Source organism: Mixophyes fleayi, chromosome 10 (assembly GCF_038048845.1).
Source record: "Mixophyes fleayi isolate aMixFle1 chromosome 10, aMixFle1.hap1, whole genome shotgun sequence".
Taxonomy (NCBI): domain Eukaryota; kingdom Metazoa; phylum Chordata; class Amphibia; order Anura; family Limnodynastidae; genus Mixophyes; species Mixophyes fleayi.
In genome coordinates this window covers 44,798,186-44,942,364 of record NC_134411.1, presented here as the reverse complement: position 1 = coordinate 44,942,364, position 144,179 = coordinate 44,798,186, and the positions used below count along the sequence as shown (strand labels likewise).

Here is a 144,179-nt window from a genome sequence, read left to right as displayed (position 1 = left end):
GGTGTCCGGCTGTGCAAACTTGCAACTATTACAGCAAGGAATCTCTGCTCATTTTTCTGCACACCTGTATGGGGAGCAAGGAAAAATGATTGGAGAAACATTGTTGCAGAGTGCCTCTGGAACAGTCTGCGAAGGTACTCACATTGCGCTGAATTGAATCTCCCCTAAATAAACTCAATTACAATTATGTTTACATTAGTACAATAATTAAAATATCAGCTGATGTGAAGTTTAAATTCTGGGATCTATCAAACCATGTAAGTAATCACAAATATTAATAGTGTGATATCAAAATAATAAATAAACAAATTGATAGCATTAGTTTAAGCTAAATAAACTATATAAATTGTGGAAAAGGGGGTAATTCATCACGGTGTGATAACCAGAATAGGACCCGTTCTCCAGGGTAAGGTGCAGACAGGGTTCAGGATCCTGCTTTTACCTTAAGGAATGATTCTACTTACAGGTGCATGACATGGTGTTAGGAAACTTAACTGCTCCTCGCTCCAGGGATCCATTCTGTGGGCCGCGCGGCACTTCCGGCTGCACGGCGGGGTCCAGTCATTTGATTCCCCGGCGGGGAATTTCAAATCTCCTCTTCCCCCTGTATAAAAGAAACGCTCTGATGCTAACTCAGTGTCAGAGCAACAGGTTATCTAGCTGCCTGATTCCTGAGTCTTCTTTCTGCATTATCCTTGTAGTTGCTCTCTGCAGCGGTTTAACCCTTTGTGTACTAGGCCCTGCTCGCCTCCTGACTACTCCATTGGATCTCCCCTGTGCAAGCCAGTCGTCTGAATTGTGTACCGGACCCAGCTCACCTCCTGACGACTCCTTTGAATTTTTCCCTGTGCAAGTTGTCATCTGAACCTATGTATCAGACCCCGTTTTCCAGTTAACTACTTTCTTGGAATTTTCTGATTTGTGTACCTGCCTAGCCTGTCCAGACTCGTCACATTCTCCAGGACCTTTCTCGGGTACAGCCTTTTTCTTATATTGGTCTCCAGCACTGCTTCTCCTATCCATCAAGGAGCCAAACCAGGTGCCGCGACCTGCAGTCTCCCCACAACTAAAACCATCCCACCTTGCGGCGGTACTTGGAGAAGATCAGGGGGCTGTTAGAGTATGTGCCTTGCTAAGCCTGAGCTAATCTTGACTAAGAGATTACCCGTGAGCGTAACACATGGGTGTGATTGCTGAGGTGTGTGTGTTGAGAATAAAAGGATTGTGGGAATTGGTTGGTGAAGTTTACGACGCTGGATAACAGCCGGACGATAGCTAGGGCTGGTGGATTTAGCTAGTGTCAGGAAGCCGTGGAACATTTGATGATTATGTTACAGTGTTGTGACGAAAGAAAACAGGAACTTGTTAAGAAGACCATAGTAAAGAGTCACTCATTTGGTAATTCCTGCAAAGTAGTGTCATTGTGGGATCTGAAAGGACAGCCAAAACACAGCTGTCTGCCCAGCCATCCAGACAAGAAAGCTAGGAATTAGCTTTGCTGTCTGGATGGCTAATTCCTCGTCAGGAATTTAGCTGGTCAGTACATGTTAAGGGAGGTACAGTTTCGCTGTCCCACTGGCTTAAACTGCATGATGGAGGAAATTCTCTGAGCTTTAACTAATGTGGCCACCACACAGCAGGGCTAAATGCTAGCCGTTGCTGAGGCCCAGGTGGAGAGGTAACCGAGTGCTATGGGTGAAGCACAGTCAGCTTCGAAAAAGTGAGCATGAGCCAGGTGTTATGCAAAATATGACATCCTGGGACAACGTTGCAACGTTTCTGTTGTTTGAAAGGACGGCCACTCGGCTTAAATAGCCAACAGATGAGTGGGTGGCGAAACTGGCTCCTCTCAACGGGCCAATGTGAATATGCTCAAGGACCAGGCAGCGGAGTGGTGACAGCCCAGGAAAACACAATGATTTTATGACTGACGGTTTAGACCAGGATCCGCAATGCGTGCTCAGCTGGCAGACCTGGGAAAATGAACAAAGATTTGGTTGGAGCCCGACCAAACTACAGCAGTCAGAATGTTAGAAATCCTGGCTATTGAGCATTGTGAGTGGAAGTTGAGAATTAAGAGATGGATTCTACAGACTGCCCCTCATCGTTTGAGGAGCTTGCGACAGCTCAATAAACAAATGGAGTGTAACATTCAAAGATTCCACTATAAATGTGGAGGGGCTGTATAATGATCACTTAACTATATATAAGTAGCATGCATGCTTGAACATCAGCTAATTAAGATTGTGAAGGATCGTCACTTTTTTTTTATTTTATATAGGTATATACTGGAGTAATCATGAGATTGTGAATTAATGTATTTCAACTGTGAAAGCAATCATATATCAGTCTATATTAGGGATGTGCACCGGCCACTTTTCGCGTTTTGGGTTCTGGGTTCTGATTACCTTCAGGTTTTGGGTTCTAATGGGTTTTGCCAAGACACCCCCTCAAGGTTTTTGGGTTCTGATTTTTTTTTTTAAAAGCATAAAAACTGCTAAAATCCTGATTTTTTTTTTCTTCACTCCTACGCTATTATTAACCTCAATAGCACTCATTTCCAGTCTATTCTGAACACCTCACACCTCACAATATTGTTTTTAGGCCAAAAGGTTGCACCGAGGTAGCTGGATGACTAAGCTAAGCGACACAAGTGGGCGGCACAAATAGGACAGAGCACCGGACATCACCACTGGACTGAGCAGGACAGAGGACACCACCACACCACCTCTTCCCTCTCCAATGCCCGAGTGAAGATGGCGGCGGGAAGCGGGGAATAATATAAATCCGGATCTCGCGAGATCCGACGGCGGGATGATGACGTTTTGCCTCGTTCTGAGTTTTGCGTCGGGCGGGAATCCCCGAACAGTGCTCGGATCCGGGCTCGGATCGGCACTGTTCGGGAGTGTTCGGCCCCTAGTCTATATTGGGTTTTTTTAAAATAATTTTTTATGTATACAGAGTGTGTGATACACACTTACCGTATTTCCCCATGTATAGGATGCACCCATGTATAAGACGCACCTCAATTTTGGGGCCCAAAATTTAAATAAAGATGTATTGCAATAAGTTACTGAAGCAGAAGGCTTGTCTGGTTGTGATTTTAGTGAGAGATCTCACATCAGGTCTAGAGGAGCAGAATTCACAATAAAGTCCCACATTCAGTTATAGGAAGGCAGTGCTGATGCACAGCGCTGTACATACCATACTACATGCTGGGCTAAATTATCGTCAGTCAGCGGAGACTGGGAGGCGCTTGAATGACCTGATGGTCTTTTTACCTGAAGCTGGCAGATCTGTTCAGCGGGGAATCCTCTCTCATACCCTCACAACAGGGGTCATCTGGGCTCAATTATTGGTGGTCACCGGAGCTGCCGGTCACGTGACTGACAGCTCCGAGACATCAGAGACTGTGGGAGGCGCCTGAAGGTCCTGCAAGCGCAGATCTGTTCAGCGGGGACTCCTTTCTCATCCCCTCACACCAGGGATCATCTTCTTCATTCAGGTAACTAGCACTGGCAGTGTATAAGACGCACCCTTTTTTTAGACCCAAAATTTGGGGGAAAAAGGTGCGTCTTATACATGGGGAAATACGGTATATTGTTATTGCTTTATAATAGAATCTCAGCACTCGCAAGTTGTTTAATAAGTTCTGTTACATTAAAACTCCCTGAGTACAAAAGCATATTTCCAGCATTTCACTCAGCTCTACTGAATCCCTTATGGGAGAATCCATTTCCTGTGTGCTGACTCAGTAAAGGTAGATAGAGCAAATGAGTGTACGGTGGAAAGAAGTTTTACTTCACGAATGTTTGTAACCGACCATGGGACAATGGGTGGGTTATGGCTCAGAAGAGATCGTGAGAACTTGAAGAAAATGTCTATGCTCCAATACTGGTCCAAGAATTCCATCAACATTATCCTAACCAATCCGGGAAAAGTTCACCGGGAGGATGTCCCTTAACAATGAAGGCATAATACCAGGAATTGGACCTGCTGGAACTTGAACCATGGATTCTGTGTTGCTGACAGCTATTCTTTGCTCTGCAGTTCTTCAGAGACACAGGAATTTCTAATTATTCATTGACCTTCACCTTCTCATAATCAGAGTGTCACACTGGGTAATTTAAACACAGCAGGTCCTTTCTCACTTGACTGACTGTAGTTTGTACCTGTGATCTAGTCTTGCCAATTCTATAATCGTTACCCATGTACTGAACTGTCTTGTCCTTGATTACCCTGTAATGACCTTGTCTTGTTTAACCACACTCCATTTCTGTCTGCAATTACCTTGGCTTTTTCCCTATTCCTTATATTCGGGCAACTGGGTTCCTTCACCGTTATTAGCTCTATTATTAACATCTAACATTAAAGTGAGCTTATACATGCTTATGCAATTAAAATAAAAAAGTATAGCTCTACTAGTAGACAGAAAAAAGTGTAACAAAAGTCCTGGAATTAGTATGTGAAAAACCAAAGGGCATAGCTGAATGGATTTTTTTCTCTATCTGTGCCCTTATCCCTAAATGATCCAATTTGAAGAAAAAAAATATTACAAATTGTGCTCTCATCATTTTCTTGTTGATTAAACAAACTGAAAGGGCATTTCATAAACACTGAAGGTATCATGGCATTTACAACAATCTGAAGGTTTTCAACACGTCCTGTAAAGAGGAGTGGAATAATTATTTAGATGACAGCAACAAACATGACAATAGCTATTCTTATGTTGGCCGGTGAACAAGGTTGAATTGCTAGGAGCCCTGACTGCAAGGAATATAGACCAAGGTATATAGGGAAAACTAACCACCTTAAAATGGCAGTTTTTATTTACATATTTAAATTTCCTAAGTCGCCCCTAGCCTGACTCCATAAAACAATAAATGTTTATAATAATACAATACATTCATCAAGGAGAAAGCACAGAAGAGAAAACAATACTGTAGGCGAGGAAATAAAGCAGGTGGTCTCTTGGCCTAAATGGTTAAATATTTAATGTATTTTCCTAAATATATCTACAGAATTAAATTGCCACAAGGAATAGTACTACAATTCCCCCAGGGTGTTTTCTATCAATTCAGTGATTAGTATGAAGGATAGAGTATTGTTTCTTAAACTAGGTGAAGCTAGATTATCAGATGAGCAAAGAGAAGCTCTTAATGTAAATATGGAAATGCTCTTCCTATCTCACAAATAGAGGTTAGTGCCGATTAGAAAATACAGCTCACCGCTCAATTTGTAGTAAGGGAGTTAGTATACTAACTGTCTATACAGGCAGGGCCTGATTAAGGGTTCTGGCTGCCCTAGGCTAATATGGCTACAGAGCCCCCTCCAACCCCCCATCCCCCCCGAAGATATAGGTGTATAGGAACACTCCTGAATATGAATGTTCAGGTGTATTCTCCAGCATTCAAATTTAGACAGATTGTGCCAATGTCTCTCACCTGTTTTTGCTCTTCTCTCTTGCAGCTTTGTTGTCCTCTCGCTGGCTTCTGGAAAGTTGGGGTCCTGTTTTGAAAATGCAAGAATTTATTATAATGCTAGATGTTAACAAACCCTGAATGATTAGGCCCTTTAGTTAAAACAAAACACTTCTTTAGGGCCAGCTAAAAGTACCCCATTGTACAGGCATATATAAGCAATATCTGAACTTTTGTGGTCAATCAAATACAAACCTCTACCAGCCCCATCTCACTAATATTTAGTATTCTAGTGATTGCTGAGACCACAGAGAGCATCCATGTAACCACCACACAATCATGAAATTATTCCCCCCAAAGCTGCTCTATTTTTTAAATACCCCCTGCAGCCATTGCTCCCCATGCAGCATTTTCCTTACCCCCTCCTACAGCCATTGCCCCCTGCAGCCATTGTCATTACCTCCCACCCTGCATCCATCCCCCCACAGCCATTTTCCTTATCTCCACCCTGCAGCTATTCCAACCCTTAGTCACATCAAAACCCCCCTAGCCACAAACACCAGCACCCCTCCTCCAAACATATCTTTCCCTCCCTATAGATTTGTAATGCAGCCCCCCCCTCTCCCACCCTACAGATTTGTATAGCAGCCCCTTTCTTCCTCCCTATAGATTTGTATGCAGGCCCGGCGCTCCCATTAGGCAAGGTTAGGCACTTGCCTAGGGCGCCGGGCTCTGGAAGGCGCCTGGAGGGCGCCACAGAATGGTAAATGACTTTAAAACTGTGCAGCGACCGCTGACCATACCTGTCACGGCCGCCGCACAGCATTCAGATGCACGGGGAGGGGGGAAGAGGCTATTGCTCACCACCACCGCCTCTCTGCTCCGTCTCCTCCCCTCCACTCACTAGTCAGTGAGTGGAGGGGAGGAGACGGAGCAGAGAGGCGGCGGTGGTGAGACAAGGTAAGGAAAGACAGGGTGAGGGGGGAGGAGGGCGTCGATTTTTGCGCGGGGGGGGGCGCCTCTTGAGGCGCCGATTTTGTAAAAATGCCTAGGGCGCCATGGACCCTAGCACCGGCCCTGTTTGTATAGCAGCTAGATTTATATGGCAGCCCCCCCTCTCCCTCACTTTAGATTTGTATAGCAAATTTGTATTTCCGGGAGAGGGGGCGTGACTGGAGAGCGGGAGGGGGCGGGGCCAATCACGTCAATTCCCCCCCCCCCCGTGAAAACAGCATTTCCCTGCCCCCCAAAATGGCGTGATTCACCGAGAAGAGAAATGCCAGCTCTTGTGGGAGCCCGGGAGAGTTGGCAAGTATGCTATAGATTTGTATGGAAGCACCCCCCCCCCCCCCATCTCCCTCCCTAGATGTTTGTATGGCAGCACTCCCCTCTCCCTCCCTATAGATTTGTATGGCAGATCCCCTCCCTACTTTCCTGGCAGCCCCGTCACTTACCTATAGTTGTGCTGTCCAGCGTCGTTCCTCTCCTCAGATCAGCAGACAGGAAGTGAAGGCTTCCTGTCTGCTGCACAGTATTGTGGATGCCCATAGCGATTGGCTGCCTGTTACTGACCATTGACCACCAATGACTTTTATCGTAGCCCCCCCCACCCCCGAAAGGTGATTGAAAAAAATTTAAATACCGTCAGCGCAGCGCCCCGCAGGACCCAGTGCCCCAGGCTGCAGCCTGATCAGCCTAGCGGTTGATCAGGCCCTGTATACAGGCATTGAATCGAGATGAGGAAAGGGCCGTAATATATTGTTATCTCCCTGCTTGATCCATCTGTGATGAATAATTATATTTTTCCATAGCAATCTTTCTTTCTAATAACATCGTCAAATACAATTAAAAAGGGATTGTGAACTGGTCAATGAAGGTGTCCTAATTCTTGAATAATATGTGCTGAATCTCCTCATATGTCAGATAGGGGACAGAACCACATCAGTCTCCCTATCATATGACAGAGATTAATACCAGTTTGAATGCTCGGTTCTCTGTATAGTTAGCAGTGACGGGGAAGAATTGCTAGCTAGACAAAGTACATGCATTAACTTGGGGTGGGCGACATTAGTCTGGATATACATAATAACTAGCAGGTTCAATCCTGAGTTTAACTCAATATAAAATGACAACATGAATAGATCAACAGCACACAGCAAAAACTTTGCGCGTTGGGTAGCACATCTACTTGACTTAATCTGATAAATATTCAAGATAACTAAGGACACAAATTTGAAGAAAATAACATATCTTGAAATCGTATTCAAGAGTTAGTCTCTTTAAATCATACTAATGCGACAATAAACTTCTATTTCTAAACCAATATTCTGTAAGAACACGGGGTATATTTACTAAACCGCGGGTTTGAAAAAGTGGAAATGTTGCCTATAGCAACCAATCAAATTCTAGCTTTCATTTATTTAATGCATTCTACAAAATGACAGTTAGAATCTGATTGGTTGCTATAGGCAACATCTCCACTGTGTTCTAGACTCCAGGGAATATTGCCTTATATTATTTTTGATATTTAAATGGGGTCTACTTAAGGTAGGCAACTGAATAAAATGTTTGTGGTCCCAATAGTGTACCAGAAGGCCTTGGTCAGAAGTTGGGAAAGGGGACCACACAGGTTCCGTTTCTCTCAATTATGATGGTCAACAAGATGAATTTGTGGTATGGCACTAATACTGTAGGTGAAATATTTCTAAACATTTTGCATTAAGGGATAAACCAGCTACCCCTACTAATATCTAAAATTTGCACACATACTTTTAATTTTAAATTTAGGCATTTTTATCTTAAGGATTAACAGATCAAGGATAGCGAATACTAAATTGCAACAGTCGATCCCTTGGAGAAATTAAAACTTCCAAATATTATCCATTACAGTTAAGCAATAAAATATGTGATACATAATGGAGTTTGGAGGGTGAAAGAGATTTACCCAGAAATATGTCCTTTCAGATTAGATACAACCCAATATTCATAGCATTTTACAGGACTTGGAGGTTGGATTGGAGAAGATCTCATCTAGAAATACTTTATAGACTTAAAAATCACTAAAAACTAAAATCATTTGTCCTCCAGCTTAACTTAATGAAGATGCCCATATTTATATCGCAATGGTGATAAAAAAAAAAAAAGTTAAAGGAGGGTGATTGGTATAGACAATTGTTAGGAACTCCTCCAACCAGTACAGCAAAACCCGGAGTCTCCTCTGAAGTCTGGTGTTCACTGTTGTCCCTAGTGGTGGGGACAGACTTGGCTGCAGACAGAGGGTCGTGAGATGTGTACTGGCCAAGGAGAACCCAGGAAGAGAGTGCTATGGCAGACAGCAGCGTGGGGTCCAGGCAAGGGTCAGCCGACAGCAGACAACGTATCCAAGGAACAAACCAAGGTCAGGGGTCACAGGCACAGGTTCTGAGTCCAGAGACAGGTGTAAGATCGGGGTCACAAGCAGAGGTTCAAAATCCAGGTTCAAGCAATAGGTCAGAAGCAGAGGTTCAAGGTCCAGAAACAGGCAAAGGTCATACACAGTAGTCAATCCAGAAGGTTTACACCAAACAGCACAGGAGCAGGTTAGCAGACAGGGACCTGGAAGCTCAGACCTCACTGCCTTAAATAGTACTGAGAGCCAATCAGGACAGAGGAGAAGAGGGCTGACAATCAGCCTCAGGAGGCTGCTAATTAATTACTAGCTAGAACTGGCATACCAGGAAGCATGTATAAAAATATAAATGAACCAGTTTAAATCATATGAGAGCTCCCCCTGGAGTTGTAGGATGTCCCTACACCCTCCTACATCTATGCAACAAGGATAATCTTAAAGAATAAAAACAGAGCATAGAAATTAGAGCATGCGCCCGGCTGCTAGATCATGCCAGGATGCGGAGTACCGCCGTGGCTCGTGACAACAATACAGTAATTGAAGTTACTCAATCAATTTATAAGTTCACAGCAGGTGCTTGAAAGAGTGGGGTTAGCCAGAAGGAAACAGTCACAGAACAAATCCCCAAGCACACTGCTGTAAACTAGCGGTTTGGAAGTTGCTCAGTCAGTTTATCACAGCAGGTGCTTGATAATCCTACCCTTTCAAGCACCCACTGTGAACCTATAAATTGATTGAGCAACTTTCATTTCCATATTGTTGTTGGAGAGGCATGTGTGGGATCAGAAGCTGATAAGGAATGCTGATCCTTCTACTGCTATTTTGGAGGTTCCTGGGGTACCTCTTGATAAGTTATATATGACCCAATATAGAGACTCTCATTGTTTAGGGTTAGGACTACCCTATAAGCAGGAGCGCCTTGATGGGGCGAGTGCCTTATCATATATTTGCAAAAGTGTTTATGTTTTGTAGTATTGACATGTTATTCTTTTTATTTCTATTGTTGAAAATATGTTTCAGTAATGAAATCTAGTACAATATGCTACCAAATAAAAACTCTGGGCCCCATTCATCACGGCACGCATCTGACGATTTTGTATGTATCGCACGCAAAATCACTCTGAGCATGCCCAGAACCAGCCATACGCAATTAAACGCAGCAACATTCAATGCATCAATGTGTGGAAAGGACACTTGCTACAGCCTATGATTTCTGGGAGTGAACAGGGCGTGGCAGGGATGCTCGCCCGTAGTCAATGTACAGTAAGGGCGTGCCAAACTTGAGTGTATGCAGTCACGTCTGAATCAGGCTTTGGGCATCACGAAGTTACTTGTTTTTCTGCCGTCTCTCCTGCTCCAGCTGCAGGTCTAGACTAAGTCCTCAGTACTAATGATGACAGTCTCATATACATGCAAGAACAGGTCTTTGCAATCAGGATCTAACGTAAAAATGTATTTTATGTTCGTAGACATTAAGAGCATCCTAATAAATATATTTTTTTTGGAAAAAATATTTATTTTTTGTTAACTGTTCTGTCATTAATGCTTATATCATTAACAGATAATATTAATTCAATAGCTTTTTTTTCTGTACGATCTTTTGCAAATGTATATTTCACATAGATATTGGATACATCCTGCAGTGTCTTGTGTAGTAGACCAGACCAACACCTGAATGCATCACTACACGTATCTTCAAATCCGTTCCTTGTTGAATTCGGGAGTACGCACAGCCGATTTACTGCACTTGTAAATAAACGCACGTTGCTCTCAGTCTGCGTGCCGTGACGTATCAGACCCTTTATTTTTCCCTTCAAGCCCCACTTAAAATAAAAAAATATATCATTCACTTAGGCTACTTAATAATAAAAGGAAAGGAAACCAATATGGTAAAATGAAACACATAATACAAATACAATTTTATAGTAAATAAAGTTAATTTTATTATTGTTTTTGAACTGATCCGTCAATTAAACAGGGCAAAGGCTTATTTGAGATCTAAATGTTGTGCAACCTTATTATTATTATTGATATTTATATAGCACCAGCATTACAATTGAGAACAAACACAGTAATAAAACAATATTACAGAATGGCAAAGAGGTAAGCGGGCCCTGCTCGCAAGCTTACAATCTACTGTAGTGAAACCATGGATTTACACAAGGACTGCAGTGTTTTGACAGTTCTCATGATGTGTGTCGGCAGTCAATGAGAAGAGTAGTTGAGGTCTAAACCCTACTGTACAGGCTTGGCCCACACAAGTGCCTATCTCTGAATGCTATATAGACATTTGTATAAAACTAAAGCAATGGTGCACTCTACTGGTTAATGTCCATAATACACAGCAAAACTATACAATATTTGAATACATAGAAGCAATTTAACCTCATAATCAGCATCAACCAGCCACTTACAGGTTTTGCCCCTCTGTTTATTCTGAGTTTTCCAGGAAAAAACAGGTCAAGACCAGTAAATATGAAATTTAAAAAAGAAAACACTGCCCACAACAGAGGAACAAATGACTATATTAATATAAAAGACAGATAATCTCAGAATCAAAATAATTGTTTTATTTGCCCAGAAATGAATGACTTATGACTTACTATCACACCTTAGGCTTAGCACTAGTTAGTAGCCTGTGTCCCATAATTGTGTATTGGTAGTCCCTGCCCAGAGAGGGGATCCAGGAGGGATTAGAAGATTGAAAAGTACCTCTCTCACCAGTTTTAGAGGTTGCAGAGGGCAATTTGCCCCTTTCATCATGCACCTTTGGTTTCCCCCCTTCCTGCCCCTGCATTAAATACTGTACCTGTGCCCTCCATTATTCTTCTATTTGCCCCCCTTCACTTACCTTTCTATCGCCTTCTTCTCTTGTCCTTCTTTTCTTATTGTCCTTTGAGTCGTGGCTCCTCTGTGCTGCGGTCCACACTTAAAATGCCGGTATGACGTCATCACAACATTCAGTGCGAGGAGGAGGGGAGCAGGGAGGGAGCTGGATCGCCACCTCGTGACCCCAAAAAAAATTGTTGTTTTTTTTCCCCCAGAGCTTCAGAGCCCTGCCTGTGGGGCCTGCTTGCCCGAGGGGCCCCCGGGCAGTTGCCAAGCGTGCCCAATGGGAAAGATGGCCCTGGGCCTGGAGGCGCGAGGTATGTGAGAGGTGCCAGGTAGAGAGGGGCTGCTGTTGTATGATCGCTATGTTCATAGAGTTACATAATGACTAGAGTTCGAGTCAAGTTCAAAACCATAGACATAGCCTTGATCTTGCCTTATAGTCATCCAGGGGTAAGCAGAACTGAGCACTACAAGTAGAGACAGTGACAAGATTGCAGTATAGAAATATTAAGGCCAGAGTCCTGAGTGTGAGAAGAGCAAAATACATGCAGAACTGCAGAGACATTAAATGGAGTAAGAGGCATGATGGGACCAATAGTGCACCAAGCCAAGACTGTCAAATCAACCTGTTTAGTGATTAATACTGTGAAGCTGGGGAACATAATATAACAATATAAATATTTTGTAAAAAATACCACATCGTAGACCCGAATCTCTTTTTGCCACACATAAAGTTGTGCTTCATGGCCTATTAATACAGTTAGATTCTCATGGAAGCAAATGGTTTAAAGTGATTACTTTCTGGTCTGAAATTAGATGGAAGCTCTACATAGGACTTCACATTCTGAGGCCATGTAGCAGTGATCTATTAAAAGGTAATCAGCACCCATGTCAAAAGCTTTGGAGCTCTTCGAGTCTCCCTGAGCTGTGATTGGCTGGGTAGTAAGTACTTTGTACTGGAGAGGTGTCTATGACACCCCCAGGGCATGCTTGTTCGGGAGACCCCTGAAATAGTGGGTGATGTCTCGGCTCCCGAGTCTGGCAATCTCCCTGATGTTCGGCCAGAATGAGATATGGTGGGCATAAGCTCTTGAAAACATGATTCACATTGTAACTCTCTGGCCAACATAGTGTAATGGTGGGTATCACATCATCACACTGCAGTGGGTGGAGCATGATGACACAAATAGCATCATTGTATCCCATTAGTCGGGGTGTGATGTATATCGCATCATTGAGTCCCAACTGACCTGACGTCATGGAGCTCTCCTCCTCATCTTCCAGACATGAGCTCAAAAAAGTAGGTGAGAATGCTCCAGGATCACACCGTAATGGACAAAAGGGTGGCATAACCACTGTCAATGATACATAAAAAGCACATTTAAAAACAATGAATACACGCAGGTTTATAAAATGTACTAATACTAGTAATAATTCTACATCTTTAAAATTCTATATTAAATAGACTTGAGAAAACAATTATTTTCTTCATCCAATGTAGTTTGAGCAGCAGCTGCGATTAAACTTTATATAAAAAAGTGCAGTCTGTACATGAAAAGTTTCAGGACTCTGCTAACAAAAGGAACCGCGACCTGTAATAATCAAAAACGTACAAGGAAAGGCAGATAAAGTAACGGCTCCAATCTCTTCCCGGTACTCAGTGATTAAAGTCCAATACATTTTCCAATTCAAGAGTAGAGAAAAAAAAATATCATGGCGCTCACCACATCTTACAATCAAAATCTGTGTCAGTTTATACAAATAACAGGTTTACATATCCATATGTGGATAACACACTATATATTTCAGACATATATATATATGTATATATACATATATATATATACACATATATATATATACATATATATATATATGTATATATATATATATATATATATGTATATATATATATCTCTATCTATATATACATATATATAAATCTATCTACATATACATATATATATCTATACATGTATATATATCTATATATACACGTATATGTATATATATATATGTATATATATATATATATATATATATATATATATACACATACATATATAAATATACACATATATATATATATATATATATATATACACATACACTGTAACAAAACACAGGCAGGGTGCCTCATAGTGTAATACCGGGGTTGTAATAACCAAAGTTTGTATTACCATGCGTACCGTAAGGTTAGAATAGGCAATCTTGAAGTAAGATGGATGCTCTTTGAGAATTGTACCTCTGGATCTCAACTCAATGGAAAGATAATGCAGCAAAGGCAAAGCGTAATATTGTAATGTATGATATAATACACCACGTGAGAGTGACGACACCACTTTCAACAAACTGTTTAGAGTGATTCAAGTGTTTTCCCAGATGTATAACATTCAAGAAAAAGACACCAGTAAGTTCACATCTATATATAGAAATATATATTATGCGTACCAGATGTCCCAGAGTAAATGGCACTTCTCAATCAATATACAGGAAACTTCCATATATATATGACACTGACATCCAGCAGATGACAGACACAATGCCTTCTTTCTTGACTAAAGGTGGTTTAATTGTACACATCACCAATAATCCATAGCACAGTGTTGTCAGGATGACACAGGTGACCCTAGCTCATACATGCCAACTTTTAAGATTTCTCCCCTGGGAGATCCGCCCCCACTCTAAAAAGCCGAAATTTACGGCATTGAATGGAGGGGGCGGAGCTTAATGAAGCGATTAAACCCCAGCCCTCCATTCCCTGCTGTTGAAATGAGGGAGCTTTGGCTACTCTTCCAGGAGTCTGTGAGAACTCCCCGAAATTCGGGAGTCTCCTGGGAATTGCGGGAAAGTAGACAAGTATGCCCTAGCTCTGGCTAGACAGAGAACTCCTGCTTAGTCACTGGCCACATAGGTTTAAATACAATCAACCCCTCATTAGACCCAGTCTTTCACCTGTGTATGTTCAACCTAGGATTCTCACTCTGCAAAAATTTAATTCTATCTGGCACCTTATTCTGCAGATTGTGAGTCAAATCCTTACAATTCCTCTCGGAAAAGGACAGCCTACAACTTTCTTTGTCACATATATCTCCCCTTAGCATCACTAAGTTTGGTGTCGTGGACCTTGCGAGGAGCACATATTTCCTAGACAGGGCATCTGCATTCTGATGAAAAATTCCTGGCATATGCTCGACCACGAATTTGAAAGGCTGCAATGCTAAAAGCCAACGAGTAACCTTGGCATTCACCTCTCTATTACTTTGTATCCATGCAATGGTGCATGGTCTGTTATCACAGGAAATTTTCTTCCGAACAGATAGTATAGGAGTCATTCTATAGCCCACTTGATTGTGAGACAATCCTTTCCCACAGCAGTGTATCTCTGTCCTCTAGTGAGTACTTGCAGCTTAAATACAAAACCGAATTCTCAACTCCGTCTTTCTCCTGTGACAATACAATGACTAAGCTGACCCCAGAAGCGTCCAAAGAACCTCCTATTAAATTTAGGTGCCTGCAGAGCTGGAGATAAACAAAGAGCTAGATGCAGATCTGACCAAGTGGCTTCTGCGAGTTCACGCCATTTTTGAAAAAACATTTGACCTTGATAGTGTAGTTCCCAACTTAATTGTCCAATCATGGGACACTGACAAATGCCCGCTGAAAAAACCCACAGTAGTCAAATACCTACTACCCAGCTAGCTTCACTACCACTTTGTCGACCTATGGCACAGGACCACCGCTACACTGGTAGTCCTTGACTAACTTTTCAAATTCATCATTAACACAAACAATCCTGTTATCTCCCAATTAAGTCACAACCTCAGGTTCACTTAAAGCTGTACGCCCCGAAATGGAAGAAAAGACATCCCAATTCTGGTGCATAATTTTGTTCACGTGTTGTTTTCAGGCCCAAGTCAAGGAGGGTTCTGTTGCCAATTTAAATATCCTCACAACTACACCTACGAGTGTACGATGCTTGAGAACACTATTTTGATATACCTTGTCTTCTTTCTCTCTCAACAGATGGCCTCTTATTTTTGCACATGAATGCTTGCAATCCCTTTTCAACTGTGGCTGTACTGTCACAGAGGGATGGGATTTCTGGCATACAGAACAATCCCTACAGCATAGAATCTAAACAAAATTGTGAACAGAAATGGCGCTATTAGTAAACAATCCAGATACTGTTATAAATGGAATTCAATGGCCATATATTTTCAGTTTTTGGTAATTTTCATATCCTTGGTGTGTCCACTCCTCTTTATTCAGTGTGCTTCTCTGTATTCACTCATCAAAGGAATTAGAACCAAATGATAATCAGGCATGTCACGAAGTATCTAGATCTTCCTTTCTGATCCCGATATAAACCATCCGATTGTACTTGTCCGTTTATAAAAATAAAAAGAAAGAGCAATGCTCTATAGTGTAAAATCCTCAGACACTTTATTGTAAACACATAAAAACGAGGCCGTCATAATCAAAAGAGTACTTGTAAGAATACTTCTTACTTACAATTGAGGCATATACTTATAGTGCTCTCATTGATTTAATTTGGCACTCACACAGGCCATAATATTGAGGTTTCTTTATATCCAGGATATTATTATGCAGGAGTAACACCAGTCTCATTTGGGGTTTTATTATGACCCCTTAATTGCACAAAGGCTTATTGCAGCCCTTGTGCACATAACTGTGTGTTTTTCAATTGTTGGAGCCTATGCAACATAGTTTTGCATTCTTAATTTGTATTGTATCACTGTATGTTACATGTTTGTTTTTATATTTCGCTCATTCTCTACCCTGAATTTTAATGTATACCATTAAAGCTTAAATATTTTTTATTATCTATTTGGAGTGCCCCAATTACACAAATTCTGCAGTGTGTATGCACTCATGACCAGCTGTGTAGGCTCTGTGTAGCTCTCCATAGGGTTTACAGAGTCACAGTCTTTTCAGCAGTTGATTATGACAGATGAAGAGCACAGGTCTGAAGGTAACTTGTCTAGGTATGTACACATGAATCGGCATGCTCATCAGGACTTTTAATTGTTGGTAAAATCGTTACAGATATTTTCGGGGAAATTATCTGTAGTGTGTACCCAGCTTTAGCCATATCTAGTAACTCTTCCGTGATACCCCGACCTCCCTGGTTTTGCCACCTGCCTCCTTCCCCCCCTCCCCACCAAACCCTGTTTCTCTGTTGTTACTGTTTGTTTAAATCTTATATACATATTTGGAACAAACTGTTGACCTTATGCTTATATTTCTTTGATTACTATACAGATTGTACTTTCTGCTTCCACTTCTGGCAGGGCTTCCTTTGGTGATGCAAGTAGTGCACGAAAAGCAACTATTTAACATGGTTTGACACAGAGAACATGTACTCCTTTTTTTGCCTTACTTTCCTTAAGACCCAACATGACTATCTTGTAAGAAGACGTGGCTTATTGCTCATCATTAATTGGTATCTCTGAGTCCCTGCCCTTAACTTAATCTTATTACTGTGGGCTGGGTCTTGTGAACCATGGGCTACTAGTTGTACTTACCCTTAACTTCTTAGTCATAAGGCCAAAACAAGGGGTGACAGATGCAGACATACATAGGGGATGGGGAGGCTGGCAGAGGCAAACATGGGGGGAAATTGACTGAGCATGGGAGGGGGAATACTACTCACATTCTACTTGGACTGTTTGGTGCACAGTATTGGGGTGGGGGATAGAGGACAAGCTGTGGTGGGGGTAGGATCGCACAGGAGCACATCAAATGGCAGCTCTACCTCTGTAAAGCAAAAGGCAGAGTGCAGCCAACACTACAGAGATGCTGGGCCAAATCTTTGGACTTGGGATTGGACTAGTATGTCCCTGCCCCCAAGCAGTTCAATTACTTCATGTGGGTGCCATCGATCTGCAGGGAAAATTCCTGTAAGGTCTATGTCCAATCCGTTCCTGGAAGTACCGCCATTCAATAAACAGGCTAGCAATATTGTGCAATATCAGCTTTTAGCAGTCTAGTATCCAGGGCCGGCAGAACACAGTATGTTCCCTGCTACGTGTGCACTGACATATTCAGTATAGAGCGAGCAAAGAAGCACCACGAGTCACAAGCAAGAAAGAAGACAGAAGACAAGAAAACAAAAGACACAAAACAGAAGAAAGAAGGCAATAGAGAGGTAAGTAAAGGGGAGCAAAAGCAGTATGGATGGTGTAATACGGGGAGACAGGTGAAGGGGAGAAACAGCAGCATGAAGGGCACAGTGTGATACAGGTGAAGAGGGTAAAAAGCAGCATGAGAGGCACAGTGTGATCATAAGGGGATACAGTGTGATCAAAAAGAGGGCACAGTATAAGCATAAGTGTGGTGATGAAGGGGCACAGTGTGATGTTGAAGGGGCACAGTGTTATGATGAAGGGGGCACAGTATTACGATGAAGGGGCACAGTGTGATGTTGAAGGGGCACAGTGTTATGATGAAGGGGCACAGTGTGATGTTGAAGGGACACAGTGTTATGATGAAGGGGCACAGTGCAGGAGCGCACGCAGGATTGTTAGGGGGGGATTCCCCCCCACCGAAAAAAAAAAAGTGAGAGAGCTGTTGCGCATGCGCAGCAGCTCCGTTTCGGCAGCACTGTACTATACAGCAGCCACGGCGCTGTCAAAGAAGCGTCCGTGGCGGTGCTGTACACAATACAGCACCGCCGCAGACACTTCTTTGACAGCGCCGCAGCTGCTGTATAGTACAGTGCGCTATGTGGGGCACTTTGTTAGCGGAGGGGAGGGGTTTCTGGAGACCCCGAAACCCCCTTGCATGCACCACTGCAGTGTGATGATGAAGGGGGCAAAAGTGTGATGAGGGCGCAGTGTGATGAAGGGGGTGTAGTGTTATGGAGAGGGCATTCTTTTCACTTATAAACTTCTCACCACATTAATTTACCAAAAATTTTAAATTCTATTAAAAAGAATACATATTCTTCATTTATATTACTCATATACCATAAATCTTTGCTATTTAATATATTTATTTGTATTACTCTCTTTATTAAAGTTTATTATATGATTTGTATTAACAGAAGAAAAGCATGATTGAATGAACAAAAAATTTATAGAAGAGGGCACAAATATATCTTTTTGCAGGGGGCGCCAGGCATTCTAGCTCCGGCTCTGCTAGTATCTATCATTACACTAACTATACTCACAGCTTATTTGTTGCAAATGCTTACAGCGCATCATTATTATTTGCACTAAATTGTAAATTAATCCCCAAAGTTTATTCTAACATGGGTGTTTTTTTTTTGCTACAAAATGTTTCTATCCACCAAGCAAATTTACATATATCACCAAACTTAAAATGGACAATTGAGAGGTATAATCAGACATAATTTGTCTTTTTTTAAACTTTACTAAAAACTGAAACAGATAGGACAAACCACGCTGGAGAAAATTATTGGACCCAAAATGTATTTCTGCTCTTCTGTTCACTGTCGTCATATGGTAATAATAACATGTTGGGCCTCAAGGAAAATGTCGTCACTTTCATACACATAAATGGAGACGCGACCATGTGAAGCAACCAGCCAGCGGATGAACAAGGATTAATGACATAGGCAGTGACGCCCATTGCCTGTGATTCGTACAAGTACCAGAACGAGCAGATGTCCATTGACAAAGATCGGCATCCAATCGCTGGGCGTCCCCGGGGATGGGCGGGGAGGTGTGGAACGCAGATGTTACACGACATCGGAAGTAGGGCCCCTAGGAACCCGGCACTTCCCAGCTCTGTACCTGGAAGTCCCTTTATTGCAGTTATGATCCGGCTTCTGCTGCTTCTCAGCCCCTGTCTCCTCCTGCCCGGGACCGGGGCTATCTCCTTCTATTTACCAGCTGAAAGCAAGAAGTGCCTTAAAGAGGAAATCCATAAAGATGTGCTGGTGACTGGAGACTATGAGGTGGCCGAGCAGCCTGCATTGATCACACACCTCAAGGTATACTTACATGACGTGTAACACGAATCGGAGCTGTGAGACGGTTTCTTCCTATGGTAACATACAATCATAAAACGTGAAGGTTTTCTTGTAATGTGCATTGTATTGTGTACCTTTCTTTTGTAAATTCCCTTTACCTTCTTTATTCATGAGGTTAGTTTTCTTATTGCCATCTTACTTTAATATGTGATGCTTATACAGATTTGTATGTGTAGTTTGATTGTTGGCTGTGTACATTATTTTCCTGCAAGCATGTTACAAAGCACCTGTGTGTATAAATCAGATGGGACATTTGTGTCCACAAGGACCATAGAAGTAAATGCATTGTCCATTATACTACTATTATGGTGCATAGCGAAGTTATCCGTTATGTAATGCTTCATTGTCTTTTTTTTTTTTAGCACTTAATTGAAGGATTGGGAAAAAGCTGGAATTATCTGGCGCCCTGCAGAACCCTCTGCTGCTTGGTGTCTCCAGTGAAGCTTGTGCTGTCTCTGCCTGTATAGTGCAACCAGTCATGCTACATATATATGTTCTCTGCACTGCATGTAGTGTTTATAAGTTATATATATCTCCTATGTCTGGCACAATTATGTCACATTTTCTATTGCTTTTGTATGTGTATGTATGTATATATATATATATATATATATATATATATATATATATATATATATATATATATATATATATATATATATATATATATATAAATTTTATAATTTTACACACATTATATTGACAAAAGTATCTGGCCACACCTGTTAATTATTGAATTGAGGTGTTTCAATCAAATCTGTTGTATAAAATCACAAGCACCTAGCCATACAGTTTTGCAAACGTTTGTGATGCAAAATGGGTCGTTCTGAAGAGCTCACTGATTTCAAGAGTGGTACTGTGATAGGATGTCACCTTTGCAATAAGTTGGTTTGTGAAATTTCATCCCTGCTGGATATTCCACTGTCAACTGTAAGTGATATTATTAGAAAGTAGAAGCGTTTAGGAACAGCAGCAACTCATCCATGAAGCAGAAGACCACGTAAAATCACAGAGTGGGGTCAACGACTGCTAAGGCACATGGTGCGTAAAAGTCGCCAACTCTCTGCTGATTCCATAGCCGAAGAGTTACGAACTTCCACTGGCATTGATGTAGTCACAAAAACTGTGCGCGCAGGAGCTTAATGGAATGGGTTTCCATGGCCGAGCAGCTGCATGTAAGCCTCACATCACCAAGACTAATGCCAAGTGTCGGATGGAGTGATGTAAAGCTGTAGAGTGTGGAGCAGCTGATGGACTGTGGAGCAGTGGAAATGTGTTCTGTGGAGTGACGAATAATGCTTCTCTCTTTCGCAGTCAAATCTGGGTTTGGCGGATGCCGGGAGAACGTTACCTCCCTGACTGCATTATGAAAACTGCGAAGTTGGTGGAGGAGGGATAATGGTATGAGGCAGTTTTTCAGGGTTTGGGCTAGGCCCCTTATCTCCAGTGAAGGGCAATCTTAATGCTCCAGTATACCAAATCATTTTGGACAATGTAATGCTTTCAACTTTGTGGCAACAGTTTGAGGAAGGCCCTTTTCTATTCCAACATGACTGTGCCCCAGTGCACAAAGCAAGTACTACAAAGACATGGTTTGATGAGTTCGGTTTGGAAGGACTTGACTGACCTGCACAGAGTCCTGACCTCAACCCCATCTAACACCTTTGGGATGAACTGGAATGGAGATTGTGAGCCAGGCCTTCTTGTCCAACATCAGTGCCTGACCTCATAAATGCTCTACAGAATGAATGGGCACAAATTCCCACAGAAACACTCCAACATCTTGTAGAAGCCTTCCAAGAAGAGTGGACGCTGTTATCGCTGCAAAAGGGGGTCCAGCTCCATTTTAATGTGTGTGTGTGTGTGTGTATATATATATATATATATATTTGAATACATGTCATTACAGTTCCGATTGGTGTAATGATCAAACGTCCGAATACTTGTGTCCATATAGTGTATGTGTGTGTGTTATGGAATTATGGAATAATTCTGCCGGACATAGGGGATATATAACTTAAGTTCTCTACACTCTGTGTGTTTATATCTGTATAGGAGAAAGAATGCACTATACAGGGATTGAGAAACCCTCAAGCTTCAATCAAGACACCAAGCAGCAGAGGGCGGTGTTACAGCATTCGCCCATACCCCTCAATTGATAGTGTAGTAGCTTTCACTTGCTATTTCTCCAGTATCTAAAGCCATTGGAAAATGTCTACTGATCAGCAAACTTGAGTAATTGTCTTTGTGAGACGCTATTTACTTGTTTTCTATTATCTGGGATAGTTCTTTAAGCCTGTGAACTTATTTTAAATAGATTTAAAACCTGATGATTAATGTTACAAAATCTCCTGGTATTGGCAGTCTTTAAAACCTCCTATGTTATGATTGTTTTGAGACAGTTTCAAATTGATGAATCTGTAGTCTTGTGTTTTTTACTGGTTTAATTAAATTAAGTTACCTAGACACGCTTCACCTTGGAAGGACAATTAGGATATTTTAAACTTTATTAGTCACAATTTGCAGTATGTGTCAACTGATGGAAAGTGTGGTGGAACAGTGACCACAATTTCACTGTGTGTGACTGTGATAAGTGTCCAATTGCTGCCTCCTGTGTTTGTTTATTTATTTATATATTTATATTTTTTTTACAGGTTACAGATTCGGCAGGACACCTTCTATATTCCAAAGATGAGGCAAAGAAGGGCAAATTTGCCTTCACTACAGATGATTATGAAGTGTATGAAGTGTGCTTTGAAAGTACAGGCTCTTCTGGTCAGTTCTCATCATGACACATATATCGGAATTAGCCTCTTGATCATAAAATCTATGTCAGAGTTGGTGTGTTTAGCCTGAAATTCATGTTCTGTATTCCCAGATGCAGGGAGATCTCCAGATCAGTTAATTGTACTGAACGTGAAACATGGAGTGGAAGCTAAGAATTATGAAGATGTAAGTTTGTCTTAGAACAGTTTTTACTAAAGGCTTAATACAGGTCATTCATATCTAATCCTTGATATATACTTATTACACAGAGCACATTTTTAGCCTGATTCATTTTCAAACGCACCCTGCACGGAAGTCACGTTTTTAAAACAAGGACGGAACATGAGCTTAAATACGTCTGTATTCAAATCCAAGCGGATCTCAAGATACGTTTCTATTTGAATCTGGGTATAAGTACGCTCTGCCTAAACAGTACTTGTTGTATGTTAACAGGCAGAACGCAGAGCAGAATATGTATATGTACAATATAAAATCGGAACACATTCAAAAAATAAAAATGTATAAAAGAAATTACCAACTCATAATACTATATTCATTAATATATATATATATATATATATATATATATATATATATATATATATATATATATATAATTTTTTTTTTTTTTACATTAAATACATAAATCAACATGTTCTTAATGCATCATGGGCATACAATGCGTTTATATAGTCGATATTCCTTGCATACACATTTTCTTTGCTATCTAGTGGCACGCATACGTGTAGTTTTTAATACATAGACTATGCCGTGCCAGCCATCACTATCAGTCTGCACTTACAGCTGTCCTGCAGCTGGTGCAAATGATACGGTTAAAAAAAATAAAAATAAGTACTTTAGAGAAACACAGACCTCGAATCAGCCAAAGCTGCGTTGAAACCCCATTACTATACATTGCCTGCGTTAGTCCGCCCCTTCCCTCCCCCGTTCAAATCGTAGGCTGTCCTTATTGTTTGCCTTTAGACATGAATTGCATGCCGTTGCGTTCACTGGTGTGAGGTCCGTTCCTGAGCATGTGCAGAGCTATTTCATGCAAGATATGGCACAAACTTCCTGCGTCCAAAGATGATCAGGCCCTAGATGTTTAGTAAAGTTAATATAATGCCATGTAGTAACCACATACTGCCTTCTTTGTTTCACCTTTTAGATGGCTAAAGCAGAGAAGCTGAAGCCACTGGAGGTGGAGTTAAGGCGTCTTGAGGACCTGTCAGACTCTATTGTTAAAGATTTTACTTACATGAAGAAAAGAGAAGAAGAAATGAGGGACACAAATGGTGAGAGAATGACCGGGATAAAAAGCTAATAAGCATAGAAGAGCAAATTGATGGATTTAAGAAGACTATTTAGTGTGGGGGTGCAGATAACGCTTGTTATTTGTTCTGTGTTGTGCTGGAAGTTTTGAACTACTGGCTCCATTAATGTCAGGGTCATACTGGTGATACCTGCAATGGGAGTCTGAGTCCCAGGGCTAGATTTACTAAGCTGCGGGTTTGAAAAAGTGGGGATGTTGCCTATAGCAACCAATCAGATTCTAGCTTTCATTTATTTAGTACCTTCTACAAAATGAAAGCTAGAATCTGATTGGTTGCTATAGGCAACATCCCCATTTTTTCAAACCCGCAGCTTAGTAAATCTAGCCCCCAGTGTCTTGCAGCAGGTTTAATTAGTACCAAGGTTATATTAGGACAACCATGCACTTGGTCACTGGTCTACTTTGTGGACCTTTGCAACTCCCAGGTGATTCATTCTGAAGGTGGTTGTTGTGGAAGGTGGTGTGTTCTTCCAAACTGTGGGGTTCCTGACATGAAATCTTCACAGTTCTGCTAGTTGGGGCAGTCGGCTATAAAAACAAACAATTTTCGGGTGGAATTCTCCTTTTAAGAAATACTAGTGCTTTGTGTTATTGCACTGTATATAATTATAAAATATTCTTACTATATGTTTAAAGAACATGTGACATATTGCATTCAGTATTCCTTTTAAACATTTGCTTTTCTATTTGAATATAAATCTATACAAATCAAAATTGATAACGCACTACAACATTTATTTATGAATGAATTGATCAGTGTATATTTAAATGAGCACATTCCTATGCAGGACAACATTGAAAATTACAGCATCTAAAAGTAATACATTTTATAGTCTTTACACTGCATCCATTGGAAACATTGCTGGTTGTTGTTCTATAACTTTAATTGTAGGAATTAAATATAAAACTAAGTTTGTACATTAGAAAGTGGAATGTTTTATGCTGCAATTTCCATGGCCATTGGTTCTGTTATTTGTTTTCACACTGATCTTATCTCTTTCTCTCCCCAGAGTCGACCAGCCTACGTGTGCTCTACTTTAGTGTGTTCTCCATGTTTTGTCTTGTTGCTCTTGCCACATGGCAAGTCTTTTACCTCCGGAGATTCTTCAAGGCCAAGAAACTTATCGAGTGAGTTGTGGCGTCAAATGAGAGGTTGATACCAGGCACAAAAACTCCATCCTTGTGCCAAATAACTTAAGGGAAAAGTAAAGCTGATGTGCAGTTTGTTGTTATATGAACTGAGGTTCCTTATAGCGCATTAAGAACATATGCTAAATTTGATGTGGGGATAATATATAAAAACGGGTCCATACATTACTGCAAAAAAAGTTGTGACTCCTGGCGGGAAACATTCAAAGTAATTTCTCTAGTGCCGTTTTCAACACTTCTACTTGCTTTTGTTACATCATAATTTTAGGCCAAAATCCTGTTCACTGGTTTTTACGTATGTCACTAAATATATGTTAAAAAACAAGTTAATGAGATTCCCGAATTCTACTGTATTGCAAGTTATGAAGACCTAATTTACAACAAGCCTGAACCCAAAATAAGTGAAAATGGTTTATTTCAAAGTTATGTTGCATAATTTATATGCGATACCTGAAATCTTTACTTCCCAAGGGTTTTATAAACCAGTAAAACCAGTGTCACCATGTGGGAGTAGTGGAAAAATTGGTGCTTACAATATTGACAAGTCTGCTATTAACGTGTTCGTGTGTATGCACGGATTTCCATTCCTTTATGGAAAATGAATGCTATATCATGTGAACACGTAATGTGTTTTCCTACAAGTGTCACTGTTCTATTTTTTCCCATGGGGTGGTTGACTGTTTTCTCTCACATTTTCAGTACTTTTGGTATGTTTGTTTTTACTTTATTTTAAAACATTTCTGTGAGACTGAGATGCAATTCTGTAAAACACATATGTTAGAGTGACTATCGTGCATACAAGATAAAATAAACTCTTCCTGGTCTTTTGTTAAACTGAACATTATTTGTTGTACAATATTTTTACGGAAAAAAAAACACATTTTCTTTTTTTGAGTTCCATCTGTGGAAACAGCTCTATTGGTATTGTCTGTTGAACCGAGTTAAATATACACTGAATTTATATTTTAAGCAACCATCTGTATTGTATGTTACACATGTAGAATGTATTTGATCTACCTATATCGGCTATTACTTCTATCCATTACCCTTTTCATAAAGTCATTTTTCCCTCAAAAGTCCCCAAACCTACTAGATTTTGGTTTTAGTTGATTCTTTTATTTGAATACTTCTCTTTTGCAGAGAAATGCTTTCCTTCTGTACCGCGATATATATACCAATCAGCCACAACATTAAAACAACTGGCAAGTGAAGTGAATAACATTGATTATCTTGTTACATTGGTACCTGTCAAGGGGTGGGATATATTAGGCTGCCAGTGAACAGCCAGTCCTTAAAGTTGATGTGTTGGAAGCAGGAAAGATGGGCAATCCCAGTCATCTAGCCAAATTGTGATGACTAGGCGACTGGGTCAGAACGGCAGGTCTTGTGGGGTTGTACCCTGTATGCAGTGGTTAGTATCTACCAAATGTCGTCCAAGGAAGGACAACTAGTAAACCGGCAACAGGGTCATGGTTGTCCAAGGCTCATTTATGCGCGTAGGGAGCGAAGGCTAGCCGGTGTGGTCCAATCCCACAAAAGAGCTACTGTAGAATAAATTGCTGACAAAGTTAGAGCTGGCTATGATGGAAAGGTGTCAGAAAACACAGTGCATCGCAGCTTGCTGCTTATGGGGCTACGTAGCCACAGACCAGTCAGAGTGCCTATGCTGACTCCTGTCCACTGCTGAGAGCACCTACAATGGGCTTGTGAGTGCCAAAACTGGACCATGGAGCAATGGATAAAGGTGGCCTGGTCTGATGAATCACGTTTTATTTTACAGCATGTGGAATGCTGTGTGCATATGCATCGTTTAGCTTGGCCAGAGATGTCAAGGTGTTGACTTGACTTCCATATTCCCCGGATCTCAATCTGATCGAGCATCTGTGGGATGTGCTGGAAAAGTCCGAGCCACGGAGGTCTCACCTCGCAACATACAGGACTTAAAGGATCAGATGCTAACATCTTGGTGCCAGATACTACAGGACACCTTCAGAGATCTTGTGGAGTCCATGTGTCAGAGCTGTTTTGCCGGCACGAGGGCGACCTACACAATATTAGGCAGGCGGTTGTAATGGTGAGGCTGGTTGTTGCTTTTGAAAGCTTCTATCATTTCTACCCAATCCATTCTCTGCTCCAAACCATACATATTTAGATCTTTTAGTATTTCCTGGTAAGTTTGGTGATTTAGACTATACACCATTCCTACAGAATGTGCCACCGTCTCTTCAGCGTAGGCCTTTGCACTTCTAATTGCTTCCTTAGCAAGATACACCTATTTTCTTGATTCCAATTGTGTCTGTTTATAACTGCTCTTTGCTGGGAGATATTTCTCTGTATCTCTTAAAAACAATCTTTTTTGCTTTTACAATACTTGCTACCTCTTTTGAGAACCAAATCACAGCTGTATATGATGAAGCACAGGTGCAATTTACTATGCTGGGACTACTCAGGGAGCCCTGGCATTGACTCCCCCCACCTCCTCACACAAAAAAGGATTTTCATCATTCAGCAATAAAATTATAATCAGCTTGCATGCTGCAACATGTTTCCACAATCATTGTCTTTATCAAGGTGCATGCCAGCTGATTGATCCAGGTGGGCTTTTTATACCAAGCACAACCAATCAGAACACTCCTATTTCCCCATTTGAGACTTTATATACTCATAAATCTCTACATATTAAGATATAAATATTGCAAGATTAACATATTTAAAACCAAATATAAAAATGTCCACAAAATTTAATTCAGTCCTATATCGCTGCGTGTAATTTCTCAGAACGCAGATCTACTTCCGGCAATACACTGTTGTTCTCTGACCATATTTCTTACTTATCCTGTTTTAATGTGGCCCCCTGTCATGCCTGCCTGACTCCTGTCGAAGTCAGCATATTGGATAAAGTCATTTCAATTAAAATCTAGCAAACTTGGTTGTCTTTGTCTGAAAAGATGCGTACGGCACGCTACGGCGTAAAAGGGCATACGCAGCTGCAACAGGTGGCAACAACAGTATTTAGTCTTTTACATACATTCGCACACATGCACACTTGTAAAATAGTACACATTAATGGTAGTTGCAACACATAGTCATTTATGTCGAAATATAGTAGTATTTATGTGTAATATCATAAGTTATATGCATATCATTAAAACATATGGTACAGGTTGAAGGAATCATATCATGTGTGGTATCCTAATACTCCTCTTCATTTGCAACTGTCCGGGCCACTCTGCGAAGGAATCGCAGAGTGCATACGCAAGTTATGAATGATAGGGAATTATGAACTATTTAAGACTAAGGAATCTTGGCGGGAAGATCGGAGCATACCCCCTGAGGAGATGACCCCCTCCTTTGGATTCTTTAGGTTGAACTAGCCAATGATTGACAACCCCTGGGACCTTCCTGAAACCTGGACCAATAGAAGCAAGCTCTACCATTCTGCATTGTTTTACTGTATTTCTTTGTGCATATAAACAGCAGCTCCTCATCTAGTGTGCAGACATCTCGTCCCCCAGACTTCAGGATTGAATGACTGTACACTGGATCCAGAGCGCCTGCGATAAGTAACGGCTGTACTTATTATAATTTTCGCTTGAATATCTACTGCTACTTTTTGAGAATAAATCTTTGTGCGTTGGAAACACAAATCGAGATTCGACAATCGTTATTGGTTAGCGACAATACGCACTTAACAATTTGGGGGCTTGTGAGTTTTGGAGGTTTCGTTGCCGGACGATACGCAAGACCAACGGATTTCGGTTCCGCAACAAAGGGTGGAGACGCGTCATATACGGGTAAGAACGCAATGTGTTCAAAACCTGAATTTTACTCTGTGTTGTGAAACCGAATGTCCGTTTTGCATTGTCTAGGGCACGCTAACTAGAACCTTGGGACAAAAGAGAAAACTGTTTCTTTTTATTGTCATTGTGCGTTTTAACTATTGCATTGCTTAGCGTATGTGTATTTCCTGCTGTGCGTACGCGGACTTCCGGTAGATTTTCCACGTGGTTAAACAATCATTTTGATAGTTATTATATGTGTATAGTATAATCACTTGTGAAAGCCTCTGAAATATTATTACTATTGTTGGGAACTTTTTAATTTTCTGCGCAGAAAAGGTGTATAGTGTGTGATTTTATGAAGTAGATACACTGTTTTATTGTTGATTGTGCTCAGTTGCTGTCTGACGAGGCGGGTTGCCCAACTGAAGGATGGTATATGAGGCAGGTATACCAAATGCGAAAACAAAGGGGTTTTTCGCAAAAGCGCCACCAATAGATCGCAAAGTTTACTGCTAATTAGTATCAGTAGGCGGTGCGATCTAACCGCACGACAACCGTTAGTGCGAATTGTAAGAGCAGCTTTGAGGAATTATATTGGAAAGGCTGGTTGATCGTATCGACTTGGTGCTACCAGTTATAATAAACTCAACAGAAACTTGAGATAGCCGGGCTATCGAGGAACTATTTCTGTGTTAGGGATTCTTGTTTGGAACAAGAGTAAGCGAGTGGACGCGGCTATTTGCAAATACGTCCACTGGGGCATTAGAGATCTCTAGCGGTGATTGTAGCAACAGGGTTGAAATTGTTGGGTGGAAAGAACAGAGCATTATGTGGCGGGAGGGATAAGTACAGCCGTTATTAAAACTGAAAAAAGAGAAATTGCTAAGTTATATCCTGTCTTAAGCCAGTTTAAAACCAGTGTATCAGAAGATGAAGACGAACCCACTATGATTTCAGCCATTGCTCATGCTGTTAATATGCTAGAGGTTCAGCGTAAGTATGGGAAAGGAGCAATGGCTGAGATAGGTGAGAGTAGTGTGATCACTAGGAGTGATAGTAGTCTAAATATTGAAACACCAAATCCTGTAGTGTCTTCTGAAGACAGTGAACCAGTGGGTGCGTATCCAGTCCGCACAATATCAGTTCCCAATGGGAAGAGGGACAAGGATGGTGTAGTTCCTTTAAAGAATGTTACAATGCATTGTCCCTGGACTAGATCAGAATTACGTTCCATTATGACTGAATTCCCAGATCCTAGAAAAGAGTTGGCAAAGTGTCAGAAATTTGTTAAAGACTTAGGAAATGCACACGAACCAACCAATAAGGATTGGAGTGTAGTTTTGAGGGCGTGTCTTCCTCCCAATACTGACATACAAAAATGTATTAAAGATTGTTTGTTGGATGAAGATGACACCTTGACTGATGAGATTAACCAAGAGAATATAGAACAAATTGTCAAACATTTAGCCATCTATTTTTCAGTAGTGGTATATTGGAGTAAGATTTTCACCATAAAACAAAAGGATAGTGAAACAGCTTTAGATTACTTTGCTAGAGCTATAGCAGCGATAACACGGTTCACTGGGATATCCAACATAGGTGAGGACGCACATCACAGAGAGGTAGCTGTAGGAGTATTAATGGATGAGAAAAATTTAAAGACAAGAGTACAGACCACATTACCTAATTGGAGAGGCATCACAGTAGATTCTCTTAGGGAGTCTGCTGTGGAGCATGACAAAAACCTCTTTAGAAAAAAGGAAGAGAAAAGTGATAGGTTAATGACGGTAAGTATACAGGCTTTAGAGGGAGTGCATACACGACAACCAGCATACAACCCACATAATAAGAAATATAGAATAATCAGGTGTTTCAAGTGTAACGAAGAAGGCCATTTCGCAAGAGATTGTAAAAAAGAAAGACAGTATACACATACGGGTGGGTCACGTAGATATCCTCCAATGGGGAATTTTCATAGATTAGAAGACTCACATCTACCCACGCATATTATAGCAGCAAATGCTGCGCGGGAAAAAGATACTCAGCGCTAGGGGTCAGGTCATACCTGTAGTCTACAACCAGTGAGGTTAACTGAGAGTCAGATAGAAGAACCAACAATGATAGTTGACATAGCTAGTAGGAAGCAAACTTTTCTTGTAGATACAGGGGCGGCCCAATCTGTGATAGCCTCTCCTTTCAATCTACAGGTGACCAGTAAAACTGTTCCAGCTATGGGGGTAACGGGAAGAGTGTTGCATTATCCACTAACTAAACCTGCTGAAGTTACTATCGGGCCCCTGCATACCAAGCATTCATTTCTCTTGGCTGCGGCGGCTCCTACTAACTTGCTGGGAAGAGACTTGTTATGTAAAATGGGATGTGTCATATACTGTACTCCAGATGGTGTGTTCTTAGATATACCGGAGAAAGTCGCACATGAGGTACAGGATATATTGGACACCCCTCAAAGGTTAATGTTACACTCTCCTGTTATAGAACAAAGTCCATCTCAAGTAAAGGGGATGTTGCTGGAAATACCAGGTTCACTATGGACCAGAGATGGACAGGACACTGGACTGATGGCAAACGTAGCCCCTGTCATGGTCAATCTAAAAAGTGGTAGGATAGCTCCAAAAATCCCACAGTATCCATTAAAACCGGAGGTGGAACTAGGGGTATATCATGTTATTGAGAGGCTGTTACAACAAGGGATTTTAATTCGTACAGCCAGTACAGCAAATAGTCCCATTTTCCCTGTGAAGAAGAGTGGGAGGAGGGGCTATAGATTAGTCCAGGACTTAAGGGGAATTAATAAAGTTGTTGAGAGCCAATTCCCCGTAGTGCCGAATCCAGCTGTCATCATGCAGATTCCACCGTCTGCTAGTCACTTTACTGTCATTGATCTATGTTCTGCTTTCTTCTCAGTCCCTCTTCACCCTGACTGCCAATACCTTTTTGCATTCTCCTACCGGGGATTGCATTACACATGGACCAGACTGCCCCAGGGGTTCATTGACAGCCCCAGTATTTTCTCCCAAGCCTTACATGACTGCAATCCTTTCAACCCCACAATGGGTCTGTTCTAATTCAATATGTGGACGATTTGTTGCTGTGCTCTGATTATTTTATGTCATGTTTACATGATACTAAATTGTTGTTGCTCCATCTCTCACAAACAGGGCACAAGGTGGCAAAGGACAAATTACAGCCATGTCAGACTAAGGTCAAATACTTAGGACACTGCCTCACTAAGGGGCTAAGACACCTGACAACCGACAGGATTGAGGCTATACAACACATGACTCTGCCGCAGAGCCAGAAGCAGATTCGTACCTTCCTGGGGACGTGTGGATACTGTAGATCCTGGATCCCAGGTTTTTCTATTCTGGCATTACCATTGCAGGAGCTAGTCTCTTCGTCAAAACCAGAACGTGTTGTACACACAGAAGAGTCAGAGTAAGCATTCTTTAACCTTAAAGATAGTCTGACTAAAGCACCTGCATTGGGAATACCTGATTACGAAAAGCCTTTTGAGCTATACTGTACGGAAGCTGATGGTTGTGCAGCAGGTGTCCTCACACAGAAACATGGTGACGCTAGCAGACCGGTAGCATACTACAGTGCACAATTGGACAATGTGGCAAGATCACTCCCAATATGTTTCAGAAGTGTAGCAGCAACTGCTCTTCTGGTAAGAGCGAGGACGTAGTATTAGGACATAATTCAACTGTCTATACACCCCATGCTGTATCAGCTCTGTTAAATTCAGCCCAAACCAGACATGTTTCTTCAGCTAGATTCACAAAGTGGGAACTAGCCCTGATGGCACCCTCAAACATCACCATCAAACGATGTAGCACCTTAAATCCAGCTACATACCTTCCATATGTGTCTCTAGAGACACAAAGGGTGGGAGGTGAGGAGACCCTGGTCGATGATGAGTTAGGCAAGAGTACTGACACGCATGACTGTATGGAACACCTGAATCAGACCTTTACTGCAAGGCCCGACATACGTGACACCCCCTTAGAAAATGTAGATTTTACGTTTTATACAGACGGGAGTTGTCATAGACAGACAGAGACAGGAGAGCTATGTACTGGTTACGCTGTTGTAGACTATCAGGATGTGGTAGAAGCTGAACCCCTTGGCCCACCTCACTCAGCCCAGGTGGCGGAACTAGTAGCATTAAGGAGAGCGTGTAAATTGGCAGAGGATAAATCAGCCAATATATATACTGACTCTAGGTACGCCTTCGGGGTAGTGCATGATTTTGGGGCCCTTTGACGTCTTAGAAACTTTACGACAGCAGCAGGTACACCAGTGGCACACTCACAACACATAAAAGGACTTCTGACAGCGATACAGTTACCCAGAACAGTAGCCGTCATAAAGTGCAAAGCCCATACCTTTGAAGAAGATCCAGTGTCACTGGGCAATAACAGGGCGGACGAAGCTGCTAAATGGGCAGCAGGGCAACCTATGACTGTATCGACCTAGACTATGATGGTTTTTCAGACATTAGACATGCAGAAATTAATTGAAATGCAAGATTTGTGTTCCCTGCAGGAAAAGGCGGTCTGGAAGGCGAAGGGATGTGGTCAAGAGTCCTCAGGACTCTGGAGGGATGGACAAGGTAAGCCTGTAGCTCCCCGAACATACTATCCAAGCCTGGCTGAAGCAGCACACGGTCTGACTCACCTGGGTAAAGAAGGTATGTGCAAACTTGTGAGATTTTTCTCTCAGTCTGGTAAGAAGGCAATGTCATGTCTTACTTGTTTGAGGAAAAATGTTGGGAAAACTATTCCAACTGAGCCATCCCACATCCCTCCTACAGACGGACCTTTTCAGGTAATACAAATTGACTATATCCAACTACCACCGTCAAGATCAGTATGTCAAGTGTATCGGTTACAGACAGTCAAAGTGATCATAATAGCCAAGTATGAGCAACTGGTGGACTGTGGATCTTCAACCCATATTTCCATGGACTCTAAATGTATGTCAGTCTTTTTAAATACCAGTGATTGCATCAACATTATATAGCACATATTTTAACGAATTTAACATCTAAGGGACTCAGTTGTCAAAAATGAACGGGTCCTTAGAACTTAGAGCTCTGTGGATTCCCAGCACAAAGCAATCAGCACTGCGGTTCGGCTTCCTTAACCACAGTAACTGCTCTCCCCTGATCGTTCGCTCCTGTGGCCTAATTCTCGCTCTTAACTAGTGACCCTCACCTGTAAACAGGCTTGGAGCCATACAGCTGCCACACCACAGGGTATAGCAAAGCTCCCAACACTAACAGCAGGAGTCCCAGACATACAGCGCACCCAACTGCACCACAAGAGAGCCGATCTCAGTCTGTTTCAGGCCCCAACAACTGTACCTGCAGACTTCCCCATCCCCTCGCTACCTGCGATCGCAGTAATCAGGAGTGTGTAGGAGCCAGTGATTCCCCATTTAATGCTCCAAATCTAGTAGTCTGCATTATTAACTGTAAAAGAGTGAGCAATAGACTCTGCCTCAAGCTCCATTTCACACTGTGGGAACCACACATGTAAGTTTCATCTGGGGTGCAGACACTGCTAAGTGACATGCTCATCATCCCACTGGTACCAGGATCTTCAATGACACATATAACAAGTGAACACCTGTAACGGCCTAGTCTCACCTTGCTATATCCCTGCTTACCATTAAGCTTGGCCTCCTTTATGACATTTATGTTCACCCAGCAGTCAATTATGAAGGGTCTCAGAAATAGTTAAGTAGGACCCCAAATATTTTAAATGAAGGGTTCTGGGACCCACAAAATAATGAACTGAAAATATTGGAATCTCAATTTGAAACCATTATATTTTGTACAAGTTATCATGTCTAACCAACAAGCCTTATGGCAGTAGACATAAGTAGGTGCCAGCTGTACTTCTGCAAACGTCAGCTCCTCATGCCTGTACATGTGTACCAGCCTTACTCTCCACTAGAAGAAGGAACCCTGACACATGCAACAAAAAGAAATGAAAAACATGTGGTCTCTGATAAGGGACTAAGATCTTTCCTGATGGAATTGCAAGAAAGATGTAACAGATTAGATTCCTCTATAGCAAATAAGCAAAAAGTAGTCTATTGTTATAAAGGATATAGTAAGCCTTTCAGTATGACTATTGTATATCTCAACCACATTAAGTATATGATGTTTAAAAAATGGTCAATGTGAATTTATTTTCTTCTACATAGACGGCACTAATAATTATCTCTATTGTGACAATTGCTCTATAATAATATTCCTTCTCATTGCAGCTTGGAACAAACAGACAGACAGACAGGAATCAGCTGGCACAGATTTCCAGCAAGTTTAGAAATGTTACATGTTTTTAGGTTATAACAATGAGTGCGTAGTCAACCACTGAAAGAGAAGTCACTGTAAAGGTTTCATTGTGGGACAGTGTTAGTGACCAAATTAGTAGTCATGTGTCTTACAAGGGTAAATTGCATCAGACATAGAACCATATGTACAACAGACAGTTTATTTATTTTTTAACCATGATCTCCACTGAAATCACCAGGATATTCCTTGCTACATGCATTGCTGTTCTCTCACTGATTTTCCACCCATGCCCCCAGCAAAACTACCTGTATCTGTTAGTAATAATAGAATGGCATCCAGGTGGAAAAATCTCAAGAAGTGCACAGTACAAAAGTATCACATCAAAATCCAACTTCGTAGCACTTTAGAACCACCTCTTCCAATAAATTAAATGTTTCTACTTTTATTATATAATACTGCTCATTTTTGCTTCATTTGTAATTTTAATTAATCATGAGACTAAGGAGACATCACAACGGTCTTTATTACACGTGGCACTTTTGTGTATTTGAAGATTTTTTTACATTGGGAGCCTAGAGCTCTCTCCGGAGAGCAGATGGTGTAACATGCACCTCATTAGATGTATAGCACAAGACCCGATCTCAACCAGCTCAGAGCTGGTATAGAAGTAAAGTTATTTTGCGGAGTGGAAATGGCTGGGTGTCTTATTGCAAAGAACATACTAAAAAATACACCCTTCCCACCCCTTTATTTTATTACAATAACTTCGCTCCCCAAAATGAAATGTTTTGCATGCTCTGTAACACTGTCCCAACATGAGCGCCTACATTGCACTTAGCAAGGAAAGCTCTCACTCGGCCAAACTCCTGTTCCTACACAAACGTCTTGCTACACAAACCCATGTACTCTGAGAAAAATCTGGGTGAACAGAACCACCAGACATTTGCTAATTTGCATATCATCAATGAAACAGTCTCTACAGGAGCTCTTTACATCACTTAGTTCTCCCTTGGGGATATTGTTTGCTCTATTAACTCAATGGGGCACATCCAATTAGCCTTGATACTGCCGAAAGTAACACGGCCTGCGCACCATTACCGTTAATACGATAATTTTTACCCGGAAACCAACGCTAAAATTACCGTATTAACGGTATTAATACACACAATTACCTTAGTATCTGTAAAAGTGAGCAGGAAGCGTTACTTTCGGCAGTAACATGGCCAATTGAATCTGCCCCAACTAATCTGGTTCAGACCATCTAGACTAGAAAGAACACTATCAGTTAGTGATGATCCAGTTATGGTACATATTATTTTATAGGACTTCAAAATGTGACCAGTCATTGGGGGATATTTACTGATGATTCCACGTCACAGGCAATATTTCTATCCAAGTCGCTAAATTTATTATCCCGCAGTTTTGAGGCTGCCAACTCAAATAGCTAAAATAGTGGCAGTTTTTATAAACCGACCTTTAGTATATTTCCTCCATTGAGCTCAAAAGAGAAAAGCTATATAGAGCTACAACACTACAACATAAGGACATTTTGTTTCAATACACCATTATGCGCTCCTTAAAATTACATTTATGCATAAAGTGTACACAATTCTCATGTTCCTTTATGGCAACCTGTGACTCTCCAGCTTTTAGACAAGTTCTAACATATCCATGACACACATATGCTGGGAACACACCTATGCAATTATGGTGCAGATCACACGATTCATGACCGTTTGATCAGATACTGCATGAGTGTGTACGCTCCCACGATCACGTTTTATCTTACCAAAGCACATTGTATCTGTTGATTTGGTTTTCTAAACTTCATGATCAACGATGGAACAATGTTGGGCAAATGTGGGAGAGTGTACGCACCCACGACCGGCAGATCTCTGTAGAGTATGTACAGAGACAGGATCTTATCAGCAGATGGTTATGAGAGAAGATCAGATTACAGATCTGAAGGTAAATCGTGTAGGTGTGTACACATGAATTGGTATGCTCATCGGGACTTTCAATCGTTGATGAAACCGTTACAGAAATTGCATCTGAAGTAAGATTGCATAGGTGTATACCCAGCTTTACACCCCATGCAAGGTTGTAAGTTTTTTTGTTATCCATTAATCTCAGTTCTCATTGGTGTGACATAAAAGAAAATGTCAAAATGGAATTGATAAGTAGGATACTGTAAACAAAGACATCTTATACTGACAGACATTTTTTTTCCCCCAAAGTAAGTAGCTGTCATGTTATTTAGTTAAATGTACAGAACAGTGCACCCTCTTACAACAATACATCCTATAAAGGTTTAGTGTGATTAGGTGAAGTTTCACACACATGCCTCCATAGACATTACACAGTACCACAAAATATAGGGAAACTAGATTAAAAGCTTTCAATACTCACAAGAGGCTTTCATCACTGTCTGACTCAATATCCTCATCATAATCCTGGAACACAGAACATTGTGCTGAATAGTACTGTGAATAGTACTGGGATGAGAACAATCCTGAAGAAGAGTTTGGTTTAAAGTTTCTCCTTCTATCACCAGAACCAGAAAAGGACCCAAATGAAGTCTTGTCATTATCCCTGTTGGTCCAGGTTGTTGACATGGAGAAACTTGAAGTCTGCACATATCTCTGGCCTGGTGTAGTCCATGTCATTGAGCCAGCTTAAAAACAATTACATAATAAAGTGCACATGTAAATACTTGCTCAACAATCACCATCAAACAAGAAATGTACACATGTGCAATTCAACCACCATGGTCACAATTTAGAGGTAAATTCAGAATGATACAAGTTACCTCTAATAGGGTCAGTATTTGTAAAGATTGTGTAGAGTGGCAACCTTCAGGGGCAAACGCAGGATTTGTAGAGAGAGGTTTTCATGTCACAGCGCCAGTGGGAGTGACCAGCATGTATGGGGGCATGTCTATAATTTTAGACAGTGCTTTTCTGGTCTCCAACTCTTCCTATCCCTATTCATACACATGAGCAATGCTGCGTCCACTACTGTTAGATGCACACAGCTCCCTCTTCACAAGCAGAGCTGTGTGAAGCAGGACATACCTCCCAACTGTCCGCACAGTCAGGACAAAGTACTGAGTGTGTCAGAATAGTTGGCAGACTGTCCTGCTCTCTCCTACCTGTTCTTGCTGCTTTCAATACCTGTTGCTCGTGTCCTAAGCTCAGTTGCTGCTTGTCTGGATCCTGGAATATCGGGTCCCTGTTTGGAAAAAGGACATGTACATTAAATCCCCCCACTTACATTAAAAGCACATGAGAACCCCCACACACACACTCAAACGTACCCTCTTCATCAAGTGCTGTGTCTTGTGTTGTCCTGCTGCACACATGAAACATGCAGGCAATGGGAGAGAAAGGGACGGGGATACAGAGCAGTGGGGAGAAAGTGACGGGGACACAGTGCAGGGGATAGATGGCTGTGAACAGTGCAGACAGAAACTATCTGCAAACAAGCTGAAAAGTGGCTGGTCCTGGCGGCGGGGTCCAGCTACCTCAAGCATACTGTGCCACAGGCCCGGAGGGGGGTTTCTAGGCACTAGAAATCCCTCCCTCAGTTTGCCTATGACCTTGATGGAACATAATTACTAAACACTGATAGCACTAAAGGAAACCTGGGAAAAAGTTGGCTTCATTACCTGTCTCGATCTCATTAACATTGATGACAATTTACTTTGCAACTGTACATTTCTTTGTAATGGAGATATTTGTATTTCAACTTTGTTTACACACAACCAACACCCACACTAGAATTACTGCTTCCAAATCATATCTGAAAGATCTGGAGAAGATGGCCTGAAGACACTTTACAATGTGATGGCTTTAAAAGCAGCAGGGCTGGATAAAGATTTCTGGGGTTGCTAAAACTTTATTGTCTGAAGAGTTTTCCCCAACCAGTGCATGTGGGGTGTCAGTGGGAGAGGGGCAGCCTAACACTTCAAAATAAGACGCTCAGCCCTATCACAATGTGGTCATGACCTCCTGTCCCAACTTGCAGGCTCTAACATTAGGAGGTATGGAATAGCGACAATATATTTAAGATTAATATTTTATTTTGACACAGCAATCTTAGAATGTAATAGTATGCTTGAATTAAACATATAATGCAAAAAACACACTGGTGCATTAAGGAATTTTTTTTTTTTACTTCACCACTGAGGATCTAACACCTGGCATTACAGAATAAAATATAGATGGATTATAAGAGGTGAGCCAGTGAAAAGTTGGCTGAATGATCCTGAGAATTAGACACTTGCCAAGACAAACTTGGATACTTATGAGAGACGCATGGTGCTTGGCTTCATTAATTAATTCAGATGCATTCTGCATGCCTACATCGTTATTAGGTTTCATACTATAGTGCCCCCAAACCAGACACTGCCCCCCTCTGGTATGATCGCACTATACCTGCGTGGTGCGGCTGCTGCTGGTACTGGTTCTGGGCATTTTGCCGTCCATCTCTCGGGTGCTCGTTCCAACATTTCTCTCCAAAACGGCAGCGACCCTGTAAAAAGAACTTACATATCGCCATAATTCAGTTTTCATGTAACTGCACGACACAAATATTTGAAACTAAAGGCACATTGTGACGTAGAAGCTGCATAACTGCCAACCGCTGCCACCCGCGTTCTGTTGTCAGCAACGACCCTCATACTGTTCGCTGTCCGCACATGTGACACTATGCCCGGGACGAGATGGGTATTGGTATAAAAGCTTCGTCCTGTAGGTGGCGCACTTTGATAAGAAAGTGTGTAAATGTCATAGCAACCACTGGTCTGAAAAGAAAACGCTGACATGTAAATTGCGCTGCATTATGGAATGACAGGTGCCCCTTTGCATTCTTTAACATTACTGTCACTCACCGGACCGTGAGTGCCTCTTCCCGGACATTTAGGAACCGTGGCCGTCCTCCATCCTGAGGGTCTGCGCATGCGCAGCCCTTTCCTATACTTCAGTGTATGTCCCTTTAACTCAATTGGCAGATCAGGCAACCTCCCTATATTAAGCACCTGTGGTCAACACCACGTTGCCTGATCTTGGAGTCTCATTCCCTATGAGTCTCTGAAGGTGTTCCTGTATTCCTCGTGTTTTCAGCGCTGCTGATTCCTGTGGTTTCCAAACCACTTCTACCTCTGTGGTTTCCAAACCACTTCTACTACTGTGGTTCCCATACCACTTCTACCATCAACTGTATCATCGTGACTGTTAGCTGATTCCTATCCGCTGCCTCCGTGCACTACAGTCTTCCAAACCACTTCAACGCTATTACTTATTATTGTGACTGTTTGCTGATTCCTATCCGCTGCCTCCGTGCACTTCAGTCTTCTATCCACATCATCGCTATTATATTTCACTGTGACTGTTTGCTGGTTCCTACCCGCTGCCTCTGTGCACTCCCACCGTTACTTTGCATCCACTCACCTGTTCCTCATGAAGTCCGTGAGCTGATTCCTATCCGCTGCCTCCGTGCACTACAAGCCTTCAGCCTGCAACTCGCCTGTGTTCATTATCGTGACTGTTAGCTGTTGTCTATCCGCTGCTTCCGTGCACTACAGCCCCCAGCCTACAACTCGTCTGTGGTCATCATCGGGATTGTTAGCTGATGTCTACCCGCTGCTTCCGTGCACTACAGTCTCCAGCATACAACTCGCCTGTGTTCATCATCGTGACTAGTTGGCTGATTCCTATCCGCTGCTCCTGTGCACCGCAGTCTCTTCTCAGCTCTCCTGTGTTTCCTCGAGACTGCTGCTCTCATTGCCATTTGCTACTCTCCGTGATCAACAGCTCCTGGTTTACTCTGCTATCCCGTGTTCCATCGCTACTGACAACTATTGGTTGCTACTGGTTACCTCCGTGTACCGCAGAGCCCTGCTGCTGCTGACCGCGCTATCATCCATCTACTGCTGATCCGCTCTCCACGCCTTCACGTGTCCCGCAGGTCTACCCTCCTGTCTGCATTGGATTTATATTTCATCTACTACTCCTCTGCTGGATCATCTCCACTCTCCTGGGTCCTGCGTGAGTCCAGTTCCACGTGTTATTGATTCCTGTGGATTCGTGTTCCTGTTGGTCTACTTATCTGTGCGCTGCACCTACTGACTGCTGCCTCAGGTATCCTGGGACTTCTCATCCAGCCGGCCTCCTGCCGCTCAGGTATCCCTGCACTCCTATCTGACTACCTGCTTCTGAACCACGGTATGCATACTTCTCATTGACTGTGCTGGTGTATTGCATATCTTGCTGGACTGTGTTGGTTCTCCTCTGGAGTCTGCTATCCGCTGAGTCTATTGCCATCATTGACTGTGTTAATTTGTGCTGGACTACTTCAAGAGACTTCCTATATTTGCAGACCTGTTCAGTCATTTATATATATATATTGTGCATGTTACTGTGGATCGTATATAAGGTGCCTGTGTATATCCTGTGTTGCAGTCTCTCCCCGTGCACCTCCTCACATATATATTCAGTGGTACAACTTGCTAGTAGCAGACCACTGACCCCTGTCTCCAGTATCACCTGTTCCAGTATCCTCTCACATAGCAGTGGTACAACTTGCTATCGCAGACCACTGACTCCCCGGATACCTCCACTTGGATTCCATTCCTTCACTCAGACAGCGGTATAACTTGCCATCCGCAGACCGCTGACTCTCATCACCTCCTCGTTTCTGTTGGACATTCCTCCTCACTATAGCAGTGGTACAACTTGCTATCGCAGACCACTGACTACCTTCACGTGTCCTTGTCCTACAGTTCCTCGTGTACTATTACCTCCATATTACCAGTGCTGCTAGTCATAGACTTTCCTGAGCATCTCATCATCTGCTGCTTCCTGGTCCGTGATCACCCAGCTACCAGAGTACCCTATTACCATCTATATTGCTCTGGTAAGCCTACCACCTGGTGATCCCTGGGTAAAGACTCCTAGTGCCCGTGACAGTAAGATCAGGCCATGACAGACCCAGATACGGAACCTACAGCCAAAGAGATGCTGCAGCATCTGGTCAGCCGTGTAGAGCAACAGGATGCCCGCCAACAGCTGTTACTTCAGTGTTATCAATCGTTAACCTCCCAAGGAACATCTGGACAGACAGTGACAGCTACTACTGAGGCTCCTGTACTTTCCTCCGTTTCCCCAGTGCCATCCCAGGTGTCTACAGCTTCTACGCTTCACCTGCCTACTCCGTCAAAGTACGATGGGGACCCCAAAACTTGTAGGGGTTTCCTTAACCAATGTTCAGTCCATTTTGAGCTCCAACCTCAAAATTTTTCTACCCATCGTTCCAGAGTGGCCTATCTTATCTCTTTGTTTTCTGGACAAGCCCTGGCTTGGGCCTCCCCTCTGTGGGAAAGAAACGACCCAATATTGCAAGATAGTGCCAAATTCATTGCTATATTTCGAAGTGTGTTCGATGAACCAGGTCGTGTGACCTCCGCTGCTTCCAGCATCCTCCGTCTGCGACAAGGATCTCATACAGTAGGACAGTACGTCATTCAATTTAGGATCTTAGCCTCTGAACTTCAGTGGAACACTGAAGCCCTAGTTGCCGCCTTCTGGCAGGGGCTCTCCGATAAAATTAAAGATGCACTGACTACCCAGGAGCTTCCTTCGTCACTTGAAGATCTGATCTCTCTTTGCCATCGTGTTGATATGAGATTTCGTGAAAGAGAGGCTGAGAAAACAACTTCTGCTAAAGCACCTCTTCGTTCTAACCCTCAATTTCGTCCAGTGTCACCCTCTGTGATTCCCATGGAGATAGGACGTTCCAAATTATCTTCAGAGGAGAGGAAACGAAGAGTAAAGAATAGACTCTGTATCTATTGTGCTGATTCCACTCATATGCTCAGCTCTTGCCCTAAGAGATCGGGAAATGCCAGGCCCTAACTAGTTCTGGAGAGGTGAAGTTAGGGTCCCTGGAGTCCTCTCCATCTTCCATGAAATCTAAAGTCTGCGCCTTTGATGTTACGATTTCCTGTGCTACCAAAACCTTTGAGTCACAGGCATTGATTGATTCCGGAGCAGCAGGAAATTTTATTTCCAAATCATTAGTAAATCAATGGTCTCTACCTGTGATTACCTTAAAAACACCCATTACTGTGACGGCTATAGATGGATCACGTCTCATCAACGGTCTCATCACTCAGAGTACGTCTCCAGTAACCCTTCAGATTGGTGCCCTGCATCATGAAGAAATATCGTTTTTAATCCTTCCTGTTACGACAAGTCCAATTGTCTTAGGCCTTCCATGGCTTCAGTGTCACTCTCCCCAGATTGACTGGCGCACCCCTCAAGTCACGTCTTGGGGGTCTGAATGTCACCATCGTTGCCTTTCCCAAGTCATTCCTCTCAAAGTACAGCAATCTTCCATCTCATCTACCTCACCGGGACTCCCTCCTCAATATGCTTCATTTACTGATGTTTTTGATAAAGCTCAGTCTGAACGTCTTCCTCCTCATCGTTCTTGGGATTGTCCGATCGACCTTCTACCTGGCAAGACTCCCCCCAGGGGCCGGGTCTATCCACTCTCGTTACCTGAAACTCAAGCTACATCTGAGTATATACAGGAGAACCTCCAGCGTGGGTTTATTCGACCTTCCACCTCTCCCGCTGGAGCTGGGTTCTTCTTCGTTAAAAAGAAGGATGGATCTTTGCGCCCTTGCATAGATTTTCGTGGACTCAATGCCATTACTATCAAGAATCGGTACCCCATTCCGCTGATCACTGAGCTATTCGATCGCATCAAGGGAGCCCGTATCTTTACTAAGTTGGATCTTCGTGGTGCCTACAATTTAATCAGAATCCGTTCTGGTGACGAATGGAAGACAGCGTTTAACACCAGAGACGGGCATTACGAATATCTGGTAATGCCTTTCGGGCTGTGTAATGCCCCCGCTGTTTTTCAAGGTTTCATTAATGAGATCTTCCGGGACTTATTATATGTATGTGTCGTCGTCTACCTGGACGACATATTGATCTTTTCACAGGACCTGCCTTCTCACCACCAACATGTGGCAGAAGTCCTTTCCAGGCTACGGAAAAATTCATTGTTCTGTAAATTAGAAAAATGTTCATTCGAATTACCCCAGATTCCATTCTTGGGGTATATAGTTTCCGGAGTTGGCCTGAAGATGGATCCCGACAAGGTGAATGCTGTACTACATTGGCCCCAGCCAACTACTCTTCGTGCTATCCAGCGTTTTTTAGGTTTTGCCAATTACTATAGACGCTTCATCCAAGACTTTTCTTCCATTGCATCTCCTATTGTGGCCCTGACTAGGAAGGGGGCTAATCCTAAGCAATGGTCACCTGAGGCTCTTCAAGCCTTTCAAACACTAAAAGAGTCCTTCTCTTCGGCTCCAATCCTTCGACAGCCTGATGTGACACTCCCCTTCTTCCTGGAAGTAGATGCCTCTAATGTGGGCTTAGGAGCTATTCTCTCCCAACGCTCGGAACAGCAAAAATTTCATCCTTGTGCCTTCTATTCTCGGGGTCTCCTGCCCGCAGAGAAGAATTATACTATCGGGGACAAGGAGTTACTGGCTATCAAAGCTGCATTAGAGGAATGGAGATACTTATTGGAGGGAGCTCGCCATCCGGTGACGATCTTCACAGATCATAAGAACTTGTCATATCTCCAGTCTGCCCAATGCTTGAACCCTCGTCAAGCAAGATGGTCTCTTTTCTTTTCCCGTTTTGAATTAATAATAACCTTCAAACCAGCTGCCAAGAACAAAAAAGCTGACGCTTTATCTAGAGCTTTTATGACGTCCTCTGATATAGAAGAGGTTTCCAACCATACCATTCTAGACCCCAAATGTATCTCACTGGCTGCTTCATCCACCAAAACGCTACCATTTGGGAAGACCCTCGTGCCTCCTACTCTAAGGAGGAAAATCCTTTCGTGGTTCCATGCCTCTCGTTTTTCTGGACACGCCGGTGAACACAAGACCTTTGAGATTCTCTCTCGAAGTTACTGGTGGCCTTCAATGAGGAGAGACGTCAAAGAGTTCATTGCTTCCTGTGAGCTATGTTCCCAGTTTAAATCCTCCCGCAGAACTCCAGCAGGGTTGCTGCGACCACTACCCATTCCGTCCAAACCGTGGACCCATATTAGTATGGATTTTGTTACTGACTTACCACCTAGTAAGAATCATAACACTATTTGGGTGGTGGTGGACAGATTTTCGAAGATGGCCCATTTCATTCCTCTGGCTGGTTTGCCTTCCTCGTCCATTCTGGCTGAACATTTCATTAAAGAGATCTTCCGTATCCATGGATGTCCGTCTGAGATTGTGTCGGATAGAGGAGTACAATTCGTTTCCAGATTCTGGCGAGCCCTTTGTAAAACCTTGGGCATACGATTAGCACTCTCATCTTCTTACCATCCGCAATCTAACGGACAAACTGAACGTGTCAATCAAGATCTTGAGACTTTTATAAGGATGTTCTCATCAGCCAATCAAGACAACTGGGTAGAGTTGCTCCCTTGGGCTGAATTCGCCCATAACAACATGTATCACGAGTCATCATCCAAAACTCCATTTTTTGTGGTCTACGGTCACCATCCGTCTTTTCCGGAATTTCCTGCCCTCCCGCCCACCCAAGTTCCTGCGGTGGAGATTGCTTGTCAGACCTTTAAAAATATCTGGTCTCAGGTCAAAACCTGTTTAAAGAAGACATCTATCAAATATAAATCTTTCGCAGATAAGAAGAGGCGGGCTATTCCACCACTAAAAATTGGAGATCGTGTCTGGTTATCTACTAAAAACATTCGTTTGAAGGTTCCATCTATGAAATTCGCCCCTCGTTTTATTGGTCCATATAGGATCATTCAAGTAATCAATCCAGTATGTGTGAAACTTCTTCTTCCTAAGAATCTTCGAATTTCTAATGCCTTCCATGTGTCTTTACTCAAACCTCTTATTATCAACCGTTTCTCAAATCCTCCCTCAGCTCCGCAGCCAGTTCAAGTTCATCAGGAGGAGGATTTTGAGATTACTGAGGTACTAGACGCAAAAATTTCGCGAGGAGTCCTCCGTTTCCTCGTTCATTGGAAGGGCTTTGGTCCTGAGGAGCGCTCTTGGATCAAAGCTGAAGATCTTAATGCTCCTGCCCTTTTGAAGAAGTTCTACTCCAAAAATCCGGACAAGCCCGGTTCCAGGCGTTCTGTGCCCACCTTTAAAAGGGGGGGTACTGTCACTCACCGGACCGTGAGTGCCTCTTCCCGGACATTTAGGAACCGTGGCCGTCCTCCATCCTGAGGGTCTGCGCATGCGCAGCCCTTTCCTATACTTCAGTGTATGTCCCTTTAACTCAATTGGCAGATCAGGCAACCTCCCTATATTAAGCACCTGTGGTCAACACCACGTTGCCTGATCTTGGAGTCTCATTCCCTATGAGTCTCTGAAGGTGTTCCTGTATTCCTCGTGTTTTCAGCGCTGCTGATTCCTGTGGTTTCCAAACCACTTCTACCTCTGTGGTTTCCAAACCACTTCTACTACTGTGGTTCCCATACCACTTCTACCATCAACTGTATCATCGTGACTGTTAGCTGATTCCTATCCGCTGCCTCCGTGCACTACAGTCTTTCAAACCACTTCAACGCTATTACTTATTATTGTGACTGTTTGCTGATTCCTATCCGCTGCCTCCGTGCACTTCAGTCTTCTATCCACATCATCGCTATTATATTTCACTGTGACTGTTTGCTGGTTCCTACCCGCTGTCTCTGTGCACTCCCACCGTTACTTTGCATCCACTCACCTGTTCCTCATGAAGTCCGTGAGCTGATTCCTATCCGCTGCCTCCGTGCACTACAAGCCTTCAGCCTGCAACTCGCCTGTGTTCATTATCGTGACTGTTAGCTGTTGTCTATCCGCTGCTTCCGTGCACTACAGCCCCCAGCCTACAACTCGTCTGTGGTCATCATCGGGATTGTTAGCTGATGTCTACCCGCTGCTTCCGTGCACTACAGTCTCCAGCATACAACTCGCCTGTGTTCATCATCGTGACTAGTTGGCTGATTCCTATCCGCTGCTCCTGTGCACCGCAGTCTCTTCTCAGCTCTCCTGTGTTTCCTCGAGACTGCTGCTCTCATTGCCATTTGCTACTCTCCGTGATCAACAGCTCCTGGTTTACTCTGCTATCCCGTGTTCCATCGCTACTGACAACTATTGGTTGCTACTGGTTACCTCCGTGTACCGCAGAGCCCTGCTGCTGCTGACCGCGCTATCATCCATCTACTGCTGATCCGCTCTCCACGCCTTCACGTGTCCCGCAGGTCTACCCTCCTGTCTGCATTGGATTTATATTTCATCTACTACTCCTCTGCTGGATCATCTCCACTCTCCTGGGTCCTGCGTGAGTCCAGTTCCACGTGTTATTGATTCCTGTGGATTCGTGTTCCTGTTGGTCTACTTATCTGTGCGCTGCACCTACTGACTGCTGCCTCAGGTATCCTGGGACTTCTCATCCAGCCGGCCTCCTGCCGCTCAGGTATCCCTGCACTCCTATCTGACTACCTGCTTCTGAACCACGGTATGCATACTTCTCATTGACTGTGCTGGTGTATTGCATATCTTGCTGGACTGTGTTGGTTCTCCTCTGGAGTCTGCTATCCGCTGAGTCTATTGCCATCATTGACTGTGTTAATTTGTGCTGGACTACTTCAAGAGACTTCCTATATTTGCAGACCTGTTCAGTCATTTATATATATATATTGTGCATGTTACTGTGGATCGTATATAAGGTGCCTGTGTATATCCTGTGTTGCAGTCTCTCCCCGTGCACCTCCTCACATATATATTCAGTGGTACAACTTGCTAGTAGCAGACCACTGACCCCTGTCTCCAGTATCACCTGTTCCAGTATCCTCTCACATAGCAGTGGTACAACTTGCTATCGCAGACCACTGACTCCCCGGATACCTCCACTTGGATTCCATTCCTTCACTCAGACAGCGGTATAACTTGCCATCCGCAGACCGCTGACTCTCATCACCTCCTCGTTTCTGTTGGACATTCCTCCTCACTATAGCAGTGGTACAACTTGCTATCGCAGACCACTGACTACCTTCACGTGTCCTTGTCCTACAGTTCCTCGTGTACTATTACCTCCATATTACCAGTGCTGCTAGTCATAGACTTTCCTGAGCATCTCATCATCTGCTGCTTCCTGGTCCGTGATCACCCAGCTACCAGAGTACCCTATTACCATCTATATTGCTCTGGTAAGCCTACCACCTGGTGATCCCTGGGTAAAGACTCCTAGTGCCCGTGACAATTACTTTGTTATGAGTTACCTTACAAAGGCTAACAACTTGGCTGTTAAGCCTACTGCTTAATAAAATGCCCTAATGTAGCTTATTCTATTTTTTGTGTATTAACCTCCTGTGAACATCTGAAACTTGCTCCTTAGGACTGGAGAGGTGGAATGGGGGAGGAAAGAAGTGGTCTAACTAGGCCAAGTACAGTCCACACATATACCGCTAAGGCTGACCAGCATGGAAACATATACATATATATATATATATATATATATATATATATATATATATATATATATATATATTCATTAAAATGTTAAACACGCTAATTAGGCTCACAATCATTAGCACTAGCTAGCTATTTCTGATTGTGAATTCACTTATGGAGTTGATAGGAGCCTTCTTTATTGAGTTTGCATTTATTATTGGATTTTGTAAGCATATTTTAAAAATAGTTTTTTCACTACTTTATTTGTATATGAGAATAAATATTATATCTGCTGTATTTTACCAAATATGTTATTCTCTTTGATACAATTTGGGGGACCATGCTAACTAGTGAATACAATGCTTCTGCTGGAGTAGGCACTTAGTTTGAATCTTGTTCAGATCTGTTTGAATCTGAAGCACTGCCCCTTCCATGCCCCTCTACAATCAGTCTGTAAGTAAGTGCCTATGGAGTATGGCGCTTATACACTGTGCTACAAGGCGAGCAGTACAAATGTATTTATTTCCTAATTGTAAAGCACTACGGAATTTGCTGGCGCTATATAAATAAATGTTGATGATGATTATTTCTTTTTTCATGACTCTATATCAGCGTTGCTGTAGTACACCACTGATTATAGGAGCGGCATGTCAGGTACCGGATAGATTTTTTTTACCAGGAAAATGTCATTCTTTCCGGCTATACCCTCAGCAAGAGTTTCAGAATTGGTGGCTCTGTCTCACATGCTACCTTATCTTGTTTTCCATTATGACAAGGCTGTTCTATGTTCCAAACAATCATTCCAGCCCAAGATGCTGTCGAATCTAAATCAGATTGTTCACCTGTAAGTGTCAGTTTATCAGTTATGAGCTCATCAGCTGGAGAGAATTAAATACACTGCATGGTTTGAGTGTACAATAAACTCTGCTTTATTAGTTACAAGTTCCTATCTATATAGCAAAAATCACTTATTACAGAAAACTACGCCCCAAAAGGTTTTAACCATTTAAGTTCCCTTCACACAGATGTTAGTATATTCTCTCATTATCCACACTAGAACTCCACAGGGGGGGCTGGCTTATCTCCTGTCTGGTATGTCCAAGGTTATAAGCATAGCCTTGCAAATAATGAATTACTCCTACAAAACAGGTGCATCTAATTGTATTTAAGCTTTAACAGAACAAAATGGCTATAAGGCAACAAGATGGCGTCAGCTTAGCAAAATCACATTTCTCAATGGTATCAAAGTTTCAGCTGTACTAAGATATAGTAATCCCTGCTGTAGGACAGCATGTCATCGTGGAGTGAAGAGTCTTTTCATTTGTTAGACAGAGTCTGAACCTTGAAGATCTTGAAGATCTATATTGAGAACCATGTGTAGAACTGATAGTCTTCTTATTATTCACAATGCTCAGAAAATAATCTGGCCAGAGACAAAAGAGACAATGGCCATCCTACATCCATACCTCCTCAAAATGTTTAAACATATTTGAACATAATTCAAACTAAGTGGCTACTTGATTGTATATGAAAAAGTTTTAGAGGTCTACTGTACCCCTTTATGGTCTGCAGCCTATATTTGTGATTTTGGGGTTCTACCAAATGATCACAAAGATATAAAATTGTGATATGAAGCCAAAACACAAACAAATGGCTCTGACCCTCACACAATGTACATTCATAAATTCTACATATCACATAAGACCGCTACAATTCTAAGTTCTAGATATGATGCCATGACATAGATAATCTCAATAAACAATGAAGAATAATTCAAAATGTATACAACATGCAAGAAATAATAGTGTGGTATGTTCATATAAATCACTTCATCGCCCCCTGCAAAACGTTACACTTATGTGGATTTTTAGAATGGATCTTCCATTCACCATAGATGTAATGAAAATCCACAGTGTGCAAATAGGTTTCAACCTTTAGAAGTGATCCAGAGAAACCAAATTCCAAAGAAGAAAAGAAGCCAATGATTAGATGATTAATGATTATGACCCAGATCCACTCCTGTCACCCACAGACACCCAGTCACACTCAGACCCACTTCTATCACCTACAAACATCCAGACCCACTCCTGTCACCCACAGACACCCAGTCCCACTCCTGTCACCCACAGACACCCAGTCCCTCTCCTGTCACACACAGACCCTTCCCCCGTGTTCAGTCACCTTTGGTCAGGCCTCTGGCTGGCAGGTTAAGCTGGCCACTCTTCATGGCCGCTTTGATCAGCCCCTGGGGCACCGCTGGCTCTCTGGTCTATGAAGCCGTCCCAGGATTAGGAGCTGCTGCGGCTGCACATGCGCAGCAGCTCCATTTCGGCCTCTTAGAATGTACAGCAACCGCGGTGCTGCTGTACATCAAGCCAGCTGTCACTTTTTGTGAAGGGGGAGGAGGGGTGTGCGCCTGCATCAGGGGACCCCACAGACGCACAAGCAAAAGAATCGGATTACCAACTGACAGGTGATCCGATCAGCGTTCGGCCGGTGGCGGCGGGGGGCACTCAGAGAGAAGGGGGCCCGGGGCACGTGCCCTCCCCTTATTTCGGCCATGAGTGGTAGGGTGGCAGTGACTGAATGGAACAAAGATCCCTCCAGAAAATAAGGGACTCAGTGGATGTTTGAGTACATGTTTGTTGATATTCCTAGATGTATCTAATATGTTATGGTGAGCAGTAGAGTGTATATTGTTTAGGAAATTATAGCCTTTTTTATGAGATTCTATTGTTTCCTTTTAATAAATACCAGGATTACTAGTTAAAAAATACTTTCCTAGATGTCAAATATGTACCCAAAATAAATCCAAACCCAGTAGTGAACAGCAATTAACCGAGCATAAGGAGTGGCCCGGTCATCAGAAGTCTAGTACCGGTATATCTCTCATGACTTTGCCAGGAAAGGAAAGGTTATAGCGAAAACCAGGAACCAGGTGTCCTGACAGAAGTTACATCTGCAAAATTTCCAATATCTACTAAACAGACAATGTTTGTGCTTGTGTGTGTCTAGGGCCTTTACTTACGCCTCTGACTGACACTGCTAATAGGGATACTTACACCCTACTTAAAAAATGGCAACAAAACATAGCCTTGTATGCCTTATTTTGTATTCACTCTTAACACTCATTTGTTCTGTTACTACTTTTTTCAAGGTTTTTAATTAACCCTCTTTGTAGTACCCACAAAGCTACTTTCACAAAGTGTGTGTGCAAGCCCATAATTATAATATAATGCTTCAAGAAGGGGGCGGGTTAACCCCCCCTTTGTCAGATTGGAGTATGCACTTGCCCAACAAACTTCACTTCCCCAAAATGTTGCATCATTTACACTGAATAAATGTGACCATATTTTTATTTTAACAGATTTAGATTTACACTGGAGAGGGCAGGTGTTGACAAGAATTGAAATGAGTGGTAGCAAATTTATTTTAACTTTCTCAGCTCCACCTTCTATTGATTGTGGTTTTTATGATGCAGGTTTTACCATGTGGTTTCCTTTAATACCAATAACTTCCTCCACTTTCACATTTACAAACTACTGTTTTTTTGCTACATTTTACAAATGATCAATCTTACTCCTGAACATTCAAGATTTCAGTTTTTATCTCTCAAGATGTTTCTCCCTCTCTGCACCTTAATGGTCTTTTTCCCAGACACAGTCTGTGCCAGCTCCGAAATGGTGACTACCCATTTATACTATAATATATATATTTACTGCACTGTCTCTCTCTCCATACTCAATATCCTTCTTTGACTATTGTACGGAAATTACAAAACTACTTAAAACATGCTAATCATTTATGTGTATGCATCTATCACACACATACCTATCAATTTATATGCATTATTCACTTGCAAGTGTGTGTATGTATGTGTGTGTGTATATATATATATATATATATATATGTATGAGAAATATATATATATATATATATATATATATATATATATAATATATATGTATATATATATATATATATATACACACATGTGGATGCACTCATTTCACAATAAGTAAATGAAAGCTTAAAAAGCTGTGCATAGTTCATGATTCAAAAAACAGGATCCATAGTTGTTCAACAAAAGAACAGACCAGCAGAAGCAATAGGAAAAATACAAAATTGAATAGAAATAGATAGAAAGATACATCACAATAGTATGCCCTGCCCAATGATCGTTTCAGCTAGGTTGCTTTCATATATATGCTTTTATGTATGTTTTATTAATATTTTCTTTCAGGTACAATTTGCAAACTTTATCCAGCAGTTTAACAAGAGCTACAAAAGCCCCAAAGGTAAAAACTCAACAGAGACATATATCTGAGAGGCAGTCAAAAGTTTCAGAGGAGATTGTGTAGAGCTTTTAATATGGCACTTTGAAAAATTGGGTAACACATGATTTACTGTCACGATTATTGTCTAGAAAACAACCCCTAATAGAGGGAACGCTATAGTGTAAGTAGATCATAATCCCAAAACTGTTGGAAGTAAGCCTTTGTAAAAACTCTGTGTTTCTTGGTAGAACTTTATAGATAAACGTTTCAGTTTTCTCCATTTTCTGTATAGTGCCTCATTCCTATATAAAACTATACTGTATACCCCGTGGTTTTATGAGTTGTTCTGTTGTGTATATCTGTTGTAATATCTGTGTAATATCTGTTTTTATACACTCTTTGTAAGGATGAGCTAGATTGTAGCAACATTTTTTAACAAATTGAGGCAGAACAGGTGAGAAGTTCCAGCAATACAATTTTGGAGTTTTGCTGTTTCTTCTCCATTCTGTGTAATGTCAGTCTGCTTTGTATTTATAAATTCCGCATTTTGAGGAATTTAGTCTATGAATATAGCTGGGATGACGATGGTCAATTCATCCTGCTGTGTGGTGTGGTTGGGGCAGGACTTGGACCACAAGGTCAAATACTGGGAAGTGTATAAAGTTTTTGGAGCCAAATGTGAAAGGAGGTGAATATTTTGTCGAACAACTTTTAAAATTTCTCAAATCTTATATTTGAATCACTTAAAATGTTGTAAGGTAAAGTGTCATACTAAATTTTAACGTTTCTATTGTTGCCAACACATCTTGCGGCAATGAAACACAATAAGGCTGATTACCCATTAGCATTGTGTTATACTCAGTAACTTGCATGTTAAACCCTATTAAACGTGGCATGTTATGGTTAACAAGGTTTAATAGATTGAAAGAAGAGGAGGCAGCTGCAGAACCAACAGAGCTGACATTTAGTTTAATTGTTTGAAAGAACTGTGTGTGTGACTGTGAAGTATACACACAGCTCATTCACTAGGTGCCTCCTCTGCGGTCAGCATTTGAAGAGAGTACTTTCTGCTACTGATAGTAGTAGTATGGTTGTAGTAGGTATTTAGAACACAGGTTAAGTCTGAGTTACATAGATATCACCAAATTAACAGGAAATTTTGTGTACTTATTGTGTGATCAAATATATTTCTCCTTTCCTGCCTGCCACCACTACAATTATGCCACTTGAAATGAGAAGGTTTGCTATTGTGAAATCATTTAGGCATAACTTATTTAGGGTTGATTAGTTTTCCTGACTACAACATTTTCCGTCTTTTTACCTAGATTATATAATACAAAATGGATACCTCATTAAGTCATGTTAGTGAATAGCTCAGAATCTGCCGTCAGGATATTCCTGCGCTTCTACTGCACCTGCCTCATCATGCTGCTTCTCTTAGCAACTCCTGTCTTTGGACTACTTTGGACTTGTTACTTTCAATGTATCCTGCACTACCTCTAATCCACCAGAGGTGCAGCTATTATGCCTTGCATCTTCTTTTCTCACTAACAGGGGTTAACTTGTTGCACTACCTAATCATCTGCACCTGTTGTTTCTTTATTTTTACGTGCCTCTCCCAGTTACCTTTGCTGGTCATTGTTGTTTATGCTTCCTGTACCTGACATTGTTGTGCTCTCTTGTTTCTCCTGTTCCCTGGGACTTCTACAAGCTGCTTGTCTATATGTCTTTACCTGGTTTCTCTCCACAGCCTGCACCAGTCGTGTTCCTTGTTATTTTCTTTCAGCTTCTCTAAACAATCCTTGTTCAGTATCTGCAACACTCTGTTTGTATCATTCTGCATTATCTGGATCTTATCTGTTAAATAAATATCATGTGCTTTCACCATATTCCGGGCTCCATAGCTGTCATTTCCAGCTTTCAGCATTGAAGTGTGACAGCTGCCTCGCACACTTGACAAAAATTTGTTATAATAATTAGCACTTGTGGAATTATATCATGCCTCTTTCATGCACAAATGAAATACAACTACATTTTAACTTTCAAAATGCATATTTACCAGTAGAAACTTAAAAAATAACGATGGCTGCATTTAGAATGGAGGCCTAGGAGATAAGGAAAATCATTTTTCCATTCAGGTCTGTTAAATTTAAGAAAAAAGATATTTGATTGCATCATGGTTAGTATGACTTTATTTAGAGATCTACAGATATTTAAAAATAACATACAGAACATAGATTGCAACTTGCTGGAAAAACTCATATCATGTCCAAGAGAGTCACTTTGAAGGTATCTATGCTTTAACCATTATCATTTTCCTCAGAGTTTCAGTATCGACTGTCTGTATTTTCTAATAACCTGAAGCAAGCAAACCGCTTACAGATAGAAGAACTAGGGACAGCTGAATATGGTGTCACCAAATTTAGTGATCTCACAGGTGGGATATTAATATTATAAATGTCTGAATGCGTTGTCAGTTCTGTCCTTTAGCTCTCTCAGATCATATACATGACCTTTACCCAGTGGTCGAAATGGGGGTGTACACATTGATATGCCATACCCTCACTTCCCATCACTCTTTGCATACCGCACTTCTAAATTTCCATTTAACCACTACATTTACAATTAAATGCTGACCGTGGAACACAGTTAACCTCTTTTACTTCCCCACTAATTCTTATTTTATTGTGTATCTGTTTATGATTTCATGGCTATGGTGGTGTGGCTATATCAAATTCTTGGTAGAGATAACTATTTTGTTAGACATATAAGCAAGTTTACCTATAACAATCTCATTTGAAGCACAAATAATAGTTTAATCTCTTTTAGTTTAACGATAGTCCGACACACGAGGGGCATGGGAGAGCAACTTCTACACATGGAGACTATAATGTAAATCCAACCATAGTTAATGCAGAGTTTATCATTCAGAAATAGTGAGCTTTAAGCCATTTTCAGTGGCCGCAGTAAAGTAATCCATGTTTGATTCAATTGTGTTTTTATCTCTTCATTTCATTCTGGCCAAATTATATCCATTTCACGTTGTATCCTGGAACTGGACCCCATCCGATCCTTACCCATAACCCACCTGGCTTCAATTTAAGAACAATCATCACTGCAATATCAACAATATACAATAAATGATATAAATTTTTACAATGAGTAACATATAGTGAAAAAGTCTCTTATATAGGTGTTCTGTCCTCACTATAAACTTCCCTTTGGTCTGAATATAATCAGACAGACAGCATAACCACTCCTACTTTAATGTTATTTTTACAAGTAGTTAAGAACGTGATAATTCAAGTGGTAAAACTGTAATAAATAATTAAATACATTTGCAACATGAACAGATGAACAGATGCAATGTAATGCAAGCATGAAATATATAGCAAAAGTACATTACATGGGAGCAATCTTACCATCAATGCTGTGTTAAGGGGAGAGATATACTGCACCTCTTACTACTTAGCATGTCATATTTAAAATGGCGACCTCCTGTAATTTCCATGATGCACTGAAAACTACACTACAGAGGCCCTGAGAGTTCAATTTTAAGCTAATACAAGACTGGTCACCAGTTGGAGTTGACACAGAATACATGCATATGTAAATATAAAATTGCTGAAGGCATAACAATAGGCATGGCTTTAATGTCCCCTTATCCACATGTAATTTGACAGTGCATTTGCACTCTGGTGAGCTGGGGAACAGGGCTATAAAAAGTATATGTTGTTATGCTCCACATTCTCTGAGAAACGAGGGACAGGCTGGTTAAGATGATATGAAACTCGTTTCGTCACAGTGAGTTATCAGTTTATGCAGTCAAAACAGTACAGGGGTTGCTGATTGCCGCATGATATGAACCTATGTGTGTTTGTGTAATTTAGACTAGGACTAGGCCAATACACATTTGCACTATGGCACTGTTCCTGACTTGGTAGTAATTGCAGCATCTCTGCATTGATGTATATTCTGTCACCTGATTATAATTTGTTAATTCTCAATAGCTGAAGAATTTAAGAGTTATGGTTTAAATCCCAATGTCTTCCTGGATTTTCCCAATGTAACACAAGTAACGACTGTGGCTACATTTCCAGCCAAACATGACTGGAGAACAAGAGGAGTGATTTCACAAGTTAAAAATCAGGTAAGAATTATATTTCCCATACTTACATACTGCAGCTCATGAGATCCCATCATGTGCCAATGGTTTGGCATCCTGTCATAGTTTACCATACAGCAAGTTCCCTTGCAAGTAATAAAGATAACCAGATCCAGATCTGTGAGAAGCAACCTGCAATATGGACAGCAGAGTAAGTAAACCCTTTTGTCAAAGTTGAACCCATTGATCCCACTTCAAAAAACAATTTCAAGTTGGTATGTCTGACAAATCATGGCAGATTGACAACCGATCAACAATGAATATATAATAAACACAAGACATATGTTAACACACAGGTGTAAATTCACAAGAGAAGATATTATAAAGCTTAGTATATTAATAAAAGATCATCTTGTTGGATCCACACTAAATTCACACAAAATCAACCTGATCTTGCCGGATCCACACTAAATTCACACAAAACCACCTGGATCTTGCTAGATCCACACTAAATTCCCATAAAACCATTTTCTTTTTACATTACATTATATGCATAAATTAGGATTTTCCTAATGCGTTCTGTACATACAATGCATTTTTATATTCTCTCTTTCTTGCCTACAAATGCTGTTTGCTATCTAATGGTACGCATACATGTAGTTTTTAATATAAAGACAATGTTGTGACAGTCATCACTTGCCCTGTAGCTAGTAAAAATGATACGGCTAACAAAAACATACTTTAGAGAAACCCAAGGCTTGAATCGGCTGCATCTGCATTGGCACGTCCTAGGTCCGCCCTTACTGTACATTGGCTGCATTCGTCCACTCCTTCTCTCCCCCATTCTGCACTTTAAGTCGTAATCTGTCATAAGTATCATTTGCATTCAGATATGAATTGCATGCAATTACGTGCATTGGTGTAAGGTCTGTTTCTGAACATGCGTAGTGCTTTTTCACGCAAAATGCTGCATGCAAATAGACTTGCGTCCAAACATGAATAAGGGCCTCAGTCAACAGGACGTGTGAATAACAATGCCAGAGGGGGCATTCCATTTATATGATTTATTTTTTGTGGATTTTAGGATTTTTTATGCTTATTCTGTTTACTAAATGTGATATGTCTTCATAAGTATTTGGCCTGAATTATCAGAATTTTTGGAGGATTTCCAATTCTGCTGATTGACATTATATTGTTTTTAAATCTGAAAGCATATTATTTCAATCTTCTACCTTGACCTTGCTTATTTATATTTGCTCCATAGGTATGTATAGGTACATGAAATATGGAAAACTAAGCAATAAGTGAACACAGTACATAACACAGATCATACAGTATATAATACATACATTATAATAAACCATTACATTTATCACGCCCTCCCGATTGACGTCAAGCAACCCCCCAGACACATTATAACATCCCCTTCACAGACACATTAAAACACCCCCCACAGACACAGTATGACACCCCCAGCCCACTTTTCTCACCTATGATGTGCTTGTGGACATCAATCAGAGTGGAAAACATCCTAAAGTATGAGCAGGGAAGCTCTTAAGTCTCGTGAGATTACCAAATATAATGAGATTCAGAGCTCCGCTGCTTGCTCTGCAAGCTGTTGGTCAGTGTGATGTTTGGGGATTGGGGGCAGCTATCAGTTCCCTCCCTCCCCCTTATCCGCAACCCCCCACCCCCACCCACTGGAAAAAAATAATAATTAAAAGAAATAATTAAATAATTACCTGGCTGCTTTCTTCCAGTGGAGCCCCGGCCTGGACCCCCCAGACAGGTCTGGGCCCCGGTAATTTGTACGCACCCATCCCCATCTCTTGGGGCCTCTGCCTTTAATACTTTAGTTTTGGCATTTTGCACATGTGATCCCATAATAGTCTCTCACTTAATATGAATCATTGTCAAGGTCACTTCTTATAAATGTCTCCATCAAATTTCCCTTTTGCTATATCTTCCAGGGACAATGCAGATCATGTTGGGCTTTTGCAGTTGTTGGTAACATTGAGGCACAATGGGGGATTCAAGGATGTCCTAAGAACTTATCGGTGCAACGTGAGTGTCACTCTTTGTAGTGCCCATACTAGCCTTCCTCTTCTTGTCCACCCATATAGCAATGGGAAGAGGTAAACAAAGTTATTTGGGTATTTTGCATCTCATATGAATATTGCCAATTTGCAGGGTTCAAGCAAAATGGATGCTTAAGTAGTTAAGTATTAGCAGCTTGCCCCTAAAGCGTTGGAGTGTCTAGATTTTACCCTTGTGCTTACTTTTCTCTACGTGGCTATATGTCACGTATGACATTTTGTGACAAGTCAGGGATTTATGTCAAACATGCCACTAGTAGCTTGTACATAACAGATTGAAGTTTTCACTACACACATCATGCAACAGTGAATGGATGTAAATATAATGTGGCAAGATGTATCCACAGTACATTAAAATGCATGAGTACATGAAATTAACTGTTTGAGCATGAAATTTATGTTAACATGCTGTAGATCCGACACAAACTGTCCAACCATAGTGTGGTTGATATTGAGATGCACACATTGGTTTATTCACTCTCTGGTGAACATTAATGGGCATATTCAATTGTTCCTCCGGCCGCCGGAAAAATGAGCGCGTTAAAACTATTACCGTTTATACGGTAATATTGCGCGTAAATACCGTTCATACGGTAATTTTATACGGCTCGCTGCGAGCTGAAATTCAGCGAGTAATTACCGTATAAACAGTAATAGTTTTAACGCGCTCGTTTTGCCGGAGGAACAATTGAATATGCCCCTAAGATTCTATTGGCACTTTCCACAAAGTAATAAAAGTATGCTCTACTCATATATATTCACATACAAGTCACACATGTGTTTCCTTATTCCAGTAGCTTTTGTCACTGTTTCTGTGATTCTCTCAACCTCTATATTCTCTTCTCAGAGGTTATAGACTGTGGACCATGTGATTATGGTTGTAAAGGAGGATACACATGGGCTGCATATACCACTGTTCAACAGCAAGGTAAGAAACAAGAAATGGCTCAGTCTCTGCGCCAAGCCATTGATTTCTGTAAATATACAGGAAAATAGCACAGAGACCATTCTCTGGTGATTAACATACAGTAAAGAACCTATTGCCAGAAGACTAGAGTATGATACAGAGCCCAGTCCTTTGTGGTCAGTATACAAAATATCCCATGCCATTGTGGTAAATACACAATATATGAGACAAAGGAAGATTGGCTCCGCACTAGTTCAAGGACCTTCCTCAATGGTCACATTACCAAAATAATTTGCACCAATAATGAAGGGGTGCTTCTTACAACATATGTAAATACATTTAGAGAAAACAGGTTGAACAAAAGAGCATGCCGGTCCTAATTTAGAGAGTATTATTAAAATTAATCTTTATAAGTGATATGTTAAAAAGCACTCAAAAGAATACTATAGTAGGCAAATTATCTTAAAAGCATAGATGAAAAAAAGAAAGAAAGTATTAAGTGAATAAAATATGGACCCTGGGACGGTACTGTTTTATTAGAGTCAAAAATGATTAGTACATGAGATAGCAGTCTGATTCATAATAATAAAGCTTGGGAATGGTGCAGAGAAGTCATTATGACTCATCCCTGTTATTGGAATTATTATGAGGTCATAGGCTTCTCATCTTAATATTTGATGCAGTATTGCACAATTGCAATTATTAACAGTGGTACTCAGTGTGTGTGAGAAAAAACTTGAATCAGCAGCATATATAGAGGTCTCTTATAAGTATAATGAAACAGTACAATGGAAATTATACTTCATCAACCATTCTATTCTGAATGATATGAGATATCTACAAATTACTCCAAGTTGCTAATAAATGTAATGTTGGTAGTTGTAAATTGCCACCTTCATGCATGCAAGCGTGGTTCTAAACTGGTGCTATTGGTGCTTAGTCAAATGGGTAAACCTGCCACATGCATTATCTGTTATTACTATATGGGTTAATGAATTGCTGATATATTCAAAATTGGTCCTAAATGAAAATGATCCTAAATGAAAGTGCACACTCACACACGCTGTACCTACAAACAGAATTGAGACTATCTTATTAAATTAGAATTGTTTCCCATTCTAAGGGCGATGCGCCGCAAACAGTCCCCCTCACACTTTTGGGTCTAGCGTCACATGATCTAAGGTATCATGTGACGTACGTTAACCCTATAATATAGCCTATTCCATGGTGTCCAGATAGCAGGTCCATTTCAATAAATTCTTGCAGGGGAGGACATGAAACAGAACACTATTAACTACAGTAATAACACAGGCTGACAGCATGCAGTCCCTGTACTGGACTGAATTTAAGCTTAAGTGGTGGGGATAAACCTGAAGGAGTGCAATGTGTCCTGCTGGGCATCCTATGCATCCAGTTTGCATTACGGGATACAATAAATCAGAAAAAAATATTTTAAGGATATTAGAAAAGCACTGGTCTCTTTTGAAACTTGACCTATGTAATCAAAATATATTACACAGAATGGCAATAGACTAGACGCTTTCAAAATGAAAAGCACTGAAAAGAGAAGCACAACCATGAAGATGAAGAATATATTGATGTTCAGGACTGTCCCAATATTAATAACATGTACTGAGAAATATGGATGGCTTATTTTGTCTCTCCCCCACCAAAACGTTCCCCTTATTAATGTACTCACAGACAACACAATAATTGAATTACAAAGAGTGTACAATAACTTTTATTTAATTGCCTCTTGAAGCACACACAGATTTTTCAGGTAATATGCAGTCAATTAATCATCCTTTCTATATCTCCTGATCAATGAAGTAGTTCTTTGTAATATATTAATCCTTTCATCTCACCATTTGGCAACTTACATAAAACGTAATTCCGTTCGATAAAGCAGACTCACAATTTGTTGTTTATCCTATACACTCACATCAAATGTAAAAACATCTAGGAATATCACCAAATCCAATGATAAGAAGTGTACTCAATGCTCTCTTTATCAACCTCTCCCGTTGTGATTATACTAATGGAAAAATGGATGTTTAGACAACATGGAAATCATAATCAATGAATGCTTCTCTATCCTGCCAGGATGTTCTTTATCCAACATGGATTACTTATCCAATTTTACTTTTGTTCTCCTTCATTGTCAATTTAAATATAATCAAGGAGATAAAAAGATCACTAGCGTAACTCAGTTTTATTACAAGTAATACACATACAAAACAATGTTTGCACTTACATAAAGTAATTGTATCCACATATTTGTATTCACATTGTTTTGATTTTAATTAAAATCAAATGGAGAACAAAAGTAAATTAGATTACAAGCAATTTGTGTTAGATAAAGAGCATCCTGGCAGGATTGAGAAGCATTCACTGATTATGATTTCCATGTGTGGAGTTGTCTAAACATGTTTTTACATGAGGGTGATCACAATGGGAGATATTGATAAAGTGTTAAGAAATATTGTTATCACTACAGCACGCCGAATCAGTTGTCTAGCAACGGTAGACAGCGTCCTTTCTCTGTCACGCAACAGCGGATTGCACCCTGATATACCAAGTGTATGGTGATGACCACTGCATACCAGATCTATTACCAATGTAATTTCCCTTTCAGATGACAGTCTATTGTGCTCTCATGTGTTTAGGAATTTGATGATTACTGCTACATATCAGATCTATAACCAGAATTCTTTCCTTTATAGCCAGCTATAGATTGTGCCCTAATGTGTTTAGTCATTATGTCTGATCTGTTACCAGCATTTCTCCTTATTAAGCGGCTATGTATTGCACTAAGTCTTGTGTATGTGCAGGATATCTGTCGTCACGCTTTGGACTAGTAGTGTCCTCTCCTCCCTCGCAACCGGCGCCTAAGCTCGTTTCTATGTAAATAGCAGCCCATGTCTCTTCAGCTTTCAGTCTGACAGCGTCAGCTGTGTAACCACTTGCTGCAGTCATGCAGCCAATTATCCTGCAATACTACACTGGTTCTGCTGGCTTTATAAACTTCTTCCTGTTACCATACCAATGCTGATGATAGTTCCTGAATTACCTAGTTTGCCATGTATCCTGATCTGTTTTGTTTTCATTGTTTGACCTGATTGTTTAAAGGATTCTGCTGTGTTCTCCTGCTCCTGACTTTGGCTTGCTAAACAGATCTACAAATATATCTCTACCTGCCCTGACCCTTGGTTTGTTAAAGGAACTGCTGTCTTCTCCTGCTCCTCACCTTGGATGTCTATTACTCTGCATTAACCTGTACCAGTCTAATTCTCAGTTTACTCTGCTGTTACCATCTATTTTGCTCACTACCTCCTACTGTTTTTTGTCCTCTCCACTGGGAAATAGTGAGATCAACAACTATTACTATCCAAGCTTAAGTCCTGGGGTCACCTGAGTACTGTGGAAAGTATATAGTTACTTGGAAAGGGGGCTGTTAAAGGTGAACATCTTGCAAACTGGTTCAATATACACACTTATGGGGCAGATACAATTCCCTAAATATCAGCTCAAGGTGTCTTCGGAGCGGCCATGAGACACCTTGCACGGATATATGTTGACAGAAGTAACGCTAATTTTTGCTCGCGCCCCATAAAGATGCAGGCTAAATTTAGCTTACTTTTTACCATGGTAATGGTAAAAAAGCGTGTCCACGATGGTCTTAGAAAGATCACGGACATATTCGATTAGCCGCGATGTTCGGATGAACATTACGTATGTGCATTTTCTATGTTAATACAGTACCGCAACATCGTGGATTTCCCTTCGCATCCCTATGGCAAGGGAAATCCACGATGTTGCGGTAACGCGGAGTATGTTCACGCCCGTTCTGGAGGCACTCCGCGTTTAATTGAATATGCCCCATATAATGATTATCGATGTTAACCTAGTAAATAAATGATGATTGCTTCACTCTCTAGATGGGTTAAGAAAGTTTATTTTTCTCTTAATCATATAGTTATATGGAGATTTATTTTATTAATGGTGTTTTAATTATCACCATATTGTCTACATTATGATTTTATATACATTTATCATTAGTGGAGAAATGTGAATAATTCTTGGTTTGGATATATTAGGTGATTTAAAATCTATCTATTATTATGTGGGTAACTTCAATGGTAGAAGTGGAAATTTAGAAGTGCTGGTATGGAACTTTGAAATAAATGGCCGTGGGCTGAGGGCCTGTGGACTGAAGGTTTATTGATTTTGATAGAGTGAAATACATTTAGATTAATTTTAACACTATATAGTATAATATAAAACATATTAAATGATGCAAGGCCATCCATCCTGTCTCCCTTACCTCTCCTGTGTCCAATTACCTTTCCTCTGTGTCCCTCCACCTCTTCCTCATGTCTCCTTTGTGTACTTACATTTTCCCTCTTATCTCCATAATATTATAATAAGACTTTCCAAAATTTCTCCCTTATATTTTCCATGTTACCCTTTATTTTTCCCTTATCTGTTTCTTTTCTCTGTTCTCATATGTTCATTGCAGGTATCCCCTTCTCTCCCTCCCTACCTGTTCCCCACTGTGCCTCACATCCTGCTTTTCTCGTTCCTCCCTTACTCCTTCATCCTGCCTATCTATCTCTGTTCCTGCTCGTATTATTTCCTTTTACTAGTTAATTCACACTTTTGCCCCTCGATAATCACACTGCAGCCACTTTCATCACATTGCAGCCTCCTCCATCACACTATGCCCTCATTTATCACACAGTACCCTCATTCATCACACTGTGCCCCCCTCCATATCACACTGTACCCCACCTCCATATCGCACTGTGTGCCCTCTTCATAGTGCACTCTGTGCCCCCTCCATATCACACTCTGTGCGCCCTCCATATCACACTCTGTGCCCCCTCCATATCACACTCTGTGCGCCCTCCATATCACACTCTGTGCGCCCTCCATATCACACTCTGTGCGCCCTCCATATCACACTCCGTGCCCCCTCCATATCCCTGTGCCCCCTCTACATCTCTCCCTGTGCCCCCTCCATATTACTCCCTGTGCCCCCTCCACATCTCTCCCTGTGCCCCTCCATATTACTCCCTGTGCCCCCTCCATATTACTCTCTGTGCCCTCATTAATCATTCTGTCCATCTTCATTCTATGTTTACTTTTCTATGACCTTCTTTCTTCTGTCGTCTTCTCCACTTTTTATACTCTGCCTTCTGTGTTCTTTTCTTCTGTGCTGCATCCGGCAGCTCTTCTGTCTACTCTCTGCTTCCTGCTCCAGTCTCACTGACTGCCGGGTGTGACGTCATCACGACCCAACAGTCAGAATGGAGCAGAGAGGAGCCAGAAGAGTCGCCGGATGCAGCACAAACGGGGAAGGCAGGCGGAATGGAGTGACTCTCAGGCATGGTGCTTCCCCTCTTTGCCTGTCCCGCTTACCGCTGGCAAGGCTGAAGAAGTGGAGCAGAGAAGTGCCGGTGTGTCATACCAACACATACCGCCCCACTTCGAGCACTGGGTAAATTATTGTTGTAGAGGTAAATGGCGGTATAGAAACTTAGTTTCCAGTGGTCTACAGTGGTTTCAAGTATAGTTAAACACCAGGCACATTTAGACTCAATAGTATATTTTCCAATGATCAGGTTTTGGCTAAGACACACACATGCATTATTTTCATTGGTGTGTGTTCATTTTCATTTAATAGATAGAGAACGAGCACCAGGTAGATTCAATTAGATGAGTATATTAGCAGTATATTTAGTATATTAGTATTAGCAGTATATTTATTTATTCCAAAAGCTTTTTATACTATATGTAAATATATTATATTATTTTATATATTTATTTGCAGCATGAAATGAAACATTATATATGTATAGTGATGTTGTGAGGCAAAATATGATTAGTACAGTGTTGTACTGTTCCTATATACAGTGGATAGAGAAAGTCTCCCTTTCTTACTCAATATGCTATCAAAACTCTTATCCATTCTCTCATCATCTCCCGTCTTAGCTATTGCAACCTTCTGTAATCTGCCATTCCTGACACCCATATATCCACACTTCAATCCATCCTAAATGCTGCTGTGAGACTGATCTCACCGCTCCACATCTGCTGTACCACTGTGCAGATCTCTACACTGGCTTCCTGTGTCCTCCAGAATCAAATTCAAATTACTCACCCTTACCTACAAAGCCCCCAACAACAATACCTTTACATACATCTCAAATCTCATATCAAAATACTCTCCCTCCCACCCTCTTAGATTTACCTCTGCCCTACACCTTGTATTGTCTCTGGTAACCACCTCTCACTCCCACCTACAAGATTTCTCCTGGGCTGCTCCCCACTTATGGAATTCCCTACCACGCTCAATAAGACTTTCCCACGGTCTTCAAATCTTTAGACGCTCTTTGAAAATCCATCTCTTTTTTAGAGGTTACCTCATCCCCAATAACACTATTCACACTAATGCACCCTCACAACTGTCCCAAATGCCACTCTAAGGCACACTTGCTACTCTTATTTCAACTGTGTTAGCTGTATAAGCTGTGTAAGATCTCTAATGAGCAGGTCCCTTCATAACCTTTGTATTCATATCTGCATTTATTTTGTCTACCTTGTATGTCCCTGTTTTATGTATGGACAGTTTTCCCTACTGTTCAGCGCTGCGGAACACTGCAATAAGCACTACGATAATATTAATAATAATAATACACACCCTTATTGAAATTGTACGTGTTTGTGATGTAAAGCCTGGAATCAACATAACTCATGTCAGACCGTTTTACATGTTTAATGTGACCCTGCAACCAAAAAATGAAAGTGAAAAACAACTAGACCATTTTTGGGAGAAATAAGTGAAAATAAAAAACCTACATACCCTGGTTGCATAGGTGTGCATGGCCTTTCACAATGGAGCTGGAGCTGTGTTCAGAATTAACCAATCATATTAAAAATCATGTTCAATGGTATTTAGCATACATCTTCCAGCAATGAAAATGATTATGATTAAACCCAAATAAAGATCAGCTGTTGCTGTACTTTTTCCTTGCAGTTTCTTGGTGGCATCCTACTTGAATAGGCTTGGTCCACAAGTAACTTTTAAAACATCTACGGTTTCTCATTGTGGAAAGTTACCAATCAGGTTACGTGTATTAAAGAATTTCAATGACATTACATGTACCATGAAACACTAGGTAGACCATCATCAATAAGTGGACAAAATGTGGCACAGCAGGGACATTGCCAAGATCAGGACGCCCCTCTAAAGTTGATGACAGTACAAGGAGAAAACTCATCAGGAAGGCAACCAAGAGGCCTACGGCAACATTGAAGGAGCTGCAGGAATTTTTGTCTGGAACTGGCCGCTCCCTACATATACAAAATACAACATCCAAGCTATTGTGCATTTTCCAAAACAGTACATTCAATCACCCCAAGTCATGTGGGAAAATGTCTTATGGTCCGATGAGACCAAGGTAGAATTTTTGGCCTTAATTCTAAAAGTCATGTTTGGCGCCAAGGCAACACAGCTCATCACCCAAAGAACACCATACCTATTCTGAAGCATGGTGGTGGCAGCATCATGCTTTCTGGTTACTTCTCTTCAGCTGGAACAGGGGCTCTAGTATGTATTGATGGCATAATGCATAGCTCTTAATTGTCAAGATGTTTTGGCACAAAATCTACTGGCCTCTGTCAGAAAACCAAAGATGTTGCCCAGGCTTGGGCTTTCAGTTCCACAAAATGAAAGAAAAATGTTTAAAAATAGTAAATAAAAATAAATAAAAAAAAACAGGTGAAAATATAAATAAATGTGTAAAACGATTATCAAATGAAAAAATGCTTTATTCAAATAATAAAGAATATGTTCATTTCTTATCGTCTGCTATCGCAATCCTGTGATGGTAGTTACAGAAGAAGAATTGTGGCGGTACTTTTACCACCACGATGCTAGTCAAATACTTGCAGTTCATGGAAAATCTATTGCCAATGAGATCCGGCAATGGGGTTTACCTCTGGGGATAACATTACTATAGCCGCTTTAAGTGATTGATAGATAGGGAGAACCGTTTTTCTCAGTTTATCCATTTACTAAATAGAGCCCTCAGTGTGTACATCTCGGTTGATCGGAACTTGGATTGGATGTACCTGTTCACTAACACTCTGTATAATCTTCTATTGCATTCATTCATTCAAAGTGATAGCTTATGTATACTTGTTATCGGCTTTTTAGTGAGTGATACCCTCCTAGTAAAATATATGCTGAAGGGATCTATTGATGAATATTTACATGCCTACTTGGCCTACATGAGCTATTAAGACTAGGCCTGAATAGAAAGTATAATTAGAGAGATTGCTCCTTATTGATAAACGTATTGGAATCTTATATAACTGCACCGTAAATGTGGGCGGTCCCACTAAGGATTTATGATGATAAGTATCTGATGAATATATTAGTGCTGTTCAGTCAGCCAAACCTTTGGTTTTGGTAAATACAAGACATTTAAAAACCGAACAACTTGGAGATCTCGTTGCACGCTCTCTGAGTTTCCTTATCTACATTCTGAATTACAGTTCATCTACCATAACCAACACAAGCATTTTTTATAGCTATTCATATGTGCTTCTTACTGTATGCTATATGTTGGTATTATACATTCATTATAGATACATATTCATTCAGATCTATATATAATTTAGATAATTTGGACAACATTATATCTATTTTTGCTTTTACTACATGTCTTTTAAGCTGATTAAATATAATAAACATAAAGTTTATTATTGATACAAATTTTCATGGAGTTTGCAGGTATGTTCCTACAAAGTGGCAGTCTGCTTATAGATTTAATTATTGAGTGTTTTCTCTAGTGCCCATTTTGTGTATATAAATTATGTGAACTACTTCTCTCTTATTTTCTCTGAAGGGGGCCTGGTTTATGAGAAGGAATACCAATATGAAGGTGTGAGGAAAGAATGTAGGGAAGGTCTATCACCTACAGCATGGATTAATGGTTTCCAAATGCTTCCAAAAAATGAGAATGGTAAGACTTTCATACTGGAGGTAACTTACAAAGGCATTCAATGTGTACCACACAAAGCCTTGGTTTTGCACCTCTTTCTACTTCTCTGCCCACCTTTACACATGGTAAACAGACAGGTAGAATAATCTCCAGAAGCACTTGGTGCAAAAGTTCAAACGTCACATTAAAGTCCAATCTCCTACCCTTTTAGTAACACCCTTTTCAATGAAATCCATTTTCCAGGTTTTTGGATTTTTTACTACATTACTACTTGGTTTAGCTTCATTTATGGCTTAAATTAATAATGAGAGTGAAGGGATATGAGGTCTTTATTAGTTATTACGTGTCAATTTTCAGGCAGCTTTTTATTAAATTGCTTGGAATGTACTAAGAAATGCAATTCTTCATCAAAGTGCAACATACAGTTTGATAGGTCCACTTACGAGTAGTGAACAAGAACCAAAGTTCTGAGCTGGTGAAAAATTCAAGTCCTCTGCAGAGTGGAAATGGACATTCACCCCTCTCAACAGCAAGGATGACCCCTAAATATGTACCCTCTGAAACCCTTTATCTCTTTTTTTTAAAAGGAAATCTCGTTTCTTCACTGCTAAGCAAAACTAGGTACATTGGTGCACACCCTTACTACGCCCACTTCTAGCTCACTGCCTGTGCAATCTTCTGTTCCCCTGCAAACACCACCATCTTACTTCACAAAACCAACATCTTGATGTAAATCTAGGATTCCTTTTGTAATGTGAGGTGCATGGTTCTCCAAAGCTGATTTATTTTGACTGTGTGGTGGATGTTTTGTGCTTTGTAAATTACCCCCTGTCTTTATTTTGTCTGAGATCTTGAGTAAGGCAATTCACAGTTAAATAATTATTTTATATATATGTATTGTTTATATCCGTTACGTCTCACGGGAGATTCCCATCAGTCAGTATTTACACAGACCTTCCCAAGGTGAGGAGTCTAACGAACCCCTCCGGTCTTCACCAAGATCTGCCAAAAGGCAGGATGGATTTTGCTGCCGGAGGATCGCAGGTTGCCGCCCTTAAGTTAGACCATTGACGTGATAGGTGATGGATGGTAGGTAATGAATGTGGCAGGATAAAGGAAAACATCTTGAGGATTGACCATAAGTTCTCAATGGGATTAAGGTCTGTGGAGTTTCCGGGCCATGGACTCAACATTTCGATGTTTTGATTCCCGAGCCACTTATTTATCACTTTTGCCTTATGGCATGGTGCTCCATCATGCTGGAAAAGGCAATGTTTGTCACCAAACTGTTCTTGGATGGTTGGGAGAAGTTGCTTTTGGAGGATGTTTTGGTACCATTCTTTATACATGACTGTGTTCTTAGGCAAAATTGTGAGTGAGCCCACTCCCTTGGCTAAAAAGCAACCCCACGCATGAATGGTCTCAGGATGCTTTACTGTTAGCATGACACAGGACTGATGGTAGCGCTCACCTTTCTTTCTCCGGACAAGCATTTTTCTAGATGCCCCAAACAATCTGAAAGGGGATTCATCAGTGAAAATGACTTGACCCCAGTCCTCAGCAGTCCAATCCCTGTACCTTTTACAGAATATCAGTCTGTCCCTGCTCTTTTTCCTGGAGAGAAGTGGCTTCTTTGCTGGCCTCCTTGACACCAGGCCATCCTCCAAAAGTCTTCGCCTCACTGTGCATGCAGATGCACTCACACTTGCCTGGTGCCATTCCTGTGCAAGCTCTGCACTGTTGGTGCCCCGATCCCACACCTGAATCAACTTACGGAGACGGTCCTGGTGCTTTCTGGATGTTCTTGGGTGCCCTGAAGCCTTCTTCGCAACTATTGAACCTCTTCCTTGAAGTTCTTGATTATCCGATAAATGGTTGATTTAGGTGCAATCTTACTAGCAGCAATATCCTTACCTGTGAAGCATGTGTTTCCTTGCAGATAATTATGGTTAACAGAGGAAGAAAAATGATTTCAAGCACCACCCCCCTTATAAAGCTTTCAGTCTGTTATTCTAACTCAATTAGCATGACATAGTGATCTCCAGCCTTATCCTCATCAACACTCTCACCTGTGTTAACAAGAGAATCATTGACCTGATGACAGCTGGTCCTTTTGAGGCAGGGCTGAAATGCAGTGGTAATGTTGTTCTTGGGATAAAGTTTAGCAATGCAGTTTTTTTTTATAAATAGGCAATAATAATAACAATAATCTTGTGTGATATGGACCTGTACTTTCTGTTTCTCTGAGTACACTGTCAATCTAAGGATGTGTCCTACACTGCAGGAGAAGCAGCCCATAACACAGCATTGAATTAAATGTTAAAATTACTTTTTTGTACCTATTACAACCTGTAAGTAAGCCCAACTATAAATGCAATTTTTGTGAATAGGTAGAAACATCTAATCCTATGCAAGACTGCATATTGACTAAGATGTGCTGCTTCTATTTCATTTAGAAATGTATACATTTCTCCCTCAGAAATGTATACATTAAGTTCAGGAACAGTTAAAAGCAATTGAAAACCACATCTGAAAATTTCTCTTTTGCAGCTATGACTTCGTATGTTGGCAACAAAGGAACTGTGACTGTTACAATAAACAGCATTGCACTCCAGGTAAGTGTGTAAGTAATTATCAATAAGACGACACAGTAAAATATAGTTGCTAACATAACCTCTTTTTCTTTCTGTAGCATTACAAAAACGGAGTTATACACACTATCCATAAAAATTGTGATCCAGATTATGTGGACCACGTGGTTTTGCTAGTGGGCTATGGTATTGAAGGTAAGAAGACAATCACAATAAAATAAATGCGAATACTTTTTTTTAACCTATGCAATATGTGGATCTGCCAGCTATACATTAAATAGATATAAAGAAAAAGAATATATATAAAAAAAAGTATATGTTAACCCATTATTTGTTATAGATGTATATTTTCTTCTGTAGTCACCTTTTTTACTCGTCTACATGATGTTCAGTTGTTAAAGCCAATTTCTTAGCAGGTATTAAGTATGAGTGTTAATACCCATGTACTAAAGGGAGAGTGAACATCATCAAATAGCAGGAGTTTTGCAATATAAACTGCCAGTTTCCAACTCAGGCTACTGTATAACCAAATGAGATTACACTGTCTGGGTCTAACTGATCATGTTCAAATTTCAAAATTTCAAAGTAATCCGCATAATTACTCTGTGCATTACCAGAAAAGGAAGATACGCCACAGAATGCAGCAAGATTCAATTTATCTTCGAGCATGAAGGACAATTACTACAGCATATAATTTCAGGGAGGGAATGTGGCGGGTAAGGAGCATATGTCTCTAGTCAATGTACAGTAAGGGCGTGCCAAGTTCAAGCGCACGCAGCAGCGTCAGAGTCAAGCTCTGGGCATCACTCAGGTGCTTGTTTTTCAGCCGTATCTCTTGCTCCAGCTACAGGTCTGTTATAAGTGTCGATTACTAGTGATGACATCTGACTATGAATGCTAGGACATGTGTTTGCAATCAGGAGCAACTGTAAAAATTTATTTTATGAACAATAGACATACATAACATCCTAATAAATGTATTTCATTAAAAAAAAAAAAAAAGATATATTTTTAAAAAAATTATTTTTAAATGTTAATGTCTATATTATTAATAGGTGACATTAGTTTTCTTTTCTGTGCATTCTTTTGTGAGTTTATATTGCACATCGGTATTAGACGTATCCTGCAGTGTCTTGTCTAGTAGAGCAGAGCAGACCTACACCCATATACATCACCACAAGTATCTTCAGATCCAGTGGCGAAGTTACCATTGGTGTGACAGGTGCGGAGTACCGGGGCCCATGGAGATAATAGGGCCCACTGCACGGCAGATGCAGAGGGTTGGAACTAGCAAGCTGTGGCCCTTAGTTCCCTCCACAATCCTCCCCGGTTCCCTGCTCTGGGGCCCACAGCTCGCTAGTTCCTCCTCTGTTTAGATCCGCTCCTTGTTTAATTCAGACATGCTTATTCTTGATTTCCTAAGTTTTTAAAAAAACACCCACTACATTCAATATGCGTCCTTTAATGAAAAAGTTTCCAAGTGTCTATGGAGGAAAAACTTCACCTCCTTTCACTTACCGTGCCGCTTGCCCTCCTCTGCTCCACACCTCCTGCTCAGAGAGAGAGAGAGAGAGTACATCAGAGTTCAATTCCCATATGAGCAAAACTTTTTTGTGGAGCTCTAGAATGCTGGCTCATCCGCATGGCAATCTGGGGCTTCATATGCTTTGCAACATTGATGGTCATACAGCAAGAGCTCATTAAGCTCGCTTCTGACATCAGGCACTGCATTATTCTTCCTTAGAATGCAGTGCTCAGAGGAGGAGGCAGACCGGAGTAGGGTCTGGAACAGTATGAGGGAAGGGCCTGATTAAGGGGTTCTTGACGACTTAGCCTAATACAACGGTAGCGCCCCCAAATCCCCCCAACCCACCACCACCAATGTATAGGCTTATAGGAATACTCCTGAATATGAGTATTCAGGAGTATCAGGAGTATTCTCCAGCATTCAAATTTAGACAGATTGCGGCATTCTCTCCTACCTGTTGTTGCCCTTCTCTCTTGCTTGTTCTTGAAGTTTTCTTGTCTTCCAGCTGGGGTGCTGTTTTGAAAATATGCAAAAAATGTATTATAATGCAAAATGTTAACAAACCATAAATGATTTGACTCTTTAGTAAAAACACAACAATCCATTGTAGGCAGATATAACTACCCCATAGCACAGGCATATAGGCAATACATGAACATTTGTGGTCAAAGAGCTATAATCAAATACAAATCTTTGCCAGTCCCATCTGACTAGTATTTAGCATTCTAGTGAACGCAGAGACCACAGAGAGCATCATTGTAATCACCACACAATACAGAGATCATGCCTGCCAATACTCCCTCAGCCATCTTCATTACCCCACTGCAGTTATTTTCAATACTTCAACCACCTGCAGTCATTTTCATTACCCCCACACAGAGATTTTCATTACCCCCCCAGCCATTTTCAATACCAACCCCTTGTAGCCATTTTCATTACCCCAGCACGGCCATTTTCCTTCCCCCTGCAGCCATTTTCATTACCTTCCCAATGCAGCCATTTTCCTTACGTACCCACCTGCAGCCATTTCGTTCCCCCTGCAGCCATTTTCCTTAGCTCCCTTCGGGCATCCCTCCTGCAGCCATTTTCCTTACCTCCCCCCTGGCAGCCATGTTCCTTACCTCCTCCCTGAGCCATTTTCCTTACCTCCCCCTTCAGCCATTTTCCTTACCTCCCCCCCCTTCAGCCATTTTCCTTATCTCCCCGTCTGCAGCTATTTTCCTGTTCTCCTCTTTGCAGCCATCACTGATCAACCTATTGGTTGATCAGGCCCTCAGCCTGGGTGGCCACTACATGGGGTCAAGCAGCTGAGGATAGGAGGTTTTATGTGTACCTGTGTGTTGCTCTTTACAAAGCATATCTGCATATCAATATAAGTAAGCTTTCTTCAGTATGTTTCCATGCATTTGCTAAGCATAATGTAATTGGTTTGTTTGATTTCTAATTTGTTTTGGTATGAGGAGACTTATGCAATATTTTATTTCTAGACGAGAATATGCCTTACTGGATTGTGAAAAACAGCTATGGCCCAGACTGGGGAGAAAAAGTAAGGATTAATATCATGTGATCTTCCTATAATTGTTCACTTCACCTAACAATATGTAATCTGCCTGTGGGCAAACACACATAAAGCTTTGTACACTGCACTCTGCATATATGGTTTATGAAATCTATATTCACATTTTCATTTAGTATTTCACTCCATTTCCAGGGCCATCTTAACAAGATTATGGGCCCCCGGGCAAATCAGTGCACTTACACAACCACTGACAGGAATAAAAATTTAAATTATCGATAAAATTAAATGTTTATTGTTACCTGCAAAACAAGTCTTTTCATAGTACTTCACAATCACTGTAGAGGGAACAGTTGAAGTAAGGATAAAAAAGTAATTAATGGCCAACATAAACATAACACCATTCCACATGCCATCAAACCTAACTAAATGCCCCTTGCATGCCCATCAGATCTCTACTTATGCCCCTTACATCCACATCAGCTGCTTTTGTCTCCCTTCATGTCTCCCATGATTCACACACTGTGCCCTCCATTATGCTCCTGTTTGTCCCCTTTCATCATACTTCTGGTCTGCCCCTGTATCAGACACTGTGCCCTCTATTATGCTACTGTTTGTCCCCACTTCATCATACTTCTGGTCTGCCCCTGTATCAGACACTGTGCCCTCCATTATGCTCCTGTTTGTCCCCCTTCATCATACTTCTGGTCTGCCCCTGTATCAGACACTGTGCCCTCCATTATGCTACTGTTTGTCCCCCTTCATCATGCTTCTGGTCTGCCCCTGTATCAGACACTGTGCCCTCCATTATACTCCTGGGGTGCCCTCCAGTATTCTCCTGTTTGCCCCCTTCATCACGCTTCTGGTCTGCCTCCGTATCGGATACTGTGCCCTTTATTGTTTTCTTATTTGCCCTCTTCATCATGCTTCTGGTCCCCTCCCCCCCAGCCCCTGTATCAGATACTGTGCCTAAGCCCTACATTATTCTTCTATTTGTCCCATTCACTTACCTTTCTATTGCCTTCTTTTCTTTTTTTTTCTTTTCTGTTTTATTTCTTCCTCGTTTATTTGTTTGTCGCATTGTGGTTCCTCCGTGCTGCGCTCCTCACTGAAAATGCCGGGCATGATAACGTCATGCCCGATATTCAGTGCGACCGCAGCAAGGAGGAGGGGAACTGTGAGGGAGCCAGATCGCCACTGCGTAACTTCAATAAGGTAAGTTGGTTTTTTTTGTGTCTGAGCTTACTTCAGAGCCCTGCCTAAGGGACCCCTTTGCCCGAGGGCCCCCTGATTGACTGATGACACGATTGACTGCACCCCGCCCTCTAGTCACGCCCCTCTCCCGGACTGCACTGCCTGAAAGTAGGCAAGTATGTACTAACCACTATGCTAACTTTAAAATACAGTCATGGCCAAAGGTTTTGAGATTGACACAAGTATTGGTTTTCACAAAGTTTCCTTTTGTTAGAGACTGTTATGGTATACTGAAGTAAAATTACAAGCATTTCGTAAGTGTCAAAGGCTTTTATTGACAATTACATTAAGTTTATGAAAAGAGTTAATATTTGCAGTGTTGACCCTTCTTTTTGAACGGTCAACACTGCAAATTTGCCCTGGCATGCTGTCAGTCAACTTCTGGGCCACATACTAACTGATCGCCGCCCATTCTTTCCTAATCAATGCTTGGAGTTGAATTTGTGGGTGTTTATTTGTCCACCCGCCTCTTGAGGATTGACCACAAGTTCTCAATGGGATTAAGGTCTGGGGAGTTTCCTTGCCATTGACCCAAACTTTCCATGTTTTGGTTCCCGAGCCACTTAGTTATCACTTTTGCCTTATGGCAAGGTGCTTCATCATGCTGGAAAGGCAATGTTTGTCAGCAAACTGTTCTTGGATGGTTGGGAGAAGTTGTTCTTGGAGGATGTTTTGGTACCATTCTTTATTCATGTCTGTGTTCTTAGGCAAAATTGTGAGTGATCCCACTCCCTTGGCTGAGAAGCAACCCCACAACTGAATGGTCTCAGGATGCTTTGCTGTTGGCATGACACAGGACTGATGGTAGCGTTTACCTTTCCTTCTCCAGACAAGCATTTTTCCAGATGCCCCAAACAATCTTTAAGGGGATTCATCAGAAAAAATGACTTGACCCCAGTCCTCAGCAGTCCAATCCCTGTACCTTTTACAGAATATCAGTCTGTCCCTGCTGTTTTTCCTGGAGAGAAGTGGCTTCTTTGCTGGCCTCCTTGACACTAGGCCATTCTCCAAAAGTGTTCGTCTGACTGTGCATGCAGATGCACTCATACCTCCCCGTTAACATTCCTGAGCAAGCTCTGCACTGGTGGTGCCCGATCTCGCAGTTGAATCAACTTTAGGAGACAGTCCTGGAACTTGCTGGACGTTCTTGGGCACCCTGAAGCCTTTTCTATTGAACCTCTCTCCTTGAACTTCTTGATGATCCCATAAATGGTTGATGTAGGTACAATCTTGCTAGCGGCAATATCCTTACCTGTGATGCCCTTTTTGTGCAAGGCAACGATGCCTGCACATGTTTCCTTGCAGGTAACCATGGTTAACAGAGGAAGAAAAATGTTTTCAAGCACCACCCTCCCTTTAAAGCTTTCAATCTGTTATTCTAACTCAATCAGCATGATAGAGTGATCTCCAGCCTTGTCCTCGTCAACACTCTCACCTGTGTTAACAAGAGATTCACTGACCTGATGTCAGCTGGTTCTTCTGTGGCAGGGCTGAAATGCAGTGGAAATGTTATTTTTGGGATAAATTTCATTGTCATGGCAAAGAGGGACTTTGAAAAAATTGCATTTCATCTGATCACTCTTCATGACGTTCTGGAGTATATGCAAATTGGCATCATAATAGCTGAGACAGCAGACTATGTGAAAAATAATATTTGTCTCATTCTCCAAATTTTGGCCATGACCGTACTGTTAACCTCTACAGTCAAGCTTAGCATTGCTTTTTTTTTACTAAAGGTTTTAAGACTGCTGCAATCTCATTATTACTTTGTCAATTATCATCTGTCAATGAGCACTATTACTATTCAAATATTTTCTGTTCATTATTAATTTGTTTGTCCTCTCTTTTTCAGGGTTATTTTAAAATTTTACGTGGAAAAAATATCTGTGGAATCACAAAATACCCATTAGCCGCTACTGTGAAATTCAAAAAAGACAAATCCAATCCCTGTCCTCCCTGAGGCACCAGATGACCACATCTTTACTCTATATCATACTTATGTGTGTATGTATACCTAAATAGCAATAAAAGTACCGGTACATAAAAACAAAACTATCTTGGAAATATTTTTTCTCTGATATTATCTTACACTACAGGTGCTAATTGCTCATAGTTACAGATAAATATGAGCCCTCTTTTAAAATATCATATATTATGTTGACATAGGTTATGACTGTATTCACTTTAATTTACTCCAAGACAACAACCTATTAGAGAATAACCCATGATAAAGAAGGGATGTTTGGAAGGACCAGTTGCAATCCTAAAGCAAACAGTTCTGTGCTATTTGATGTAGGGCCTGATTCATTAAGGAAAGTAAGGTAAAAAAAAGTAGTACATTTTCTTCTGGACAAACCATGTTGCAATGCAGGGGGCAGCAAATTAGTTTGTTATTTTGTACATAAGTTAAATACTGGCTTTTTTCGTATAATACACAAATACTTGATAGTTTTATTTTTACACTGAAAGTTAAAGTTGATCTAGGACATGCCCTACCCGACTATAAATCTGTCCCCATTTTTAATTTACTTCCCCCCTCCAATATAACATGGTTTGCCAAGGTGCAAAGTTACTCCTTTTTATTATTATCATCATTATTATTATTATCCTTTATTTGTTAGGCACCACAAGGTTTCTGCAGTGCCGTACACAGTACAAACAGTAGACTATTCAGGGTGAAACAGTACAGAACAATAAACACAGAGCACCAATACTTAAGAAACTCCGGGCAGACATATGGAGTAAAGTCGGAGCAGATGAACAGATATGGAGACAGGAGGAGAGAGGGGCCCTGCTCATACGAGCTTACATCCCAAGGGAGGGCGAACAAAATCAGGCACAAAAGGGAGCCAGTGAAGCAAGGGGGAGAGAAAAGAGGGGCCAGGGGAGAGAGGGGAGAATGAGCAGAGTAGGCGAGGGGTTAAGTGGATGGTTGGTAGGCTTTGAGGAACAGGTGAGTTTTAAGTGCCCGTTTGAAGGAGCACAGATTGGGAGAGAGAGAGAGAGATGGAGAGAGGAAGGTCATTCCAGTGTAGGGGGGCAGCTCTGGAGAAGTCTTGGATTCTGGAGTGGGAAGAGGTGATCAGAGTGGAGGAGAGTAGACTGGGAGAGAGCTATGTAAGTGGTGGTAAGGAGTTTGAAAAGGATCCTGTAGGGGAAGGGGAGCCAGTGTAAGGCATGGCAGAGAGGGGAGGCAGAGGAGTAGCAGTGTGAGAGAAAGATGAGTCTAGCAGCCGCATTGAGTACAGAGCGGAGGGGGGGGGGGGCGAGATGGGAGAGGGGGAGGCCAGTGAGGATAAGGTTCAGTAATCAAGGCGGGAGATGATGAGTGCATGGATGATTATTTTGGTGGCATCTTGTGAGAGGAAGGGCCGGATGCGGGCGATGTTGCGCAGTTGGAAGCGACAGGCTTGGGCAAGGGATTGGACGTGGGGGGCAAAAGAAAGAGAGGAGTCAAGGGTGACACTCAGGCATCGGAGTTGGGTGACAGAGGAGATGGTTGTGTTATTAACAAGGATAGAGAGGTCGTGGGGTGGGAGGGGAGTCTGGAGGGAGGAAAGACAATGAATTCAGTTTTAGAGATATTCATTTTGAGAAAGCTCAAGGACATCCAGGAGGAGATGGCAGAGAGGCAATAAGACACACGAGAGAGGAGGATGGAAGAGAGATCAGGAGAAGAGATGTAGAGTGTAATGTCATCAGCATAAAGGTGATAATGAAGATCGAAGGAGGAGATAAGAACACAGAGAGAGGAAGTGTAGAGCGAAAAGAGTAGGGGCCCGAGAACACAGCCCTGAGGGACTCCTACCGGGAGTGGGGAGGGGGTGGAGGAAGAGCCAGACGTGAAGACAGAGAAGGTGCGGTTGGCGAGGTAAGAGCAGAACCAGGCATGGACAGAACCAGAGAGGCAGAGAGAGAGAAGAGTTTCCAGAAGGAGGGGGTGGTCCACAGTGTCAAAGGCCACGGAAAGGTAGAGGCGGATGAGTTAGGAGAAGTGACCCCTGGATTTGGCTGATAGGAGATCATTGATAACTTTGGCCAGGGCAGTTTCAGTGGAGTGGAGGGGGCGGTAACCAGATTGGAGAGGGTTGAGGAGGGAATTGTCCGAGAGGTATCTGGTGAGGCAACAGAAGACAATCCGCTCAAGTAATTTGGAGGTGTAGGGGAGAAGTGAGATGGGGCGATAATTGGCGAGCGAGGTGGGGTCGAGATTAGGTTTTTTGAGTATTGGAGATATAAGAGCGTGTTTGAATGAGGAGGGTACTACACCAGAGGAGAGTGATAGGTTGAAAAGGTGTGCGAGGTAGGAGCAGGCAGTGGGAGAGAGAGAGCGAAGGAGGTGAGAGGGGATGGGATCAAGAGGACAGGTAGAGGGTGGAGAGGAAAGAATAAGGGAGCGAACTTCTTCACCTGATGTAGGCAGAAGGAGCACCATAGTTGTTTGTTGGAGGGGGGTGAAGCAATAAGCGCAGCGGGAGAAGGGTTGGAGGAGAAGATGTTAAGTCTGATGGCCTCAATTTTGAAAGAGAAAAAAGTGTCGAAGTCAGCAGCGGAGAGGGAAAGTGGTACAGGAGGGGGGGGGGATGAGAAAGGAGGGAGTTAAAAGTGGCAAAAAGGTGGCGGGGATTAGAGGACTGACAAGAAATGAGGGACTTAAAGAAGGTTTGTTTAGCAAGCTGGAGAGCAGAGCAGAATGAGGAGAGGATAAATTTAAAGTGAAGGAAGTCAGCCAGGGAGCGAGATTTCCTCCATAGGCGTTCCGCAGTGCGAGAGCACTTTTGGGGGCAGGGCAGTAGTGAGGGAGTTATTGTAGAGAGAGGATGCTTGGTCTGGGCAGGCCAGGGAGGGAAGGGGTGAAAGGAAAGAATCAAGAGATGAGGAGAAAGAGGTAAGGTCGATTGCTTCTAAGTTGCATCTGGTGAGGGTAGCTTTCGGCAAGGGGAGGAGCAGGGGAGGAGCAGGGGAGGAGGACAGAGTGAAGGAGAGGAGATGGTGGTCAGAGAGTGGGAAGGGAGAGTTTGAGAAATTAGAGAAATTGCAGAGATGAAAGAAGACAAGGTCGAGGGAGTTAGCAAGACGGTAGGTGGGGGAGGAGGTCCACTGGGTGAGGCCTAAGGAGGTGGAAAGGGTGAGAAGTTTGATGGTGGAAGGGTCAGAGCAGTTGTCAATAGGGATGTTGAAGTCGCCGAGTATGATGGAGGGAAGGTCAGAGGAAAGGTAGTGGGGGAGCCAGGCAGCGAAGTTATCCAGGAAAAGGGAGGGAGGGCCAGTGGGACGGTAGATGACGGAGACATGGAGTTGGATGGGGGAGAAGAGACAGAGGAAGTGTACTTCAAAGGAGGAGAAAGAGAGGGAAGGTAAAGTGGGAATGACCCGAAAAGTACAGCAGGGGGATAGGAGGAGGCCCACTCCACCTCCTGGACGCTCATCCGGTCTGGTAGAGTGGGTGAAGGAGAGGCCCCCATAGGAGAGAGCAGCAGGTGAGGTGGTATCAGAAGGAGTAAGCCAGGTTCAGTGATGGCAAGAAGGTTAAGAGAGTTGGAAATGAAGAGGTCGTGGATGGAGGTCAGTTTGTTACGGATGGACCTTGAGTTCCAGAGGGCACATGAGAAAGGGAGGGAAGGATGATGGGAGATGTGGGTAAGATTGTCGGGGTTGATTGCTTTACTTTCCTTAATGAATCAAGCCCGTAATGTATGTAAACAGAGACAGGAGATGACTGAGCACAACTGCGAAGGTTGTAGTTGGCATATGGGTTGTATCCTATGAGCATCTATTGAAAGAATATACAAGAAACTTATACAATAGAGAAAAGAGGTAGAAGAGCTAATGCAATACATTAGGAAGGATAGGAGGTACAGAGAATCCAAATAGCAATCCCTCAACTTGTACTTCATTCTATACGTGCTGCTCATACCTTTGCATGGGGCCATTTAGTTCTCCTATGCTGCCAGAACTGACTACACAATTTTCTTGGACCTCTACTAAAGCAAGCAAGGGTGGCAGGCAGAAAACATCAGCAAATGAACTATACAGAATAAAAGATCTGAACAACAGGAGAAAGGACCTCTAAAGGACAAACTGAATAAACGCAATGACCAGCAAGAAATATAGCAAGAGAGCAAAAAATAATAAAACTTAGTTTATTGTTGCTGTGGAGCACTGGATGGAATTGGTGTGTGTTGTTTTATTTTATTTGAACATTTCCAAGAGAAGTCTAGTGTGGTTGGTTCTGTTCTTTTGTTCTTGGTCTAGAGATATGTACTGAAAAGAATAGTGGGAACTCATGCATAGGTGCCAGTTGTAAATATGGATGGTGTTATGTTTTTGCTGCTCTATGTTTTGTTTTGCTTCTATGTTGTCTCAGAGATGCCTTCCAGATATTGCTTAATATCAGGGTTGTTGTGTGTCTGTTGCTGAGCAACCTTACTCACCCTGCTTCCTGAGCTGCTAACGAGGATTCCACATTGCAGCTTATTACCAGGTCTTATTAGACTCATCACTGCTCATTACCTAGCAGCTAAGCTGTCAACACTCTCTGCTCACATCATGCTCACATGATTTATACGCAGCAGCTGTTTGACCAATACCTACATAAATACACTCATTGTACCTGATTTATTAAGGAGAGCAAGGCAAAAAAAAGGAGTAAATTTGATCCTGGACAAACCATGTTGCAATGCAAGGGGTGAAAATTAGTTTATTATTTTGCATATACGGAAAAAAATAGCTGCTTTTTCATGTAGTGCACAAATAGTTGATTTAGGACCATACCCCAAATATAAATTTGTCCCCACATTTCTAGTTTACCTCCCCCTCAAACGCAACATGGCTTTGACAAGATGCAAAGTTACTCCTTTTTTTGCTTTGCTCTCCTTAATGACTCAAGCCCATTGCCATTATTTCTTTGCTGGTGTTAGGTTTACTTAGGCATGTACCTGTATCTTTAGCGTGTATAGATTGGTATATCTGCTGCTGCTGGATTTCTGTGTTTGACATTGGCTTTGTTTACTGGACCTTCCTTTTGGATCTCTGATTGCCATTGAAAGCTTGGCCTGTTTATTGACTTTATGTACCCCTCTTGTCCTCTGACTCGGCTTTCCAATTGACCATTCTCTTTTGTGTCCCGTTTGTCTTGTTTTATCTGCATGTTGCTACATAGCTGTGAATTTCCCTAACTCTACCTCACCCACAACTGTTAACAACTATACACTACTGGGATCAAGTCCAGGGGGCATCTGAGTACCAGTGAGCAGTGTGGTTCCGGTAAATGCAGCTGCTAATGGTGAAAAACATCCCACACTATAAGTTCTGTATAAGGGTTATCAGTTACTGATTGTGGGGTTCATAACAGTTGAATAATGTTCAATGGTTTGGTGGTATGGGGAGCACTTGGCTAAGAGTGTGTCAGTGAGAAAGGAGTGAGAGGTGAAATTCAGTGTTGGGATATTGGTTGTAGTAAAATGTAAGTATAACAAGGTAATAAAAAGGATGGGTCAAGATTAAGAGAAGATAAATAAATTTGTGTATCATGTGCATAGAGGATACTGAAATTCAAAGGAGCTTATTAGTTTTCCAAGAGAAGTGGTGTAGATAGAGAATAGCAGAGGACCTAGGACTGAGCCTCATGGTACTCCAATTGATAAAGGAAGTGGAGTGGTGGTTGTTCCAGAGAAATTAACACTGAAAGTGCGATTAGATAGGTAGGATGAGAAGCAGGATAGGACAGTGCCTTGAAGACCTAGGGATTGTAGCGTTTGTATGAGGAGAGAGTTGTCAATGGTGTCAAATGCAGCAGAGAGATCCAGGAGAATTAGAAGAGAGTATTGACCTTTAGTTTTAGCTGTGATCAAATCATTGACAACCTTGGTCAGCGCAGTCTCTGTGGAGTGTTGAGAGCGAAAGCCTGACTGAAGAGGATCCAACAGGTTGGTTGCAGTTATTACAGTCCCTGAAAACATTTTGTAAGCAAGGTTAGAGGTTTTGTGATGGTTAATATAAGGGTCATCTGCAAAAAGAGGAATTTTATAATGATACGTTTCTACACATATTCCTTCAATATCTGGATTAAGTCTTAGCTGCTAATGGTTTGATAAGTACGGATAATATTGGTTTAGTCCCCTTTAAGCCTAAATGCTCCTACTACTTGAAACATCAATGTCCATGAAAGCCTATTAAAAGCCTTTTCCGCATCCATTGCTAAGAGGAGGCAATTTTAATTTATTAATTTAATGAATTAGTTTAATTGTTCTTCATGTCTAGTGGAACCAAAACCCACTTGATCAGGGTCTATCAGTACAGTTAGAAGAAGATTTAGGGCTACATTTACTAAACTGCAGGTTTGAAAAAGTAGAGATGTTGCCTATAGCAACCAATCAGATTTTAGATATAATTTATTTAGTACATTCTACAAAATGACAGCTAGAATCTGTTTGGTTGCTAGAGGCAACATCTCCACTTCTTCAAACCCACAATTTACACAATTTAGCAAATATACCCCTTAGTCTATTACAGGGGTCGGCAACCTTCTTCTATCAGTGAGCCGGCTAAAATCTCTTCAAGCCCAGGTGTGCCAATTGTGTGTATATGTGTGCATTTATACATTATATATATATATACACACACACATACCGTATTTTTCGCTCCATAAGACGCACTTTTTCCCCAAAAAAGTGGGAAAAAAGTGTGTGCGTCTTATGGAGCGAATACTGCAAGCCAGAAAGGAAGAAAGAAGAAAACTTACAGTGGGTCCCGGCCAGGCTGCGGATCCTCCTGATCGTCCATCCCCCCGCCTATCTGTGAGGACATAGCTATCACTTGGGACGACACCTGTCATGTGGTGCACGTCCCATGTGATAGCTAGGTCCTCACAGATAGAATACAAGTGCCTTCCCCCACCTCTTATTGTCCTCTCATGTCCTGATTTAAGATGCCAGCATAAATCTCTATTGTGGTCTGAATTAATCTTCCTCCACCGCCTTTGCACAGTGAACACTGGAATTATCAAGTATTATCAGGTATTGTGCTTGTTTTGGGGGTAACAAATGCAAATATTACCGAGTGTGTGACCAGCAATATGTACATGCTCTAAAAAGTATTTACCATTTTGCCATGTCAAGTGGCCCAGTCAAAGGCCAGACGTTAAGCCAATCTAATTATTGTTCACTAATGGACCCCACTAAACCAGAATTCAAGCAATATTGAAAAATAAAGAATGGACAAAAATTCCAGTGCATTTTGTGTGAGTGAAGGGGCCAGTGTATTTTGTGTGAGTGAAGGGGCCAGTGTATGTTTTCCTCCTCTAAAAACTAGGTGTGTCTTATAGTCAGGTGCGTCTTATGGAGCGAAAAATACGGTATATATACACAAAACAAAAAGAAAGTTGTCAGCGCTTATCCTTTAAACTGCATATCTGTGTGTGTCTAGCAAAATGAAAACATGAGGTATTAGTTCATATTTTGATCAAAAGACTTAAGCCTGCATCCCAACGTCAAGGGTACCTCATTATATGCAGGTCCTTCACTGACCTATATGCTTTAAACACTATTAAAATGCAGTTAAAATCAGATGCACTCACCTCCCAGGTATAGGGGCTTACATCTAACAAAGGCTGGCTTGTGAGCCACACCCAAATGTGCCTTAAATAGGCTTGATGGACAGCTGCTATGACAAACAGGCAATATTTTGAAACAAAACCAGAGAAAAATAAGCCCGCGCTCGGTATATCCCATATTGTGTGTGGTATCAGCTGCGTGGCAATATAAATGCCCATATATGTATACAAAACAAAAAGAAAGTTGTCAGCGCTTATCCTTTAAACTGCCTATCTGTGTGTGTCTAGCAAAATGAAAACATGAGGTATTAGTTCATATTTTGATCAAAAGACTTAAGCCTGCATCCCAACGTCAAGGGTACCTCATTATATGCAGTTCCTACACTGACCTATATGTACCCTTGATGTTGGGAGGGGCCTAGCGTGCCAGACAGAAGTGGTCGGCGTGCCATGTCTGACATGCGTGCTGGGGGTTGCTGACCCCTGGTCTATTAACTAACTGATATACAAAGATGTGGAGGTCTGTTTTAAGCAGAGAAATTGGTCTATAGTTGATACAGAATATGATATCTTGGTTGGATTTGGGAATCAGGGTGGAAATGTTCTACTTTTAAATTTTTTGTAAACAACATATTTAGATGTGGGATTGTCACTCACCGGACCGTGAGTGCCTCTGCTCTTGTGCGTGGTTCTCTCTCCTTCCTGCCGGAGCCTGTCCTGAGCCGCGGCCGTCCGCCATCTTGATAGGACTGCGCATGTGCAGGATCCCTGAACTCTTATGACCTTGCTTTTAACTTAATTGTTGGATAAATCACCTCTCCCTATTTAAGGTTGTATAGTTGCCTGATCTTGATTCTCACTCCCTGTGAGTCTCTGAAGGTGTTCCCTGTGTCCTGCTCGTGTCTTCAGTTTCCTGCTGGATTACCTGCTCTGCTCATCGGCGGTTCCCATACCCGCTACAGACTCCTAGCTCTCCTGCTCGTGTCTTCTATTTCCTGCTGGATTACCTGCTCTGCTCATCGGCGGTTCCCATACCCGCTACAGACTCCTAGCTCTCCTGCTCGTGTCTTCTATTTCCTGCTGGATTACCTGCTCTGCTCATCGGCGGTTCCCATACCCGCTACAGACAAGCCTCTCTACTCTCCAGCTGTATACATACAGCCATAGACTATTACTATTACTCTACTTACCCGCACCTGGACAAGTCCTCACCTCCTCGCAGTGGTACAACTTGCTATCTGCAGACCACTGACTTCCCCGCTACCTACCTGCACCTGGACAAGTCTTCCCATCACAGCAGTGGTACAACTTGCTATCCGCAGACCACTGACTCCTCCGCTACCTACCTGCACCTGGACAAGTCTTCCCATCACAGCAGTGGTACAACTTGCTATCCGCAGACCACTGACTTCCCCGCTACCTACCTGCACCTGGACAAGTCTTCTCATCACAGCAGTGGTACAACTTGCTATCCGCAGACCACTGACTCTCCCGTTACCTTCCTTCACCTATTCACGTCCGCCCGGCTCTTCTTGGTTGATACCTGCCTCTGCACTATAGTTGCAAGTCGCTGATTTTCCTACCATTATAGCTGCGAGTCGCTGACTCCTATCTACTCCATTGACATTCTCTCTCCACCTGCTGTTGTATAACGTTCCTACTATTCACCCTACTGCCCAGAGGATCGCTGTGTAAACCCCGCCCCTCTGGTAAGCATTATCATCTGGTGAATCCTGGGTAGAACTCCTAGTGCCCGTGACAGGGATTAGACTATGTCTTGCAGTAAAATGTGAGATCATGCATATCTGGTCCTTTTGATGATTTTGTGATTTAATAGTTTATGTGATTTTTTTGATTAATATCTAGATCTCAGGAGTAGTTATGAAGATTATAGAGAGATTTGTAGAAATAATGAGGTACAATTTATTTTAACTGGGTCATGTAGTAATTTACAAACTTTATCCCTCAAATTTGGTGTCATTTGTGAAGCTCTCTTTGCTTTTAGGTTATTAGCTAAAACTTTAACTGTTTTATTGCCTCTTTCATAATATTTCTGGTTAAGCCAAGATAGACTTTGCTCAGTTTTCTCCACTATAAAAAAATGTAATTCTCATTTAGTTTATAAAACTTGTTGATTGCAATTGTTAATGTACTAATTCTAAGCTTTGAATTTAAGAAGTTAGTGAGTTTATTGAACCAATTTGTTGCTATTTTCGCATTGCGTTTTTAACAAATTATTGTCCCTCTTATTACCATTTTATAGGTTTTCCCAGATGGTAGCAATATAGACCTCTGGATCTCATTTAATATTAAATTCTTGAAACTGATGAGGTTTTAGCAACATCCATTAGGAATCCCAAGAAGGGCAAATAGGGCTGAAATAATTGAATGGTTAAACCATACTTTGGAAAGATGTCGACTTGAATGAGATCTTACTACAACCAATGATTATGTCTATATGTTAGTATGTCTGATGGGTGGGAATATAATGAATGGTCCCTTGAAGAGCTTTCCAACTAAAGTTATATATTCATTATCAGTTGTATATGTGTTTATGGAAAAAGGACTCAATACAAAGTAGAATAGTTATTCCATTATGTTTAGTATTTTTGGAACATTATTATGTTAGTGGGGATCGTTTTAAAGTCACTTCCGAGTGCACAATCCTCTCTCCCTGTCTGGTCATGTGACTACAAGCGGGGAATTTGAACTTCCCCTTTCTATTTAAAATCCGCTCTGACACTTGGCAAGTGTCAGAGCAACAGGTTAAGCCCCACGTCTGACTTCAGTGTCCTTTTCTTTCTATGCCCTATCTCCCTGAGACTTCTCTTATCTGTCAGCCTTCACTTCTATATTACTGACCCAGTTGCTTCTAACTATCCCTGTGTAGTACGCATTCCAGATAGTGTACCAGACATCGGCTTTGGATCTTGACTGCGCCTCCGGATCATCCCTTTGTACTGTGCATACCAGTTACATGTACCAGACCTCAGCTTGCCTCTGTTTCTGGCTTATTTGTTCTGTATTTCATACAGACACGGCCTCATTTTACATTGGTCCACTGTGGTCACTTCCTCCTCCCAGTCTTTCACGTCAGTGGGCTGACCCAGGGGTTGTGACCTGCGGGCTCCCGACCGCTAAGTTCAACTATTCTTGGTGAAGACCAGGGAGTCAGTTAGACTTCGCACCTTGCTGAGCTTTTGTCAACACTGACGGGAAGAACATCCGTGAGCGTACCACCTTCTCAGAACTAAGCAGCTTGGCATTTTGTGGTGTGCCTCTGATAGTCACTTCAGCCAAGTGGTTCTCTTCTGGGAGCAATCAAAACTTTGACAGGGTGCATGAGAACATCTAGCCTGCATTCAGCAATAACACTCTGATCCACCCAGCTTCTGGGGAAACTATTGTAGCCCCAGTAGTCACTGCCATCTTCGTACCGCAGTCCAAACGCTCCTTTATCTATAGCATCTCTTAAATGGACAGAACTTTCTCTTTCACAGTCCTGCTGATGCTTATCTTAAAAGCTTTTCTTGTTCTGTTCAGCAAATGTAAATGGTAGCCTGCCAGAGTAAATTAGCCCCATCAGGTAGTGGTATTCACTTTGGCAAATCATATTGTCTGTGTCGCTGCACTGAAACTAGATAGTAGAAAAAAAATCATAAATTAAAGAAGGACTATACCAAAAACTAGCTTATTTTTGTCACGGTCATGAAGGTTCTCGACCCAGAATTCTGCCAGTAGTTGTCACTACCCTCGAGGCGTGGAGTCTAATGCAGCGGCTGGTCTTCTCCAAGGACCCCGCAAGAGGGTTTGGGTTTTAGCGGCACCACTGCGCAGGTCACGGCCCTCAAGAGAGTGCGGCAGAGCAAAGTAATACAGCAGAGGAATAGGAGGATAGGACATTCAGGACAATGGCACGTGATGTGGCGTACAGGAGATGTGGATAAAACTTAAGAGCAGCGGAGAGAGGTGCAGATGTCGGACAGGAGGTTGATATCACTGACATAGAGATAAGGTCTGGCCAATAGGAGATGTAGATAAGTTCAATGAACGGCAGGTATTTACCACAGTGGTGGCTATAATTATCCGGCCAGTAGAAGAGATAACAGGAGGTGTAATTATATTCAGCGAATGGCTGGGATTTACCACGGAGGTGGCAATGATTATCTGGCCAGTGGTTGAGATAATAAGAGATGTAGTGATATTCAGCGGATGGCTGGGATTTACTACGGAGGTGGCAATGATTATCCGGCCAGTGGATGAGATAACAGGAGGTGTAGTTAAATTCAGCGGGTGGCTGGAATTTACCACGGACATAGCAGAGAATTATCCAGCCAACAGGTGAGAGAGAGCAGGTACTGCGATGATCAGCGTGAGGCAGATTTACCACGAACGTAGCAGAGAGTTATCCGGCCAATGGGTGATATGTTGCAGGTACTGCGATGGTCAACGAGAGGTAGATATACCACGGACGTGGCTGTGAGTTATCCGGCCAGCAGGTGAGAGGAAGCAGGTGCTGCGATGAAGAGCGAGAGGCAGGTTTACCACAGATGTGGCTGTGAGTTAACCGGCCAGCAGGTGAGAGGTAGCAGGTGCTGCGATGAACAGCGAGAGGCAGGTTTACCACGGACGTGACTGTGAGTTATCCGGCCAGCAGGTGAGAGGTTGCAGGTGCTGCAGTGAACAGCGAGAGGCAGGTTTACCACGGTCGTGGCTGTGAGTTATCCGGCCAGCAGGTGAGAGGTAGCAGGTGCTGCGATGAAGAGCGAGAGGCAGGTTTACCACAGATGTGGCTGTGAGTTAATCGGCCAGTAGGTGAGAGGTAGCAGGTGCTGCGATGAACAGAGAGAGGCAGGTTTACCACGGACGTGACTGTGAGTTATCCGGCCAGCAGGTGAGAGGTAGCAGGTGCTGCGATGAACAGCGAGAGGCAGGTTTACCACGGTCGTGGCTGTGAGTTATCCGGCCAGCAGGTGAGAGGTTTGGAGATGCAGAAACGCTGAGCGGAACAGGAACCACAGGAGAGTAGATCACGGCTATCACAGCGAAGTGAGGATCAAGAACAAACAATTAGCAAGGGGTCACAGGTGCCTTAAATAGGGGAAGGCTAATGGGTAACCAATACAGAGGAAAGGTTTTAAAGTTTCCTCTGGTCTGCACATGCGCAGAAGTACTCTCAAGATGGTGGATGGCCGTGGCGCTATACAGGCGCCGGCAGAGAGGTGAGTAACCTGGATCTGGGTCCAGAGATCCGGCGAGTGACAATTTTTCAATTAATTGATACACAAAAAATAAATTGTATATACTATGAATGTGCCATTTGTTAAACCCATTCACAGGGGTTCCTGATGACTGTAACGGTCCCATGCTGCACTCCTAATTGTTTCAAGCTTGTCTCAATGACGTAGAGTGGTAAGAAAAAATAGGATTGCGATGTAGAGCTGTTGTAGTCATCAGGGAACACAGGGTATGCAGTGAATGGCACGTCAACAGTATGTACAATTAATATATATATATATATATATATATATAAACTGATTGAACTCTATCCAAAACAAAATGTTTTGTTTTGGGTGAAGTTCTTTAAAGTTATTTCTAACATTGTGATTGTGAAATGAAGATTACAGCTGGCATGTATAAATAATTTTTTTAAAGATACCAGTCAGAGTTTACCTTTAGTTATGCAGAGAAGATGATCACAATGAATAGGGATTTTTGAAAGTCATCTTATTACCATTTAGAGTAATTTTAGGGGGCATCTTCTTTAATTAACCCCTGCATTCTTAGCATTAGCACCAAAGTTATAGGGAGGGAAACAAAAATTGTGCTGCAGACAGTCATTAAAATGTTTCAGTTTTGCTGTTTTCTCACAGATATTTGACGTCATCTTTGCACATTTTAATTTTAGTCATGGTTTCCTTTTGTGGCAACGTTTTTTTATTTCAGACATCTACTAACTAAATGTCCTTCTCTTACTTACTTCTTGCAACCAGTCTATACTTCTATACACACCTTAGTGATTGTGTTTCAATATGCCTCTTCTGGGTTCTCTGTCTGTCCTGATGGTCGTTTTCACAAGTATGGTCCCAGGGAGCTCCAAACTGGTGACTGGTCACATTTGAAACTATTATACTTGTATTTTCTCTCTTTATTGTATTTTCTGTCACCCTCTCTACCACTTGTAGTTTTCACTTCTTGCATTGCTAGTGTGTGATAAACATACTTACTGAATAATTGACACTGTATATATGTGTGTTTGTGTATATCTCTAATTTACTTATTAATTAAGTTTGATCTCTCTTTACTTACAGTCAGCATTTGAGAATTTTATGAAACAATTTAATAAGAGCTACACAAATCAAGAAGGTAAGTACTCAGACATCTGGATTACATTTTGTATAGAGCGTCTACGTGTTTCAGCTTCCCTGGCTTTTGTCAGGTTTTTTTGCAGTTTGAAAAAGGTTACACATCAGATGCAGATTTGTGCTCTGTTTGGAGGCTGAAAACCCAAACTACATCTGATGTGTAGCAGTTTGCAAACCCCTGTGAAAGAGGTAAGTTCAGCCTTACACTTGCAAGCCAGTATCGCAGGGGAGCTGACTATCACTCAGCTGTGCTGGCTAAATTGTATTGTTAAGCAGGGAGAGAATATTTTCTATAGCTGTAACAAGCGGCAATAGAAAATCTTTCACATTGCCAGTTAATCTTTGCATAGATCTTACCGAGCAGTGCACACAAACAAGTTTTAAAGGTGAGCAAAAAGGAGCAATACAAACATCAGATGTATAATAGTTTAAGTATAAGTTACATGACAAAGAACAATAAAGCAGTGACTATGTATATATGATCATTTTAAATTCAATATAATGGCAATAATATCTAAAAAAAATCTAACAAACTCACACTGAACCGATCAATTCATAAAACTGCACCTGCCAATGATTTTTCAGCATGCAAAGGATGGGACTTTAAAAAAAAAACCAAAAAAAAAACCACAGTTCATTCTTTCTTTACTTCCCCTTTCTGACAGCCAGTAAAGCTTACTCAACATAGGGTTTGAGCACTCTCGCTGATCAGAACCATGTCTAAATTAGACTTTTATCTGATTGTTTGATGTGTAGTTTTGAAAACTACACCTTTATGCGTTGCATGATTTGTATTCTTTCCATGTGTAAAAATCAGACTTGCAATTTCAGATCTGGCAGTCAGTGGCGGACTGGCCAGGGTGTCAGCTTGCCCTACGGCAAGTGGGCCCTGTGGGCCCCTGATGCAGTGGGCCCCTTTAAACATTAGACAATATGTTGAAAATGTTAATGACCTTTTAGTAGCTTGAAAATATAATATAAGTTCCAATATTATTACTGCATGCAACCAAAATTTACATTGGATTATTATTTAAATAAAACCATTTTTCGAGGATACTTTATATTTAAGAATATAATAAACTCTGAAAAAATAATTCTGATTCGGGTTATGTGAGACCAACGCATACGTTGCTTGGATCTTTACTATTGCAACTGCGCAATGGAGCTTAGCTGGGAATCCCAGCCTGGGATCTTGACGTGCAGCCGGAGACAGCTTTGTATCGAACTACTGCACACATTGCAAAGACAGCACTTATTTTTCATTGCATCGGCCTCAGTTTAAGTCCGCTTCCTCAGCTCTTCACATCGTGCTTGCTGTGTTTTATGTGTTTTATAAAATGTATGTATTTTATTAATATTTTTTTATATACTGTGGCCATATGCCCTTTAATTTAAACATAATGCATTTTCTTTCATTGTATAAAATTAGTGCAAAAATATTAGGTAGTATACATATTTAAGCTGCAGTCTCAAATAATAATATATACACATAATGCAAGTTCAATAAATAATGATACCTTTTATTTACTCTGCAGTTAATATTACTGTGATTGTTAAAATTGCTGTAAATAATAGATGCACCCATAATAGATATTCCCATCGACGTGTTCCTGCGGCGAGGTCCATTATGTATTTCTAGCAGAAATTCATAATGGACCTCGCCACTGTACTGTACAAATTTGTTACAATACACTACAACAGTTTACAAACAAAATGCAGTATACAGCAACACAATAATATTAACAACTACAATTATTATTAAATGCAAAACTACAAATAGCCAATTTATGGCGAAAGCTGGATTCAAATTTAATTGTAGATGTTCATTTTTCCAAGCATGGAGTATTTTTAATTAAGTTTTAATTTCAGAAGTATTACCCCTACCAGCACGAAAAAGAAAAAGCATAAATCAGTTTAGCCTTATTACTCGGCATATGCTTAAAGGTGTTATCTCTGAGCGACTACTTTCAGTTGTGCCAAGTAATGACGGTACAAGACAGGGTTGTAAATGTATCAATCTGCGGGTTCTTCAACACCCGCGTGTCCAGCCTCTTGCGCGATTAAATTTCAAGCGGCGCTGCATTGTAAAGGGTTAACTTCCCTTTACAATGCAGCGCCGCTTGAAATTTAATCGCGGAAGAGGCTGAACACGCGGGTGTTGAAGAACCCGCAGATTGATACATTTACCCCAGGGTCTTTTTGATATATTAGGGTATATTCAATTAACTTTTTGGTTTGTGATTACGCTCTGCTGCATGAGTCCCGATACTGCAACATTGCAGATTTCCGTGTGCACCCCATAGGGTTGCAATGGGAAATCCGCAATGTTGCGGTACTGTATTGTCACTTTACACATGCAGCCGCACATAATCACGGACCGAAAAGCTAATTGACTATGCCCCATTGACTGAAACATTACAGCATCTTAAACATTTTTTGGGATCTTTTTTATCTAATAGTACAGATGGAGCTGCAAGCTACTAGGACCAGTATAATGGTTTACAAAGTAAAATTACTGATGAGGCTGATCAGCATATTCATATATGGTGCTATGTCCATGTCTTGAATTTGATGATAACTGAACAAACAAAATGTTGCTTGGGTGCAGTTTCTTTTTTCAAGTTGCTCCAGAATTTAGCAACGTTTGTGAAAATATCATACACGAGAATAACTGTATGGATAGAAGTTGTTGGAAAACATCTAGGACGAGAAAAAATGAAATGATTAAAGCTAATTGGTGAGATAAGATTGTCAGGAAAATCCAATGCAGCAATAACTATATTTGGCGTTTTAATGATGCCGCTGTCAGTACTTTTGTAAATCTATTGACATGCTTATCAATGATACACGATTCAGAAAAGTTTGATGCAAAAACAAAACAAGAAGAAAATATTTTACTTCAAAGTCTTTTAAAGTTTGACACAATGTTGACAGCATTTATTTACTTGTAAATATTTGAAACTACAGCGGTGTTATCGAGATGTTTACAGACAAGTGGTGTAGACATGTTTACTGCATAGAGTTTAGTAGATTCAGCTACAATAAAGTTGAAGGAACAGACAAGAACATTTGATGACGTTCACAGAAAGGCAGGGGCGGGCTGGGCCGCTGAGGCTAACCGCTGTTTGGGCAGCCCCCCCTCCCCCCGTGGATGCAAGCGGTGCTGTCCGGTAAACTGATTACCAGCGGTGCACAGGCGCCCACATCACATGACACGCGATGCGGCCGCGTCACCAATGACATGGCCGCATTGAGTGTCATGTGATGCGGCCGCCTGTGCGGCCCCCCGGGCTGAAATTTGCCAGCCCGCCCCTGTAGAGAGGCATTGGATTTTGTAAGTAAATGTAATGACAAAACTTTACAGTTGATATGGATGAAAAACAAACATTGGAAACTCTTTGGAATCAACATTGGCAGTTAAGAGGTACATACAGGAAGAAGAAAAGACTGGCAGATGAGCTTATAGATGATGAAGGAAATTCCTCAGATTCTCTAGAAGATTTTCAAGTAAATGTGTTTAACCTAATAATGCATTGCCCAGTCACTAGATTCACGCTTTGTACAGCACAAAAATGCCGACCCCTGTTCATTGATGAAAGCACCTACAATGGGCATATGAGCACCAGATCTGGAACATATAGCAATGCAAAAAGGTGGCCTGGTCTGATGAATCACAGTTTCTTTTACATCATGTGAATGGCTGGTTGCATGTGCGTCATAGATAGTATAGTAAAAAGAATTATGTCCTTTTTTTCAAGTATAAAACTGAATTACATCAATTTGCTAGAAGAAGTGCACCTGAACAGTTGTTAAAGTCCCTTGCCCAATGCTGTAAAGTGGTGATGTGTCCATACATGGAGTTATAAGTCCATGATGAGATGGCAGACATTTTCCTTTCATGGATCTGACTCACGCTCTAGGGAAGTTTAGTTTAGAAGGGAATAATTAATTAGCTGTAGATATTCTTTACATTAATTTATTAATGTGATTTGTTTGATTTATTAAATTGTTAGGGGGAGATTTAATTCAACGCGATGTATTTTCAGAACGTCCTCAGAGACACATCACAACGATGTTCTTGCTCGAATCTTTGCTCAGAAAATGAGCTGAGATTCCCTACCATAATGGCTGGCAATGTGCGCAGCCAGACACCATGTTGATGATTGGCCTCTCGTAGCCAGCAATTTAATCTGTTTGTGGATGGCATATAAAATTATGTTTGTTATTGACCAGTTATATAATAATACTTATATGATGCTATTAGTAACATCATTAGATTAAATTCATGCGATCTTATGAATTATGTCACCAGAAAAGCCTTGGACATGGGACTGGTATTAGTTAAGGTTAGGTTTGGATATAATCTAAAATACGAACAAAAATCTATAAAAAAAATATTAATATATCTAGTTTGGTTGACTTGATCATGCTTTATCTCTCACACCTTTCATTACTAAAGAGTTTCAGTATCGGCTGTCTGTTTTCTCCAAAAATCTGGATGTGGCAAAGCGCTTACAAAAAGAGGAACAAGGGACAGCAGAGTATGGTGTAACCAAGTTTAGTGACCTCACAGGTAGGATATCAATACTATCATTTGTCTTTATTTTTTGTGATAATATCTGTTATATGTCTCATTAGATGTCTGTTGATTGTGTGTCTTGCCTAATACTTCCCTACTGATAATGAATCTTAGTACATAGCTCATTATTACACCATTCCTGTTGTTGTTTTCTTCTTCTAAATATGGTATCCTCTCCATAGATGAGGAATTCAGAAGGTACAGTTTGAGACCAGTTGGTGCCCTGCCTCCAACTACTTTAAAAGAATCCAGAACAGCGGCTACATCAGAATACCCAACATGTGATTGGCGCAAAGCCGGGGTAATATCAGACATCAAAAATCAGGTGATAAATACATAGATCACTTTAACATATTACTTAAACATCACTGTCTCAATGCTAGAAAAATATACATCAGAGTCTGTGCAGTGTCTGTTCTCAAAGGAGTTGTCCAACTAAAACTAAAAATTAACTACGCATTGCCTGTGGGCAGTGCATCGTGAAATGGTACAAACACGCGACCGATCTACCCCTGGAGTCCCTTCAGACAACTGATGCCCCCATAGGATCCCCTTAGACACCAAAGCCTCTCTTCTATCGCAGCCCTGTTTTATCACTGCACCCCATTGCATGGAAGCTAGCACAGCAAGCTGCAATTTGAATTTTTGAATTACAATTTGACTTCTACAACTACCATTTCGCTATGTATTGCCCAGAGGCACGAATGCAGGTAATGCATTTATTTTCTGCATTTATATTATTTGTACCTATTCTCTTATTTGTACTTGGAATCAATTTAGCATAAACATAACTAGGGACTATACAACATTATATTAGCTACATATTATACACAACACAACATACTAGTCAACTATCTGCTTTAGATTGTACGCTCCTTTGAGCAGGGCTCTCCTACCTCCTGTTTCCATCACTTTTAACTGCGCTCTCCAGCTACTCTGCTCACCTCCTCTCAGTCCCTCTGTCCTCTGTCTCCTCTCGCTTCTCTCCGCTCCTCTCAGTGACTCTTTACCTGTCATCCGTGCCCACCCTCTTGGGCCATAGTTACCTGCCTGTACTCACTTTTCCCCTCCCTCCCTCTCTTTCATGCTGTGCCTGAGCCCCCAGAGTTATAGTGCTTACTGTTACTTGTACTGTGTTGTTTCACCTTGTACTGTGCCATTGTTTGTCCTTGTACGGAGGATACTTTGTGGCGCCCTATAAATAAAAATTAATAATAAATAATAAATATACTATGTCTTTATCTAGAATACTGCTAAAGTGAAGTATAATCAGTACTGCATTCAAACATACAGTATTGTTGTTTTTCAGAACCTATTCATGGTTACAAACAGGATTGTGCCTTTAATCAGTCAGTGACAGTATGATTTGATTGCAGTAAAGTGTAGAACCTCCATGAACAAAATTTCAATGTTCTTGCTGCTACAGTCTAAATCAGGGGTTTCCAAAATAAATTAAAAGAGGCACTTGTGTTGTGAGTGTACACATTTGTGTATAGGAGGAATAGGAAAGGGGATGAGGATTCAGGAAAAAAAGGTTTTTCTAAAGTTAGAAATGAAAATATAATTTTTTTTAATTTGGTAAAACATAAATTAAAAACTTGGGAAGTAAAAGAGTTTCCCAAGCATTTCCCTAGAAAAATCTAGAGGTTATATATGCTGAAATACCAATCCCAGATTAAAATTGATGGTTATGTTTTAACAACCTAATCTTCCAAATTATTTCAGAGAAGGGATCTCCTTATTATGTTTCATGAAGATAGTAATATATTTATTATGCAGGCCATTTCAGTCCTGCTCGAACAGGATGCCGCAATGGAATCAACTCTATGTATAGAAGTATACCAACATATACTTTGGATAGTAGAGACAGATATTTGTGTTCAAAGAAACTTTGACTATGGCAGAGTTTGTGAATGTATGTCATCAGCAGTGGTTGAAGTGGGGTGTATACGGTGGTATGCCATACCACCACCTCTGCTCCTGCCTTTATTGTAAACTATAAAATTCCATATACTTACATTCCTGTTACATTTTTCATATTGCCACTTCTAAATTGACATACTGCCACTTCTAAATTTACACTTTGACCACTGGTCTTCAGTATATAAATGATAGATTCATGACTTGGAGTGACCCTGAGAAGAAGCTGAGAATTAATCTTTGTGCTAAATGAAAATCATATGTAAAACTTAGAATTTACCAAAACAAATAGTTTCTTTGATTTTATAAATCAAGTAACAGGGATAGGGGAAGTGGATGCGGTCGCACCAAATGTATGGAGTGAAGAGAACCCTCGAGGTAATAATAATTCCAAAATTATGGTTCCTCATTAGACGAGGGGTGCATCGTAGCCCATGGGCAAGATTAAAGTAATAAAGAGAACAGAAAAAGAAGGGTTTTAGGGAGATGCACTATTCATATCCATGTAATGGGATAGGGATTGTGTGAGAGTCTCCAATGTTAAAATATAACTTTTATTAATTACTTATAAAATCACAGCGAAATATAAATTCAAAATAATATAAAATAAAATACAAGTGATTAAAAATGATTAAGTTGATTCTCCCTTCAATAGTCTCCATAATTTGAAATTTCTACGGGTAAAGAAGAATTATAATCCCGTAAGAGTATATCAAAAAGCTGAATCCTAAATTCAAAATCAATTATCTAGATTCCAAAACCTCATATTCCATAATGGGAGAGGTTGTTCTTGTTCATATAGTGGAGAATATTATGTGATTCCTTAGGAGTCTGAAATGGAGCTTTATTAAAAGAACAATGCCGTGTGTGGGATTCCTCCTTGAATATTAGAGTCAGACTAACCTTATTTATATATATAAAATGGTAGTCTATATTATAATCAATATTATGGTGAGTATGAGGTTGGAGACTAATCAGAGTCCTCCATAGTTGGCTGGTTTAATTATTTCTCCAAACATCCCCTTGAAGTTTATAAATTCTTATGCACACTATATGTAACAAGCAGGTAGATCGTAATTATGATGATCACATTGATAATTGAAAGAGCGGACAAAATGTACAAAGATCATTTATGTAAAATCCAGGTATTGTCCCTGTATCAAATATTTTAATCAAGTACTAGTTCGCTCCGTACATGAACTGTCACAAAGTGCTTGTAATATTGTGATTATGTAGCAAAGTGCATTATTTATAGGATTTATTTCATCCAGGTTAGTGGGATAGATCGCGAACACACATAATTATGTAATGGTTATGATGTATAACATTATATGTCTGTCACACGGTATACTTCCAATGTGATTTGTCTCATGCGATTTTTTAAAGTAGATGAAAAGCATACATCATACTTTTAAATTTTGTGCCTCTTTAAGTGAGCAAATCAAGCTCATCACTACGATCTATCTCATTCAATTTCTAGTGGTAAATCGTAAATGCACGCTACAGATTACACTCGGTTAGCGATGTTTCCATTTAAAATCTAGATCACTCCGGACATTCAATACCTTGCTATTCTCATAAGTATAAGAGTCTAACAGTTCCTAACTATAGGATTACAGCTACTATCTAATATGTATTGGACATTAGAGAGGGAGAATCAGTGAAACCAACGCGCGTTTCGCTGATCTAGCTTGAGTTTATAAATGTAAGGTTATTAGTAACGAAATCTGACTCCATGGGGTATATTTACTAAACTTCGGGTTTGAAAAAAAATGGAGATGTTGCCTACAACAACCAATCAGATTCTAGTTATTATTTATTTAGTGGATTGTTCAAAATGACAGCTAAAATCTGATTGGTTGTTATAGACAACATCTCCACTTTTTCAAACCCGCAGTTTAGTAAATATACACCCATATTTCTTCAGCGAGTACACATTAAGAATAAGTAAAGGACATGCCAATAGGGGAAGTCTTGAGAATAAGTGGCAATTATTGAAACTTTAAAAAGAGAAAGATGTTCAAAAGAAGTGTTTATGAATAAACCAACCACTAGCTGAACCACTTACAGTAAAGATAGGTGTAAACATACACTATTAAATGCTATTAGTTTCTCTGAAGGAGGGAGTAAATATTAATATAATAATTTGTTGATTGATTTAGCAAAATACTAAACGTTTGAATATATTATTAACAGATAGTGGTCCCCTGACATTTTGTGGATAGTCAGAGTTGTGGAAAAGGCAAGACCATCTGTTTTAGATTGGTTAAGAGACATATCACTTATAATAGATATTGAAACTATAAACATCATGGTTTCTTTGTCTTTTCACAAAGCTTAGCATATGTTGTATCAACCAATCTAAAGGATCACACAAATCCGAATTTTCTAGCTAGTCACGTCTTGGTAGGAGAGAATGATGACTTTCAATCCAAGTAGGAAAACCTAAAGAAAACACAAAGCTGTGCTCAATAGAGACCACGGATGCATTGACTACCCGACTGACTTATAAACAATTTTTGTTGACGATACAACATAGGGCTAGTAATATATATTGGCTTATAGCTATACTTACTACATAGCATGGGGACAGGGCTAATAGCGTTGCATCCAAATACTGGTAAGGGGGGTGCAACCCTATTTGTTTTCCATTTACATATGTCTAAACTAAATAGTAAGAGACAAATGTATACAAAATATTCTTATTATAGGACTTCACCCATTTTCTATATTGTTGCTAGTAATTCTGCTTGATGCGCTCACTACTCACTAGAGATGCCATGTTTTCTTTTCTCCTAATATTAGTGAAGCCTGGTAAACCTCACACAATACAATAGATTTGAGTCATGGGCTAGTGGCAAAAGATGTGTGTGAAATAACTGGGGTGGGGTATGATGTCAGTGATGGTTATGGCCGGTTGGTTTCAAAGGACTGAAAATAGCAGGCAAAAAGGTACCAGAAACAACCTGGGGGGATTGTTCAAAGCCTGTACAGATGGTTAAAATACAAACAGGTCTAGCATATATAGTTCTATTGTATTACTACTATATTCTTCTATGCTAGGTGCACTTAATCAGCACTTTTGGAGGTTAAAATCCATTTTACACATACTTTTCATTTCCCATTTTTAGTTTATCTTTTAAGTGAATTAATAAAGTTATAATTTAATGTGTTCCGGAAACCCCATTTCTTTTGGGCCTGATTCATTAAGGCATGTAAAGCCAAAAAAATGAGAAACTTTGCACCTTGGCAAAACCATGTCGCATTGGAGGGGGATGTAAATTTAAAATGTGGGGACAGGTTTATAGTTGGTAGGGCATGTCCTAGATCAACTTTATATTTCAGTGTAAAAATAAAGCTATTAAGTACCTCTGTGCTACATGAAAAAACAGCCAGGATGCAATGTAACATGGTTTTGTTCAGGAGAAAACTTACTCATTTTTTTTACTTACTTTCCTTAAAGAATCAGGTCCATTTTGTGCAAGTGAATTCACTGCTTGTTGTGCATGTTATACAGTGTTTCTTTCCTGGTCCTGAAATTTCGTCTGATTTGCTGTAACAACCATTGTTGGCTTTTAACAAAAAATCATATCAAAAGTTGTTATATCTGTTAAATACCAAATAGTTTGGTTAGCTACAAACTGAAAATATGTATAGTATGAAATAAGTATTTTATAACACTTGATACACTAAACTAAATTTCCTTCTCAATATATTTTTCCAGGGCAAGTGTGGTTCATGTTGGGCTTTTGCTTCTGTTGGAAACATTGAGGCGCAGTGGGGGATTATTGGACATCCGAGAAATTTATCAGTGCAACGTAAGTCTCAGAGCATTGGGTTATGAGCTATCACATTACAATCACTACTCACCACATTTAGCATGAAACATATAGGGCCCAATTTAGAGTTAGACGCAAGTCCATTTGCAACATGTAAAATTTGTCACACTCCGCAAAAGCACAGGATGCTTCCGTATCTCGAGCTACACATATCTTGCAGTTGTGGCCCCTTGAGCTTGAAGAAACGAGATAGGGGTATTCAGGTTTAAATTAAGCACAGTAAGGGTGTGGAGACGCAAATCAACCATGCCCTTTAGAGATGTGTCTCATTTTGAATTGGACATATCTTTAAAATCCGCCTTTTAGAAGGAACATCTTAGCACGTCCCATAGGCCTGCTGCAAGTTTGCGAGTTTATGATGATGTTGGCTGCCTTTATGCTCTGGACGCATCTATAGCTAATAAGTAATTTGCTTGTATCTTAAGATAGTGTTTAGATCTGGTGCAGCTACTTACAGCTCACATATCACCTAAGCAATTCCATTTAAAACAAGAGAGTGGTGTATAACCCGAGTGATATCTCCCACCATAGATTCATAGTAGATTTACTAATAATCGTATTTGGTGGCGGTTTTAAACAGCTGCACATCGCCAACAGTTTAGTGCTCCAAACCGCCGCATTTACTATAGGGCAGTTTGAGGCTGGAATGTTAAATGGCTGGCGACCGAAAGCAGCTAAACTGCCGGAGGTTTAGTCAAAACCGTCATAAAAAAGACAAGTTTTTTTATACCTGCTTCTGATTGGCTATATAGCTCAAACATGCTGTTTGAGCTTTCTTGCCTTTCAGAACATAAGAGGGGCACCACTGACTTATGAACTATGGGGCAATCATTATTTTTTGATTAAGGGGCAAAATTTATTTTTCAGTATACGAAGGGGGCAATATAATTGTATTATATTATAGGGCGATATGACTGTATAAATATATTACAGGGGCAATATCATATTAAAATGTATAGCGTTTCCTTACACCAAACTAGATTACATTCTTCAACAACTTAGTAATAATCAATAAACACTGACAACATATAAGGTTTGGAAGAAGAATATAGTTTTATTTAAACAAAATTGAGTAACATGTGATGGGGAGAGCAGAGCAGTCAGGAAATTTTGCAATAACCAATAAAGGTGGAAAGGTCAGACCATTATACCACCAACCCAGGATATACATTATCGATTGGCCGGTGCTAACTTGTCATGAGGATTGCCTACGCCCCCCTCTGGCCTCGACAATGGCATTCCCGACATACATACTGCCAAGGGGTCTTCAATACAGGCTGATCAAGAGTCTAGTGACTTCAACGAGGGGTAGTTACCCTTGAACTTACACTAAACAGCACCACATGCTAACCAAACTGCTGATGATCTCCCACCCACCGCCGTGATTCTCTAACAGACTCAAGGACCGCCACTAACTGACCTAACGACAGCTCTCAATTTCCACAATATCTGGTCAACGAAAAACCTTAAACCTTCCCTAGATAGGTGAACACCGTCTGGTCTAAACAAGTGAGTTGCGTCTACTTTCAGCAAAGAGTGACCTATGACTATCCCTCCTAATGACCTCCTAACTTTGTCTGCTGACTGGTTAATTTTTCGCATAGTGGAAGTGGGAATACTGGTCTTCCATGCCAAATGGAGAACAACAGTGAACCAACATAATTTTACTGACTGCCACCTTTGCACAATACTGCTCAAGTCCGTTCTTATACGAATAATCAAATCCAGCGATTTGCAAACCCATACATCATTGCCACCTAGGTGGATGCCCAATATATCCGGAACGCCATGACCCTCTGTCTCCTGTGTCAGTACTGGTATAAGGGAGTGCCATTTCAAACCCTGTCTTCCTATCCACCGAACGTGCACCGAATGTAAAAAATAAGACAAGCTAAGGGACAATTCATGTTTGCTCACCCAAAAAATTTAGAATTGTCCCACTACCCATACTTGGGTCTCCTTGTTGTGTACACCTAAAAATAAAAAAACATATGAGAAACCGTGTCACATGACAAATAAAATTGAACAAAACAGGCCTAGGCTCTAAAAATCTTTGCGTCTCACTGTACCGTAAGCATTAGCAATTCTTAGGGCCCTAATGCCAGGACAACCCACCTACGCTATGTATTGAGGCCGACACAGAATAGATCAAATACTACCACATGCATACATAATAAGACATAGCCATAGATAAGTGTAACAACATAAGAACCATAGGAAGGTAAAGAAAAGAGACGGCAACACAGATGAAGGTAAAAAAAAAAACATAGAACACCAGAGGCACACCACTAATCAAGCCTTGATCCGTGGGAAATACAGGAAAAAATCCCTTCACGCTCCCGCTAAAAATGGCAAGCAGCAGAGTCCTGTGTCCACCGCCAAGAAATGAGATGAGAGGAAGTAAAGAGCAGGTGAAAAGAGAGGAAACATAGAGTACTTAATTATCAGGTCTAATATATTTCTTGTAAATGCCCGACTTCCACCTAATAAGGGCTTGAATTTCCAGACCAGAGGTGCCTTTGGCCGCTGCAGCAGTAGCTGCCCTAATTCGGAAAGAATGTGTACCATATAATGAAGGGTCTAATCTGACAGACATGAACTAGTGAACGTTTTAGCAGCGCTTGAAATTGGAATTTCGTTACCGGGGAACTATCCAGGAGTGCTAGCCACATGTTAACATTGCTGCGATGTATGCTAGCTAATCTATGACACAGGGACACAGGGCAAATGGACCTATCTGCTTGATGCAGTAAGGCAACCCAATGACCCTTACCTGCCTGATCTGTTTTGGACTTGATGATTTTGCACTGTATGGACTCGGAATGTAGCACGATATGTTTAGCTAGTAGAGGGGAACCCATGGAAACTCTGGACTGGGTGACCAACTCACTAACCCTGAACGCCCCATGGTATGCCAATGAAAAAGCGGTACTAAAGAGGGATGCTGATCCGAGGTCATCTCACACAATATTGCGATGATTCTAGACAATACATTAAGGTCAATCGGTCTGCTAGTATCTGCTACCATGGGCCTCAACTTCGCATAACCTTTAAGAGCTTTTGCTATGATAAAGGACTTGCTAGGATCTTGAACTTCCTGCAATTTTGCCATGAACGAGATGCCCACGAGCATGGAGGCCATAGATGTTTTGGAAACCCCACCTACATATTGCCTCCAAATGAACTCCATCAACATTAGGATTAGTCGTCCATTCTGTTGATTTGAGTTGTTAAAAAAAGGGCCCATCGCTGCCACGCCAAGCGGTAAGTTGGCTAGTGGACGGGGCCAAGGATGTTTCTGCAAGGATCATTATGCCGGCTCGACCAACTGCCAAACATAAAATGGACATGTTATACCGTTGGACCATGCGTGAAGGGCAGGTACTCTAAAGAGACACCAGTTGAAATGAGATAACGCTTCTGCGATACTGTTGTCCACTCGAGGAACGTGGCGAGCCTGAAAGTTTATGTTGTATTCCAGGCAATGCAGGACTAATACAGAAAGCAAGTTAACCGCCGGTGGTGATTAGGCTCTGCTTGTTTGTTGCCTGCACTACACCAAGATTGTTGCACCAGAACACTACATTATGACCGCTGAGTCTGGGAGCCCATAATTCCAATGCCACAATGATGGGGAATAACTCCAGCATTAAGAGATTGCGTACCAAGCCATTAACTCTCCAAGATTGAGGCCATGGTGAGGCACACCACTCGCCCTGTTAGAAAGCGCCAAAACCTTTAGCTCCTGATGCATCTGTATGCAAGTCCATCTCTTTGGTTGATAATTGGGGGGAGGGTCAGATCCTCTTACCGTTAAAATCCCGCAGGAAATGTAGCCAAACCTTCAAGTCCCCTCTTATCTCTTCGTTAAGTTGCACATGGATGTGTGGGCGAAACCAGCTGTGGCTATTTGCAACTTCCTACAGAATATCCTACCCATGGGTATTACTCTACAGGCGAAGTTAAAAGAACCCAGTAGTGAATGGATCCGCCGCAATTTACTGAATGGAGAGGACAGAACTTCTGTAATTAAGGATTCTAATTTCTTAATTTTATCCATTGGCAAGCGACAACAACCCTCAACCGTATCAATCTCGATCTTGAGAAAAGATAGTTGTGTTAAAGGCCCTTCCGTTTTCTTGTGAGCTATCGGAACACCCAAGAGCTTTAGCAGCAAACAATGTATCTGAGCAGATGTCTGGATGGGGGGGGGGCCACGAACAAAAAATCATCGAGGTAGTGTGCAACGTCTCGCTGGCCAGTCCCTGCCTGTACACACAAGTGCAGGAAAGAGCTGAAAGCCTCAAAAAAAGCGCAATAGATTGAACATCCCATGGGCAGACATCTATCAATATAGTATCCAGTATTTGTATTTTGAAACCCATGAAACGGAATGACTCTGGGTGTAGAGGAAGGCGTCTGAAAGCCGATTCTATATCTAATTTTGTCATTAAAACTCCTGAGTGGACTGGTATGTGTAACAAACGGGTGAAAAACCACTGTGGTTGACACCGGTGCCGCCAGGGTGGTAGGGAAGGTTCCAGGACTGAACTTAATGGTCAACTGAAATGAATGGGAAAGAAAATGAATGAAAGATAGAATGTAATACCTATGTAATAAAATTAAATTGTTTTTTGTTTTGTTTTTTAAAAAAATGGAAATCACTACAATGCATTCATTTAAAAAAAACCCTATGTTTAACAGCTCAGTGAATTCACATTTTCTAGGCGATGATTTGTAGCAATTTTAGTTGATTTTAAAAATGTGGGAAAATCAACCTTTAGCAGTGTTCCCTAGTGTCTGCTTTCTCCCATCCCCCAAACCTTCACATTATTTAAAATATGTTGATTTTTTTTTCAAGAGGTTATAGACTGTGGACCATGTGATGCTGGTTGTAGAGGTGCATATGCATGGGATGCATATATAACTGTGCTGAAAGAAGGTGAGATATATTCTCTTTATAAAGGAATTAAAAACTGGGAGTAACCTACATTATGTATATAGCAGTGCAACTTCCTCTAAATGTTTAACATCCACTATGACACATAGGTTGACACAATAGAATGTTACTAAAAGGCAAAAATATAGTTTATGGATTAACAGTAATGAGCTTATAAATTTCAATCATGTAGTCCTGCCCATGATGGGCCTCCCTTTCACCCAAGTCAAACCTGTTGACTGTCCAGGTGGTAGTGTGGGCATCCTCCTTTCCAGCAATTGTACTTTGTGAACCTTCCCTTACAACTACTCCATCCATCTCTTCTTCCCAATTCTTCTCCATGTCTCAGTCATCTACCGCCTTCTGGCCCCATTTCCCAATTCTTTGATAACTTTGCAGACTGTCTCCTCTACTGCTCTTCTAACCTCCCTTCCATCATCCTAATCAACTTTAGCATACCCATTGATAACCCTTCTGTGCTCATCCATCAACTTCTGCCCAATTTTTCCCTCCTTCTTGATACCCTCATCCCTGATGTCTTCTAATCCTTGCTTGAAACTCTCCTCTCCTCTATTATTACCCTGTCCTGTCCCAACTAGGTGACCTCCATCTACAACTATACCCTCACCACAGCTCTCAACTCTGCTATCCATGCCACTTTTGTTTGAATCCGCCATTCAAATCCCAACCTTGGAACTTAAGACTTACCTGGTTTCTTCAAAAAGTTCATGTGTGGCGAACCCCACTGGAGGAAATTTCACTCCAGGGCAGACTTCCTTAATTTCAAGTTCATCCACTCCTCCTACCGCTCTGCCCTGTGCCTTGCCAAACAAACTCTCTCCAGCTCTTCGCCACCTTCTACTCCCAGCTCCCTGACTTTGCCTTTTTTTTTTACCTCCAAAAATGATTCCATCAGACAGGAAATTGCCTCCTGCCATTTCTCTCCTGCTCCCCTTACCACACTGCCCTCCTCGTGCAACCAGGCCTCGTGCTCCTTCTTCTCTACAATGGATGACAGTCTATTCTCTTCTGTTGCCCCCTCTACACCTGTCCCCTAAATCCCATCCCCTTACACCTCCTTAGAACCTTCTTCCTCATCACCTTCTCTCACCTAGCTCAACTCTTCAACTTATCCCTCTCAACTGGTATCTCCCCCTCATTCTTTAAACACCCCCTTGTCTCACCCATTATCAAGAAACCCAATCTTGACACCACCTCTCTGTCTAACTACCACTACACCTTTCTCCTCTCATTTATCTTCAAAATACTGGAGCAGCTTGAATACAACCACCTCACAGCTATCTCTCTGAAAACTTACTTCTCAATCGTCTCCAATCTGGCTTCCACCTCTCCACTCCACAGAAATTGCCCTGACCAAATTCCCGAATGATCTTCTATCTGCCAAGTCCAAAAGCCTCTTCTCCCTGTTTATCCTTCTGGACCTTTCTGCGGCATTTGACACATAGACCACCCTCTCCTGCTGTGCACCCTTTGCACCATTGGCCTTTCTGATGCTGTCTTCTCTTGATTCACCTGTTATCTCTTTCACCGCTCTATCTCTGTTTCTACCTCTGGCTCCTCCTCCACCCATACCTACTTCCTGTAGGGTTCCCTCAGAGTTCCGTCCTTGACCCCCTGCTCTTCTCTTTGTACATCTCCCCCTTGGGTGAAATTATTAGCTCCTTTGGCCTTCAGTATCACTTCAATACCATCAACACACAAATCTGCCTTTCATCCCCTGACCTCTCCCCTTCAATCCTCTCTTGGTGTCCTGTTGCCTCTCTGCTATCTACTCCTGGATTTCCCTAAACATTTCTTAAGCTTAATATTGCCAAAACTGAGCTTATTGCCTTCCCTCCCTCAAGAGATTTATCCCCTGCCCTCTTCTCCATCACTGCTGACAAAAACACTATTTCCTCTTTTCCTGGGCGTCATCCTTGATTTCTCCCTCTTCTTCTTCCTCCACATTCAATCTCTTGCCTACTCCTGTCACTTCCACCTCTGCATCTTCGTTTGCATCAGACCCTCCTCTCCCACGATGCCATTAAAAGTTTAATCCATTTGTTAGGATCCAGCAGAAATGCGGGACTGCATCCTCATTCTGTGCATAGATCTTGCTTGGGGAACTCAAACTCTATTGCTGTAGGTAAAGACCTTTACAAGCTGGTTCTGCAGATCTTAGAGTTGGCATACCAGTATTGTAACACCATTCTCTGATTATTTCTCGCCTTGATTAGTGCAACCTTCTCTTGACTGGCCTTCCCCACATCCATCTCACTCCTCTTTAATCTATATTCAGCGCTGCAGCAAGACTTAACTACCTCACTTGCTGCTCCTCTTCTGCCTCCCCTCTATGCCATGCCATTACTCTGGTTTTTTTCCCCTATAGAATCCTCTTCATACTCCTCGCCCTCACCTGCATAGCTCTTTCCAACTCCTCTGCTCTCTACATATTTAACCTTATCTCCATACATACTCCTTCTAGCCCCCTCCAATCGCCCAATGACCGCTGCCTCCCCTCCTCTGTTAACCTCGTCTCACTCCCGCATCCAAGATTTCTCTCATGCTGCCCCCACTTCTGGAATGATCTCCCTTGCTCTATCAGACTATCCCTCAGTTTGCAAAGCTTCCAACGCTCTCTTAAAACCCACCTATTTGTTAAAGCCGACAATCCCATTGTTTACACAATCCCCAAAGCTCTTAATCTCCCGTCTTCGTGTGCATTTTCACAAATACAAATTATACCTCACCCTCATTCATGCTCTCTTCTTCGTCTCACCCACACTGTTTCTGTCTCTCTGATTTGATTTCTAGTTCTCCTTATACTGATTCACTCATATGTGTCATCCTGTTTATCTACTTTTTTTCCTCTAGATTGAAAGCTTTTGCAAGCAGGGCACTCTTCCCTCCTGTCCTGATCCTATCATTATCTTTGCCTTCTGCAGGCCAGCTATACTTTGTACCTCCTCCCTGGGCTGTATGCCCATGGTCTTCACAACTCTCTTGTCTTTGCTCCTCATTTACTGGCTGTAATCCTGGTAGTTGTGCCTATGCTTCTGGGCACAGGTTCAGCTTGCTCTGATCTATTATCCCTCATTTGTTCCATCCCTTTTCTAGATATAGCGGTTTTGGGACACCCTTGCATTATTTTGCCCTTTATGGCTATTCTTAGCTGTGTTTTGTCTGCAATATATTGTAATGTCATGTAATATTTTATACTGTTTTTGCTGTATGCTTTATGTATGGCTCTGCAGACTCTTTGTGGCACCCTATAAATAAAGGATAATAATAATATTATTTACAGTAGGAAGAACTTTTTCTCATATGTACTTTATAAATACTAAACATTTTTTTAATTTCCATACAGGGGGATTGGCGACTGATGAGGCCTACCCATATGTAGGGGTAAGAAACACTTGTATGAGTAACAAGTTTGCAAAAGCAGGATGGATACATGATTTTATAATGCTTCCACAAAATGAGCAAGGTAAGGACTAATAATGGCCTGGATTTGCTAATAAAATTAGGCAAAAAAATACACTTTTTAATGCATGTGTAAATTCCTAGTGTAAATCCCTTAGTAATCCCTCTCTCTCCTCTGCTCCTCTGTCCCCATTATTACTGACTGCGCCCTCCCTTGTATATCCCTATCTCCTCCTATCCCATCTCATGCCTTCTCTCTTCAGTCTCCCTCACAGCTCTTCTCTCTGCTTTCTTTTGTTTCTTCCTATCCCTTCCCACCCACCCCCCAATTCTATTCCCTTTCAACACTTCTTCTCTCTCCTGCCTCTCCCAGCTATGTCCCCCAAATCAGTTCCATCTCCACTTGTCTACAAACTACTGTTCCCCTTTCTCCCTATTCCCCTGCCGGCTGCATTGTAACCTCCTACTTTTGTTTCTCATCCCATTTCAACCCTCTCTACCTGTCACCCCCTAGCTCAAAATCCTGCCCACCCCTGCACTCCAGCAACCCCAACAATCTTATCTACATCTCTCCTCTTCCCGCTCTCCTTCTATCATGTGGTCTTTGGAATGCCAGGTTAGTATGTAACAAATTTGCCTCCATCCATTTCCTTTATCTCTAGATCTTTCAACCTGCTCACCATAACTGAAACCAAGCTATCCCCTGATGACACCACCACTCCCATTGCTCTCTCTTTTGGGGGCTTCTCCTTATCCCACATACCCAGGGGGCTGGCAAGAAGGTAGCTTTGGAATCCTTCTTTTTTAATTGCTCTTTCAGGGTTATTTCCTCTTAACCTACCCTCTCTTTCTCCTCCTTTGAGGTATACTACATCCGCTTCTTCCACCCATGTTGCTGTTATCTACAGTAACATTGGTCTCCTCTTTTAATTCCTTGATAACTTCGCCCCTGGCTCCCTCACTCTTTCTCCTCTGACCTTCCCTCCCTAATCTTGGAGGAATGTTAATATTCATTTAGACAATCCCTCTGACCCTGCTGCTTGCAAACTTCTTTCTTCCTCTCCCAGTCTCTCTCAGTGGACCTGTTCTCCATCACAAAACAGTGGCCACTCCCTTGATCTGGTCTTTTCCCACCTCTGCACTGACTCCAACTTTAACAATTCAGATTTCCCTCTCTCTAACCACCTTCTCCTCTCTTTTAGCTAATTTCCACCTTGCTCACCTTTCCCATCCCCTATAAAGTACTCTCACCATGTGTAACCTGGACACAATTGATCCTACCATGTTCTCGTCCACCCTGGTCTTGCTCCTCCCCCCATCACCACAATTTCTTGCACTGATCAGGCCATCTCCTTCTAGAATCACACCCTTACCACAGCATTTGACTATGTCGCCCCAGCTGTCACTATCAATCATCGTTGATCCCTGCCTCAACCTTGGAACTCCAAACTTACCTGATATCTTCAAAAATGCTCCAGTAGTGCGGACTAGCTCTGGGGGAAGACACACATTCATACTGATTTCCTTCATTACAAATTAATTCTCTCCTCTTACAGATCTGCCCTATTCCTCTCTTATCAGTCCTACTTCACAGCTCCCAGTCTTCCAACCCACATCAACTCTTTGCAACCTTCAACTCACTAATCCACTCTCCCCACTCCCCTCCTCGCTCTCTGCTCTTGACTTTGATACTTACTTCACCTCCATAAGTCATGATATCTCTCTCCATCAGTCCATTCTTGTCTCACCCTCTGCCACCTCCCTACCCACCTTGGTCCCCCTCCCACACTTCTCTTTGGATGCTATCTCCACCCCTGCTCCCCACTATCACCCCCACTTGCTAGTCCATCCACCTTCTCTTCCTTCATTCTGGTATCTTCACCCTTCTATCCTCCTAACCCACTCCACCTGCCCACTTAACCTCATAACCTCTTACCTCTTCTTCTCTTCTCTAAGGACTGCTCCCACCTTGCCCTCTTCCTCAATCTATCGCTCTCCTCTGGTACTTTCCCCTCCACCTTCAAACATGCTTTCATGTCCCCCATACTCAAGAAAACTGTCCATTGATTATGTCTCCCTGTTTATCGTCCTATTTCCCTGCTTCCCTTTGCCTCCAAACTTCTCGAACTGGTTGTTTACAACCATTCACCTCTTTTCTCTCATCTCACTTCCTTCTTGACCCAGTTCAATCCAGATTTCACTCCCTCCACTGCCCTCACTAAAGTCACTAACGACCTTCTTTTCGCTAAATGTAAGGAACACTTTTCCCTTCTTATCCTTCTCGACCACTCTGCTGCCTTCAATACCGGTGGCCACTCCATCCTTTTGCAAACTCTCCAACCTATAGGCCTCTGGAACACTTTCCCCTTACCTCACCAACCGCTCTTTTCAGTCTATACACCCTACTCCACACCCCCTCTTCCCTTAACTGTCGGAGTTCCCCATGGATCTGTTCTTGGACCCCTCTACACTTCCCTCCCTTGGTGACCTCATAATTTGACTTCCAGTTCCACCTGTATGCATGAAACCCAAATCTATCTTTCTTTACCTGACCTCTCTCCCCATCCCTTATATCTTGTGTCTCCTGCTGTCTCTTGGCCATCTGATCTTGAATGTCCTAGAACTTAATTTTCCCAAGCCTGAAAAATTCATCCCCCTACTCCTCCATCGTTCCCTCACCTCCCAACCTTTTTCGCTGTATTGATAACACAATTTAATAACAGCTCTCTTTTCTGTCTCTTAAGTTTGCTGCCTAGTGGTCATTCTCGATTCCTACTTCTCCTTCAAACCTCCCATTCAGTCCCTTTCCAAATCCTGCTGCAACACCCAGCAACACGATGAAAATGAGGCTGGGTATGTGTATAGCCAACGATTATAGGGAGTGAAGAGATTCTTATAGATTCTTCTAGAAATGGACTTTATAAAAGTTGTAGGTTACAAAAAAACAGTAAAAGTTCAGATTTATGTTCAAAATTCTAGCCATATAAAGACAAATAGCAGTAACCTCCATTTCTTAAAATAACAATACATTTTACATATTTTAATTATAGAGTTACTAATTTTATCACAGATGGATAATGATAATGAAGAATGAAAATGGCTACATTCCTGAAAGGCATATTTTTATTTGTCGTTGGTTTATGTTACAGAAATGGCTTCTTATCTTGGTAACAAAGGAACACTTACTGTCTGTCTTAACAGCACTCTCCTCAAGGTGAGTATGAGGGCAGGAGTGTTCTTAAACCTTCTGCTAAATAAACAGCAGATATGCATGTAACATTTTTTAAATCTCTGACCATCAAATCCCTTTCTATAGAACCACTTCTGTGTGTATTTAACTCTCTTCTCTATGTCTTTTCAGTATTACAACAAGGGAGTTTTTCATCCAGGTAGCTGTAAGCCAGCTACAGATCACATGGTGTTATTAGTGGGCTATGCCAAAGGTAAAAATAAATCCTAATGCTTATTTTCATTTTCCTAGGAGCAATTGATAAAATGTAACTTAAATCCAAATTTGTGATATAGAAATGCATCCCTCTCACCCACATACTGTACTGCACTGTTTACCATTTTCTTTGCTTTATAACATAACTGCCTGTGTGAAGGTTCACAGACTGTAAAGGAAAAAATTGCATTATTTCTTCAAGTGTATGCTCACACCACAGTATATCTGATTATAAGATTCTTACTAGTCAGTTGCTGCTGTCAGATTTTTAAAATCATGATGTGTGTTCTATATACCTGGACGTTTTTAGTAAAGTCTGATTTATATCTTGTTTACATTTTTGACATTAAATAATGTCCAAATCCCAAAATGTATTGGTTTGCTGTAATGAATGCTCTATTAGATTTTCAATTATATGATAGTTCCCTGCTACATTAGTAATGAAACATGTACATGTTGATTATGACTTTGCATATATAAAATAGCTTTATATGTGATCAGTTTGCATAGAGCTTTAACACCATAAAGACTCATCTATGTGAATCTACACTTAAATGGATTGGCCAATTTTGGACCACTCTCCCTTATTAAAACCTTCCCTTCATGTGGGATATAGATGAAATTCCCCAAGGAGCCCTTTGTGAATTGAATATGATAATTGGATCATAACATAGCATCTCATTATTGCTGCAGCTGAAAGCCGAGTATCAACACTCTATTCAGTCCAATTCAATAGAACGCAACATCATTTTTGTGGTCGCTCACCAGTTGACCATGTAATAGAGATCCAAACTGTATGTCACAGGAAAGGGCCATGTGAATTGTCATTTCTATGACTGCTGAATTTCTGTCATGCCTGATGGTGTAAGTGCTAAACAAGACATCAGTCACTGTAGGTTCTGGACAGAAAGTACTCCATGTTTACGGAGACGTACACTTGCTACATGTACTAAAAGGACTACACTATTTTCTGCCGTGAGATCACCAGTATAGTTGCAACCCAATCTCTACCAAGGTGAAGTGTCTTGGCCAGGATTAGAGGGCCTTCCCTACTGTATTCAAGATAACAGAATTTTTGCATATTTCACCTATTTGAAACTCTAACAACAGTGATTAAGTTGGAACGTTTCACATTTATTCATTTTCTTATTCAGATAATAAAAAAAAACCTTACTGGATCGCAAAAAACAGCTGGGGGATAGATTGGGGAGAAAATGTAAGTATTACTGTCATGTAATGTCCTATATATTTCCAAACTCACAGCTTTGACCATAATACAATAATACATATTACATAAAAATACATAATAATGTCCATAAATCTGTTGTCCAGTAACTCCTCTACCTTATAACTCATGTGTCTAATTCTATCTACTGGAAGATTTTGGAAACTAGATTTAAAGTATTTCTATAGGTTATATGTAACTCAAGCAATGACTTAAACAATTTCAGTTAAACACTAGGAAAATTACTTAATTTCTGACATGTTGGCTTTAGATTTTTCTTATATAACTTGGACCCAGTTTCCAGAGAAATAACAAAAATCAGCAATGATTTCTGCCTATATGGACTAAAAATTTCTACCATTAGAAAACTATTAAAGCAATAGATATAGAAGGTGTTATGCACTTCCACACATAATAAATCATTAAATAGCAATCATTTAGCACAAATTCATAGAAATACACACATCATACAAACAGCAGACCCACAGATATATTATATAAAGTGCGGCCTTCTATTTGCATTTTTTATTGTCATTTCCATTTAGACTGCTGAAAGAAAGAAGATCACCTGCCTCCACTGCTGTGTAGTCCATTGCCTGTGCTAATTGCACCACTGAATTCACAAACATGCATTGACAGATGTGATCTACTGTTTTATGCTTTTGATTATGATATCCTGTTCTTTGGAGTTCTCATCTAACTGTTTTTTAGTAAACTGACTGTACGCACCGCAGGCTGAAAAATGCAGTCAATTGCTCTTAAGTAGCTTGTCTGTTGTGACTTGCACAAATTAATACGCTGGTGTCACAATCCTCAAGTATGCGCTTCCACCAACTGTTGCCATTCACTGATAATGTTTATCCTTATACTTTAAACACCATTGCTCACAAAACATTAGCAAGTGCTGAACACACCCACAAATCAACATATTTCAAAGTCACTGAGGTTCAGTCTTTCTGGCCATAATTAGAGACAACCAGGGAGGTCCAACATTTATTACATATGATACTATAGACCAGGGCAGCACAGTAGATGTGGTCTACTTAGATTTTGCAAAGGCCTTTGATACAGTGCCACACAACAGGTTGGTTTACAAAATAAGGGAACTGTGTCTAGTAATCAAAATTTGTACTTTGATCGAAAACTGGTTAGAGAATAGGGAACAGAGAGTTGTGATAAATGGAACATTTTCTAATTGGTCAAAAGTCTTAAGTGGAGTACCTCAAAGTTCCGTGCTGGGGCCACTCCTTTTTAATATATTTATTAATGACCTTGGTGATGGTTTAGAGAGTAAAGTATCTATTTTTTCAGATGACACTAAACGCTGTAAGATAATAAAATCAGAGCAAGATGTAGCTTCTCTACAGAGGGACTTAAATAAACTGGAGGATTGGGCGGCCAAATGGAATATGAGGTTTAACATAGATAAATGTAAGGTTATGCATTTAGGGATCAAAAACAAGAACGCAATCTATAAATTAAAAGGAATTAATTTAGGGGAATCTATAATGGAAAAGGATTTGGGAGTGCTCGTGGACAGTAGACTTAGCAATAATGCTCAATGTCAAGCAGCAGCTGCAAGGGCAAACAAAGTATTGGCATGCATAAAAAGGGGTATAGATGCAAGGGAAGACAGTGTAATTTTGCCACTGTATAAATCGTTGGTAAGACGTCATCTTGAATATGCAGTACAGTTCTGGGCACCACTCTATAAAAAAGATAATTTGAAACTAGAAAAGGTTCAGAGAACGGCGACAAAATTGATAAATGATATGGAGTCATTAAGTTATGAGGAAAGGTTAGCCAGTTTAGGCATTTTTACCTTAGAAAAGAGGTGTCTAAGGGGAGATATAATTACTATGTACAAATACATTAAGGGTCAATACAGAGAACTTTCATGGGAACTTTTTACCCCAAGGACTATACACAGGACACGCGGTCACCCCCTAAGGTTAGAGGAGAGGATATTTCACAACCAACAAAGGAAGGGGTTCTTTACAGTAAGGGCAGTCAAGATATGGAATTCATTGCCAGGAAAGGTTGTGATGGCAGATTCAATAGATATGTTTAAGAAAGGGTTAGACAAATTTTTAGAAAAGTGTATCCAGGGATACGACCGTTAATTAAAATGAAGGATAGTAGTGGATATAGGGTAAAAATAGGACTGCAATATTGAGTCTGGGGGGATTTTCACAATTGAAACAGATTGGCGGTTGCTTACTCTGGATCAATTTCAAATATAAGTGCAGGATCGCAGGAGATCCAAAAAAATGAGTAATTTTGAACCTTGGCAAACCATGTTGCATTGGAGGAGAAGGTAAATTTAACACGTGAGGACAGATTTATAATTGGGGTAGAGCATGTTCTAAATAAACTTTTAATGTCAGTGTAAAAGTAAAGCTAGGTATTTGCGTCCTAAATGAAAAAACAGCCACTATTTTCCTTCTGTGCTAAATAATAAACTCATTTGCACCCCTTGCATTGCAACATGGTTTTGCCAAGGTTCAAAGTTACTCATTTTTTGCTTTCCTTTTCCTAAACAATCACGCCCATTGTGTTCTGACATCAGTACATGCTGGTTATACATGTTACTCATCTCCCAATCTGCAGCACCTACCATAGAATGGTAACTAAGGCTTCCAATCCTATGATTACTGATTGCAGCTGATGTATTGGGAGTCTACATTTTTTTGCTTATATCATGGAGCTGGGGAAAGTGTGAATGTCTCATGGTCAGGGCCACTCACACCCTGGTCAGTTCCACGAGGTGTGCAGAAGTCATATAGCAGAAGACACAGGATTGGCATAGGATACCTCACTTAAGCCTGAATAATTTTTCTAAATACATTCAAAGCATGTGGGTTGATGTTATGTTTAGTTTGGGGTGTAGCAGGAGGTGTAAATTAAAAAATAATAATAAGGTAACAATGATGTTATTAAAGAAACATAAATATAACTAGAACTGTGTTATTAAAATTATGTATGTATGTGTCTATACTAGTGTATGTTTGAGTGTATCTATATGTCGATGTGTTAGCATGTCCATCTGCTTTATTACTATTTCACTTTTTTTTCAATGAAATCTGTGTATTTTAAGAGATTAAGTACCACCTATAGTAAGTTATTAGGGATCTTAGAAATCACTATAAAGTTTCATTACCTGTGTACATTTTATATGTGCAGGGTATTTTTAATGTCTGTATAATTTACATTAAGGGTTCATTATCCTATGGGATCCATGGCTGACAAGGAGCTGGAATTAAAAATAACTAGACCCTGGTCTGCACTCTGATTTATTTATACTTTAACCCCTCACATCGCAGAGGGCCAGGGACAATAATGGGGATTGCGTGTTCGCATTCATGTAGGAAATACCGTGGTGCTAACTTTTCCTTTCTACATTTACATTGCAGAAGTTCTATCACATTAATTGTTGATCTTTTTTCTCAGGGTTATATCAGAATTTTCCGTGGCAAAAATGTCTGTGGCATCTCAAAATACCCTTTAACTGCCATTGTGAACCCCTCAGAAAATCAAAGGATTACTTGTCCAAAATGACCTTAACCTATTGTAATGTGATTATCTGTATCACAATCCAAAATAAAAAATGGATGCACAGGATGCTCAAGCAGAGTTCTATTAAAAAGATTTATGTTGACTTTTAAAAGTGTAACAAGTCAAATTATTCTATTGTTTGTATAGAACTTATGGACACACTTTTATCTGCAGTTTATTTTGTAAACAAAAAATCTTGTGTAGAAAACAAATATACAGAATGTTAATGTCCTTGCACAATTGCTACACTGTTGTTTTAGAGGATATATTTTAAAGGTGTATTTTTAGAAATCAAAACAGAGAAATAGAATATCCAAATTAATGGACTTCAATATGGACGCTGACCAATAGATGTAATACCTCTATTCATCCAATTATTTAGTTTACACAAATAACACAGTATCAACAAATAGCCCAATATTAGGAATTGATTGCTGCTTCTTAATAAGAATGCTGTGTAAAAACCTAAAAAATCAATCTAAACAAACCCCGTCCAATATAAAAAGCGCATCCAATTCTCCTAGACCATAGGATGCCACTATATAATAATACTCATCAATGATTATTTCTAATAAACAAATTTAATAAACATTAAAAACATAATGATAAAATACATAAAAGGAAATAATAATAAAAACATAATATCAATTTATAACCAGGATGTTCATTTTTGTTTCTTCAGAGCTCCTCCCCTTTTAGTGCACATAGGGGGAAATATCTTGATAGATAGTTAGATCTGCAGTTAATTTTAATAGCAAATGATGATTATCATTTAAATGTCTATTAGGATCAGGGTATGTGTAGCTTGTGTCAGCGGTTTTTTTACAACGCCGCCTACAGACACTGAATCCCACTCCTCTCCAACTTTAAAGCTTACGGCTAACTCGTGGTTAGTCTTTACTCAGTGGACTTAAAATCTTGTGCATAAGTCTGCATTCCTAGACCCGGTTCTTGCAATTATAAAAATATTTATATCAGATTATCAGCTAGATGAGCAAAAATGAAGTCCTGCGTTCACGTTATCTGCTTGTGTTTCTTACGCGTTTCTCCACAGCTGTGGTTTCATCAGAGACATCAATTAGTTTAAATAAGACTTCCTTTTAAATGTATGTCAACCAATGAAAATGACAAAACAATTAAGCATAATAATACATATATCTATTTAACTGAAATCTGGCATCAAGTTACTCCCTTTGCCCCATATCAAATAGGGTCTGTTGTTTTTATACCACATTGCTGTCATTTCGTAGCACTGACAAAGAATATAGGGAGGAGGTGGATAGATATTTTGACAGAATTGAAATTACCATCTTACAGTGTATCAATCTACACTGTACAGTCTGCCAAGAAGTTTGTATCTTGTAATATTTCCTCCCACCTTTTACCCAAACCTGTTCTTAGTGGCTTAAATTGACAGTAAATACACATATAACTTTCTGTGCCCGTTTTATATGATTCTCCTACTATTCCACCAACTTAGTATAAATACCTTTCTGACCATGTATCCTGTACAAAGATTGCTCCAAACATACAATTCTAACAGGTCATTAAGTATTTAAATCTCACTGTCTCTAAAAAATAAGCTAGGTGTTGTGTGCCCCTTTCTTGCTCTCACTCCTGTGTAATATGCTAGGACAATTGCAAACATTATTATCAGAGCAATTAACAACATAGATCCTTTAGTAAAGTCTATTTTTACCCACTTAAAATCAGTCTCACATGCATGACTAGAATTCATGAGTACAGACAAACAAATAACAATCCCCTTGACTCTGTGCGCCTGCTGGGTCACAGCCAAGAAATGCAAAGGACTCTGACCAGATTCAAAGGGCAGCTTCTTAAACCGTCACTTCTTTATGTCGATCTTGGCAGTGACAATCAAATATCACCAGAGAGTTAGGGTCAATCAGGACAAACTGCTGATACCAGCCATGGAATGCCCAATAAGTTCCCACTCCTAGATTCAACAAGATCACTTCATACTCTAAAATTCAAGACAATCACATATGCTCACACAATCAGACGCCTAGTGGCAATTAAAGCAAAGAGAAACAGAAACCTGATCACTGAAACTTACTACAATATCTGAGCTTTCTTTGAGGACTGATTGGTTATCACACACAGGAGGACAGAAAATGTACAGAGTAGACAAAGTTATACTCACCGCAGTCTTTTGTACTTCTGTTGTCTGGTGGCCAACATAGCATCTGTCACTGCCCCTTGGAAAGTCTGGATATCACGGTACTTACCTCCATTGATGATAGTGATATTTCTCAAGTGGTCAGTGTTCAGATAAGATATGTCATAACTGCTGGAGAGACAATAATGTCACACACGGGTGGAGTGTAGTATATGCTCTGAGTTTATCAAAACAAATCATCATCTATACATAATGTTTTAGTCACATAGACATTTTAGCACTGCACAAGCCTAAATCACAAAATCCAACATCAGCAAATATTACAAAGAACAAAGAAATATATATATGTTCTGTGAAAACTGGACATAACTGTTATAAATCATAGTTGCGGTTCTTGCATGTCCTTGAAACTTGTTAATAAAACTAAAGCCTATTGTGACTTGCAAAGCTGTAGGCCCGAACCCTGAAAAATATTTTTTTGAACAAACCAAGTTAACTCTTTTATACAGAAACAGCCTCATTTTACATTGGTCCTCTGCAACCGCTTCCTCCTTCCAGTCTTTCTTGTCAGTGGGCTGACCCAAGGGCCGCGACCCTACTATGAATGTGTCATTTGTTAAATCCACAGGGGTTCCTAGTGACTGTAACGGTCCCATGCTGCACTCCTATCTGTTTCAAGCTTGTTTCAAAGACATAGGGCTAGATTTACTAAGCTGCGGGTTTGAAAAAGTGGGGATGTTGCCTATAGCAACCAATCAGATTCTAACTGTCATTTTGTAGAAAGTACTAAATAAATGAAAGCTAGAATCTGATTGGTTGCTATAGGCAACATCCCCACTTTTTCAAACCCGCAGCTTAGTAAATCTAGCCCATAGAGTGGAAAGAAAAAATAGGATTGCAATGTGGTGCTGTTGTAGTCATAAGGGAACCCAGGGTATGCAGAGAAAGACATGTCAACAGTACGTACAATTAAATATATATTTATTTATTTATTTTTTATGTTATTTTAATGAACTCATTAAACTCCACCCAAAACAAAATGTTTTGTTTTGGTTGAAGATCTTTAAAGTAGAGATGCTTGGGAGAACCGAGCCCACCTGATCTTCGCGGATCTGAGTACTGGGCCGAGCTGGCTCAGTCCTTTTGCGCAACCTCGGAAGTAAAAACGAGGCAAAACATCATTGCTGCGTCGTCGGATCTCGCAAGTTTTGGATTCTATAAGCAACGCCCTCCACGGAGATCCAGCGCCATTTCACAGAGAGACACAGAAGGGGTAGCAGGGTTGTTGGCAGTCTCATGTGCAGTTGGGCAGCGTCATTAATGAAAGAGAAAGAGGAGGGGTGGCAGTGCTCATGGCAGTCTCCAGTGACATTGTACAGGGCCATAACTCACCCAGAAACAGGAGAGGCGGCAGTTTTCAGTGCTGAAAGCAAAATTGTAATAATAGGGCTGGCAATGTTTTTAAAAGTCTACAGTCACATTTGTACTGTGTCATCAAAATGGATTCACATCAATCCACAGAAGACCAGGAGTAACAAGAAGCTGCTGATTTTTTATTTAGAAAAACTACAAAAAAAACATAACACTACAATCTTACATTAACGAAACCTCTCCCATATCCCAATAAAAAAGTTCATGCTCATAAAAAAATAAAGTCCATTAAAATAGAAAAGTCCATAGGCCTTCATGGCTAATGTAAACTGGTTATATGCACCAGAATAAATCACAACTTTAATGTTAAAGCAATCTTTAATTGTACGCCAAAGCCTGGCCCACCTCGCAGCATCCATCTGTTGCCTCTCCATATCCCTTATCTTCCAAACCTCGTGAAGAATATCTCCCACCACCTCTTTGCCAGGACTTTCTTGCGGATTGTCACTAAACACTGTGCATTCCACGTGTAATACCTAACCACTAATGTAACTAAAAACAGAGTGACCAAATCAAAAGCCCTAAACCTCTTAAGCGCCCCATAAACCCACTCAGGGTAACTAAGCCACGAAAGACTAGGGGTGCCCAAGGCACACAAGACCCCATCATAAATCTCTATGTTAAAAGGACACCTCAACAAGAAATGATCCATTGTGTCCTCCTCCCCTGGACACTCCTCCTCCTGTGGGCAGCCACGATCATTGGCATTCCTTACCTTGAGGTTTCCTCTAACATAGAGTCTCCCATGGAAGGAGAGCCAGGCAATGTCCTGAGCTTCAGTGGTATCCTGCGATCAGTGATCAAAGCTATGCCATCTGAGCAAACACAGTCCTTCAGTGACAGAGGCTCCCAGAAGTGAGACCGCAAGACTCTCCTCTCCAACTCCCTTCTAGAGGAGCTGTTGACCTCTCCCACCTCCAGTTGCCATTTCCTTGTCACCTTCAAACCCAGTTTCATGTAGGCCGGGAGGTAACCATGTGGAACTCAAAAGCTTTTTATCGCTCCTCCCTCTACCCAGGAATTGAGGAAGGGGTGCAACCTGGCAAGAAAGCCCTCTACCCATCGAGGGGGAGTCTCCAAGTTGAGACTGTGCAGATGTAATTTAAGAAAGGTGAGCATAAAGAAGAGCACTGGGTTTACCATACCCAGGCCCCCCTCCCTCTTCGATCTGTAGGTCACGCTTACAAGGTTCAGCCTGTTCCCCCAAAACATCTGGAAGAACACTGCATTCACCCTGGCCCATAAAGATTCTGGCAAAAGGCATACATAGCTGACATACAAAAAGACTGGAATCAGGCAAGTCTTGATCAAGTCCACCCCTTCCCTAAGAAACAAATGCCATCCTTTCCAGTGTGCCACTTTAGCGGAAGCTGCTCCCAGACTAATCTCCCCTTTCGCTTGGTATAAACACCAGGCCCAAATTGGATACCAAGAATTTTAATCTCCTCTTTCGCCTTGGGAAGTCTGTCCGGAAGATCGAAATGCCGACCCTCCTCCTCCATCCAGAAAGCTTCACACTTATCCTGATTGATTCTGGATCCTGAGGCCTCAGAATATGTACAGATATCAACCTTCACGTCTTTCGCTTCATTCACATCATAAATCACGGTCATGACATCATCTGCGTAAGCCACCACTTTCAACGGCTTCCCCGGGCTCAGTTGCACCCCTCTCACTGTGTCGCCTTTCACCTTCCTGATGAAGGGATCGACTGAAAACACGTACAAGAGGGGGCTCAGGGGACATCCCTGTCTGACTCCTGAACTCACCAAGAAAGTAGGACCTACCCACCATTCACAAGCGGGAAGCTCTCGGCTTGCCTGTAGATGACTCTAATCCAATTGACCACCCACTCTGGGAGCCCATACCTGTCAAGTAGGCACCAGAGGTACTCATAATTGACCAGATCAAAAGCCTTCGACTGGTCCAGTGTCAGCAAATACTTTCCCCACTTCTCAGCACGACACCACTCAACTGCCTCTCGGACACCAAGAACAGCACTAAACGTGCTACGACCCTTCACGGTGCAATGCTGAGACGGAGAAAGTACCAGGTCCATAATATCAACCTGTTAAACAGCACTTTTGCCAGAATCTTACGATCCACAATAAGAAGGGTGATGGGGCGCCAGTTCTCAATCTTGGATTGGTCCGATCCCTTGGACAATACTATGAGGGCAGATGTCCTCTTGGAAGGAGGGAGTAAACCCTCGCCCAGGTACTCATTAAACACTTCCATAAGGCGAGGGGCCAAGATGTCTACAAACGTCCTATAAAACTCGGATCTCAGGCCATCCAGTCCTGGTGACTTTTTCATAGACAGACTGTCTATGGCAGCCTTGACCTCATCTCCAGTTATATCATCATCCAGGGTGTCAAGCGCAGCATGCAGGTTATTCACACCAGGAGTTTCCTTCAGAAATTGCTCCATCTTCCCTCTGTCAAGTGATTTCTCAGAGAGGAGGCCAAAGTAGAAAGAGCCAATGATGCCAAGAATGCCCTACCAAGACTCTTGAAAGACACCCCGCTCTTCACACAGCCCTCTCACCTCCTTAGCATTGATCGAGTTCCTACAGCTCTTGTATTGATCTGGTGAGTGGTATTGACACTGACACTACTTCAACCGAGCCTTCACCCGGGAGATCTCCCCACTGTCTCCCTCTTCAGATATCAGGAAAGCAAATTTCCACCTTAAAGTTGAGTAGGTATTCATTTTTACCAAGCTTCTGTGATTTACATCGCGGCGGAAGAAGCTCCGAGTTCGCTTCTTGCAAACCTCCCACCACTCTGATCTACTCCAACCTGCCTCCAAAAGTGATTCCTGGGTTTCAAAGAAGTCCCTAATCTCATCCTCCTTTAGGAGCTCAGGACTCAGGCGCCACAAGCCTCTGCCTTTCTGAAGGGTTTCTGAGGCGTTCAAGCTGACACACAGACAAACGTGATCAGAGAACTCCACAGGCCTCAGAACAGGTGCCGAAGTCGTAGAGCCCTCTTTAACAAAAAACCTGTCTATCCTAGACCTACCCCTACCTCTAAAAAATGTGAAACCCGTGAGGTCTGGGGAATGGCGAATGTGCACATCCACCAGACCTGCCTGTCTAACCATGCTAACTAGAAAAAGGGAATCGTAGCCCAGTGTAGAATTGGATCCTCCCCTGTCTTTGGGCTTAATAATGGTGTTGAAATCACCTCCAAAAACTACCTGGCGGGCTGTAAAAAGGTAAGACTTTATCTCTTTGAAAAGGCACTTTTTTCCTCCCCTGTCCCACTTAGTTTGCGGACTGGCATAGATGTTAATTAACCTGAGGTCACACCCCTTCAGAGTGACATCCAGAAACAAACATCTACCTACTTCAAGGTCTATAACTTGCTGAATGGTTACCATGCCGGTAAAAAGTTCTGCCACCCCACCGTATGGCTCAGCCACAAGAGACCAATAGGTGGGACCCCACCTCCACTCACGCTTGGCTTTGTGGAGGTCCGACAGTCGACCCACCCTAGTCTCTTGCAAAAATAAAAAATCTACCTCAAGCGTGTCGAAAAAACTATAGGCCATGTAGCGAGCTTGTTCGGACATTATAGATGCCACATTAATGGTGACAAATCTAATAGGTTGTGGAGCCATCATTCTAGGTTATAGAAGTAGGCCCACTTAGTTCCGCTTTACTTGTTTTGGCTGTGTCACAGCTCTTTCCTTGACTCCTTTGAAGGAGGCATTGAAACCTGAGTCCGCCCTCCAACACTCTTTTTACAAATGTCAACCACACCTGGCCCGCCATCACACTGTTCCTTATCAGGGGGGATGGATTAAGCTATGACTACTTCTTCAGCAGAGCCCTTAAGGGGCTTAGGAACAACAATTGTACCCAAAGAAATGCTGAATAAGTACTAACCTCTGGAGTCTCTACATGGGTGGGTACTTCCCCTGGCATTATAGTGTTCAGGGTCAAGGGAACTGGAGCAACTCCAAGAACAGGATCCATCCTAGATGTTGAAGGGACCACTGAGTAATCTGGCTGCCTCTTCCCCCTACCTTTCCCCTTGCCTCCTCCTACCATTAACCCAACCCCTCCTCTGATGCTTAGGCCTAAGTTTCAAATCACCTTCTACATCCCTAACCACCACTCCCTCTTCCTCCTCTTCACTGGAAATAACCAGAAATCAATTTACAACCACAATGTCCCCTGATTTGCTGGACACCTGCTTCCTCCTTTTATTTTTGCCCACTAGGGTCCATTCCTCTTTCTCTTTCTCCATCTCGGACTCAGGAGCGGCTTGTGCCTTATTCTGAGATTTGCCCCACACAGACTCCTCCCTTCCACGCTTCAGAGTAGCCTCCATGCTTTGTTGCAAGACTATTCCCTCTTCAACTACAGGGCTCACTACTGACGGGGTCACAGTGGGAACTACAACTGAAGAAATTTTATTATGCTCCGCCAGTGGGCATCTACTATATGGGTGGCCATCTTCACCACAAAGGTTGCACTTAATTGCAGTACAATCTCTTGCGGTGTGCCCTAGCCCCTGACACAGAGAACACTTCAATTCTGTACAATTAGTATAATTATTATTAGGCGCCTAAAAGACCCATACCGTTGGCATAAACGAGGCTGCCCGGGGTAGAAACACTGGATCCTATCCCGACCTATGTAGGCTGCAGATGGAAGATGCAGAGTATGCTCATCACTCTGCCGCAGCCGTACAGTAGTGTACCAGGCCCCACCCCAGATATAGTGTTCTGGATCTGGCACCTTACTTAAGGGTGAAAGTAGTTCTGTGTAATGTTTAACCCAAAAGGACAGATCTGCCACTGACAAAGACTTGTTAATAACTAATATTGTAATCCTAACCTGTTCTTGTCTAGTAACTGTGTAAGCCCTATATTTTAGCCAGGGACTCTGCCCTTTAACAGAACCCCATATATTCCAGAATGCCTGAAGACCCCCATAGGTGAAACAACTAATGTCATACTCAGGGGAGCCTACAGGGTGTATGCAAGCAAACAGATCACTAGTTACAAAGCCCAGTGTAAAAAATTGATTAAGAAAATCAAGTCTAGGTGGAAGGGGTGTCTCTTTACTTATCCATTTTAATTGAAAAACATTTTGCCTTTTTGGCGGCACTCCTCTTTACACAGACTGTGGAGTCATCACTCGCTTCCCTGTTAATACCCCAGCATATGACACAAGGGCTGGCCTACCCACAGCATCTGAAGTCCCAGGTTGAGGCTCTAAAGAAGTAACTGGAGGATCAGGGATCTCCCCACCCCCACCCCTAGGCATAGTAGCAGCCATAGACATAGCAGAGGCCAAAACAGATTCAGCTACACTAATTACAATATATTTTACACACTGAACCCCACTGGGTAATTTTCCAATACTAACAGGCCATAAAACTGATTGCACAGACACAGTACCAGCACTAGGTGAACTAGCAAATGCAAGTCTCTCACCACTTATCTCAGTGTCCAAAGCACTTGGTGCCTCAGTCTCTGAACTCAGTTTATTTACACCTGGGGTAACGCTGGCTGCTGCAGACATTAGTTCTCCAAGAGACTCACTCATTGCAAGATCAATCTGAGCCTCCTCCTGCTGCACAACACAGTTAGCTGCTGACACAGATGCGACAGAGTCCACTGCAGACTGCGCCATACTTCCCATCGCAGCGCTCGAACCAAAGCCGCCATCTTGGGTTTTGAATTTTACCACCGGACCACCAGGGAGAGGAGTGACCCCTGACTGAGGTACAACAGGGCCAACCACAGACCCTTCAGTGCTCCCAGCCACCGCTGATAAACCACCATCTTGGACTTCAGGTGACTCTTTTACTTTAGACACTGTAAGGCCCACTACAGACCCTACTGCACTCACGACCACATTCTGCGATGTCACGCCTTCTTCCAATGCCTTTATGGATGAATAAAGGGCATTTTCTCCTTCCATATTTTCTATCTCTGCCATAGGGATATTAGCAGGCAGAGGGACTGATGCAGATTGAGAGGTTGTATTTACAGAGACAGGATCCACACATTTTACAGCTTCACCTGCAGGACCCAGTCAGCTGTATCATACCTTGGGACGGATCAGTAGTAAAATAATCAGCAGATGTTAATTGCTGACTACTCTCCCTCGGATTGCTGGCATGTTGCTGGTAATATGCCAATCTCTTATGCAACTCCTCCAGGTGAGAATCTTTATATTTTAGGTTTATATGCCAAATCATCAATAGCCCTCTGCATTCCCACTCTGTCACAGCTAAACTTATTAGTTTCTTTTTAGCAATACTCTGTCGCAATCTAGCAACTGAGGTCTCTGCCCTTTGCACTTCTTCCTGCAGATCCTCTATTTCCACTCTGTCTCCCCAGGATAGATACTCTCTGGAGTCAGGCACTGACCAGCCATCCCCCAAGGCTTCAGCCTCCTGATCACCCTAACCGGATGAAACAGGTGCTTCCACCCCAGGATCCAGCCCACCTCCTGAACCACTCTCTCCCTCTAATGTGGTAAGTTGAAAACAGTGGGTTACCTTTGCTGCAGGCTTCTTTTCTTCCACAGGCTGCACCGAGCCAGGAGATTTAACTTCAGCTTTTGTTGAAGCCAGGGCCTTTCCTGCATTTTCACCAGCAGTAGCACCACTCATCCTGGGAGGCTGATTATCAGGGATCCTGAATGAATCTGGGCCTAGGCCCGGACCAGGCCCGGTAGGCAGGGGACTCTCCTGGAATGCTGCCCCAGGAGGCTCCATCAAGACTGGGTTAGGCAAAAAACTCTACCCTACAAGCTTCTGGAAATCAGAGCGGAAACAAACTCCTCCTCTCTCCACAGCTGCTGGCACCAGTCATGATGATAGTAATCCCTCTACGACATCTGCTAAAGCCTATGTTAAAGTGCATAGTGTTTTTAAGTCAGGGAAACAAATATGTAAAAAAACACCTTTACCTTGCTCAAGAAAAAAAAGACCTGTAATCCAGGCAAAGTTATCTGCAGAAAAAAATAAAATCACCAACATGCCATTCTACACACGCAGTGGCAAGGAAATAATGAGGCCTTTGCCTTTCTCTATGAGAGCTAGGTCTGCAACTGTCACTGAGGCATCTTCTTGTAAGGTCAGTCATGACCATTCGGACTCCAAAAGTGGTGTACAAATACTTTTACGTGTAAAAGCCGAGCAGGAAGAAAACAGTAAGGCATTAGAGGAAAATGTATGTTCAGATTTAGAAATGACACAATTCCCTTAGGAGAGTCTATCCACAAGTGCTATGTGTAATCCTGACCTGTCTGATAGTGTACCCATAAAGAAGGCCCCTTTCAGCATTTCTGCAGAAGTGTGCATGAACAACCCAAGTGTAGTTGCTGATACACAAATTGAGGATGCCTGTAGCTATTCCAAATTGAGGATGCCACTTTGGAATTTCAACAGGTTGAGGGGAATATTTGTGTAGCTGATGAGGGCGCTAATTAGGATGTTGATGAGGATGATGTTGTTTGTGTAACTCCTGCCCCAGTGGAAGCAGTTCTTGAACGTGATAAGAAGAAGGCCATAAGACCGCTTATACTGATTATCATAATGCAATGCAACCACAATGCAGTCCGTTTCATAACAAGCCTGTTAGGATCGGGATATGTGCAGCTCGTGTCAGCAGTTTCTCACACAGCCGCCTACAGACACTGAATCCCACTCCTCTCCAACTTTAAAACTTACGGCTAACTCGTGGTTAGTCTTTACTCAGTGGACTTATAATCTTGTATATAAGTCTGCATTCCTAGACACGGGGTTTGCAATTCCAAGAAAATTTGTATTAGATTATCAGCTAGATGATAAAAAATGAAGTCCGGTGTTCACACGTATTCAACTTGTGTGTTTTACGCCTTTCCCCCCAAGTAGTTGCAATCAGGCTTCCTTTTAAATGTATCTCAAATGTATCTCAACCAATCAAAATGACAAGACAATTAAACATAAAAATACATATATATATATATATATATATATATAATCAGTAATAAGCTCCTTTCCAAAAACAAAAAACATTATATATATATATATATATATATATATATATATATATATATATATAGCTATGATACATATGCTGGCAACTTTGGTAAGTACGGGCAGCATGTGCCCGCAATCTTTTCTGCAGTGTTCCAAGCATCACGTCCATGACGATTTAGGGAGGATACCAATTCCCAGGAAGCCCCATTACACTGCTATTACACTCCAGATTAGTCTCATGCATTTTTGCACACGTGAGGCTATTATGGCTTTTTGAGTGCTCCAAGAAGACAGCATGCAGTGGAAATGATCAGCAACTGGGACCTGCGTGCCAGAAACACTTAAATGAGGTTGACAGCCCAGAGTACTGGGCACGCAGGCTAGCATTCTAAAGCATCAATGAAACATGCTCAGTGAGGGAGTATGGTCACGTCCTTTCTAAGAACTATAGGCACAGAACCTGTAATGGAAGTGCAGCAGAACTGCCAAGCACAAGCTAAGTGTGGTTGGGGAGGGGGTAGTGAAGCATGAGAGGGGTCAATGTATGAAGATGGCAAGGAACCTTGATAAAGGGCATTGGATGCCAATGAGGCATAAAAGTGAAGTGGCAATGAGACATGAGAAGGAGCAATGATACATAACAAGGGGCAATAAGGATGGCAATGAGACATCTCAGGGTTCAATAATAATAAGAAATGGAGCAATGAGATTTGGCAATGACCATTGTAAAAGGGAGCAATGCAGATGATAACTAGACAGATGAGAGGAAGTACTGATAGTGACAATGAGAGACAAAAGAGGGGACAATGAGGATGTCAATGAAAGGCATGAGGAGACAAAGAGGATACAAATGAGAGGGGCAATGAGGGTGGGAATAAGAGAGCTCAGTGTAGAAACGCTCCTACTGTAAGAAACTTGCTCTTACAAGCCCACGTGGAAAGGGGTATGGCAAGTACAAAATATGAATGCGCAGTACAAAAAAAACAGATTTTTGTGGACCACAGATGGTCTAATGTCATGCTCAAAGTGTTATAATTAAAATAAATAACAGCATTTGGCTTGACTGTTTGTAGACAAAGAGGCTCATGTATGTTTGTAAAGAAGCAGACGTAAACTTAGTTGTCCCATAACAAATATTATTTTATTCTTTATGAATCAAATGTAGTTGAAATGAATGAGTGAAATTACCACCGTATCACAACAAGTATTATGTATTTACTTTATCCAAGTTCCTTGTTGTTTATTTAATTAGAGCAGCTTTATTGAGCTAGTAATGAAACCAAGTGGTTGGGACTGTCACGGCCGCTGAAATGCTTGAAACGGCTGCAAACTGTTCATGAATCAGTTCATTGAGTCAATTACATTTTTTCTTTAAATCGAGCTAAATTTGAGCAAGTAGAATGTATTCGATCATATGTGAGTCTTTTCGAAAAATAACTGTTTTTAAAAGTGAAGGATGAACCAAAGCGAACAGCGTAATTGCATGTTCTATTAAAAAAGATGTTAAAATACTTTGTTTTATTATTTAAAAATATTTAAATATACATACATCTCGCACACATACAGCACATCACAAACAAATGGTGAACCTTAACTGCAAACTGTGAATGACATATACAAGACATAAATTCTAACCAGCAAAATAGAATTTGGGTTTATTGAAGTTTTCAATGTGAATGTGTTCATGGTCATTGAACTAACAAAATGCAATTGAATTTCAAACCTATTTGAAATTTTCAAAAATGTCTATTTATCAATACACTCTACCTATAACAAAAAGCAATAGGTTGTGAAGCTTGAATTTAACCATGGCTGGGTATTTAAACCCTCGGTGGGCCCCACTTTCTGAGGGTCCCTCACCTAACCTAGGTGGGTGGGGAACAGATTGTGTACTGCTCCCTGCACCCTGAATACTAACCACGATGACATGGCAGTGTGATTCGATAGGTCACATGTGTGTCAGCTGAGCGGAGGAGTGAAAGAGAGAAGAGATGAAGCTGACAGGTAAAGCGGAGTACACACTACAGAAATTTCTACCAACTTTTTGTGCAGAGCGATTTTACATGCGACCAATGGTCCGATCGCTCGGTCCATGGATTGCATACACACTAGCCTTGTTTAGGATGATAAAGGGAAGAGCGGACGTCCCTTTAGCGACTTTTTACAGCCATGTTGTTGTGAGCAATGATTTTAATTTCGTACACACTGCAGCTACATTTGCGGGAAATGTAACGAGATACCAAAGACATTAGCATAAAGGGGCAGAGCTTTCACTATAGTTAACTCCTAAAACTAGTTTTCTGTTTTGCACATAAGTTAAATACTGACTGTTTTTTCATGTAGCACGCAAATATCAACTTTAAATTTCAGTGTACAAATAAGCTATCAAGTATTTGTGTGCACCCCTTGCATTGTAACATGGTTTTGTCCAGGAGACTGAAATAAGATACCTCTTCATTTAAGATCCTTAATGAATCAGGCCCCAAATTATTCCCGATTGCATCAGGATCTTCGCATAAATCATCATAATTGCCAGAGTTAACACTGGCACCTATCCGCTTCTCACCCTCACATTTCACTAGCACATTACCAGATGCAAAATGATCACAGAGCATTATAGGTTCTTTACACAAAGTAACATCATTGCCAGGTTCTGCATTATCCAATACTACCTGAGATGAGTCACACGGTACAACAGAATTAGAGATAGCAGGAACAACATTTGGGGGAACATACTGAGAAATTAATCGCCCAGGATCAGTACCAAGTAATACACTTGTGGGAATATATTCAGACACATCCACTTCTTCCACAGAAATAGTCTTCACAACAATTATGTCCTCTTTACAATCAGCCTCCTTTAGTAGCAATTTCTTTGCAGCCTCTGGTAGTACGCTGCTAGCATCATCCGCTTTCCCCAACAGAGTAAACGGGGCCTCTGGATGCAAAATCTCGGTAGCCGGCATTGACTGTAGCCGGCAGGGGCAACTTTTCCTCGTGGGCCAACTACTCTATTGGCTGGGCGTTTGCTGCTCCAGCTTGTGAAAGAAGCTGCTGCAGGCGGTGCCATTTGTCAGCCACTCTGCGACACTTATCTTGCCAGAATGGGGTATGTAACCCACACCAGAAATATACCTCTTCTTGAGCATACTCAAAACACTCCTCTAGGCAGTGTTAGGAACCCCTTCAGCCAATACAGCAAAACCCGGAGTCTGCTCTGAAGTCTGGTGTTTGCTGGAGCCCCTAGTGGTGGGGACAGACTTGGCTGCAGACAAACAGAGGGTCGTGAGATGTGTACTGGCCAAGGAGAACCCAGGTAGAGAGTGCTATGGCAGACAGCAGACAATGTATCCAAGGAACGAACCAAGGTCAGGGGTCACCGGCACAGGTTCTGAGTCCAGAGACAGGCGTAAGATCGGGGTCACAAGCAGAGGTACAAAATCCAGGTTCAAGCAATAGGTCGGGTCAGAAGCAGTGGTTCAAGGTCCAGAAACAGGCAAAGGTCATACACAGTAGTTCAATCCAGAAGGCTTACACCAAATAGCACAGGAGCAGGTTAGCAGACAGGGAACTGGAAGCTATAACCGGCAGTGAAGCTCTGACCTCACTGCCTTAAATAGTACTGAGAGCCAATTAGGACAGAGGAGAACAGGGCTGACAATCAGCCTCAGGAGGCTGATAATTAATCACTAGCTAGAACTGGCATAGGTAATAGCATAACCAGGAAGCATGTATAAAAATATAAATTAACCAGTTTAAATAATATGAGAGCTCCCCCTGGAGTTGGAGGATGTCACTACACCCTCCTGCATCTATGCAACAGGGATAATCCCAAAGAATAAAAACAGAGCATAGAAATAGAGCACGCGCCCGGCTGCTAGATCACACTAGGATGTGGCGTAATGCCGCGGCTCGTGACAGGCAGTCCAGCTGTTCCACAAGACTCATCTTGTAGCCTGGAATAAGAACCATCATGCGATACTCGCTGAAAGGATTGGTCGGGCTGTCCTGTGCCCAGGTGAGGTGTTTCATGATCTCCCTGCGTGTTTTGTTGTGGCAGGAGACACCACGCAGCTGACCTTCTTCAATTAGCTCTGCTATACTCATCATGGTAAGTGGATTCCTTAGATTTGGGACAATGTACCCACTTGGATCTTCTTGTTCTGTCTTGGTCCCCAGCTCAGGTTCCATATCACATTGTTTCTTTGCATCATCCTCTACTAATGTGCGAACCAGCACCTTTTTAGTTTTATCTGTCCAGTCAAAACCTCGCTGCTCACAGAGGGTAATCAATACTTCTTTGGCTCTTTTTTTATAAGCAGTTGCCATCTCTCACAGTATTATGCCAAATAAAAAAAGATAAGAAAAGCAAGAGAAGGGGGGGAGGGGGGGGGGGAGGAAAGAAACAAATTGCTGTATGTCTTATAATGTTTTAAGCATTGAGTTTAGTCTCTGGTGAATTAGTCTGTATTTCCTCTCTCAGGAATCACACAACCCTAGTTCACTTAAGTTCTTAAAAAATTTAAAATATATCCCACAAGCTTGCCACCAATTTGTCAAAAACAGCACTCACCTGAGCCTGCGTGACGCATGTGTGACACAGGGTTAACCAAAAAACAACCACCTGGTCTGTCTAAAATGATGAAATCCTTCCCTATCTATACCACACACTAGCTTTGCGGTACCAACTATGCCACCACCAAGGTTGTTTTTATGAAGAGATGACACTCTTATTTAGGAAGCCTTCAATTATGTAGTGTCTTGACCAAACTGTAGCGTGAATTCGTAAGAACACAGAGACTTGAACTTATTAAGTGTAATTTAATATGGAAAATACATCCACAATGCTTAAGATAACACAGTTAATAAAAGGCATACAAATATAATGCAATTGTTTTTTATAAAATAAAAAGGATAAAATACAGAATTGTTAACTCACTTATAATCAAAGTTTCTGGTGCTGGGAGAAGCAGGAAAAATGAGACAATCTTCAATCAGATTGACTCCCCAAAAGTGAACGAAAACTTACATTTACACTACAGTTTTAAAACCAAGCCCCCCTTCCTGGGAGGTCAGAACCAACAGAATGCAAATTAAGGTTTTATGACTTTGCTGGAGAAACACTTTCAAATTTAGGTTTTTGCTACCCTGGCCTAACTTTTCACCAGTATGACTTACAAACATAATTTTACCTCCACACAACAGGTCATGAGTTCCCCTTTCTCTGCATACTACACATGCCTCTGGTAAGTATGATATTGGAGAAAATTATATGATATTTTCCTGTGACCCTATTCAGCTTGAATTTGTCATTAACATATAACCCTGTCTCTGCAGTTGGCATGTCTGGGACCTCCCAAACATGTGTTAGATTTCATTGTCTTGAAAGAGATATCTTCAAAGGCTTTCACGTTTGCAACCTGCCATAAATGATACAAGGTGCTACCATTATCTACCAGCCCCATCTGGGCAGTTTAACATAAACAAAACACCTTGATCTAAACAGCTTCTCTGAGCCATGTCACACTATTTCTAGGAAGTAATTCACAAACACATATTTGCAGATTTATATGCCTAAAATTAGCTTGCACATGACAAGAAGCCATTAACCTTATATTACTTTGAAACCCATTAATTGATCTATTACTCCATTGTATTATATACTATTGACCACACATTCCAATGTTTACTATAGTTTATTTAGTAATCCTTTTCCTCCCCACTTTTTTCTCCCTTGTACGGATTGGTTCATCTGATAAATTCTGGTAGATGTTGTAGAGAAAAGATGCAAATAGTACAGTACACAAGTACAGCATAGTACCAATACTACCGGCAAACCCATGATTTCATGGCAAAGAGAGAGAGCTCTGGTCTTGCAGCAGGCTAAATTATAACTTTTAACAAAGGTGGCTATGTCTAAACAAAGTGATGTCATCAAAGAGGTCACTTGAGCAGTTTACAATGGTGGTAGTCATTTAAGCGGGACTTACAAACCCGACACACACCATACTGACAGAAAAATGACGATCAGTGCAACAGCGATAATATAATGATAGCGACTAACCATGTAAGTGACAAGTAGTATTTCCGGCAGCTTAAATCCCTGCAAATGTAAAAAGCAACTTTGCAAAACCTGTACACTAACAAATCACGTCACTTGTAATGGACATACTGAAAACTGCGGTTTTAAAGTGGCAATATGTGGACCCACCACCTGGATTACATTATACAGGCTGTGGGTCCACCCATTGCCACTTTGCTCATTTTTCTGTCAGCGTGGTGTGTGTTGGGCTTGTAAGTGCCGGGTTGAGAGTTAATGAATCACCAACACGGATCTACATTCTAGTAAATATCCATCAGCCATTTTAAAGGTTAAATAGTTCACAACATTAATTAGACTATACATAAACATTTAAACATTTAAATTGACAATATATATATATATATATATATATATATATATATATATATATATATATATATATACACACACAGAGAGAGAAAGAGAGAGAGAGATAGATAGATAGATAGATATTTAGAGGAAATCTTGTTGCACTCTACAAATTGTATTACTATTATAAATCTGGCTTTAACACATCTTAGTGAATATTATTGAAGGATAGTTTGACAAAACACATTAGGTGGTCTTCCTCACTGTCTTATCTGTTTCTGTTATCTGAGTTTGGGTGGATACAGCAATAGACTGATAGGTAGCAGTCCTTTGGTCAGTGTCTAGTGTTTAGGTGCAAAACACAGGTCTCCACTAAGTAATTCTAATTCACTTTTTGACCCCTTGGTAGTGGACAGCTAGGCTGCTTCCCCCTTTCACTTTAGTGGTACAAAGATACAATCTTTGTATTCTTGAGGTTCCATCCTCAGCCAGTTACTGTGGGTCCTCAATGCTGAGAAATACAGATCTCAACATCATCGAGTCTGTCTGGGATTACATGAAGAGACAGAAGGATTTGAGCAAGCCTACATCCACAGAAGATCTAGGATTAGTTCTCCAAGGTGTTTGGAACAACCTCCCTGCCGAGTTCCTTCAAAACTGTGTGTAAGTGTACCTAGAAGAATTGAGGTATTGATGCTATTTTGAAGGCAAAGGATGGTCACACCAAATATTGATTTGATTTAGATTTCTCTTCTGTTCATTCACTTTGCATTTTGTTAATTGATAAATATAAACTATTAACACTTCTATTTTTGAAAGCATTCTTACTTTGCAGCATTTATTCCACACCTGCCTAAAACTTGTGCATGGTATTGCATATTCAAATGTAATTTCCAGTATATAAAATACAGAAATGAATCACTCATAAAGTCTCCGAGCTTTTAAATGTGCCTTTAAAACTCATAAACCACATAAACTTGTTTGCTTCTAAATGGCTCCCAGCTTGAAGATATTTTTTGTGTTCCAATAAATGAAGTGACCGGGTCCTGTGTTAGGTGTGAGGCGTCTTTCTCAAGCGTGAAAATGCTAAGTAGAAAACCACAAACACTAAAAATAAGAATTGTGAAACTATGCACTAAAACAACTGTATTCTCAAATTGCTACTGTGGTCCACAGTGACAAAATCTGTTATCAAACTAGGATAGTCATGGTGCGCACATCATAAAATGTTCAAATAAGATAATAAATAGTTTCACAATCAATAAACTTTATTAGATTTAACAATGTGTTCCTTGTAATCCCCCTCTGCAATAATTTATAGAACCACAAGGACTATGCCTTAAACCAGGCCTGTCCAACCTGCGGCCCTCCAGATGTTGTAAAAACTAAAAGCCCCAGCATGCTTTGCCAGTAGACAACCTGTTGATAGCTGGAAGGGCATGCTGGGACTTGTAGTTTCACAACATCTGGAGGGCCGCAGGTTGGACAGGCCTGCCTTAAACCCTAGTGGTTTGAGAAATACTCGCTATTGCTGGGATCATCATATCATGTTGCTAATGTGTTCTTTGCTTAAATTCTTTATTTACCTATAGCCACAAACCCTGCCCAAAAAATTGAATATTGGAGATATATATATGATTTTTTTTTTTATTAATATTTATATATATATATTATATTGCCCGGAGTGCGTCTGAAAAGTCTCTTCTCTGTTGAAGTGAGGACCAATTAGACCCAAACACCACTAGAGCTGATTTGGTGCAAAATTGAAGTCTTTTTGCAGAGGGAATATGGTAATGTACTACTCCAAACAGCAAGGAAATCTCCTAAAAATGTGCCTTTACCTTTTTACCGCATGTCAATAAACTTACTCCACATAAGGAAAGCTCATTTCTACAGCGTTCCTCATAGCTATTTGCACCAATGTGCGCTAATGTTTAAAGAATGCCCTCATTCCACCTAACTGCTTCTTTTGACCTGAGAAAATTTTTAGGGTTACAAACCATGTTATCTTCTATGAACTCATTTACTTCAGCAATAATCTAGGCACACTTGCACAAATCAAGATACAAGGTGGAACCAAAGCTGTTTTGGCGGTACTAAATTGGTAGGAGGCTGCACAATGCACTTGTCCACACAGCAAGGTGTCTAAGCTTGCACCTTGACGTGCACAGAGTGGATCATCCAGATGCACTAGCGCAAAACTAGTGTGTTTTGTGATGCTCATCAGATGCGCGTCATGAATTATCTAAATCTGTTCATTAAAAATAGCTTGTTCAAAAGAAATGAGGCTCCACAAATATTAATAAAACTTCAAACCAAATGAACCAGTGTCACGAGCCGTGGCGGCTCCGGGCACCGCCGCGACTCGCTTCCTGTGTTGCCCCTGCGTTCCGGCTGTCGTCATGACGACCGGGACGTCACTTCCGCATTTACGCTCTCAGGTGGCAGCGCCGCGTCCCGGCATCTAGAGCAGCCGGGCGTGCGTGCAGACGATTTAGTTTAGCCCAAATCAGCTGATTATCCCCGCTGAATAAACGTTTTTGCATTGGCCCACACCTGTGTTTAAGGCAGGAAGGGACAAAGCCTCCCTGCCGGTGGTTATAGTCCCTATTGCTGCACACTACCCTGCTGTACTCTGCTGTTCTGTTTGCTATTCACTTTTGATTGCCGTTGCTGACTTCTGCCTGGATTCTGACTTTCTGGATTGCCTGTGACCCTGACCCTCTAGCGTGGACCTCGACACCACCATATTACCTGTGACCCTTAAACCTCTGGTCTGGACTTAGACGCTGCTATTGCCGGCTACCATTATCCTTGCCAGTATTTTCACTCCACCTCTGTGTTACACCTGCACTGCGTTCCCAGGCATCAGCTCCTACTACTAGAGTACAAGACCTGGGGGCATCAGAGTACCTGTGAGCACATCTAGCTCTATGGGAAAAACGGTTTCTATAGGTGAAGACCTCTGAAGCGGTTCTAGGAGTTGATGTCTGAGGGCGTGAGCCGTATCAACCCGAATATGTTAATTAGATATTTAAATGACATTTTCCATTAGGTAAAATACATAAATACAGAAAATAATCAATCATAGTCTTTGAAATATTATCTCAAAAATAATCTTTTATACAAGCACATAACCATATAGGTTTCTAAATGCTTCCCAGGCTGAAGATATTTTTTTGTGTAACAATAAATCAGAGGTGTCTAAGCAGTCGATAGTGATCTATCAGTATATCTCAGCCATTTATTTGGTAAATTGCAGCCGTTGTCCGGGACAGTGGTTTGTCTATGGCATTGTTTAATCTTTGAAAACCATCTCTCCTCTGCTCTCCGGTGGATGTGACTAATCAATTATGTCACCAGCCCACAGCTCTTGGGTCAAGTGAAGCTGATGGTCATTGACTGGTTGGGAATGAGTGGAGAGGTGAGGAAAGATGTAGCACGGTGGCTAAGTGGTTAGCCCTTCTGCCTCACAGCGCTGGGGTCATGAGTTCAATTCCCGACCTTGGCCTTATCTGTGTGGAGTTTGTATGTTCTCCCTGTGTTTGCATGGGTTTCCTCCAGGTGCTCCGGTTTCCTCCCACACTCCAAAAACATACTGGTAGGTTAATTGGCTGCTATCAAAATTGCCCCTAGTCTCTGTGTGTGTTAGGGAATTTAGACCATACTTACTAACTTTTGGCAAGTCTTTTCCGGGAGATGGGCGTGACTGGAGGGCGGGAGGCAGCGGGTTGCAGCAAATGCATAATTTTGGCCCCGCCCCCGTGACGGAAATGCTGTTTTGTCACGAGGGGCAGGGCCAAAATGACGCGGTTCACAGCGAATCACATCATTTTGGGAAGGTAATTCCCGGATGCAGGAGACTTGCCAGCTCTCCCGGGAGTCCATGAGACCGACCCGAATTTCGGGCGTCCCCTGGAAATTCCGGGAGAGTTGGCAAGTATGATTTAGACTGTAAGCTCCAATGGGGCATGGACTGATGTGAATGAGTTCTCTGTACAGCACTGCGGAATCAGTATATAAATAAATGGTGATGATGATGATGTCTGGTTGAATGAGGGAAACTGTATGCGCTGTGTTATTGTAACTACATTCCTTAGTGATGTCTGTCTCTTGCTGAATTCAATTGCGTGATAAGTTATTCTGCTTCACCCTAAAAATATCCATAACCCACTTTTTCCTATGGTGAGGTTGTGGTAGTCAACATCGAGAACCTCTGCAATAAATGATGTTGAGTGTTGACCTGTGTTATGCATGAGTCATTTTAAAGTGTGAAAATGATGACATGATAAGTAGAAAACCTCAAACACTGAAAACAAGTTTGTGAAACTACTCTCTGAAACAACTGCTATTAACTACCATTATTACTGCTGTCCCATAATATCACAATATAATAAAATACAATAAAGTAGTTTCACTATCAATAAACTGTACTAGATTTAAACTCTGTGGAACTCATGCAGAGTTGGACATATGTAATATGTCTATTTAATTAGCGTAAAATATAAATTTTCATACTGCACATGTACACTAAAAATGTGTAAGTAGAAGTCCATATGCAGATTTGGCCGCCTCATTAAATCAGTGACCTCATTGATAAATTGAGGTTCATTGTGACTTCTCTATTGCCTTGAGTTGCTCCATCCTCCCTTTTTATAACCTGACACTACATGTGCCCCTCTGTACCTGGCAAATTTCAGTCCGGGGGGGGGAGGGGCGCTGACGCAGCCGCATCGCCTGTCATGGGATGCGACCGCCTGTGCGCCATGGGAATATTCACCTAATATTGCATCCACAGGAGGGGGGGGAGGGGGGCACTTAGGCTGATTATCTGAGTCACCAATCACTATTATCATAATCATCATTTATGAATAAATTTTGGAGGACTGGACTACTAAAATCAATGGTGGAAGACATAACCTAGAAAAATGTTTACAAACCAGCCTAATTTAATCAGCCACAGGAGGCTGATATTAAATTATTCACTAAGACGCACGATCCCTTCTAATCTCTCCGCAGGGACACAGCTTTTGAAAGCGCGGCGTCTGGCTGTTGCCTTGGCAATGGTCGGACCGGAAATTGGAAGTGACATCTCGGTCGTCAAAGAGACCGCCAGGACACCGGGCCCTGAGGAGAGCACTTTACTCTTATATTTTAACAGGTGTATTTCATTTTTTTCCATGTCACTGGGTAGCTGAAGGTGAGAACAGGATGTATATTTCGTTCATTTTCAAAGTAATTTGTAAATGGGTAATTTAGAGTTGATTGCAATATACTTAACTCTACAGTGTGGATCACCAAACAAATCCTCAGAGATGCTGAAGTGATGGGCTTAACTGTGGTAACAATCAGTTGTGATAAACGTTGAAGCTCTAACTGAGCTGAGCAAGCAATCACTCCCAAGCATTATGGTTAGGGTACTTTGTAGGATTTTTGGCCACAGTGCATCTTCGATTTCTCTCAAAAGGTTGTGCATAGAGATAAGAAAGAGGCGCTCACTCTTATTTTTATTATCACTCTACAGCGCTGTAAAATAGAAAAACAGGACATACATAAAACAAAGACATACAAGGTAGACAACAAGATGCAGACATGAAAACAGAGGGTATTGAGGATCCTGCTCAGTAGAGAGCTTACATTCTAAGTGGAAGAGAGCACAGCGGGAACAAGAGGAGCAAATGTGGAGATTGGGACAGTTGTGAGGGTGCATTATTGTGAATAGTATTATTAGGGATACAGTATGCTCTAAAAAATGGGTTTTCAGAGAGCAGAAGGCTGTGGGAAAGTCTGATTAGGCGTGGTAGGGAATTCCATAAGTGGGGAGCAGCACGGGAGAAGTCCTGTAGACAGGAGTGAGAGGTGTTTTTTAATAGAAACGAGACAAGGTGCAAGTCAGAGGTAGATCTAAGAGGATGGGAGGGAGAGTATTTTGATATCAGATTTGAATTGTATAAAGGGGTGGTGGTGTTGAGAGCTTTGTAGGTAAGAGTGGGCAATTTGAATTGGATTATAGAGGACACAGGAAGCCAGTGTAGGGATTTGCAAAGTGGTGTAGGAGTGAGAGAGAAAGAGCAGTCTTGCAGCAGCCTTTAGGATGGATTTGTCAGGATTCCCAATAAGAACCACACCACAAAGAGAGCGTAGTGAAATGAAGTGTTTTTTATTAACACCGGCTACACAGATTTCAGGTTGCAGTAGGGTATGGCAGAAATAGCTAAAGAACACAGTGGATAACAGAAGCAGAATGCGGTGGTCCGCAGGACTTTACCACAAAGTAGTGGAGATGGCACACAAGGTGCGATGGCCTGCGAATCAAGGCACTGACGATTCAGAGAACAAGTAGCAATAATATGCAGAGCGTTACCACAGGATACTGGAGTAGACACAGTGGCTGAGATGATCTGCGGATAGATATGCTGGAAACTCAGAGGACAGACAGCAAACAGGAGCCAGGGAACAGGCACAGCAACACAGATCATTGCAACAGATGATCTGTCAAAGGTTGCTTGGGACAGGCTGACTTATATAGGCCAGAGGCAGATGTTTAATCTTACAGCAATAACAAGGCAGCTTTGTCAGGTAAGAGCAGTCTAAGTACCAGGGCCTTCTTAAGAACATCTTGGGCCCCCGGGCACAGCAGTGCACCGGGGCCCCTATATATACAAAAAAAAAAAAAAGATTATATATATGGGCCCTGCAGCCCAGGGGGGCCCGTCGGAGGCAAGCAAAAAAAACCCAAAAAACTGAAAAAAAAGAAGAAAATACTTACCTTGCGGTCAGGTGGCGATCCGGCTCCCTCCATGGTCTCCTCCTCCGTCGCGCTCCGCAATGGATGTCGTGACGTCATCACCCCCTTTTTTTTTTAGGTTGTTTTTTTTGCCGCCTCCGACGGGCCCCCCTGGGCTGCAGGGCCCCCGGGCACCTGCCCATTGTGCCCAATGGGAAAGATGGCCCTGCTAAGTACCACAGTGGCCCCTTAGGTGGACAGTGGTACTACAGGCAGGATACAAATATATACAAAGGTCCAACAAAGTACCGTATATACTCGAGTATAAGTCGACCCGAATATAAGCCGAGGTACCTAATTTTACCACAAAAAATGGTAAAAGCCATAAGTATAAGCCGAGTATAAGCCTAGGGTGGGAAATGCAGCAGCTACTGGTAATTTTTTTAGATTTATTCATTATTATGTTTTTAATTTACATCTCTATATGCATTTTTATATCATGTGTGTTGTTTGCTTGTCGTCTAAGTAATGGATTGTTAACCAATTTATGACTTTCCAAAATGTATTTAGCGCACCTATACACTGTGGTGAAAAGGCTTTAACATGTTTAAATGGTTGAAAGATGTTACAATTACCTTGGTGGTGTAAGGGGGTTCAGGGTGCATTGAGTGGCGTTAGGCCATCGCTCCAGTATGTGGTGTGCCACGGAAATCCTCTATCCTTATGGTTCAGTGTGGATTCCGTGGGACTTGGGGGTGTTGCCTGCCTTCCATGCTCCAGAGTTCCACGAAAAAGGAAGGCAGCGATGGGAACAGCTACAGTAAATCTCAAGCAGGCACTGCGCTGCGCCCT

General features: G+C 41.4%; 3 protein-coding genes and 1 long non-coding RNA gene across 6 annotated transcripts; 3 read left to right on the top strand and 1 right to left on the bottom strand.

Annotated features, from left to right (window-relative positions):
* Nucleotides 1-19,276: 19,276 nt before the first annotated feature.
* On the top strand, nt 19,277-25,747 carry LOC142104129 (transmembrane emp24 domain-containing protein 10-like). The gene is made up of 5 exons (XM_075188627.1): nt 19,277-19,621; nt 22,315-22,435; nt 22,539-22,612; nt 23,595-23,721; nt 24,770-25,747. Exons 1-5 carry the CDS (start codon nt 19,292-19,294, stop codon nt 24,889-24,891), a joined length of 774 nt encoding a protein of 257 aa, XP_075044728.1. The 5' UTR covers nt 19,277-19,291; the 3' UTR covers nt 24,892-25,747.
* A 26,323-nt stretch (nt 25,748-52,070) lies between these two features.
* LOC142104125 (cathepsin W-like) lies at nt 52,071-77,834 on the top strand. 3 transcript variants are annotated; one of them, XM_075188623.1, is made up of 11 exons: nt 52,071-52,202; nt 52,763-52,817; nt 55,120-55,233; nt 56,807-56,946; nt 58,872-58,965; nt 59,845-59,925; nt 68,820-68,936; nt 71,466-71,530; nt 71,608-71,701; nt 74,522-74,580; nt 77,657-77,834. In XM_075188623.1, the coding sequence occupies exons 1-11, from the start codon at nt 52,086-52,088 to the stop codon at nt 77,762-77,764; spliced, it is 1,044 nt and encodes a 347-aa protein (XP_075044724.1). In that variant the 5' UTR covers nt 52,071-52,085; the 3' UTR covers nt 77,765-77,834. The 3 variants fall into 3 exon arrangements, with proteins under 3 accessions (XP_075044724.1, XP_075044726.1, XP_075044725.1); XM_075188625.1 differs by lacking the exon at nt 77,657-77,834 and adding an exon at nt 72,124-72,222; XM_075188624.1 differs by lacking the exon at nt 59,845-59,925.
* Nucleotides 56,989-133,303, bottom strand: LOC142104128 (uncharacterized). The gene is made up of 3 exons (XR_012679516.1): nt 132,946-133,303; nt 120,812-120,955; nt 56,989-57,093 (listed from the first exon to the last, which is right to left on the bottom strand). It is a non-coding gene; the product is annotated as an uncharacterized LOC142104128 (long non-coding RNA).
* On the top strand, nt 91,330-118,713 carry LOC142104126 (cathepsin W-like). Its single transcript, XM_075188626.1, has 11 exons — nt 91,330-91,461; nt 91,669-91,723; nt 96,182-96,295; nt 96,484-96,626; nt 101,946-102,039; nt 106,922-107,002; nt 110,367-110,486; nt 113,572-113,636; nt 113,784-113,865; nt 115,022-115,083; nt 118,543-118,713. Exons 1-11 carry the CDS (start codon nt 91,390-91,392, stop codon nt 118,648-118,650), a joined length of 996 nt encoding a protein of 331 aa, XP_075044727.1. The 5' UTR covers nt 91,330-91,389; the 3' UTR covers nt 118,651-118,713.
* Nucleotides 133,304-144,179: the final 10,876 nt, after the last annotated feature.

Bases quoted from the DNA above. Each gene is read 5' to 3' on its own strand.
- LOC142104129 (XM_075188627.1), top strand. From the start codon at position 19,292: ATGTCCATTGACAAAGATCGGCATCCAATCGCTGGGCGTCCCCGGGGA. The intron at 19,622-22,314 runs GTATACTTACAT...TTTTTTTTACAG, and splicing joins CATTGATCACACACCTCAAG to GTTACAGATTCGGCAGGACA. The intron at 22,613-23,594 runs GTAAGTTTGTCT...TTCACCTTTTAG, and splicing joins AAGCTAAGAATTATGAAGAT to ATGGCTAAAGCAGAGAAGCT.
- LOC142104125 (XM_075188623.1), top strand. From the start codon at position 52,086: ATGATCAATCTTACTCCTGAACATTCAAGATTTCAGTTTTTATCTCTC. The intron at 55,234-56,806 runs GTGGGATATTAA...AATTCTCAATAG, and splicing joins CAAATTTAGTGATCTCACAG to CTGAAGAATTTAAGAGTTAT. The intron at 71,702-74,521 runs GTAAGAAGACAA...TTTTATTTCTAG, and splicing joins AGTGGGCTATGGTATTGAAG to ACGAGAATATGCCTTACTGG.
- LOC142104126 (XM_075188626.1), top strand. From the start codon at position 91,390: ATGCCTCTTCTGGGTTCTCTGTCTGTCCTGATGGTCGTTTTCACAAGT. The intron at 107,003-110,366 runs GTGAGATATATT...ATTTCCATACAG, and splicing joins TATAACTGTGCTGAAAGAAG to GGGGATTGGCGACTGATGAG. The intron at 113,866-115,021 runs GTAAAAATAAAT...TTTCTTATTCAG, and splicing joins ATTAGTGGGCTATGCCAAAG to ATAATAAAAAAAAACCTTAC.